At 42.5% G+C, this 144,179-nt stretch overlaps 2 protein-coding genes, 1 non-coding gene and 1 pseudogene across 4 annotated transcripts; all 4 read right to left on the bottom strand.

Moving 5' to 3' along the window:
- Positions 1 to 23,233: 23,233 nt before the first annotated feature.
- On the bottom strand, positions 23,234 to 79,301 carry ZNF717 (zinc finger protein 717). Its single transcript, XM_051851459.3, is given in 7 exon segments — positions 23,234 to 24,306; positions 24,308 to 26,208; positions 28,541 to 28,633; positions 28,875 to 29,001; positions 49,918 to 50,056; positions 50,813 to 50,881; positions 79,260 to 79,301. Coding segments are annotated over 5 exon segments (2,307 nt in total). The 5' UTR covers positions 49,933 to 50,056; positions 50,813 to 50,881; positions 79,260 to 79,301; the 3' UTR covers positions 23,234 to 24,135.
- On the bottom strand, positions 61,200 to 74,317 carry LOC100355373 (structural maintenance of chromosomes protein 1A pseudogene; annotated as a pseudogene). The gene is made up of 3 exons (XR_016213822.1): positions 74,197 to 74,317; positions 72,710 to 72,817; positions 61,200 to 66,610 (listed from the first exon to the last, which is right to left on the bottom strand). The product of XR_016213822.1 is annotated as a structural maintenance of chromosomes protein 1A pseudogene (transcript).
- On the bottom strand, positions 66,468 to 66,574 carry LOC127492520 (U6 spliceosomal RNA). The gene has a single exon (XR_007922035.1). It is a non-coding gene; the product is annotated as a U6 spliceosomal RNA (small nuclear RNA).
- An 18,449-nt stretch (positions 79,302 to 97,750) lies between the features above and the next one.
- Positions 97,751 to 99,141, bottom strand: LOC100345936 (proline-rich nuclear receptor coactivator 2-like). Its single transcript, XM_002713314.6, has one exon. The coding sequence runs from the start codon at positions 99,112 to 99,114 to the stop codon at positions 98,698 to 98,700; it is 417 nt and encodes a 138-aa protein (XP_002713360.1). The 5' UTR covers positions 99,115 to 99,141; the 3' UTR covers positions 97,751 to 98,697.
- Between the last annotated feature and the right edge of the window lie 45,038 nt (positions 99,142 to 144,179).

The raw sequence follows: 144,179 nt of genomic DNA on the forward strand, positions 1-144,179 counted from the left end.
CTAGTATGTGATCAATCCTAGAGAAGGTTCCATGCGCTGCTGAGAAGAATGTGAAGTCTGTAGATGTTACTCGGCATAGTTAATTCTTCTTGCGTCACTGTGCATTTTTTTTTCTTTTTTTTTTTTTTATACTGTGTCTGTGTTAAGTGGACTGCCTGCTGTTGGAGGAGCCTTGGAGGCTTGAGATGGGTGCGGCCTGAGAGCTCTGCCTGGTTCTTCCTGGTTAAGGGTGTGCAAAGGTGACACCCTCAGGTTATGCGTGGTAAATCTCTCTCTTTTTATTTATTTATTTATTTTATTTATTCAGGGGGTAAGTAACACCGCAGGGCAGGGCTGTGCAGAATTGATGGTATTTAGCTTCCAGTCTTTGGCTCCTCTGGACTCCCACTGGGTTGCCTAGGCTACTGAATTGTAGTGACTCAGTTCCTTAACTCTCCCCCATTGATATGTAAATCCAAAGAGGAGGCCTGCTCTTTGTCTCTTGGGAATTCTTCAAGCCTTGCAGCCTTGTAACCTTTGCAAGGTTAGGGGGAAGAGAAACCCCGAAGCTTTTTTTTCCTTCTTTCCGGTAGTGAGTTTGCTGCACTTTCCGGCACCCCTCTAGATTCTAACCCCCGTTTCCCCACCAATGTCTCGGGTTATTGAGCTCACCTCCCCTTCCAGCGCCGATGTGTGGACTCGGAGCCCTGAGCGTCCCAAGTCTCCCCGCTGTTGTCTGTGTGGCATGCACTCCCCTTGGAGCACTGTCGGGCAGATCCTGGGGCTTCTGCGGCTGGGTCCCGCGACTTGGCTTCCGCGCGGTGGGTGACCTTGTTCTCCCAGTAGGTCCTCCGATTCACGCCTGCTCCATCTAGAAGGGTTTCCCCTGCAATTTTTTTTTGGTTCTATTTTCTGCGGCTACCGTAACTCCCCTTTTATTAAACTAAATTTTCCCGGACTATCGGTGCGCGCCCTCACTATTCCGCCATCTTGGCTCCCAATAAGTAACTATTGTGACAGCCTACTTTAGAATCTTCAGAAACTGTGATATCTACTAGCTCATTTTAATTTATTTTTCCCCTACTCATGAAATTTCAATAAGTTTTAAAAACTTGCCATGGGACTCCAAATCCTATTAAGCCTGATGGTACTAATGCCATCTTACATGTTAAAGTGATAATATTAAGTGTGTAATTGTTCATATAGATAGGATTAAGTGTCAAAGGTATCACATAAATAAGACCAAGTATGTGGTAGTAACAATAGATAAAAAAAAAGAAGAGAAAGTTTGAACATGGGAAGTAGTCCATACAGCAGACTTACAGAATTACAATGCTTTAAACAGCACTCTGACCTCAGAATAAGCCCTTTAGCAATTCACATCTGGTTAAAAAGCCCATGAGAGCATTTCAGGCATGGAAAGCAAAAAATGATCTACCTGAAGGATCTCTGTGAGATCCCAGTGGAAAGAAGGGGCCATCAGAGAAGGAAATACTTTTCTCTGAAAGGAGGAGAGAACTTCCACTTTGCTTATGGCCCTGTCTAAATACTGATGGAGTTTGTGTACTCAAAAGGCCTCTGTAACCTTGGCAGCTCAGGTCAAGAGCCTCAGGTGATCAGTTATATCAAAAATAAGAGTTGTGGGGAGCAACTCGGACTAGACTGTTACTCGAATTAAGACTTATTCTATGCATCTGCTCTCCCACAATATGGCGCTGGGAGAGGAGGAAACAGCTTCTACACAGCTGCCTCCAGTTCAACCAATAAACAGCAGGACCTGCTCCTGATTGGAGGAGAGCAGCGTACTCGGCGTGTGGGTAGCAGAGTTGGGATTGGTGGAAGAGGACTATAAAGGAGGAGAGAGACAACATGCACCAGGAACATCTATCTGAAGGAACACCTGAGCAGCCCCCGAGAGAGCCGGCCGGTGGTGTGCCACTCCCCCGCGGAAGTGGGGAAAGTGGCAGGGGGAACCGCCCTTCCACGGAGGTGGAAGGGATGGTAGCCAACCCGGGAAGAACCAGCAGCAAACCCGGGAAAGGCCGAGCAGACAAAAGAACAGCGCAGAGTCCTGTGTCGTTCCTCCATGAAGAGGGGGAGCGACATAATGGTGCCGTGACTCGGATATGAAGCCTAGGCAGGGTTTAGTGTCGTTCCTCCATGAAGACGGGGAGCGACAATAACTAGTACTGAAACAGTATTTAACACTTTGTGTTTCTGTGTGGGTGCAAACTGATGAAATCTTTACTTAATATATACTAAATCGATCTTCTGTATATAAAGATAATTGAAAATGAATCTTGATGTGAATGGAATGGGAGAGGGAGCGGGAGATGGGAGGGAAATTATGGAGGGGAAGCCATTGTAATCCATTAATTGTACATTGGAAATTTATATTTACTAAATAAAAAATAAATTAAAAAAAAAGAATGACATGTTCATAATACTAAAGGAAAATATCGGCAGCCAAGAATACCACACCTAGCAAAACTATCCTTCAGATAGGAGGGAGAAGTAAAAAAATTCTCAAACAAAAGTTGAGACAGTATATCAATTTGTTATAATTTATCTTGAAAGAACTGTCTTACAAGAAATGCTACAGAGAGTTCCTCAAACTGATAGAAAGAGATGCAACTGAGTAAGAAGAAAATATTATAAGGTAGAAAACACACTAGTGAGAATAAATATACAAGGAAATTAAAAATGCTCTAATATTCTAAATGTGGCATGTAAACAATTCATTGGTGCAAAAATACAAATATAACAACTACATTAGAATCTTAAAAACAGGCAAAAGAGAGGCTGGCGCCGTGGCTCAACAGGCTAATCCTCTGCCTTGTGGTGCCAGCACACCGGGTTCTAGTCCTGGTCAGGGTGCTGGATTCTGTCCCGGTTGCCCCTCTTCCAGGCCAGCTCTCTGCTGTGGCCTGGGAGTGCAGTGGAGGATGGCCCAAGTCCTTGGGCCCTGCACCTGCATGGGAGATCAGGATAAGCACCTGGCTCCTGCCTTTGGATCAGCACAGTGTGCCGGCTGCAGGCCGCGGCGGCCATTGGAGGGTGAACCAACGGCAAAAGGGAAGACCTTTCTCTCTCTCTCTCACTGTCCACTCTGCCTGTCTCACTGTCCACTCTGCCTGTCAAAAAAATAAATAAATAAAAACAGGAAAAAGAGGAGATAAAATAAAATATCAAAAATTCAAAATGTTGGGAGAAATAGAATGTAAGTATAGAGTTCTTTACTGGTATTTTTAAAAGATTTATTTATTTGAGAGATACTGTTGCAGATGGGGGGGAAGAGAGAGAGAGAGACAGAGAGGGAGAGAGGGAGAGAGAGAGAGAGAGAACTTCTGTCCAAATGGCTGTAGGGCTGGAGCTGAGGTGATCCAAAGCCAGGAGCCAGGAGGGTCTCCCACACCAGCACAGGGGCCCAAGCAGTTGTGCCACTTCCCACTGCTTTCCCAGTTCATAAGCAGAGAGCTGGATTGTAAGAGGAGCAGCTGGGACACAAACCCGTGCCCATATGGGATGCCTGCGCCCTAGATGGAGCCTTAGCCTACTATACCAAAGTGCTGGCACCTATTAGTATTTCTTATATCTTTATAATAAGTATTCAGTTGTTATTATTCCAAAATATCTTACAGTAATTAGAAGAATTTTTTGGAAGACTCTTAGTTAACAAAAGAAAAATATAATAGACTTACCAAGATACTAAGCAAGAAATCAAATGACACTACTAGGAAAAAATCACTTAACAATAAATAAGGATTAGAAAAAAAATGAAAGAAAGGAAGGAAGGAAGGAAGGAAGAAAAAAAGGAAGGAAGGAAGGAAAAAATGGAAGGAAGGAAAGAAGTAAGGAAGAAAGAAAGGAAAGAAGAGAGAAAAAGAAACAAGTAACAAAAATATTAAAAAACAAGTATCAAAATGGTAATAGTAAGATTTTACCTATCAATAATTGCCTTATATTTAAATGGATTAAATGCTTGAATTAGAAGACATAGTGTGACAAAATGAATTTTAAAAAGGAAGACCCTTTTATATACTGCTTACAAGAATCTCACCTCACTTCTAATAATGCACATAGATTGAAAATAAAACAATGCAATTGGATATTTCATGCAGGGGCATGGTGGTGCATCCAGTTAACCACCACTTGGAATACCCACGTCCCATACTGAAGTGCTGGTTTGAGTTCTAGCTATGCCATACTTTTGATCCAGCTTCTTGCTAATGGAAGATTCTCTCTCTCTCTTTCTGTAAGTCTGCTTTTCAAATTAATAAATCTTTAAAAAAAGATATTCCATGCAAATGGAACTCAAAGAGAAGCAGAAATATACATATTTCTGTTAGATACAATAGGTGTAATTCAAAATCAGTAAAAAGAGGCACTATCATTATCGTATAATCATAAAGGGTTTAATTCAGCATGAGAAAAATAACAATTTTAAATATATGTATACCGAATATTAGAGTACCAAAATACATAAAGCAAATATTAATAGAAAAAAAATAAGTGACAGATTCTTTTTTTAAAAACTTTTATTTAATGAATATAAATTTACAAAGTACAGCTTATGGATTACAATGGCTTTCCCCCCTATAACTTCCCTCCCACCTGCAACCCTCCCCTTTCCTGCTCCCTCTCCCTTTCCATTCACATCAAGATTCATTTTTGATTCTCTTTATATACAGAAGATCAGTTTAGCATATATTAAGTAAAGATTTCAACAGTTTGCACCCACATAGAAACACAAAGTGAAAAATACTGTTTGAGTACTCATTATAGCATTAAATCACAATGTACAGCAGATTAAGGACAGAGATCCTACATGAGGAGTAAGTGCACAGTGACTCCTGTTGTTGACTTAACAAATTGACACTCTTGTTTATGGCATCAGTAATCACCCTAGGCTCTTGTCATGAGTTGCCAAGGCTATGGAAGCCTTTGGAGTTCACCAACTCTGATCATATTTAGGCAAGGTCGTAGTCAGAGTGGAAGTTCTCTCCTCCCTTCATAGAAAGGTACCTCCTTCTTTGATGACCTGTTCTTTCCACTGGGATCTCAGTCATGGAGATCTTTCATTTAAGTCATTTTTTTCCCCAGAGTGTCTTGGCTTTCCATGCCTGAAATACTCTCATGGGCTTTTCAGCCGGATCCGCGTGCCTTAAGGGCTGATTCTGAGGCCAGAGTGCTGTTTAGGACATCTGCCATTCTATGAGTCTGTGTGTATCTCGCTTCCCATGTTGGCTCATTCTCTCCCTTTTTTATTCTATCAGTTAGTATTTGCAGACACTAGTCTTGTTTATGTGATCTCTTTGGCTCTTAGTCCTATCATGATCAATTGTGAGCAGAAATTGATCACTTGGACTAGTGAGATGGCATTGGTACATGCCACCTTGATGGGATTAAATTGGTATGTTTCTAACTGCCGTTTGGGGCAAGTCAGCTCGAGCATGTTCCAAATTGCACATTGCTGCTCCTCCGCACGCGGAGGAGCCGCACCGGACCGGATGCTTGTTGTTCCCTTTTTTTACAAGTCCTTTCTATAGTAAAGTAAGAATAAGTAAACAGCAAACTCCCAAAGCAAGAATGAGTAGAGAGAAATGAGAAAGAACGAAGTAACGAACTTCCCCGCGAACTCTCCAACGCACTCTCCAACCAACCCACGCCACCATGCCGTCTCTCTCCTCCTATATAGTCCTCTCCACCAATCCGTGCTCTGCTACCCACACGCCGAGCGCGCCGCTCTCCTCCAATCAGGAGCGGCTCTTGCAGCTTGTCAAGTTGGTGAGAGGCAGCTGGGTAGAAGCTGTACGCTCCTCTCCCAGCACCACATTGTGGGAGAGCAGATGCATAGAATAAGTCTTAATTCCAGTAACAGTATAGTCCGAGTTGCTCCCCACACACATCTCTTCCCTCTCTTATTCCCACTCACATTTAACAGCGATCACTTTTCAGTTAAGTTTAAACACTTAAGAATAACTGTGTATTGATTACAGTATTCAACCAAAAGTATTAAGTAGAACAAACAAAAAAAATACTAAGAGGGTACGTATTAAGTTGTTCATCACCAGTCAGGGCAAGGGCTGATCTCAAGTCTTGGAATATATCTTGCCATTCTCTCTTAACCTGTAGCGTTTCTGATGAGAAGTCCACTGTAAGCCTAATTGAAAGTAATCTGGCATTTCTCTCATGCACATTTTAGAATCTTTTCTTTATGTTTTACTGTGGAGAATTGGATTACAATGTGTCATGGTGAAGATCTTTTCTGGTCATGTCTATTAGGAGTCCTATGTGCTTCCTGTACTTGGACATTCCTTTCCTTCTCCAAATTAGTGAAGTTTTCTGTTATTATTTCACTAAAAAGTGCTTCTAATTCTTTCTTTCTGTGCTTTCAGGAACTGGTAGAACCCATATCTTCGGTCATTTGATAGTATACTGTAGATTCCCAACAGTGCTTTTTAGTTTTCTAATTTCTTCTTCTTGTTTTTTGTTTGCCTGTATAATTTCCTGAGTTTTGTTCTAAGTCAGATATTCTTTCTTCTGCTTCACCAATTCTGTTGTTAAGACTTTCCACTGCATTTTTTATTTGTTCTGTTGAATTTTTCATTTCATTTTGATTTCTCTTTAAGATCTCAGTTTCATGGGAGAAATTTCCTTTCATGTGGTGTATGATGTCAGTAGTTCATGCATTTATTTCTGATTACTTCTGTTCAATCTTTTTTAAAAAGATTATATTTATTTATTTGAGAGGTAGAGTTACAGACAGTGAGAGGAAGAGACAGAGAGAAAGGTCTTCCTTCCATTGGTTCACTCCCCAAATGGCCGCAATGGCTGGAGCTGCGCCAATCTGAAGCCAGGAGCCAGAAGATTCTTCCCAATCTCCCACTTGGGTGCAGAGGCCCAAGCACTTGGTCCATCTTCCAGTGCTTTCCCAGGACATAGCAGAGAGCTGGATTGGAAGAGGAGCAGCCAGGACTAGAACTGGTGCCCATATGGGATGCTGGTACTGAAGGCAGTGGCTTTACCTGCTACGCCACAGCACCAGCCTCATCTCTCTCATTTAAAATGTAAGCATTTAATGGTATTAATACCCCCTCAATGCTGCCTTTTTAAAAATATTTTATTTATTTATTTCAGAGGTAGAGTTAGAGACAGTGAGAAGGAGAGACACAGAGAAAGGTCTTCCATCCACTGTTTCACTTCCCAAATGGCTGCAACTGCCAGAGCTGGGCCAATCCGAAACCACAAGCCAGGAGCTTCTTCTAGGTTTCCCATGCAGGTTCCATGGCCCAAGTGCTTAGGCCATCTTCCACTGCTTTCCTAGGCCATAGCAGAGAGCTGGCTAGAAAGAGGAGCAGCTGGGTCTAGAACCAGCATCCATATGGGATGCCAACACCGCAGGAGGAGGATTAACCTACTATTCCACATCGCTGGCCCCTCAATATTGCTTTTGCTGTATCCCACAGGATTTGATATGTTGTGTTTTTATTTTAATTTATCTAATTTTTTTTGATTAGCATTTTAATTTCTTCAATGGCCCATTCAGTAGCATATTGTTTAATTTCCATGTATTTATAGGTGTTATATTATTCTTGTTGATTTCTAATTTTAGTTCTTTGAAGTCTGAGAAGATACATGGTATGATTTCAATATTTTAAAATTTACTCAGACTTTATTTGCGACCTACTATATGGTCTAGCCTGGTAAATGTTCCATGTGCTGATGAGTAGAATGTGTATTCTGTAGCTGTTGTGTGAAATGTATTGTAAATGTCTGTAAGATCCATTTGCTTGATAGTTCATTTCAACTCCAATCTATATTGATCTTCTATTTGGATGATCTGTCCTTTGATGAGAGTGAAGTGTTGCAGTCACCCACTATTATTTTGAGTCTCTCTCTCCCCTTAGGTTTATATTATTTCCTGTGTATATCTGGTGGTTTTGTGTTGGTTGTGTATACATTTCATGATTGTTAGGTCTTCTTACTGAACCTGAACGAATTTTTTTTAAAGATTTATTTGTTTATTTGAAAGAATCACAATTCTCTGGAGGGAGAGACAGACAGAGGGAGAGATCTTCCATCTGCTCGTTTATTCCCAAGATGGCCACAATGGCCAGGCTGGCCCAAGCAGAAACCAATAGCCAGGAGGTTCATCCAGTCACTTGGGCCATCCTCCACTGCTTTTCCCAGGCCACTCTCAGAGAGATGGATCAGAAGCAGAGCAGCCAGGACATGAACCAGCACCCATATTATGAGATGCTGGCATCAGGCAGCATCTTAATCTACTGCACTACGACGCCAGTCCCCTGAATTGAATCTTTCATCAAAATATAAAGTTCTTGTCCTTTGTAGTCTCTTTTTATAATTGTTGATTTAAGGTCTGTTTTATTTAATATGAGGATAGCATCTTCTGCTTCTTCTTAGTTTCCATTTGCCTGGTGTATCTTTTTCCAGCCCTTCACTTTCAGTTTATGAGTATTTTTATTTTTGAAGTGGGTTTCCTGTAGGCAGCATATAGTGGAGTGTTTTTTTTTTAATCTGTTCAGCCAACACTCCACTATATATTGCCTATAGCATTAACTTCACAAAGAATTTCTTGTAAGGCTGATCTGGTGGTGATGAATTCTGTTTTTGCTTATCTAGAAAATATAGTATTTTTCCTACTTCTAAAGCATGACTTTGCTGGATATAATATATATATAATATAATACATATAATATGTAATTCTTAGCTGGAAGTTTTTTTAATATATTATCCCACTCTTTTCTGGCATGTAGGGTTTCTGCTAAAAGTCTGGTGTTAGTCTAATTGGTTTTCCTTTATATGTAACTTGACACTTTTCTCTTACTATGTTTATAATTTGCTTCTTGTCCTTGACTTTTGACAATTTGACTAATATATGCCTTGGAGAAATTATTTTTGGTTGAGTCTGTTTGGTGTTCATTGAGCTTCCTGCATCTCGGTGTCCATGTCTCTCTCTGTTTTTTTTTTTTTTAAAGATTTATGTATTTATTTGAAAGAGTTAAGGAGAGAGGAGAGACAGAGAGAGAGAAAAAGAGAGTGAGAGGTCTCCCATCTGCTGGTTCACCCCCTAAATGGCCACAATTGCCAGAGCTGGGCAGACCCAAGCCAGGAGCCAGGAGCCAGGAGCTTCTTCTGGGTCACCCGTGTGGGTGCAGGGACCCAAGTACTTGGGACATCTTCCACTGCTTTCCCAGGCACATTAACAGGGAGTTGGATCAGAAGTGGAGTAGCCAGGACTCAACCTGGTACCTATATGGGATGCCAGCACTGTAGGCAGCAACTTTACCCACTATGTCACAGCACCGGCCGTCCACTCCCCCTACCACGTTATGTCTCTTTCAAGACTTGGGAAATTTTCAACTATTTTATTTTATTTAGTAGGTTCTCAGAGCCTTTTTTCTTCTCTTCTCCTTCAGGAATACATATAATATAAATATTTGGTCTTCTTTTGTGTCCCAAATTTCATGTAGACTTTCTTCATTCTTTTTAATTCTTTTCTCTTTATTTTTGTTCTGGTTTGGTTATTTCAAAGTCTCATTCTTGAAGTCAGAAATTCTTTCTTCTATTTGGTCCATTCTGGTGTTAAAGCACTCAATCATATTTTTTATTTTACTGATTCCGTATTTCATCTCCAATATTTCTATTTGTTTCTTCTTAATTATATCTGTTCCCATTCCTCACTGAAAATTTCCATCAGTCTGACTCCTGGAAATGTGGTTCTTTCTTCATTCAATTTGTATTCAAGGCAGCTGAAGTCAGCATAGCTACACCCTATTCAGCCATCTTGTACCTCCTCTCAGTTTTTATCTTTTAATAGGTTTAACCCATCAGTGTTCTCTCTGATGGTCATTGCGGCTGTGAAGATTATTGCAAGCTCATAGGTTTCAAATTTTGAATGCGATCATGGACCTAGTAGTGTATTTTGTAACTCTTTGATGTTTTATTAGGGATTTTGTTGGTTCTTGAATTGCTTTGGGTTGTATGTGCATTTTAATGATATTGGTTCTTCCAATCCAGGAACATGGCATGTCTTTCCTTTTCTTTGTATCTTTTTCAATTTCTTGCACCAGTGATTTAGTTTTAATTGCAGAAATCACTCATGACTTTGGATAAACTTGCTTTTGATATTTCTTCTAACCATTGCCTTTCTTGGTGTCCTTTTCAGACAACTCACTTCTGGCAAATCTCATTTCCTATTTGAATGACATATATTTTTTTCTTTTGCCTAATTACTCCTACTAGGAGTTTCAGTTCTTTGGTGAATAAAAGTCCTGAAAGTAGGCACCTTTTTTCTTGTTCTATATCTTAAAAAATCTTCAACTTTTCCCCATTTAGTATGATGCAAGCCATTAGATTATTATATATAACATTTATTATGTTAGGTGTATTTTGTTCTGTATCTACTTTGTGCAGAGTTTTTATCATGAAGAGATTTTGAGTTTTATCACATTTCACATGTCTTTTAGGCATCTTATGAGATGACCATATGTTTGTTTCTCACTCTGTTGCTAGTGGTATATCACATTCATCAATTTGCATATGTTGAACCAACCTTGCATCACTGGGATGGATCCCATTTGATCATCATGAATATTGTAATGTGCAATTGTTTTTTATTTGCTGGTATTTTGTTGAGAATTTTGCATTTATGTTCATCAAGGATATTGTCCTATCGTTTTCTTTTCTTATTGTGTCCTTGTCTGATTTTGTTATCAAGATAATGCTGGGCTTCATTGAATGAGTTAGAAGAACTCCCTTCTCTTCTATTTTTTGAAATAATTTAAGAAGAATTGGTGTTAATTCTTCTTTAAATGTTTGGTAGATTTCAGCACTGAAGCCATCTGGCCCTGGCATTTTCTTTGATGAGAGACTTTTTATAGCTGATATAATCTTTTATATTTTAGAATTTTGCCACTTTTTGAAGATGTATTTATTTATTTAAAAGGCAGAGTAATGGATAAGGATTGACACATCAGATATTGTTTCCTCAGTCATTAGAACATTAAGCTCAACTTTGGATTCCATGAGGAGAGATTGATCTGCACAATCCACCAGAAAGACAATCCCATTAATTTCTGGGAGGTAATTTTTCCAGACCCAACATGCTTGCTAATGCCCACCAATATTAAATGTTGTAAAAATCATTCCAGCAATTATCAGCTCCCCTACTGTTGTCCCAATCTGTCATCTTTGAGCATGTGAAGAGGAGTGGTATTGCCTTCATTGTCCAAACCCAAAAATACAAGTTTTCCAGGTTTATTATAGAGTCCTAGGAACTGGAGCACACTATTGAAGCCATTGTAGGTCCACTCAAAGATGAAAGACATTATTAATGCTTTCTATGGCCTGAGGGTCTCCTCCAGCAGTGGCAAGTGGCTTCAACCCTCCCTCAGAGCACACAGACTCTTCTCTCTGTTGATTCAATCCCTAAATGCATGCATTGGCTAGAGCTAGGTCACACCACAGCCAGGAGCTAGGAACCCCATCCAAGTCTACCACATGGGTGGCAGGGACCCAAGTGTTTAGACCACCATCTACTGCCTTCCCAGGTACATTGGCAGGAAACTGGATCAGAGGCCAAGTAGCCAAGACTCGAAGAACCACTCTGATATAGGATGTATGCATTACAAGTGATGGTTTAACCCACTGTGCCACACTACTTACCATCGCCTGATTCAATTGACACTCTTATTTATGATGTTGGTAATCACTTGATATGAGTGCCAAGGCTATGGAAGCTTCTTGAGGTCACAAACTCTGATTTTATTTAGACAAGGCCATAGTCACAGGAAGTTCTCTCCCCTTCAGAGAAAGGTACCTCCTTCTTTGATGGCCCCTTCTTTCCACTGGGATCTCACTCACAGAGGTCTTTCATTTAGGTCATTTTTCTTGCCACAGTGTCTTGGCTTTCCATGCCTGAGAAACTCTCATGGGCTTTTTGGCCAGATCCAAATGTCTTAAGGGCTGATTCTGAGGCCAGAGTGCTGTTTAGGACATCTGCCATTCTATGAGTCTGCCCTGTATCCCACTTCCCGTGTTGGATCGTTCTCTCCTTTTTAATTCTATCAGTTAGTATTAGCAAACACTAGTCTTGTTTATGTGATCCCTTTGACACTTAATCCTATCTTTATAATCAATTGTGAACTGAAATTGATCACTTTGACTAGTAAGATGGCATTGGTATATGCCACCTTGATGGGATTGAATTGGAATCCTCTGGCATGTTTCTAGGCCTACCATTAGGGGTAAGTCCTAGTGAGCATGTGCCAAACTGTACATCTCCTCCCTGTCTTATTCCCACTCTTATATTTAACAGGAATCACTTTTAAGTTAAATTTAAATGCCTAAGAATAATTCCGTGTTAACTAAAGAGTTCAACCAATGGTATCAAGTAGAACAAAAAAATAAAAATACTAAATGGAATAAAATAGTTTTTCCTCGACAGTCAGGACAAGGGATGATCAAGTCATTGTTTCTCATAGTGTCCATTTCACTTCTACAGGTTTCCTTTTAGGTGCTCAGGTAGTTGTCATAAATCAGGGAGAACATATGATATTTGTCCCTTTGGGACTGGCTTATTTCACTCAGCATGATGTTTTCCAGATTCCCCCATTTTGTTGCAAAAGACCGGATTTCATTCATTTCACTTTCATGTTTCTTTTGGCATACATAAACTTCTCAGTTTGATGTAATCCCATTTGTTAATTTTGGCTTTGATTGCCTGTGCCTCTGGGTCTTTTCCAAAAGCTCTTTGCCTGGGAAAATGTTTTGCAGGGTTTCCCCAATGTTCTCTAATAATTTGATGGTATCAGGTCATAGATTTAGATCTTTAATCCATTTTGAGTGGACTTTTGTGTAAGATGTAAGTTAGGGGTCTTGCTTCAAGCTTCCACATGTGCAAATCAAGTTTTCCCATCACCATTTGTTGAAGAGACTGTCCTTGCTTCAGATTGGTTTTAGCTCCTTGGTCAGATATAAGCTGGTTGTAGATGCTTGGATTGATTTCTGGTGTTTCAATTCTGTTCCATTGATCTATCCATCTGTTTTTGTACCAGTACTATATGGTTTTGATTATAACTGCCTTGTAGTAATTCTTGAAATCTGGTATAGTGATGTCTCTGGCTTTGTTTTTGTTGTATATGATTGCTTTAGCTATTCGGGATCTGCTGTGTTTCCATATGAATTTCAGCATCATTTTTTCTGTATCTGAGAAGATTGTCTTTGTCATTTTGAATGGTATCACATTGAATCTGTAAACTGCTTTTGGAAGAATTGACAATTTGATTATAATAATTCTTCCAATCCACAAACATGGAAGATTTTCCCATGTTTTTTTTTCTTTTTCTTTAATGTTTTGTAATTCTCATGGTAGAGATCTCTGACATCTTAGTGAAATTTATTCCAGTGTATTTGATTTTTTTGTAGCTATTTTGAATGAGTGATCATAGAATTCTTTCTCATCTGTGGCACTGTGTATACAAAAGCTGTTGATTTATGTGTATTGATTTTATATCCCGCTCCTTTACCAAACCCTTCTATGAGTTCCAACAGTCTCTTCATGGAGTCTTTTGGATCCCCTATATATGGAATCATGTCATCTGCAAATAGGGATAGTCTGACTTCCTCTTTCCAATTTGTGTGCTTTTGATTTATTTTTCTTGCCTAATGGCTCTGGATAAAATTTCTGGGACTATACTGAATAGCAATGTTGAGAGTGGGCATCCTTCGGTGCTATGGTGCAGTGGGTAAAGCTACTGCCTATAGTGCTGATATCCAAAATTGGCACTGATTCAAGTCCCAGCTGCTCCACTTTTGATTCAGCTCCCTGTTAAGGCCTGGGAAAGCAGTAGAGGATGGCCAAAATCCTTGGGCCTATGCACCCATGTGGGAGACCTGGAAGAAGCTCCTGACTCCTGCCTTCAGATCAGCGCAGCTCCAATGTTGTGGCCATCTGGGGAGTGAACCAGAGGATGGAAGCCTCCCCCCACCCTGCCACCTCTGTCTCTCTGTAACTCTGCCTTTCAAATAAATAAATAAATCATAAAAAAAGAATAGATTTCCTTGGATGGTTCCAGATCTCAGTGGGAATACTTCCAACATTTCCCCATTCAGTAGGACACTGGCTCTGGGTTTGTCATAAATTGCCTGATTTTTTTGAGGAATGGTCCTTCTATACTCAATTTGCTTAGACTTTTCATCATGACAGCGTATTGTATTTTATCAAACGCTTTCTCTGCATCTGTTCAGATAATCATATGGTTTTGTTCTTCAGTTTGTTAATGTTATGGTATCACATTGATTGATCTGCGAATGGTGAACAAACGCTGCATATCAAGGGTAATTTCCGCTTGGTCTGGTGAATTATCTTCCCGATGTGTTGTTGGATTTGATTGGCTAGAGTTTTGTTGAGGATTTTTGTGTCTATGTTCATCAGGGAAATTGGTGTATAGCTCTCTTTCTCTCTTGTGGTTTCTCTATTCTGGTTTAGGAATTAAGGTGATGCTGGCTTCATAGAAAGAATTTGGGAGGATTCCCTCCATTTCAATTGTTTTGAATAACTTGCAAAGAATTAATTCTTTTTAAAATATCTGGTAGAATTTAGAAGTGAAGCCATCTAGTCCTGTGCCTTTCTTTTGGGAGGGTCTTTATCTGAATCAATTTCTTACTTGGTAATGGGTCTTTTAAAGTTTTCTGTCTTCATGGCTCAATTTAGGTAGGTTGTATGTGTCCAGGAATCAATCCATTTCTTGTAGGTTTCCCAGTTTGTTAGCATACAGTTCTTTGTAGTAATTTCTGAAAATTCTTTGTATGTCTGTGGCATTTGTTGTTACATTTCCTTTTTCATCTCTAATTTAATTGATTTAAGTCTTCTCTCTCATTTTTTTTTTGGTTGGTTGATGCATTGGTATGTCAATTTTGTTTATTGTTTCAAAAAACCAGCTCTTCATTTTGCTGATCTGTATTATTTGATTCAATATTGTTGATTTTTTTCTATTTTTTTTTGACAGAGTGGACAGTGAGGGAGAGATAGAGAGAAAGGTCTTCCTTTTGCTGTTGGTTCACCCTCCAATGGCCACCGCGGCCGGCGCACTGCGCCGATCCGAAGCCAGGAGCCAGGTGCTTCTCCTGGTCTCCCATGGGGTGCAGGGCCCAAGCACTTGGGCCATCCTCCACTGCACTCCCTGGCCACAGCAGAGGGCTGGCCTGGAAGAGGGGCAACTGGGACAGAATCTGGCACCCCGACCGGGACTAGAACCCGGTGTGCCGGCACCGTTAGGCGGAGGATTAACCTGTTGAGCTGAGGCGCCGGCCGATTTTTTTCTATTTTTTAAAAGACTTATTTATTTGAAAGTTGGAGTTACACAGAAAAAGGAGAGGCAGAGAGAGAAAGACGAGATCTTCCATTCGCTGGTTCACTCCCCAATTGGTCACAACGGCCAGAACTGCCCTGATCTGAAGCCAGGAGCCAGGAGCTTCTTCTGGGTCTCCCACCTGGGTTTAGGGGCCCAAGGACTTGAGTCATCTTGTACTGCTTTCCCTGGCCACGGCAGAGAGCTGGATAGGAAGAGGAGCAGCTGAGACTTGAACCAGTGCCCAAATGGGATGCTGGCACTGCAAGCTGCGGCTTTAACCTGCTGCACCACAGTGCCAGCCCAATTTTAATTATTTCTTTTCTCCTACTATTTTTGGGATGGTTTGCTGCTGTTTTGTTAGATCATTGAAATGCACTGATAGTTCATTTATTTGATGCCTTTCCAATTTCTTGATGTAGGCACCAATTTGTGTAAACTTTACTCTTAACCCTGCTTTTGCTATATTGCATACATTTTGATATGTTATATTGTCATCTTCATTTGTTTCCAGAATTTTTTTTGAATTCTCTTTTGATTTTTCCAATGACTCACTGTTCATTCAGGAGCTTGTTGTTTAGCCTATATGTTTGCATATGTTCTATTGATTCCTGAGTTGCTGATTTCCAGCTTCATTGCATTGTGGTCTGAGGAGATGCATGGTATGATTTTGATCTTTTTGAATTTCCTGAGACTTGCTTTATGGCATAGCATGTGGTCAATCATAGAAAAAGTTCCATGCACTGCTGAGAAGGATGTATATTTTGCAACTGTTAGATGAAAGTTCTGTAGGTGACTGTTAGGTCCATTTGGTCTATAGTGTTGATTAACTCTGCTGTTTCCTTGCTGATTTTCTATCTGGTTGATCTGTCCACTGCTGAAAGTGGAATCTTGAAATCCCCCATTACTATTGTATTTGAGTGTATGTCTCCCTTTATATACCTTAACATTTCTTTTAAATAGTCAGGTGCTCTGTAATTAGGTGTATATATGTTTATAGTAGTTACATCTTCCTGTTGGATTGATCCCTTAATCGTTACATAGTGCCATTCTTTGTCTCTTTTAACAGTTTTTGTGTTAAAGTCTATTTTGTCTGATATTAGAATGGCTACATCAGCTCTTTTTTCATTTCATTTAGCATGGAATAACTTCTTCCGCCCTTTCACTTTCAGTCTGTATGCATCATTGCTGGTGAGATGTGTTTCTTGTAGTCAGTAAATAGGTGGGTTTTGTTTTTGAATCTATTCAGCAGTTTGTCTTTTAACTGGAGAGTTGAGGCCATTTACTTTCTTTTCTTTTATTTTTTTATTTTTTATTTTTTATTTTTTGACAGGCAGAGTGGACAGTGAGAGAGAGACAGACAGAAAGGTCTTTCTTTGCCGTTGGTTCACCCTCCAATGGCCGCCACGGCCGGCGCGCTGTGGCCGGCGCACCACGCTGATCCGATGGCAGGAGCCAGGAGCCAGGAGCCAGGTGCTTTTCCTGGTTTCCCATGGGGTGCAGGGCCCAAGCACCTGGGCCATCCTCCACTGCACTCCCTGGCCACAGCAGAGGGCTGGCCTGGAAGAGGGGCAACCGGGACAGAATCCGGCGCCCCAACCGGGACTAGAACCCAGTGTGCCGGCACCGCTAGGCGGAGGATTAGCCTAGTGAGCCACAGCACTGGAGGCCATTTACTTTCAAGGTGACTATTGACATAATGACTTTGCCCTGCCATTTTTCCATTATTAAACACTATTTTTTTTACTTTGGATTTCCAATATACTTTTTTTTTTTTTTTGACAGGCAGAGTGGACAGTTAGAGAGAGAGACAGAGAGGAAGGTCTTCCTTTTTCCATTTTCTCCCATGCGGGTGCAGAGCCCATCCTCCACTGCACTCCCGGGCCAGAGCAGAGAGCTGGACAGGAAGAGGAACAACCGGGCAGAATCTGGCACCCCAACCAGGACTAAAACCTGGTGTGCTGGTGCCGCAGGTGGAGGATTAGCTTATTGAGCTGTGGCGCCGGCCCCAATATACTTTTACTGGGAGATTTTCTTCTTTTATCTTCTCCTTCTCCCTTCTCCCTCCTCCTCCTCCTTTTTCTTTTTCTTTTTTACTTATTTGACAGGTAGAGTTAGTGAAAGAGAAACAGAGAGAAAGGTCTTCCTTCCATTGGTTCACCCCCCAAATGGCCACTATGGCCGGTGCTGTGCTGATCCAAAGCCAGGAGCCAGGTGCTTCCTCCTGGTCTCCCACGCAGGTGCAGGCACCCAATCACCTTGGCCATCCTCCACTACCCTCCCAGGCCACAGCAGAGAGCTGGACCAGAAGAGGAGCAGCTGGGACTAGAACCTGGCGCCCATATGGGATGCCGGCACCGCAGGCGGAGGATTAGCCAAGTGAGCCACAGCGCTGGCCGCTTTATCTTCTTTTGTAGTGATGACCATGTTTCTGTGTTTCTGTTTGCACCATATCCTTTAACCAAAAAGGCAGTAAAGAAGAAACAGAAGAGGGCTGGTGCTATGGGGTAGCAGGTAAAGCCACTGCCTGCAGTGCTGGCATCCCATATGGGTTCTGGTTCAAGTCTTGGCTGCTCCATTTCTGATCCAACTCTCTGTTATGACCTGGAAAAGCAGTGGAGGATGGCCCAAGTCCTTGGGCTTCTGCACCCATGTGGGAGACCTGGAAGAAGCTCCTTGCTCCTGGCTTTGAATTGGCACAGCTCTGGCCATTGTGGCCAATTGGGGAGTGAACTAGTGGATAGAAGACCTCTCTCTCTCTGCTTCTCCTCTCTCTCTGTGTAACTCCGAGTTTCATATAAATAAACAAATATTAAAACAAAACAAAACAAGTTGGTTCAAAAAAAGATCTCAATTTTGTGGGAGAAATTTTCTTTCATGTCATGTATGGATTTCACTAGTTCATGCATTTGCTTCTGATTACTTCTAAGTAATCATATGATCAATTTTTTGAATCCATTTCTGGCATTTCTTCAATCTCATTATCTTTACAATCTAGTATTGAAGTGTTGTGTTCTTTTGGGGGGCATCATGTTATCTTCCTTATTCTTGCTTCTTTAATTGTTGCATTTGTTATTCAGCATTTGTGAGGATATTCATTGGCTTCTTTATTTCTTCACTGTGGTGGCTTTATCTTTGGACTATGTGTGGATTAGTGGAGTAACTGCTTCAGGGATTACCTAGAAAAATATGGTGAGTGTGGCCAAGGAGCTCTTTTCAGTCCTCAAGGGTAAAGGGCGTATTTGAAGTGACCCACCCAAGTTTGGCATAATAATTTTTTTTTTTTAATCAGAGGGGAGGTTTGCTCTTGTCTGTTGGTGCAGACTTAGCTGAACTCCTCTCCTCTTAAGGAGACCAGTGCCTGGTGCTAGCCCACAGTGGGTATATTATTCATCCACTCTGCCAAAAGAATCACACAAAGGTTCTGGGCAGTCCTTGCTGTCAGCTCAGATTCTGCAGCGATGTCCCTCACCAGGTAACCAGGGAGCCCTGAGTGTGTAAAGCCACCCATAGTGACTGCTCAAAAGTCCCAGCCACACCCTGAATCCTCCACGCAGCCTCAATATTTTCACAGTCCCAGCACACACGCCTCCCAGTCATGAGCACCCAGCCCCCTGTTAGTTCTCCCTGCCAGACTCAGGAGTTTCTGCTTGGTTGGTTTCTGGGCATGGACACAAGCTGGCACAGCTCTTAAATGTATCCAAAATGACACCTGCTCTGTATCAGCTTGTTATAGGATGCCGTTGGAGGGTGATTGGGGAGAGGGATGTGCTCCTACCCCCTTTTTTTCTTCTCTGTCAGGTACACTATCCCCAAAGGGCTTCAAGCTGGGTTCCCTCTAGGCTCTTCCTGCAGCTTTTTCCTGACAGTGGCATTCAATGCTGCAGTCTGATCTCACCTAACTCTCCAATGCTGGTGCGGAGGCTCTCAGTTGCTAGGGCCCTGTGTTGTGGGTGTTCATGCCTTCCACAGAGCTCCACTGTGTCCCTATAATTTGGGTAGAGTTCCCTCTGCTGTTTTCTCCCTAACTCTTCCCTGAGACTGCACTCTTTCCACTTTTTAAAAACTATCTTCTCCTAGACTACAGCAGTAATCTCCTTCTCTGCTCCACCATGTTAATCCAAACCTAAAGGAGTTCTTAACCTGTGTAATGTCAGAGTATAAAATTAAAAATAAAACCAGATAATATAAAGAATAAAGAGGGAATTGTGAGAAATGACCGAGTATTTTCATAAAAGATTTTTCTTAGCCTTAGTGCAACCATGATACTAAGGCCTCAGTAGTACATAGGATAGAGTTGGAAAAAAAAAAAAAAAAACAAAACCAAAGTAGGTCAATTGTTGACCATGCACTATCTGTTATCTTTGTAACACAATGTGCTTTCACATCTTGGCTCCTAGAATTTTGTTAGCTTTGCTGATGCCAAAATGTAACTCCCCTTCCCCCGTCTCAGCTCTGCCTAGCAACACACACCAAATACCCCTCCCTTATCCACCTTAGGTGCTATTTAAGAGTTGAGATTGTACCTCCTGAGTTTCTCAACCAATGAGAAACTAGGGAAAGGGACCTCTGCATGGTAGGGATAAAAGAAGCTGAATTTTTGAGGGCACTGACTGCTTCCACCTCCTGGTCACAACTCTTGAGACTGGGTATCAACAAATGCCTCACTTTCTGCTTCCTTTATGCTTCTGAGTGCATCCTTTGGTGGGTAGTTGGTCTCGGGTGGGCTTATTTTCCACAAATATACCACTTTCAATAGTGAAGAAAACTAAGCAAAAGATTTACAAGGATATGGATTTGAACAACCTTATAAAACAATTTGACTTACACACACACACACACACACACACACAGACACATACCATCCAAACATGTTCTGTTAAACTGTACCTGTAACACTGTGCAGAAAAGACCATTTACTAGGTCATAAAATAGCTTAAATAAATCTAAAAGGATTAAAATAATACAAAGTATATTCTCTGAATACATGGGTTATACCTAAAACCAGTAACAGGAAGATATTTAGAAAGTTTATGGGCTGGTGCTGTGGTGTAGCAGGTAAAGCTGCCACATGCAGCACAGGCATCTGATACGGGCACTGGTGCACATTCTGGCTGCTCCCAATCCAGCTCTCTGCTATGGCATGAGAAAGCAGAAGGAGATGGTCCAAGTCCTTGGGCTCCTGCTCCCAAGTGGGAGATCTGGCTCCTGGCTTTGAATTAGCCCAGCCTCGGCCATTGCAGCCATTTGTGGAGTGAACTATTGGTTGGAAGACCTCTCTCTCTCTCTGGCTCTGGCTATCTGTGACTCTGCCTTTCAAATAAATAAATAAATCTTTTTTAAAAATTCACAAATATGTGAAAAATAAGTGGCATATTCCCAAATAGTTAGGAAGTCATAGAAGAAATAAGTGAGAAATTGAGATAAAGAGTTGAGAAGACTAATTAAAATACAATATAGAAAAACTCAAGGGAAATGGAGGACACAGTGGAACTTAAAGCTGGAAATTCTATATAATTTAAAAATAAAAAAAAAACTAATAACAGTAAGCTTAAAATTTTTAAGAAACTACAAAATGGCAAAACCAAACCCAAAACACACATTAAGACATAAAGATTGGAATGGAGAAAAAGAAATTTCAGTGCAGTGACCCATGCCCAGTAGTAACAGACCTAAGGGTGAGATAACCCTGGGTCGTGATGAGTATTTTTGTAGCCTATAATTCTTTTATTTATTTATTTATTCAATTTTTATTTAAGGTATACAAATTTCATGCATTTCATATATACAGATTTAGGAATACAGTGAACTTCCCACAATACCCTCCATCCTGCCCATGCTCCAACCCTTACTGTGCAGAGGGATGTTCACTGTACTGTTGGCTAATAGCTTCCTGGCTTGGTAAATAAAACTCAGTCAATGTCAGTAAGTGACCAATTTGCCCATCAAGACCCTACACTCTATACCCAATCACACCCTAAGGTTCTCTCCTGGACCCCATGTCACCCTACTTGCTCCTGATCATCTCTGCACACTTCTATGCTTCTGGAAAAGCAATGCTACAACCTGTTGTGTAGGAAAACCCTTCACTGAATCAAAGGAAAGCCAGCACAGTCTTCACCACCCACTTACTCTTTTTCACTTGCCTCCTACTACGACTGCTTGGTAGTCTGTGTCAGGAATTTTGCAGGACGTAAATTATGCTCCACTTGCAAGCAGTGAACCTGTTTGAATCTTATGAGTGCTAGTAGGATTATACAAGACCCAGACTAGAGGCAAAGAACTGTGCTACTCAACACTCACTTCCAACACTTGTATGGAGACCATAGGGGCAGGCACATAAGGTATACAAATAGAAGTTGCATAAATGGTAGGCAGAAGATAGGGCCAGGAACCCAGACCCTCAGCCCAGCACCATGAGCAACTGCACACATCAAAGTGAGCCCTACTCAGCCCATTGGTGGTCCCTGCACCAACTGGGTTGCTCAGGTTTTAAAACTGCTCTGCTGCAGGAAACAGACCAGGTTTCCAAACTGTATAGAATGGTAAAGCCTGGGCAAAGTACTTCCCACAATCCAAGTTGTCTGCATAGTGGTTTCATCCCAGGCACTCCTCCCATCTTCACTGCCTTACTTCTGAGATTTGCAGACCCATCGACTCGATCCAAGAAAACAAGCTGTGCAGTGATCTACCCTGTCACCATGTCTCTAGGCACACACAAATGCACACTTCCTCCTTTCCACTCAAGGCCTGTGGGTTTTTGACTGCACACAAGGAAAGAAAGGGGTTGCCATAGACTCCAAAAGGCTCTTCTGCTGGAAAAGGTTTGAATTCGGACTGCCCCAGGTCTGCAGGCTGAATGGGCCCTGCAGTTATTCTCATGGGTCTTGGAGACCCTGGGCCTTTATGAGCAGTCATATGTTCTTGTAGCTCACAATTCAACTTACTGTGTACTATGGGATGTTCACTGTGCTAATAGTTCCTTGTCTTGGAAAATAAAAATCAGTGGGAATCAATACTGGGAGCACTGTGCTATGAATGCTACTGTTAACTAGGAGGTCTCTGTGTACATTTATTATTTAACTTTCACTCTATTTGCTTATTCCTATTTTTTTTTTTTTTTTTACTGTCTGTCTGTCTGTAATTCCTTTCGTTGCCCAGAGTCCATGTCTTTGATTCTCGAGTGCACCTTCCTTTACCTGACTGCTCGGGTAGCTTTCAATTCCTTCTCTGACGCTTCTGCACCCCGAGTGCTTATTCCTATTTTCAATACTTCAATCTCGGGACTAGAGTAGTGTCTCTCCTCCCACCATTTATCTACTATTATACTATAATTGAACAATACTTTGTTTAAGCTAAGGCTGAATTGTGAGGTGACCAACATTTACATCACCTGAACAGACTGAAACTTTTATAACTATAGATTTTTTTCTTTCTTTTTGCCTTAAAGTCATCTCTGCTAGGAATAGTTATGAGTATTAGTTTTTCCATAAAATACACAAAACTTATTTTTCTTATAATCTGTATTTACCCTAATATTTGAGGTGAATGTCTCATGATTAACATTTGAAAAATTCCCAGAGGGCATGACCAAGGCTAAAGGGGCTATGCCTAGTAGGTAGCAATGAAGGTGACAGGGTTCACCTATGGACCCAGCTCAGGATGGGAGGTAGGAAAAGTATAGCTACAACTGCAGTATACAAACTGCATTTGTTCATCTAGGTATAGTCATGCCAACATTGTGAAGGGTATATCCTAAGTGTGTATATGCTGAGAACTAAGTTGAGAGCAAATACAATGAGAATTTACAAAGGATTTCATCTGTGTGGAATATAAGTTCACAAAGATTTTCAAAAATACTAAAGATCAACATGAGAGGTGATCATGAAACAAGATTATATTAAAAAGTATACAAAGCTTCTATAATATTTGACGTATTTATCTACAAATATCTGCAAACAGTTCAGCAAAATAAGAAGTAAATTCAGTAATGTCAAGACTCATTTACAAACACGGGAAACCCAACATAACAGACTGTAAGCAAAACAAAAAATAAATAAAAGAAAAAAATGAACATTGACATAATATCAATCATGGGAAGAATACACAGGCTTTATGCTACCAGGATACTCACAGCCTCTTTCACAACCTATAAAGACTTCTGATGGTTTGGGCAGCTTCAGGCCCATATACAGATATGTCTGTGATTTCCATAAGCACAAAAATCAACAGAGACTTACTTCTTACCCTATGCAAAGTACTCGTTGTATAGGGCTGGCTGTACAGTACTATGGATGATATGAGTCATGTGATTGTCCCATGATCACAGTCACAGAGCTGGTCTGAACTAAAGCCAGACAAAAAGCAATTTCAAATAATAATTTAATAAACAATTAAGTGGGTATTTCAAATAAGTGATTCTAACAGATTTAATATTTATTCTCAAAATTTACAGGTAAAATAACAGCTCAGTTACATGATCCTATATACAATACAGGGAGGCTCAAAATAAGGGCTTTAAGTCCAAAGAGAAAAGAAGAGAGTTTAAACAACAAATAGCCAGTCTTTGGCATTCAGGGTTATTCCCTTGTGTGAGTTCTCTCTTTACCACAAAAGTGTGACTTCTGGCAAGTTTTTCCACATAATTATACTTTTAGGGTATCTCATTTGTGTGATTTCACTGACAGTCATTTAGGTTTTCCACATTCATTGCATTCAGAGGGTGTCCCTTATGTGTGATTTTGCTCATCTTTGCTGAGGTTTGACTTAGCAAAAACTTTTATTCACATTTACTGGGTTTTTCCTGTGTGAGTTCTATGAGGTAGGACTTACTGCAGTTAATTTTTCTTGTATTATTTACATTCAAATGGTTTCTCAACTGTATGAGTTCTTTGATGTGTTCGAAGGTGTGACTTCTGCCCAAAGGTTCTTCCACATTCAGTACATTCAAAAGGTTTCTCACCTGTGTGAGTCCTCAAATGTGTCCTGAGGTGTGATTTCTGCCCAAAGGTTTTTCCACACTCATTGCATTCGTAAGGTTTTTCTCCTGTGTGAGTTCTCTGATGTGTGTTAAGGAATGACTTTCGACAAAAGGTTTTCCCACATTCATGACATTCATAGGGTTTTTCTCCTGTGTGAGTTCTTTGATGTATAGTGAGGCCTGACTTATGAGAGAAAGTTTTCCTACACTCGATACACTTATATGGTTTTTCCCCTGTGTGAGTTCTCTGATGCATTCTGAGGCTGGACTTCCGGGAGAAGGTTTTCCCACATTCACTACATTCAAAAGGTTTTTCCCCTGTGTGAATTCTCTGATGCTTGATGAGGTGTGACTTCTGGCAAAAGATCTTTCCACATTCCTTACATTCATAAGGTTTTTCCCCTGTGTGAATTCTCTGATGTATCATGAGATCTGACTTCTGGTAAAAGGTCTTTCCACACTCATTACATTCATAAGGTTTTTCCCTTTTGTGAGTTCTCTGATGCATGCTGAGCACTGACTTATGGTAGAAGGTTTTCCCACACTGATTACATACATAGGGCTTTTCCCCGGTGTGAATTCTCTGGTGCATGCTGAGTTTTGACTTCCGGCAGAACGTTTTCCCACATTCACAACATTCGTATGGTTTTTCGCCTGTATGAGTTCTTAGATGTATGGTGAGAACTGACTTTTGGCAAAAGGTTTTCCCACATTCACTACATTCATAGGGCTTTTCCCCTGTGTGAGTTCTCTGATGTACAGTGAGGACTGACTTTTGGGCAAAAGTTTTCCCACACTCGTTACATTCAAATGGTTTTTCCCCTGTGTGAGTTCTCTGGTGCACACTGAGGTGTGACTTCTGGCCAAATGTTTTCCCACAGTCATTACATCCAAAGGGTTTTTCCCCTGTGTGAATTCTCTGATGTACACTAAGTACTGACTTCTGGCTGAAGATTTTCCCGCATTCATTACATTTAAAGGGTTTTTCTCTTGTATGAGTTCTTTGATGTTTGTTGAGGTGAGATCTCTGGCAGGTTTTCCCAAATTCATTACATTCACAGAGTTTTTCCCCTTTGTGAATTATCTGAAGCATGCCAGGATGAGACTTCTGGAAAAAGGTTTTTCCACATTTATTGCACCCATGGGGCTTTCCCCCTGTGTGAATTCTGTGATGGATACCAAGTTTGGTTTTACAGCTGAAAGATTTCTCATACAGGTTACATGCATAAGGCTTTTTCCCTGTGTGTGTCCTCTCACTTACTGTAAGATCTGACTTACTAATGAACAACTCCTCATATTCAGTACATTCAGAGGTTTTCTCTTCTGTGTAGGTTTGTTGTTTAAAGAGGGCAGACTTCTTATAGATCGTTTTCTTTCCTATATTAGTTGTCTCTCCAGTGACAGCTGATTTACTATAAGCATTTCTATCTTCATTACACTTAGAGAGGGTCACTCCCATATGAGCCCTCTTATGTGTAAAGGATATTGTATCTCTGTTGAAGACTTTCCCTTCTCTATGTTCAAAAGTCTGCTTCAAGGTTTGAATTTTCTGATGCTGACTATGATGCTCAGGATATCCGTGCAATTTGCCAGTTATACTATAGGCATTGGGTTTCTCTCCAGCATGCATCTCATCAGGCTCACTAGGGTGAATGGCATTCTTATACAGATTAAATGCTTCAGGCCTCAATCCTGAATAACTGCCACTCTTTGTGTTCAGTTTTGGAATGTTATTTGAGCTTAAATGTAATGCTTTTCCTAATTCAATTCTCTCCTCAGTTGATGTGTTGTTGTTTGTGGTTGCAGCTTGTGATATATATCCGTCTTGACTTTCCTGGCTGGCCTTGATCAGGTTATCCATTTTCTGGACAGCTGAAATGAGGAAAAAGTAATCTAAACATGACTTCTAGAATGCTACCAAAGGTAAAGAAGCTTATTCCCATCCTAGTGGCATAAGATTTAAAATATCGCTAAAAGTTATTCATTAAAATTACACAGTTTTCCTACTTAATATAATAAATCACATTATCAGATTTTTCCAATGCTAAATCATAATGCTTTTTTTATTACTTAAAGTTTTTCCATTTGAAGGTTTATTTAATTTATTTGAAAGGCACAGTGTCAGAGAAAGTTAGAGACTGAAAGAGAAATAGATCTTCCATCTGCTGTTCACCCCCAAATGGTTACAGTGGCAGGGGCTGGTCCAGGTCACAGTCAGAAGCCCAGAACTTCCTCTGAGTCTCCCACATTGTAGGCAAGGGGCCAGGCCCAAGTACTTGGGGTATCTTCCAGTGTTCTCCTAAATGCCATTAGTGGGGGAGCTGGATCAGAAGCAGAGCAGGCATTGCCAGTAGCAACTTAATCTGCTGCATGACAAGCTGTCCCATTTGAAAAAAAAAAAAGTGAGGAAATATTTAATCAAAAATAGTCACCTACTGGCTAGCTATAATTATTAACCTGAGTGCTTTTCAGCTGCCATTGATTTTTCCATTCATTTTCTCTGCTCTTCTTACAGCAATTATGTGTGTTTTGTGCTTCTCCTTTGGTAAATTTTCAGCACTGAATATGCAATATTCTTGGATCAGTAACCTGAAGGTGCAGGAAAGAGTCATTTGTCTGTTTAGATCATTTTTCTGTTCTCTTCTTAGGAACAGTATATGCACCTATGTTTTTCTACATTTTGTTCTCAGAAGAATGGTATAGGCATCTTTGTGGTTTTACAAATGTACAATCTCATAATCTTTCATTACAAATGTACAATCTCATAATCTTTCACACTAGGTGAAGGCAACTCACTTCATGTTTCTGAAAAAAAGAAAAAAAGCTGATATTTTCTGCTTTCAGAATGTAACAGGCATAGGAAAGCTCCATTCTACCATCTTGCAGTATACTCCCATCTCATACTGCTCTAAAAAATAGGTTCTGCAGCTCAGAACCTATTTTAACAAAAATCTGAGTCACCCATATATATCTTATCTCTTGGTTGTTTTAGAATAATTTAAAAAAAACAAAGGGAGAGTGGTAACTTCAAACTTTATTCCCAATTAAATCTAGATCCTTCAAGATAAAACCATTGATTCATTTGACCTTGTGACCCAGAATCTCCTGTTCTATTTGTAAGTCTAGGACCACCTATTTCCAGGTTTTTACATTGGTCCTCTTCAGTTTCATGGTTTCTGATGTCATGCTACATAAGACTTGCTAATGCATCACTCTTCTCAATTGCCTACCAATTTCCTAGGTAATCTCCTCAATAAGTAAAACAGGTTTAAGCTGACTTGCAAATCATTTTTTCTAATAGTAATATACAATATCTATTCTAGATTTTACATACACCTATATTTTATATGAAAAATCTGGAAATCTGTCATTTTGGAATTGAACTAACTCAAAATAAATAAATAATACCTCTCTAAAATTGCCTTCCAGGGCAGGCATCTAGCCTAGAAGTTAAGATGCCAGTTAGGATGCCTTTATTACAATCTGGAGTACTTGGTTCAATCCCTGGCTCCAGTCCTTGATTCCGAGTTCTTGCAAAGGTAGCTATGATAATTCAAGTAGATGGTTTCTTGTAACCATGTGGGAGACATGAATTGCCTTTAGGCTAATCCTCTAAACAACTGTAGCCATCTGGGGAATAAATTTGTGGATGGGAACTCTTTTTCTCTGACTCTCAAAAAAAAATGAAATTAAGTAAATTCCTTCCTAAAAAAATGCATCTCGTTTTCTTTTTTTTTGTCATCATAGCAAAACATTCCTTGTGGCTATTATCTCACTAACATATATATTTGTTTTCCTATTTTCTGTTTAAAAGAAGGTGTATTTGTTTCATTACTGCTATTGTACCTATGCCTACAAAGATTATGAGCTGCCAATTTCCAGGCACTGAAAGAAGAAATATATGAATAAATTCCTAAAGAAATGCAGTATATTAATGGAGAAAAACACAACTAAGAATTTATAGGACACAGCTAAAAAGAATACCTAAGAGCCAGATGGAGGTGGGACTTAAGTCTAAAAAAATCAATATAAAAAATAAGGCAGATAGATGTACACATACGAGCCTTCCTTGGAAACTTACTAATGTATATATGATGCATGAGAGCAGCTGACCTCAGAGTTGAGAAATAGGTAAAAGATGGTAGAAATAATTCAATACAAACAATGTGCTAAGCTTTCCTTGCCCCACTATGTATTGACTGACCTGGGAGGCTTGGACTTAGGGGTCCTTCCACTATCCATGGCTCTGCTCCTTGCTCCAACTTGAAAATCACCTCAGGTTTGGTAATGCAGTATCCTGTTAATGGGAAATAATGTAGCATTTTGCCAAACTGTAACATCAGGTTCTCTGAAGAGTGACAACTTGGTTTAGGAGCTGTGCAATGAAAGGGTCAATATGATCTTTTTATTAGTGTGGATGCATTCCTCATGGACTGGAATCTTATACCTAAATAGCATTAAACCTTAAGATGTGTTTGATTATTTGTCAAAAAAGAAGAAACTGTCCACTTTGGCATTACTGGGGGAGTTTTACTTACCCAAGGACAGCAAGTTGCTGTATATCTCCAGCATCACATCCCTGTACAGGGTCCTCTGAGCATTGTCCAGGTTCTGCCACTCCTCCCAGCTGAAGTCCACAGCCACATCCTCAAATGACACCAACACCTGTAACAGCACATTTCTGCTCAACATATCAGTTCTAAGTCAGAAAACAAGAAGACCAAGAGTTCATTCTTCTGGCTCTGTCTTATATAAGATTCAAGTTACTTTGTATTACACCTATAAAAAAAGAGAATCTACTGAAAATTATTTCAAATAGGATGATTCAATAAATGGATGATGAAAATAACATAAACCATCATACACAGGAGAATAGTCATGGGGTAACAACAAAAAGGGAAACCTGTAGAAGTGAAACTGACACTATAAGAAGCAATGACTTGATCAGCCCTTGTCCTGATTGTTGAGGAACAGCTTACTATTTTATTCTTTTTAGTATTTTCTTTTTCTACTTAATACCATTGGTTGAACTCTTTACTTAACACAGAATTATTCTTAGGTGTTTAAATCCAACTGAAAATTGATCCCTATTAAAAATAAGAGTGGGAATAAGAGAGGGAGGAGATGTACAGTTCGGCACACTCTCTCTCAGACTTACCCCTAAGGGTAAAGCTAAAAACTTGCCATGGGACTCAAAATCCCATTAAGTTGACAGTTACTAATGCCACCTTACTAGTTAAAGTGATCAGTTTAAGTTCATAACTGACCATAAAGATAGGATTAAGTGTCAAAGGGATCACATAAATAAGACCAGTGTCTGCTAATAATAATTGATATAATTAAAAAGGAGAGAACGATCCAATGTGGGAAGCAGGATACACACCAGACTCATAGAATGACAAATGCCCTAAACAGCACTCTTGCCTCAGAATAAGCCCTTAAGGCATTTGGATCTGGCTAAAAAGCCCATGAGAGTTTCACAGGCAATGGAAAGCCAAGACACTATAGCAAAATATAACCTACATGAAAGATCTCTGTGAGTTAGATCTCGGTGGAAAGAAGGGGCCATCAAAGAAGGAGGTACCTTTCTCTGAAGGGAGGAGAGAACTTCATTATGGCCTTGTCTAAATAAGGTCAGAGTTTGTGAACTCAAGAGGCTTCCATAGCTTTGGCAGCTCATGACAAGAGCCTGGGGTGATCACTGACATCATAAATAAGAGTTAAATTATTAATTCAACAACAGGAGTCACTGTGCACTTGCTCCCCATGTAGGACCTCTGTCCTTAATGTGTTGTACTATGAGAATTAATGGTAAAACTAACCTTCTAACAGTAGTTTATATTTTTTGTGTCTATGTGGGTGCAAACTGTTAATATCTTTACTCAGTATGGAGTTGATCTTCTGTATATAAAGATAATTAAAAATGAATCTTAATATAGAATGGGATGGGAGAAGGAGTAGGAAATGGGATGATTTGTGGATGGGAGGGTGGTTATGGGGGGAAGAACCGCTATAATCCAAAAGTTGTACTTTCAAAATTTACATTTATTAAATAAAAGTTTTCTATTAAAAAACAAGACAACAAAAAGGCAAAATTTCTTGTAGGACATTTTTTTTTTTTTTTTTTTTTTTGACAGGCAGAGTGGACAGTGAGAGAGAGAGACAGAGAGAGAAAGGTCTTCCTTTGCCGCTGGTTCACCCTCCAATGGCCGCCGCTGCAGCCGGCGCACCGCGCTGATCCTGGCAGGAGCCAGGAGCCAGGTGCTTTTCCTGGTCTCCCATGGGGTGCAGGGCCCAAGCACCTGGGCCATCCTCCACTGCACTCCCTGGCCATAGCAGAGAGCTGGCCTGGAAGAGGGGCAACCGGGACAGAATCCGGCGCCCCAACCGGGACTAGAACCCGGTTTGCCGGCGCCGCAAGGTGGAGGATTAGCCTATTGAGCCACGGCGCCGGCTCTCTTGTAGGACATTTAACAAAAAAAAGCATATAATTAGAGTTGTACAATAGAAGAAAAAAGGAAATAGAAAAGAGAAATAAGAAAAGATATACACCATGTTCACAAATGGAGATTTTATATCACAAAAATGTCATATTTAAGTCAGTAACTCGTTCAACATTATCCTAATAGAAGGAAGACATTTTTAGATACAGACAACTTACTTTAAAAGTTCTTGTGGAAAATTAAAGAATCAGGAATAGACACTGTGCTACAAGTTATATTTTTATTCACTCAAAATCATTGTCCTTCACAGTATTAGTCAACCTAAGCTAGCAGAACAAATACTAATATACTGGGTAAACTGGACAACAGCTATTTTTATTCACACGATTCTAGAGCCTTAGAATTACATGATCAAGGTCCCAGAGGATTCAGTTTTTGATGAGGTCTCTACTTGGCTTACAGAAAGTAGCCTTGTTAATTTGTCCTCAAAAGGTGGGGATCATGAAGACAGAAAGAGTAATCTCTTTCTTGCTTCCTAAGGTCATCAATACTATCAGAATTGAGCACTGCCCTTATGATTCATTTAACTATAATTAGTTCTTAAATGTCCTATAATTAAATGTCTTTACATTTAGGTTAAGACTAGGCTTGAATATAAAGTCTGGGGGACCCAAATCATTCATAGTAATATATCTGTGCTGCTTTTATCTGTACAGGAATTAAGTATCCTCAGGTAATGAGAGTCATATAAACAGATTTGTAGTCCTTTGTTTGCCTTGCACTGATCAGTGGCTTGTGAATGAAAACGATATAATGTTGATTCTAAATAGAAACTAGAAGAGACAAAATTAGGTCACCCTATTCTTCTGTGAGGAAGACTAGCAATCATTAGAGATAGAGAAAGGAAATGCTCCTTTTTTTATTTATTTATTTTTATTTTTTTTGACAGGCAGAGTGGACAGTGAGAGAGAGAGACAGAGAGAAAGGTCTTCCTTTGCCGTTGGTTCACCCTCCAATGGCCGCCGCGGCCGGTGCGCTGCGGCCGGCGCACTGCGCTGATCCGGTGGCAGGAGCCAGGAGCCAGGTGCTTTTCCTGGTCTCCCATGGGGTGCAGGGCCCAAGCACTTGGGCCATCCTCCACTGCACTCCCTGGCCACAGCAGAGGGCTGGCCTGGAAGAGGGGCAACCGGGACAGAATCCGGTGCCCCGACCGGGACTAGAACCCGGTGTGCCGGCGCCGCTAGGCGGAGGATTAGCCTAGTGAGCCGCGGCACCGGCCTGGAAATGCTCCTTTATCTATGGCTCTGAAGGAGGCAAAAAACAAATCTGACCCTTGATGGACAAGTACTATCAGAAACACCTGCTGCTGATTCAACTGGTAAATGAATCAGCAAAACAAAAGAAACACCACCAGCAATAAAGACAAGTAGTACAAGGATAGCCAAGTATGCTACTCCTTGGCTTCATACTTACTAATCGTGTTACTTATGGTAACTTTTACCTATGAGTGTATTTCAAAAAGTTTGTAGAAAAACGGAATTAAGTTTATCTCAGTGAACTTTTGAAATCAGTTTTTTCATATTACACATTTTCTATTGATTAAAAATCAATAGAAAATAGACAAAATTGGCTTTAACTATAATTATGTACAATAATTGTTACTTGAGAAATCAAAAAATTACATTATAGACTTAAAGCTTTAGGAAAGAGTCTGGAAAACAGTATGTCTCTGTTGCTAATCACTGTTATTTGATAGTACTACAGGAAAATATTGAGTTCATAAATAAAGGCAGTTTTGCAAGCCAGAAAAGGTATGGAGAGATACTAGAAATTTGGGGTCACGTAGAATTGGAAAACTCCAACACACTTCTCATAGAGGATTAGAAAAATTCAAAAAATATTTCTCATATTTCCTTTTATTGTTTAAGGTTGACAAAGCTGTTTCTAGTTTTTACAAAAAAATTTAATGAAGAATACTTTGGGAATCAAGAGCAACAATACTCCATGATATTTAATAAATGGTTATGATCATGACAATAATTGCTAGAAATTGTGAATGGATTAAGCTGGTCTGACAATTCTTTCAACTGCTCAAAATTGCCAGAGGAAAGATGAATAAAAAGATATTTCTAAGGAAACAGGTAGTCTATACAGAAACATTAAAAAAAAACAAAACCTGAAAGTCTCAAAAAACTGGAATGACAGCTAGTTGGAATGATAAACATATCAATCTAAGTTAATTTTTTATAGTTATACAGCAAAAAAAAAAAATCAAACTCACCTAAAATGTGATGGCAGTTTATGATATAAGGAGGCTGTTACAGACTACAGACAGGAATCATGCAAAAGCAGCCCTGCTCATGAGAAGGGCACGCTCTGAAGAGTCATTGCCAGTGAGTGCAATGTCGATAACAGAAATCAAAGAACACTTCAGAAAGTGCAGAAAACAAAAAACAACAAAGTTAGGGGTTACTAGGGTGCAGAACCCAATCAAAGAATGTGTCCCATTCAAAGTTTAGAGGCCACTCAAAACAGCCTGAGGATTTGAAGATGACCAAGTTACCATGAGATGAAGGATTTGCTGATTCTCCTCATTGTTTCATTTGTTTCCTTTTCCAAAAAGAAGGTTAACTGTGATTATCCTGAGATCCTAGCTGGTGCAAAGCAGTGAAAAGATGAGATCTTAGTGTTTCCTCAAGGAGTACAGGATATAGTTAAGATACTTGCAGGCAGTGGGGAGAAGAATGCCAGTATGCAGAGACCACTGCCCATTCATTTTCAATGCTACTTCTAAGAATATGCTACACTCTCAAACCCACTGTAGATCACCTCAGGCAAGAGCAATTAAACTTGGGTAAGCAAACACTACATCAAGGTGTCTGTGTCACTTCTGAAAGGGGTGCCATTTGTTTCACTGCTCTCTCTTTGCAGCATCCACAACAACACCCAATGTTCCAATAACGGCCATTCCATCAGGCTGAGGTCAGAAGGAGATTTGATGCACACCGTTAGTGTACAAGACCCTCAGAGGTTGGGTCATTGATTACCATAATCTAGGTTACTGCTCCTGATATCCTGAGAAACCCAGAATAATAGCATCAGTCAGACATCTCCTTTAACAGACTCCCGGTGTCTGTCTCTGGGCCTCTTGCATCCACTGCGCTCCTCCTCTCAGAACGAATCCACAGCAACAATATAGACCCTTGCCTTTAAACTTATTTGGGACAGATCTCAATGAAAAAAAAAAAAAACAAACAGAAGAGCCTCTGGAGTATACACAGCCAGAACGACAAAAGTAGCAATGTGAGGTGCTTTATCACATGAACACTTTATACTTCATGACATTTACCAAATTCTGAATATTTGAAGGGTAGGAGGTTAAAATAAAAATAAAAAAGAGTAATAAATAGAATGAATGAGGTTTCATTCACTCATATCTTGTTTAAAATATACAGGCCCACCAGGGAAAGGGAGCCCCTTAAATATGAAGATTCTGTGCCATGACAGGTGATAGGGCACATATGTAACTGCAGACTTCACTAGGATTGAGGGTCAGCAAAAAAATATTTTAAGAAATGAAATTAGGGGTCAGCACTGTTGCACAGTGGGTTAAAGCCCTAGCCTGCAGCGCCAGCATTCCATATGGGCACCAGTTTGAGTCCCAGCTGCTCCACTTCCCATCTAGCTCCCTGCTAATGTGCCTGGGAAAGCAGTGGAAGATGGCCCAAAACCTTGGGCCCCTGTACCCACGTGGGAGACCAGAAGGAAGCTCCTGGCTCCTGGCTTCAGAATGGCTCAGGTTCAGCCATTGTGGCCATTTGGGGAGTGAGCCAGTGGATGGAAGACCTCTCTATCTCTCCATCTCTACCTCACTCTGTAACTCTTTCAAATAAATAAATCTTTTTTAAAAAAGTGAAAACAGCCAGTGCCGTGGCTCAATAGGCTAGTCCTCCGCCTTGTGGCGCCGGCATACTGGGTTCTAGTCCCAGTTGGGGCGCCGGATTCTGTACGGTTGCCCCTCTTCCAGGCCAGCTCTCTGCTGTGGCCAGGGAGTGCAGTGGAGGATGGCCCAAGTCCTTGGGCCCTGCCCCCCATGGGAGACCAGGAGAAGCACTTGGCTCCTGGCTTCGGATCAGCGCGGTGCGCTGGCCGCGGTGGCCACTGGAGGTTGAACCAACGGCAAAAGGAAGACCTTTCTCTCTGTCTCTCTCTCTCTCACTGTCCACTCTGCCTGTCAAAAATAAATAAATAAAAAGTGAAAACATTTTCCAAATTTAGTGAGAATTTTAAATCCACAGATTTAAGAGCTGAATGATGGTGTATAGTAAAATTTTCCAAAGAAAGGTCTAGCCCTTCACTCTCAGTACCTGAAATGTCTCGCCTGCCTGCTATAAAGGCTTTGGGCCATGGGGGTAGTCTATGTTTACAATGTGATTTAAGGTCATGTCGTATCAGTCTGATGTCTGGATATGCTGAGACAAAGGGCAGTTACATGTGTAATCAACATGTTTATGTTACAAAATCTCTGGAAAAGCTCCAAAAATGACATTTGGGTGAGATTCTGTGGTTGGCAGTGTCCTATTGTAAATGTTGGGAGATTCAGGCAAGAACAAAATGTTGCCACACACAAAACAACTGGAAGCTAAATGACTCATGAACCCTGTCCTATGAAGCTCATCCCTCAGCTGAGTTTAATGCATCCCTTGATAGTAATAATATCTAATTGTAAGTAGGAGGACTTCTGAGTTCCTTAATTTTTTTGAGGAATTTCTGAGCCCACAGGGATCTTACAGACTTCCAAACTTGCAGATGAATCATGGCCTTGGGGACACTTATTAGCTCACACAATCATAAAACAAAGGAGGGTAACTACACTAAGGCATATCATGATAAATTTTCCAGAAATGAAAAGAAAGAAACCCAAAAAACAAACAAACAAACAAAATATCTGGGTAAATACAAAGGAATGCTAAAAATGATAAATATCAGAGTAAAATATATTTTATTATTTGTAAACTGTTAATAAAAAGTCATTGAGTGTCCTCTAAGATGGCGGAATAGGGAGGGAGCACACTGATAGTCTGCGAAAAGATAGTTTAATAAAAGTGGAGATACTGTAGTTTCAGGGAAGAGTTAGGAAAAAAACAGCAGAGGAAACTCTTCCAGAACTAGTGGGACACATGGACCTACATGGAGGGCACGGGAGCCCATGGTTCGGGACCCCAGCCGCCAAGTCTACGCACCAGTGCTGGAAAAGGAGGTGAGGCAAAACCTCAGTAGCCCAAGACACTGGCGGGGAAGCGGCAGGAAGATCCTAGAGAGAACAAGGCTTGAAGCCCCGATGGGGAAAGTTCACCAGGCTAACTAGAGGAGAGAAGAAAAAAAAAACAAATAAATAAATAAAAGGGACCGGTGCGGACATGATTCTCTCTCTCCACTCACCTTACAAAGGTGAGCAAGACAAAGAGCAGGTGCCATTTTGGACGTAAGTAAAAGCTGCGCCACCTCAGGGCTGCACCCACCCTCAGCCAAGCAGAAAAACCTGACTCTGGTGGGAAGAAAAAATAGGAGGTTAGGAACTAGTGAATGTGTGGAGCTAATGAACTGAGACTGTGAAAACAAAACAAAACAAAACAAAACTGAGGGTGTGTGAGAGAACTCACCGAGTGCCTGTGTGAGTACTCTTGGAAGATGCCACAAACTCAGTAACTCAAGAGATTGCAGGGGAATCTGAGCTCACACTGAGGACTACACAGATCCTGTGTGTATGCTCCTTGGCACATACAGATGAATATTATACCCATAGGGGTCAGAGCTCAGACACTGACTGCTTTCAATTCCGCTCAGCTGTGCAGAATTACTTCCCTTCTGAATAAAAGAGAGAGAGAGAGAGAGAGAGAGAGAGAGAGATTGATTTACCACGCCTAACTTGGGTGTGTCACCTGTGGCACAGCCTTAACCCTGAAGAACCAAACAGAGTTCTCTGGCCACACCCATCACAAGCCTCTAAGGATCCATCAAAAGCAGACAGTCCACTTAATCTAGAGTCATAGTATAACGAGAAAAACCACAACAGTAAGGAAAAAAAAGAAGAAACCAAAGAATATCTCCACAATGTCAAGCAATAAACGCAGAAACCAAGGAAACAAGAACAAGGAAGATATTGTGATGCCCCCAAATGAACAAGACACCCCAATTCAAGATTATGAAGATGATGAGATAGAAGAAATGCAAGATACGGATTTCAAAAAATTTGTGATAAGAACATTTAGAAGTTCACAAAAACAAATTCTTGAACTACAGAAATCCTTACTGGAGAGGAGAGAAAATCTCTCTCATGAAAATGAAATCTTAAGGAGGAATCAAAATAAAATGAAGAAACTAGTAGAACATGGGCTGGCGCCGCAGCTCAATAGGCTAATCCTCCACCTTGCGGTGCCGGCACCCCAGGGTTCTAGTCCTGGTCAGGGCGCCAGATTCTGTCCCGGTTGCTCCTCTTCCAGCACTCTGCTGTGGCCTGGGAGTGCAGAGGAGGATGGCCCAAGTCCTTGGGCCCTGCACCCGCATGGGAGACCAGGAGAAGCACCTGGCTCCTGGCTTCGGAGCAGCACGACGCGCTGGCTGCAGCACGCCGGCCGCAGCGGTCATTGGAGGGTGAACTAATGGAAAAGGAAGACCTTTCTCTCTGTCTTTCTCTCACTGTCTACTCTGCATGTCAAAAAAAAAAAAAAAAGAAACTAGCAGAACATGAAATTGTGATAGCGATGAGAAATCAAAATAAAATGAATAACTCAATAGATCAAATGACAAACGCATTAGAGAGCCTGAAAAACAGAATCATTGAAGCAGAAGAGAGAATATCAGACTTAGAAGACAGAGCACAGGAAAGCATACAGTCAAACCAAAGAAAAGAAGAGGAAATTAGAAATCTAAAAAATATTGTTGGGAATCTACAGGATACTATTAAAAAAACCAACATTTGGGTTCTAGGAGTTCCTGAAGGCAGAGAGAGAGAAAGGATTAGAAGGCCTTTTTAGTGAGATACTAGCAGAAAACTTCCCGGGTTTGGAGAAGGATAGAGACATCCTAGTACAGGAAGCTCATAGAACCCCTAGTAACCATGACCAAAAGAGATCATCACCACGACACGTAATCAAACTCACCACAGTGAAACATAAAGAAAAGATTTTAAAATGTGCAAGAGAGAAATGTCAGATTACTCTCAGAGCATCTCCAATTAGACTCACAGCAGACTTCTCATCAGAAACCCTACAGGCCAGGAGGGAATGGCGAGATATAGCCCAGGTACTAAGAAAAACTGCCAGCCCAGAATATTATATCCTGCTAAGCTCTCATTTGTGAATGAAGGTGAAATAAAGACCTTTCATAGCAAACAGAAATTGAAAGAATTTGTCACCACTTGTCCAGCCCTGCAAAAGATGCTTAAAGATGTGTTACACACAGAAACACGGCCATCAATATGAAAGAAGATAAAGGAAGAAAACCTCCCAGTAAAAAATCACAGGAAGTTGAAAGCATATATTAGAAAGTATCTTTGGGAAAATGGCAGGGCAAAGTTACTACTTATCAATAGTCACATTGAACGTCAATGGCCTCAACTCTCCAGTTAAAAGACAGACTGGCTGAATGGATTAAGGAACAAAACCCATCTATTTGCTGCTTACAAGAAACACATCTTTCCAACAAAGATGCATACAGACTGAAAGCGAAAGGTTGGAAAAAGATATTCCATGCCAACAGAAACCAAAAAAGAGCTGGCGTAGCCATCTTAATATCAGACAAAATAAACTTTAACACAAGAACTGTTAAGAGAGACAAAGAGGGGCACTATATAATGATTAAAGGGTCAATTCAACAGGAAGATGTAACTATTATAAATGTATATGTACCTAATTACAGGGCACTGGTTTATTTAAAAGGTATGTTAAGGGACTTAAAGGGAGACTTAGAATCCAATACAATAGTACTGGGGGACTTCAATACTCCACTTTCAGAAATAGACAGCTCAACCATACAGAAGATCACAAGGAAACAGCAGATTCAATTGACACTATAGCCCAAATGGATCTAACAGATATCTACAGAACTTTCAATCCTACACTTAAAGAATTTACATTCTTCTCAGCAGTACATGGAACCTACTTTAGGATTGATCACATAAAGCAAGTCTCAGCAAATTCAAAAGAATTAGAATCATACCATGCAGCTTCTCAGACCACAATGGAATGAAGTTGGAAATTAGCAACTCAGGAATCCCTAGAGCATATAGAAACACACGGAGAGTGAACAAAATGCTCTTGAATGAACATTGGGTCATAGAAGAAAGCAAAAGAGAAATCAAAATCTTTCTGGAAGTAAATGAGGATAACAACACAACATATCAAAACTTATGGGTTACAGCAAAAAGCAGTGTTGAAAGAAAAGTTTATAGCAATAGGTGCCTACATCAAGAAATTGGAAAGGCACCAAATAAATGAGCTTTCAATGTATCTCAAGGATCTAGAAAAACTGCAGCAAATCAGACCCAAAACTAGTTTGAGAAGAGAAATAATTAAAATCAGAGAAGAAATCAACAGGATTGAATCCAAAAGACCATTACAAAAGATCACCCAAACAAAGAGCTAGTTTTTTGGAAAAAAAAAAAAAAAGAACAAAATTGACACATCACTAGCCCAACTACCTAAAAAAAGGAGGGAAAAAACCCAAATCAATAAAAACAGAGATGAAAAAGGGAATGTAACAAGAGACAGCACATAAATAAAAAGAGTCAGCAGAAATTACTACAAAGAGTTGTATGCCAGCAAACAGGGAAATCGATCAGAAATGGATAGATTCCTGGACACATGCAACCTACCTAAATTGAACCAGGAAGACATAGAAAACCTAAACAGACCCATAACTGAGACAGAAATTGAAACAGTAATAAAGGCCCTCCCAACAAAGAAAAGCCCAGGACCAGATGGATTCACTGCTGAATTCGACCAGACATTTAAAGAAGAACTAACTCCAATTCTTCTCAAACTATTTGGAACAATTCAGAGAGGGAATCTTCCCAAATTCTTTCTATGAAGCCAGCATCACTTTAATTCCTAAACCTGAAAAAGATGCAATAGAGAAAGAGAATTATAGACCAATTTCCCTGATGAACATAGACGCAAAAATCCTCAAAAAATTCTGAACAATAGAATGAAACAACACATCAGAAAGATCATCCACCCTGACTAAGTGGGATTTATCCCTGGTATGCAGGGATGGTTCAATGTTCACAAATCAATCAATGTGATACACCACATTGACAAACTGCAGAAGAAAAACCATATGATTATCTCAATAGATGCAGAGAAAGCACTTGATAAAATACAACACCCTTTTATGATGAAAACTCTAAGCAAATTGGTTATAGAAGGAACATTCCTCAATACAATCAAAGCAATTTATGAAAAACCCATGGCCAGCAACCTAATGAATGGAGAAAAGTTGGAAGCATTTCCACTGAGATCAGGGATGCCCACTCTCACTGCTGCTATTCAATAGAGTATTGGAAGTTTTAGCCAGAGCCATTAGGCAAGAAAAAGAAATTAAAGGGATATAAATTGGAAGGAGAAAGAAGTCAAACTATCCCTCTTTGCAGATAACATGATTCTTTGTTTAGGGGATCCAAGGAACTCTGCTAAGAGACTATTGGAACTCATAGAAGAGTTTGGCAAGGAAGCAGGATATAAAATCAATGCACAAAAATCAACAGCCTTTGTATACACAGGAAATGCCATGGCTGAGAAAGAACTTCTAAGATCAATCCCTTTCACAATAGCTACAAAAACAATCAAATACCTTGGAATAAACTTAACCAAGGACATCAAAGATCTCTACAAAGAGAATTACAAAATCTTAAAGAAAGAAATGGAAGAAGATACTAAAAAATGGAAAAATCTTCCATGCTCATGTATTGGAAGAATCAATATCATCAAAATGTCCATTCTCCCAAAAGCAATTTATAGATTCAATGCGATACCAATCAAAATACCAAAGACATTCTTCTCAGATCTGGAAAAGATGATGCTGAAATTCACATGGAGACACAGGCAAACTCAAATAGCTAAAGCAATCTTGTACAACAAAAACAAAGCTGGAGGCATCACAATACCAGATTTCAAGATGTACTACAGGGCAGTTATAATCAAAACAGCCTGGTACTGGTACAGAAACAGATAGATAGACCATGGTAACAGAACAGAAACCCCAGAAATCAATCCAAACATCTACAGCCAACTTATATTTGATCAAGGAGCTAAAACCAATTCCTGGAGTAAGGCCAGTCTCTTCAACAAATGGTGCTGGGAAAACTGGATTTCCCCGTGCAGAAGCATGAAACAAGACCCCTACCTTACCCCTTACACAAAAATCTACTCAACGTGGATTAAAGATCTAAATCTATGACCCAACACCATCAAATAATTAGAGAACATTGGAGAAACCCTGAAAGACATTGGCACTGGCAAAAACTTCTTGGAAAAGACCCCAGAGTCACAGGCAGTCAAAGCCAAAATTATCAATTGGGATTGCATCAAATTGAGAAGTTTCTGTACTGCAAAAGAAACAGGAAAGTGAAGAGGCAACCAACAGAATGGGAAAAAATATTTGCAAACTATGCAACAGATAAAGGGTTAATAACCAGAATCTACAAAGAGATCAAGAAACTCCATAATAACAAAACAAACAACCCACTTAAGAGATGGGCCAAGGACCTCAATAGACATTTTTCAAAAGAGGAAATCCAAATGGCCAACAGGCACATGAAAAAATGTTCACAATCACTAGCAATCAGGGAAATGCAAATCAAAAGCACAATGAGGTTTCACCTCACCCTGGTTAGAATGGCTCACATACAGAAATCTACCAACAACAGATGCTGGCAAGGATGTGGGGGAAAAGGGGCACTAACCCTCTGTTGGTGGGAATGCAAACTGATAAAGCCACTATAGAAGTCAGTCTGGAGATTCCTTAGAAACCTGAATATAACCCTACCATTCAACCCAGTCATCCCACTCCTTGGAATTTACCCAAAGGAAATGAAATTGGCAAAAAAAACCAAGGTGTCTGCACCTTAATGTTTATTGAAGCTCAATTCACAATAGCTAAGACCTGGAATTAACTTAAATGCCCATCAACAGTAGAGTGGATGAAGAAATTATGGGATATGTACTCTACAGAATACTATACAGCAGTAAAAAACAATGAAATCCTGTCATTTGCAACAAAATAGAGGAATCTGGAAAACATCACGCTGAGTGAAATAAGCCAGTCCCAAAGGGACAAATATAATATGTTCTCCCTGATTGGTGATAACTGACCGAGCACCAAAAAGGAAACCTGTTAAAGTGAAATGGACACTATGAGAAATAGTGACTTGATCAGCCCTTGTCCTGAATGTTGATGAACAACTTAATACTTTATCCCTTTTAGCATTTTTTTTTTGTTCTAGTTAATGCTATTGGTTGAACTCTTCAATTAATACACAGTTATTCTTAGGTGTTTACATTTAACTGAAAAGTGATCTCTGTTAAATACAAGAGTGGGAATAAGAGAGGGAGGAGATGTACAATTTAGGACATGCTCAAGCCGACCTGCCCCATACGGTAGAATTAGAGATTCCAATTCAATCCCATCAATGTGGCATGTACCAATGCCATCTCACTAGTCCAAGTGATCAATTTCTGCTCACAATTGTTCATAATGATAGGACTAAGAGTCAAAGGGATCACACAAACAAGACTAGTGTCTGCTAATACTAACTGATAGAATTAAAAAGGAGAGAATGATCCAACATGGGAAGTGGGATACAAAGCAGACTCATAGAATGGCAGATGTCCTAAACAGCACTCTGGCCTCAGAATCAGCCCTTAAGGCATTTGAATCTAGCAGAAGAGCCTATGAGCGTATTTTAGGCATGGAAAGCGAAGACACTCTGGAAAAAAAAAAAAAAAAAACCTAAATGAGGGATCTCTGCAAGTGAGATCCCAGTGGAAAGAAAAGAACGGGCTATCAAAGAGGGAGGTAGCTTTCTCTGAAGGGAGGACAGAACTTCCACTTTGACTACGACCGTGTCTAAATAAGATTGGAGTCAGTGAACTCAAAAGGCTTTCATAGCCTTGGCAGCTCATAACAAGAACCTCGGATGATTACTGACGTCACAAATAAGAGTGTTAATTGTTAAGTCAACAACAGGAGTCACTGTGCACTTGCTCCTCATGTAGGATCTATGTCCTTAATATGTTGTAGAATGTGAATTAATGCTATAACTAGTACTCAAACAGTACTTTATACTTTGTGTTTCTGTGTGGGTGCAAACTGTTGAAATCTTTACTTAATATATTAAATTGATCTTCTGTATATAAAGAGAATTGAAAATGAATCTTGATGTGAATGGAATGGGAGAGGGAGCAGGAGATGGGAGGGTTGCAGGTGGGAGGGAAGTTATGAGGGGGAAAGCCACTGTAATCCATAAGCTGTACTTTGGAAATTTATATTTATTATATAAAAGTTAAAAAAAATTAAAAGTCATTGATTATTTGAAGCAAGATAATAACTATATATTATGTTACTAAAACATATAGGAGTAAAATGGATGACTAGCAGAGTAATGAAGATGGGAAGAGAAAAATGGAAGTACACAACGAAGTTTATATACAAAGAGGTATAAAATTATTTATAGGTAGATCATAGTCAAAGATAAATACTATGAAGCACAAACAACCACTGATGATGTCACAAATAATAATCTTGAGGAAGGAGATAGCTAAAGGTTAACTGTGAAAGTAAAAAGTAAAAGAAAATTACAGTTGTAAAAGTTAAATATCTGCTTACTTCTTTGCCTATTTGAGAAGCTTATAACCCAACAAAGAAAAAGAAAAAAAATACACAATTAGGTTACAACCTAAGAAACATCAACTCCCAAGAGTCACAAAAATTAAAAATTACTTGTTTTTTCAACATAGGTTTAATTTTGAAAAACTTCTGTACAGAGGCATTCCCCAAGAATCAATGTATGGCACAAAGATTGCTTACAGGAGATAATATTCCTTAGGAAATGACTAATTTAGATTAAATCTTGGGGAACAGCTGTTTAACAGATTCCAAAGGACAAAATAGTAAAGGACAAACATGAATGGCCCAAATGAGATTAAGAGACACTTAATACATTTCTACAATCCCAGCCTCCTGGCAGGAGTTTCCACAGCAGCCTCCTCCGCTCCCTCACCAAAACCAACCTTGTGTGAAATCTCAGCTCTGACAGCCTGTGCTGCCAGAGTCCTCACTGTCTTACCCAGTGCCTTGCTTCTAATTCTCAGGGGTGTACTGACTCTTTAAATAAACTTTTGCTTCCTGTTCTTAACTGTTTGGGTGTCTTTTCAGTTCTTTGCTAGAGGCTCCAGAACTCTACCTTCTCTGTCAACAATCCAACAAAGGAACTCACAGGTCATACAAAACAGGAAGTGGACTAAGTCTGGCATGTAGGCCATATTTTGTCCATTTCTATTGTGTATAAATTACTCCTACTGAAGAAAAATGATTTGCATAGTAAAAACAAGTCATAAGAAATCTGCAGGAATAGTACAGTGTAGAGAAAATGAAACAAATGCAGGAGATTAAGATAGATTGTATAAGTTAAAAGTATCATGATAATAGCAAAATGTCAAGGTAAACCTTCTGAAGAAAAATTATGAAATTTGAATAAGATGACCATCTTAGAAACTGTAGAGTGATCCAAATAAAAGGCAGAAGATGGATTCAGGAATCCTTGAAAGAACAAACATAAATTTTTGGGATTTTACCATAGGTCACTCTCTAGTCTGCACAGATTAATGAAATAAAAGGTGCAGCTTTTTTGTTTTTCAAATGCACATTATCTTTTCATTCCATTTTCCATGAACTTTTTGGCATTTTTTTTTTTTTTGACAGGCAGAGTGGACAGTGAGAGAGAGAGAGACAGAGAGAAAGGTCTTCCTTTGCGTTGGTTCACCCTCCAATGGCCGCCACGGCCAGCGCGCTGTGGCTGGCGCACCGCGCTGATCCGATGGCAGGAGCCAGGTGCTTCTCCTGGTCTCCCATGGGGTGCAGGGCCCAAGCACTTGGGCCATCCTCCACTGCACTCCCTGGCCACAGTAGAGAGCTGTCCTGGAAGAGGGGCAACCGGGACAGAATCTGGCACCCCGACGAGGACTAGATCCCGGTGTGCCAGAGCCACAAGGCGGAGGATGAGCCTAGTGAGCCGTGGCGCCGGCCTTTGGCATTTTTTTAAAAATTTATTTGAGAAGCAGAGTTACAGACAAAAGGAGAGACAGAGAGAAGGGTCTTCCATCCAATGGTTCACTCCCCAAATGGCCAATCTGAAGCCAGGAGCCAGGAGCTTCTTCCGGGTCTTCCATGATGGTGCAAGGGCCCAAGTGCTTGTGCCATCTTCGACTGCTTTCCCAGGCCATAGATAGGAGCTAGATTGGAAGAGGAGCAGTCAGCACACCAACTGGTGCCCATGGGATGCTGGCGCCACAAGCGGAGGCTTAGGCTACTACACCACAGAGCCGGCCCCAAAAGCTGCAGCTTTTACTGGCTCGGTAAAAGTAAAAGGTTAAAGCTCAGGGCTGAGAATACAACCAGAAAATGGGTAAAAGGGAAAGTCCTGGAAGAAAGAAAGGGAAAGAATTTAAGCTTCTAAATTTATATACAAAAATGACAAACACTGTTGGCTGACTACTGAACTATATATGTGTGGGAGATTACAGACAGGCCACTAGAACTGCAGTGGAAGCTGAAAGAAATAATCAGCTACTGATTATTGGAAGGAATAGAGCTAGGAATAAATCCAGTCAGTTAACTATCTGGTAGCAGAAAAATTGTTCTTCTGAGGAACACGACAGTATCCACAATTTCTACAACTGTGATTTAAAACATCCAGTACAGAATTCAGTATCATTACAGATGTAAAGAAAGAGGAAAATGTGACTCACAATCATGGGCTAGAAGAAAATCCAGATTAATTCAGATGCTGCAAACAGCTGACAAGATGGTTAAACTATCTTCAAATATTTTTAAGTACACAGAAGATGATATAAGGGGCCAGTGCTGTAGTGGGTAGAGATGCAGCATGCAGTACCAGCATCCCATATGGGCACCGGTTTGAGTCCTGGTTGTTGCAATTTCGATCCAGCTCTATACTATGGCATTGGGAAAGCAGAAGAAAATGGCCCAAGTGCTTGGGCCCCTGCACTCATGCAGGAGACCTCGAAGAATCTCCCGGCTCCTGGCTTTGGATAGGCCCAGCTCTGGCCGTTGCAGCCATTTGGGGAATGACTCACCAGATGGAAGCTCACTCTCCTTTTCTCTCTGCCTCTGCCTCTCTCTTTTTCAAATAAATAAATCTTAGAAAAAAGTGATATAATAGGGGTCAGTGCTGTGGTATAGTGGGTAGAGCCGCTGTCTGCAGTGCCGGCATCCCATATGGGTACTGGTTTGAATCCTGGCTGCTCCACTTCTGGGTTAGCTCTCTGGTAATGTTCCTGGGAAAGCAGTAGAAGATTGGGCCCCTGCACCCTTGTGGGAGACCCAGAATAAGCTCCTGGCTCCTGGGTTTTGGCCATTTGGGGAGTGAACCAATGGATGGAAGACTTCTGTTTCTCTGCCTCTGCCTCTCTATAACTCTGCTTTTCAAATAAATGAATAAATCTTTTTTTTTAAAATATTTATTTATTTGACAGGTAGAGTTACAGACAGTGAGAAAAAGAGACAGAGAGAAAGGTCTTCCTTCTGCTGGTTCACTCCCCAAATGGCCTCAATTGCTCAAGCTGTGCTGATCCGAAGCCAGGAGCCAAGTGCTTCCTCCTGGTCTCCCATGAGGGTACAGGGGCCCAAGCACCTGGGCCATCCTCCACCGCTTTCCCAGGCCACAGCAAAGAGCAGGACTGGAAGAGGAGCAACTGGGACTAGAACCAGTGCCCACAGGATTAACCTAGTGCGCCACAGCACTGGTCCCCTGAATAAAACTAAATAAATCTTTTTTAAAAAAGATGATATAATAATGTGTTATGGGCTGGTGTTGCAGTGTAGCAGGTTAAGCCACCATATCCAATATGAGCATTGGTTCAAGTTCTAGATGCTCCACTTCTGATTCAGTTCCCTGCAATACAGCTGAAAGAACAGTAGAAGATGGGACCCTGCATCCATGTGGGAGAACTGGATGCGGGTCTAGGCTCCTGGTGTTAGCCTTGCGCAGCCCTGGTCATTGTGGCCTTTTGTGGAGTGAACCAGAGGATGGGATTTCAATCTCTTTCTTTATCTTTCTTTGTTTCTTTCCCTCCATCTCTCCCTTCCTCTGTAACCCTGCCTTTAAAACAAATGAATCCTTTTTAAAAAAAGAATGTGTTATAGATGAGGATTATCAGTATAAAAATAAACTCAAAAATAAAACACCATGGAAGTTCTAGAGCTAAAGTAGCTAAACTGAAATTGTATTTATGGGCTTAACAGTAGGTGGAAAAAGGCCAAAAAAAATGCAACTTGGAAATTGTTATGGTTTTAATATTTCTTCAGAAAAGCATAAGTTGGAAACAATCCATAAGGCAAGAGTTTCTGTTCTTATGAACAGATTAATGCCAATTTTAAAAGGACGTGAGGCTATGAGTTCCATCTCTTGCTCTCTCTTTCATGTAATGCCTTCTGCCATGTCATGACACAGTAAGATGGCACTCCCCAGATGTGGCTGCTTGGCTTTGGACTGCGTAGCCTGCAGACTATAAGAGATATGCTTCTTTTCTTCATTAATTATCCAGTATGTGGTACTTATTTTGGCAAAGCAAAACAAGCTGACAGAAAATAGGCATTTTCTAATTTTTATGAAAGAAAAGTGGCAGAGGTTCAGAAACCATTGCAGCAAATTAGAAAGCAAACTAATACATGAGGATACTTCAAAAAGTTTGTGGTGAATGGAATTAAAGTATCTTGAAAGCAATGAGAAAATAAAAGAGCACAGGGTATACTAGGGTACAGCCATATATGAATGTTGGCTGACTTCTCATCAGAAAGAAGACAGACTAGCACAGCTCAGAAAGGATCAAAACTCATCACTGAACCTATGTACAGGGTTTTGCCAACAGTGACATTTCCAATATAAAAAAGAAAGTTACTGTATTTTGAAGTGCCAACAGCTTTTCCTCCTTAGACACATTAAATGTAGCTGAAAATAAAAATTTAAAAATAAAGGAACTGGGGTCAGCACTGTGGCGCAGCAGGTTAAAATGCTGGCCTGAAGCGCCGGCATCCCATGTGGGCGCCGGTTCTAGTCCTGGCTGCTCCTCTTCTGATCCAGCTTTCTGCTATGGCCTGGGAAAGCAATAGAAGATGGCCCAAGTCCTTGGGCCCCTGCACCCACTTGGGAGATCCAGAAGAAGCTCCTGGCTCCTGGCTTCAGATTGGCATAGCTCCGGCCATTGTGGCCATTTGAGAAGTAAATCAGCAGATGGAAGACCTCTCTCTCTGTCTCTACCTTTCTCTGTAATTCTGTCTTTCAAATAAATAAATTAAAAAATAGCATACTAATACAAAAATTATAAAAAAATAAAATATTTTTAAAAAATGAACAAAAGTAGCAGGATGTGGCTCCAGATGAGATTAGACTGGAGAAGCAGGACTTCAGGAAAAATTACATTTGGTCATCTGGATCAAGGCTAATAGGTAATAATACCAAATATAAGCAAAGGAAAGAAAAGAAGGTTGAGGTTTTTCATTGCAGATTTGTTGAGCCTGGGGTGGTTTGGACACCTACAGAGACGTTCAACATGGAGTGGAACCAACGGCCTAAAGCTTGGGAAAGAGGTCCAAGCTGCAGAGACTTAGGAATGTTGGGCCAGAGGGCCAAATCTGTCAAGAACTGCAGAGAGGAATGAATGCAGAGCAGATGGAACACTTGGTGAGCTACATTATGGAGAAGGAAGTATAAGAATTCATGAAAAAGAAATAAAACCATATAAATGAGATTATAATAGAGATGAGCACAGCAAACAAGAATTTATAGGAGAAGATCATGGATTGAAACATGGCAGAACACTCAAGGCAAAGAATAGAAGGTAGTCTTTGGATTAGCTAGAATTTAAGTTACTCATAAACTTTTGAATAATAAAACTAGGATTACACTGAGTGGCTTAAAAGTAAAAATGACCAGAGGAAAGGGTTGCCTGAAAATTAACTATGACTAGTCCATTTTACAACCTGTATATATTGACTAGCTTAAAGAAATGTATAAAGAGTTATTTAAGGACCTGTAGTATACCGTATCTACACATTCCTGGTTCTATCTATGAATTAAGTACAACCTTCCAAGAGCTACTGAGGACACTATTTAACAACTCCAGTAAAACCTTATAAACTAATTTGTGTTTTAGCACAAGGTAACCATTACCAGTTCAGAATGCTGGGTAAAATTTACTTCCATATTTGTACTAAAACACTGTCTACTATGTTATCTATGTAATCAATAAACTAAACTTCAAGTCCCACAATAATTTAGCACATCCTCTTCTAAGTTTCAATTTGAATCATGTAACAAATATATCTTTTTGCTATAGTATCAGAAAGACCAGAGACCAATTTGCATTCAACTTAGATGGCTCTAATATCAATGTTATCTTATTTACCTATGTTTCTCTGATATTAACTTTTACTTATTTTTGTTTTTTGATTTTAGTTAATGAACCCTCATAAAGCTCATAAAATACAATGTAAGGGGCAGGTGTCGTGGTAGAGTGTGTTACACTGCCACCTGTGATGCCAGCATTCCATACTGGAGTGCCAGTTGGTGTTTCTGATCCAGTTCCCTGCTAATGTACTTGAGAAGGCAATAGAAAATAGCCCAAGTACTTGGATTCCTGCCATATATGTGAGAGACTTGGATAGAATTCCTGGCTCGTGCATTTGGCTTAGTCTAGCCTCAGATGCTGTGGTCATTTGGGGAGTGAATCAGTGAACGGAAGATGTCTCTCCTCTCTTTCTATAACTGTCTTTTAAATAAATAAATTAATTAAAAATATAAAGTAAAAGACGTTGAGAATTAAATAAGTAAATAACTTACTGGAGATGTATTCATTTTCTTCGCCTCTGGAAAGATGAAGAAGATTCTAGAATTACATTTGGGAGAGAAGATAAATGGAGGGAATCATGAGAAATGACCTGGCTTGCTCCCAGATTCTACTGTGCAGAGGAAGATCATCCTAGAAGCAAATAGAAAATACACACATTAGCTGCAAAAACAAAAACAATCAGCCTTCTTGTGGGGAAACAGTCCTTTACCCATAAGAAAGAGCAGGAAAGACCTCCTTGAAAGAACACCCACAGTCTGTTAACCGATAAAGATTGAACACAAGTTACCATTAGCTGAATGAAGATTTATTTGCTACTGATTTTGTATAAAAGTATTATTACTACAATATGGCATTTATAATTTTAAGTATGATTGTTCAAATAAATTACAGTATACCAAAGATAAAAATACCATGGTTTAACATGAGGGAAAAGGTTTTGAGCAAAGGATTATGAGTTCAGATTTGGAGAAGCACAGATCCTGAAATCTGATATCCTCTTTTTTTTTTTTTTGACAGGCAGAGTGGACAGTGAGAGAGACAGAGAGAAAGGTCTTCCTTTTTCTGTTGGTTCACCCTCCAATGGCCGCCGTGGCCAGCGCACCGCGCCGATCCAAAGGCAAAAGCCAGGTGCTTCTCCTGGTCTCCCATGGGGGGCAGGGCCCAAGCACTTGGGCCATCCTCCACTGCACTCCCTGTCCACAGCAGAGAGCTGGCCTGGAAGAGGGGCAACCGGGACAGAATCTGGCGCCCCGACCGGGACTAGAACCCGGGTGTGCCAGCGCCACAAGGTGGAGGATTAGCCTATTGAGCCGCGGCGCCGGCTTGGTATCCTCTTAAAACCATGGAAACAAGAGCTTTCATGACAGTAGCAACCATGCAACTTACCCTTTGAAAGGCAGCTGGTTGGATGCTCACTGGACAGAAGATCAAACATCTTCCAAAACCAATAAATTTCTGCAAACCAAAATAAAAATGTTGTCACTAAACTTTACACTGTAGAGAAATATTTGGATGGAATTAATACTTTGCCTATTAATAAAGATGTTTTTATATACTTTAAATTTCATACAAAGTGTGAATGTTACAACCTAACAATTTTGCCCAAAATTGTATAGAAAAACTATAGTTATTGCATACTACATACTGCATTTCCAGTAATGGTTCACAGTTACACACCTCACTGTATCTGTCCCTTCACACATTGTCCCTCCCCACAATAACCCTTGTTTTTGCCATTTCAGTTGCTTTAGTCAATAGGACATTGGCGTGTTACAAACAACTTTGAAGTTACTTACCTACTGGAGTTTGCCTTCTTAGAATACTGTCATCTTATGCAAAAGCTTAGGGTTTGCCTATCGGAGATACAGGACCTAGCCAAGTAAGCACAAACCACCAGACTTGAGGGAAGTGATCCTGAAGGAACCAGCCTCAGTTAAGACACCAGGTGGACGAAACCCTCATTTGTGGTCCCAAGCAACACCAGCATAGGAACTGCCTACCTGAGCTTGCTCACCCACAAAATGCTTACTCAGAATTACAAATACAACTAGTTGAATCTTGGCAAATTGCTTGCACTTAGAGAGGTCATGTGAATCACATGAATAAATTATCTGGCTATCATGACTATTTTAAAATTTCACTTATCATATGGATATTAGCATTTATACTTTGATAGTAAAAATGTGACTCAGTCTAATTTCCCTAATTTTTAAAAAAATGGAAAATAGGCTGACTTATTTGCATATATACTGCATGTTATATGTATGATTTTCAAGAACAGGTTACGCACATTAAGTGTGAAAATTTGTATTATAGGCATTTTGAGCTCACACAATTGATAGAAGGTGATGCAGGGAAAATGAAAGGCATGCTCAAGGCAAAGTCTTCTAAAGCAGTGTTTGCTCTAATTGATTTCAGGTCCTAAAATTGATCATGTGACTCTGGTCAACTCACTTAATTCCTCAAACACAATTTGTTTCATCTGTATTATGAGTAAGAGACCCTAACAAATTCTTCCTGTGCTACCAGGAAAAACTACCAGGATAGAGAGAACATCAGCATATCTGTAGATACCAAATGGTGTGACAGACTAGATTTGAGAAAGTTCCAATTTTGGAAATAATGAGAGTAAAATAAATAATCAGAGGGTGTTAGGATCCCTCCACTGCATGCGACACCCAACCTCTCTAATATGCATTATTTCCTAGACCACTGCCTATTCGTCTCAGCCCATTCACATCTCCCTTCTGTTTGGCCCAAACCTTCCAATATCAGGCAATATTTGACAGTTTATGGGTGAGATAAGGTAGTATGAAAACACATTTTGTTCACTCTGGGCAACAGAATCAATAATTGCTTGAGTCAAGCAAAGCTAGGATTTTAACTTTTCAGGGACTCTTTACTCTGAAGCACTAGGTAGAGGGTGCAAGCCAGAGAGAGAGTCTCCCAGGTGGAATTCTTATTCATGAATCCTTTTCATAAAAACAACTTTATTTCAGAAGAATTGGGATTATTATCCAGTATTCCAGTCTCCTATGTTGAACTCCCAATTCCTGGAAATGGTTTTATATCAACTATAAACTCAAAACAGGAGTGCTAGGTGGACAACACAGTGAGGAGGTGGGGGCGGGAAATAAACCGCACTTACTAAAGAGACATAATGAAATCATGATTCAACCTGCACACCTTTCACAAATACTTCTCTGGCAATTTGAGGAAATTCACTGGCATTGTTAATATGCTCATCTTACAGATGGATAAACACTTGCAGATTCAGATTACAGGCCTCCCAGCTCATGAGGTCTGCATATCTGTCCTCATTCTGCCACAGCCATCCTATTCACAGAACTACTGGGACCAGCTTTTACACACCTGAAAGCACACAGAGGTCTTCTGACAATGCACCATCTGCTGACAAAGCGGTCCTCGAAACCATACCTGAGTCACCCCTTTTCTAGTCCCACGTCTCCCCACCTAAATCAGTCCTGATTCGCAGGATACACCTGCATGTCAGGTCTCACTATCTGACTGAGTTCTATGGATGTTTCTGTTCTCACCAAACAGGGGCATTGTCCTACTCCCAAGGATTCCCTGAGGCCCAGGGCTCTAATTTCATGCTTACACCAACCTTCCAGGAGACAGAATCCAAACCAAGTAATGAAGCAGCATCAGGAAATGCACAGGGGCTGGAATTTCTGGGAAGATGGAGAGCATGGGTGGAATAGCACTCAGAAGGACTCTGCTGATGTCATAGGAGCTTGAGACTACATTTCCCATAAGACACTGCAATCCTCCATCAGGAAATAAGGGGGATGATTTATGTACTTCCTTAGTCAGCCCTGCTTTCTGGTGAACAAATATAATACTTCAGAATTAGTTTCTATCCATATGCCAACCACGTGAAATTCTGATTATTACTTCTTGGTCTGACAAATTCTCATTTGAAAGCAATGAGCTACAAACGGAGGAACTCAAATGTGGGAAGGGCATTTGGTAACTGTCACAACCTTTATTTTTAGTTCTGATAATTATATTATGGCTAGAGAACCCACTCTACTTATTAACAAGGATCTTTTTACATTAAAATACTTAAAACATTCCTTTTACATTAAAATACTTAAATATTAATATTTAAATATTCATTTCTAATCCTTTAAACATATGCTTGATCTCATCTATTAAAATACATTGTGAAGCCGGCACCGCGGCTCAATAGGCTAATCCTCCACCTTGCGTCGCTGGCACACTGGGTTCTGGTCCCAGTCAGGGCGCCGGATTCTGTCCCAGTTGCCCCTCTTCCAGGCCAGCCCTCTGCTATGGCCTGGGAGTGCAGTGGAGGATGGCCCAAGTCCTTGGGCCCCACACCCGCATGGGAGACCCAGAGAAGCACCTGGCTCCTGGCTTCAGATCAGCGCAATGTGCCGGCCGCAGCGTGGTGGCCGTTGGAGGCTGAACCAACGGCAAAAAAAAAAAAAAAAAGGAAGACCTTTCTCTCTGTCTCTCTCACTGTCCACTCTGCCTGTCAAAAAAATAAATAAATAAAAAAATACAATGTGAGCCATCAATGGATCATATTTTACAGTTGGAAGAAATATTCTCATGTATTTATTGGAATAATATATTGGGGTAATAAGGTGAGCACAATCCAAAATCATTTTGAAAACCTAAAATTCCTCTAATTACTTATCTAGGAATTCCTGAAATCAATCTGACCATCTGTCCATATATCTAATAAAAATCTACTTATTTTTAAGAGCTGAATTCAAACTCCATCCTTCCTTTGATTATATCCTTTGCCTCAAACTAAGCAAAGAGGTGAATACAAAGGTTTCATGGAGAGCCTACTACTATTGCTGCTCCTTTCCAAATGAGGATGGGCATGGTTCCTGTGACCAGGATGGATGTGAGTTTGAGTGGGGATGTGCTGAGAGTACTGACTCTGCTCATGACTATCCCTCATTTTCTGTGTGCCTAAGGTAGGATTTGTGTTGTTCAACCCCTATATTATCTCTGATCCTGCAACTGCCCTTCATTACTTTAGTCTAAAAATCAAGAGATCTCAGTCTTGAGTGTCACAGCCTAAGTTCCTACATCTCAGACCAGAGAAGTAACTGTGACCTAAATAATCAGGTCTCAGGGTCACATGTTTCAAAATAGAAAATGAACTTATAGGGACCAAAGAACCCGAATGACACCATGGAATTGTGGATTTTCATGGCCTCTCCCAAGAGCCATTGCTCCTGCACTGGCAGTCATGTGCTTTTAATCAACAGGATCTGCTTATTTTGAACTGGAAATGTGGACTCCATGAGGAGGCCTACGAGAGAAAACTAGAAGACCATACTCAGTTGTCATGGACTAACAGTCAACTCACCTCTCTCTGGGTCTTAACTATAACTTCTATTTAATGAATAGAATTCATAATTTCAAGCACCTAGTCATAGGAATTCTAATACTAAATTTGTACTGAATGAAGAGCAAACAGTATATAGTAAAGATAAAGGAGGTCATGAGCAAAGAGTGGAACTAATTGAAAACCTGACAAGGATGGCAGCTTTAGGTCATTCTTCTTCTAAATATCAGTTTATATACTGCAGACGTTACTCATGTATTTATATACATATACCCACACAAACATAAAATGATCATACAGAAGGAATTCACATTTTATGTGGATTTGAATTTGGAATATTACTGTATAAAACAGTACAAAATTTGTGGACATTACAATGGATGATGGGGTCCAAGTGTTCTCAGCAGCACTATGCCCAGGAGGAGTCTGTGCCCTACCTCTAAGTTGCAGATATCCAGAACAGTCCTAACAACAGGTACCTGGGGGCGAGAGAAATGATGTGTTGCCACACCAAGTAATTTAGACTACCAATTGGCAGTTGGCAGCAGACTGAGCCCTCTGTTCTTAGCTGCACTAGTCTGGAATTTTCATTCCAATGAGTTATGAAAGGGAAGAGAAGGAGCAAGTCTATATTCAAATATGACTGCATCTTCATGTTCTTACTGAATCTTAGATTTTCTTTAGTAAATATTTCTTTATTCACTGTATATACTTGGGACCATTTCAGGAACTTTAAAATGTTGGCCTTTTTTATTACTTTTTTTTTTAATTTTATTTAAAACTTTTTTTTGACAGGTAGAGTTAGACAGTGAGAGAGAGAGAGAGAGACATAGAGAGAAAGGTCTTCCTTCCGTTGGTTCACCCCCCAAATGGCCGCTATGGCCGGCGCGCTGTGCTGATCTGAAGCCAGGAGCCAGATACTTCCTCCCGGTCTCCCATGCGGGTGCAAGAACCAAGCACTTGGGCCATCCTCCACTGCCTTCGGGCCACAGCAGAGAGCTGGACTGGAAGAGGAGCAACCAGGACAGAACCAGCACCCCAACCGGGACTAGAACTCGGGGTGCTGGCGCTGCAGGTGGAGGATTAGCCTAGCGAGCCACGGCGCCCGCCGGCTCTTTGTTTTTTAAATATTTTTCACCAACTTTAATGGAATGAGGGACAGAGGCCACGGGAGAAACCAAACTTACTAACACCTTGATCTTGGACTTCTAAGTACAAAACTATGAGAAATAAATTTCCATGATTTTTTAAAAAGATTTATTCATTTATTCATTTTGAAAGTCAGAGTTACAGAGAAGGAGAATCAAAGAGAGACCTTCCATTTGCTGGTTCACTCCCCAAAGGGCTGCAATGGCCAGCATTGGGCCAGGCCAAAGCCAGGAGCTTCATCTTGGTCTCCCACCAAAGTGGCAGGGGCCCAAGCACTTGGGCCAGCTCCCACTGCCTTTCCCAAGCTATTAGCAGGGAGCTGGATCAGAAGTGGAGCAGCTGGACTGTGTACCTGTACTGATAAGCGCTGCTGGCATTGCAGACTGCAGCTTTACCTGTTCCACCACAATGCTGGCCCCAAATTTCTGTGATTTAAACCACTCCTATCTGTGGTATTGCATATGGTAACAGTAGCAAATTAAAACACCCCCATTTTTGCCTGCTTTTCCTGTAGATACCTAGGAAGTCCATGTTATGAGTTATCAGATATAGAAATTGTAGATTCAGGTAGCTAAAAACAGAGAGAAAAAAAGATAAAAAAACAGAAAACTTGTCACAAAGAAAACTAAACATGGGGTAAGAAAGTGGGAAAATGAATAAATTATATATATGTGTATATGAATGTATTTTTTGAAATGCCCTTAATTTGAGTCAATTGGAAATCTAAAATTTACTTTAAATATTATAAAATAAAAAGATGAAAAAGATGCTGATAAGCTTTTGTGCCTCTACAGCATAAGCCCTAAATTAACTTTAACATCTGTTAAAATGTATGTATTTACAAAGCTCATGGGTATAACTAATAATGCGGTTCAACTGACAAACACACCTAGGGATCCCTCATTTGGAGGTGGCTACCTGCAAGACAGGAAGAGAACCCTCATTAGGAATCCAAGGAGCTAGCATCTTGCTGCTGGTATTCCCAGCCTCCAGAACTGTGAGAAATAAATTTCTGTTAAGCTACCCATAGCAGAATAAGACAACTGGTTATATACAAATACTACTAAGCTTTAGATATATTTATCATCTTAGAGTTACCACTTTAACAGGGGATATACAACAATCATAGTTTTTTGATTGATTTTGAAAGTCAGAGTTACACAGAGAGGGAGTCACAGAGAGATCTTCCATCTGCTGATTTATTCCCCAGATGGTTGCATTGGCCAGTACTGGACCAGGCCAGGAGCTTCATCTGGGTCTCCCATGTGGGTAGCAGGGACCCAAACACCTGGACCATCTTCTACTGCTTTTCACAGGCCACTAGCAGGGAGTTACATCAGAAGTGGAACAGCTGGGACATGAAGCAGAACCCATATGGGATGCTGGTACTGCAGGCAGCAGCTTTATTTGATACACCACAATGCCAGCCCATCAATCATCCATTATGATATTGTTAGACTAGAATTTTCAGGCTTGTTTTCTGATATAATTATGCTGTAAAAATAGGAAAGTTGGCATACAAGCACTTCTACTTTTGTTCTTTTTTTACTCTAATAAAACATTTTCTACATCATTCAGGGCCTCTTATGCCCTATTATCTGAAAGTCTATCTTCTACTATATAGGTCATTCAAATATCCCAGATAGTCAATTCCAAAACTAATGTCAAGAAATTAGGTCAACTGTAATATGGTTTTGAAAAAGTGCTATCTTGGGGTTGAATTGTGGTGCAGCAAAGTAAGCCACTGCTTGGGACATCCACATTGCAAAGAAGAGCACCGGTTTGAGTCTCAGCTACTCCACTTCCAATCCAGCTTCCTTCTTCAGCATCCTGATAGACAGCATTTGATGTGTGAAGTTCCCAATGGGACAGAACTCACTCTGCTAACAGTGGTCACCAGCTCAGCAGCACACCCTTTACTGGATTTGCCTCCCTTCCTGCCTCACTCTTGATTCTGAAGTCACATTCCAGATAAACCTCGTACACAAGCTCATGTCTCATTCATTTTGGGGAAAAACAAAACAATAAGAAACTGAAGCAAGTCATGATACCTTCTACTCTGATCAGATCATAGACAATGATAGGAAGTCCATCCAGCAAACTCCCACCCTTTACAGAACAGAAGACAGAACTCTATCTGTGACTTCCCCACAACCACCCAACTTAAGAAATTAAAGAAGTAACTGTCAATAAAAGGCCTAATCTCCAACCTAAAAAAAGATATGAGGCACAAAGGAATCAAACTCCAAAATGAAAACCCAGGTCTTAGGTGATTGCTGACTCTAATAACCCTCTCACTGTGTTACTAGCAAATAGTTTGCAAATAGCACAATGTATATCAACAAGCTCAAGACAGGGATTTGTTGAGGCATTAACTATTGGAACTACTGGAAAAGCAAAAAGATACATCTTTAATTTTAAAAAATGGCTCCTAAAGGCACACCACATATCTCATGTTCCAAGGAACTTGCCATTAAGGAGAATCATCATTTATTAGTATTTAGATGAGTATCAGGATGCTCCTTGATTAATCTGTTGCTGATCCCTATAGATTTTTTTTTTTTTGTCTAGGCAGAGTTAGACAGTGAGAGAGTGAGACAGAGAGAGAGTTATAGACAGTGAGAGAGAGACAGAGAGAAAGGTCTTCCTTCCATTGGTTCACTCCCCTAATGGCTGCTACGGCTGGCGCTGCGCTGATCTGAAGCCAGCAGCTGGGTACTTCCTCCCGGTCTCCCATGCGGGTGCAGGGACCTAAACACTTGGGCCATCCTCTGCTGCCCTCCCGGACCACAGCAGAGAGCTGGACTGGAAGAGGAGCAACTGGGACTAGTATCCGGTACCCCAACCGGGACTAGAACCCAGGATGCTGGCGCTGCAGGCGGAGGATTAACCTAGTGAGCCTAGTGAGCCACAGCGCCAGCCTTTTTTTTTTTTTTTTTTTTTTTTGAAGATTTATTTATTTGAAAATCAAAGTTACACAGAGAAGGAGAGACAGAGAGAGAGGTCTTCCATCCACTGGTTCACTCCCCACTTGGCCAGAGTTGTGCCAATCGGAAGCCAAGAGCCAGGAGCCTCCTCCAGGTCTACCACACAGGTGCAGGGGCCCAATCTTCCACTGCTTTCTCGGGCCATAGCAGAGAGCTGGATCACAAGTGGAGCAGCCAGGACACCAGCCGGTGCCCATATGGCATGCCAGCGCTGCAGGCTGGGGCTTTAACCTGCTGCGCCACTGTGCCACAGCGCCAGCCCCTTGAATAGGATTTCTTAAAAAAACCTTTATTTGAAAAGCAGAGTTACTGAGAAATAGAGAAGAAGAGACAGATCTTCCATCTGCTGGTTCACTCCCCAAATGCCTGCAATATTTGGGGCTGAGCCAGGCTGAAGCCAGGAGCCTGGATCTCCATCCAAGTTTCCCACATGGATGGCAGGGGAGCTAGATCAGAAGCCAAGCAGTCATGACTCAAATCAGTGCTCATTTGGGATGTCAGCACCACAGCTTACTCGAGTGCAGCACAACACCGGCCTCCTGAGTAGGATGTTCATATGAATCACTGTTTTTGGCACTACCTGCAAGGTGGTTTCCTTTAGTACCCAAAGTCTAGTTCTGCATGGTCTGGAACTTTCAGAATGATCACAGCAGCTGGTAACCGTGTTGCATCTAGTGGAACTTTTACTTCCTCTGGACATGAGGAAACCTCTCTCCTTCCATAACATTGTAAACTCAGAGCATCACTTAACAGTTTTTCCTTTAGCAAAGGGACAGGCTTGAGTGAAGATAAACAGCTCCACCTGCTGGACTTACAGGCCAAATGCAAAGGGATTGCTTTTAAAACACGTAAGGAAATGGTAACCTAACCTGCACAAAATTGACCAGTGTTATTTTCAAAACATGAGCCATCTTTGAACCAGTAGAACTCAGCACTGTTCAGGGAAGTCTCCTGAAGATCCTCTGCAGGGGGAAAAGGGTGAGATGTCACAGTGAAGCATTCAAGTGGAGTCTCATCTGAAAAAAGGGGGGGTGGGGAGAACTGCAAGGTTAGGGTTTATTACAGCATCAAAGAATGATATGAGGAGTGCCTTATAGGAGCAGCTCACAGGAAGTGGGCTGATTGGCAAAAAGGAGCTGAATGTTGTGTGACTTTAAGAGAGTTTCTAAAGAGTGAAGACACTTGGTGCAGTGGTAAATATGCCATTTGGAAGTCCTGCATCCCTATCAGGGCGTCAGGGTTTTAAGTCCCAGCTCTGCTAATTTCAGTTTTCTGCCAATAGATAATAACCCAATTGACTGGGGACCCAGACTGAGTCCCAGGCTTCTGCTCCTGGTTTCAGCCTGGCCCAGCTCCAGTTATTGCTTGCCTTTGAGGAATAAACTAGTATATGGAGGATTTCTCATTCTCATTCTCATCTCTCTCTCTCTTATATAGCTAAAAAATAATATTTTTTTCAAAATTAAAAACAATGAGAGCTTCTAAAGCAAGAGACAGAAACACAACTGGGAGGGTACCATGACTACCTCCTTAGTCACCTTGACTAATAGGGATGCAGCAAGGACTACTCTGGGGCAAACAGGGAGTGAAAAGGTGGTAGAATCCAATGTTTTACTATAATATCCTGGAGGATGGTATAGGTTAAGGTTAAAGCCCCTAAGGCATTACCTTCCTTCTCATCTAAAAAAGCGGAGTCTATAATTTGGACAGCCAAAGGAATGAAGACTAACTAGTTTTTCCTTTAGCTTGCTAAAATTTAGATTTTTAGATTCTGCTGACCTAAAATAAAAAGGGATTTTCCTAAGATACTGCATTTATTTGGGAATCTGCAAGTCTGGAGTATGTGGGTTATATTGGATCACAGGCCTATCTGGGGAAGTTAACAGTAGGTAAAATTTACAAAGGTGAAAGGAGTAAAAGTTACTGTGAAACTATGATCCTTGACTAGGTAGGAGTGAGTCCTTGTAAAAGCATTTTTTTAGTGTGTGTAAGGCCGCAATAGCCTTTATGCAAGGTTGTCATTTTTGGAAAGTCTTTATAATAGTTTTTATCACAGGCATATATGATGAGATCCCACCTTTATGCTTCCTGACTGCATTTTACTACAGTCTGATGTTTTGGTGCTGACAACTTTCATGTTTTTATTTCTCTCTTCTGTTTAATATATTTATCCAAAAGCAGTGCTATTCAATAAACCTGTGATAAGGCTTTGATTGTGCCCCTGTGCTGGGGTATGGATGGACCTGTCATTGATGACTAGAAGTCAGTGTTGAAACTCTTTTTTTTTTTCTGATAGTTATGCCTTTTAATATGTATTAGAAAAATACATACATAGCACATCAAACCTGTGACTTCACAGCTATTACTACTTAGGGTGAAGCGGATGTAGATGACAACGGGAGACCTCAGAACACCTCAAGAAAAAAATACTGAGTAAATATTACAGGAGGGCAATTTGGAAGTTATCTCTGAAAAACAAACATATACATTCCTGACTTCACAATTCCATTATGAGGAATAATTCCCCTCACCCCTTCTCTCTTTCTCTCTCTCTCACACACACATACTCACACACACTTTCACACAGGTATATGGATATTCCTGTGTATTATTTTGTAATAGGAAAAACTAAAAACAGTCTTAATGTCAACCCTAGAGAAATGGATAGTAAAATGCAGTAGGGTCATATGGTGATCCATACAGCAATTACAGAGAAGAGAATGATCTACACTTAGCAACATGCATAGATCTCAAACACATTGTTAGGCAAAGCAAGCAAACTGCAGAACAATTCAATATGCCATATGCATTAAACACAGTATTTCCAACGAACTTATCTATGTAAGAATGTTAAAACAAAGTCTAAATGAAGTATAACAGCAGGAAAGGGACAGGGTGGGGAGGAGCGGGAGGGGGGAGTAGTCGGTAGCTGAATGAAACTTGTCTTGTCCCTTGTCTGTACAACCTAATTGCTTAAAAGGAGAATGGATTCCTGCATTACTTAGGTAACTGGAACCGATTCAACTTAAACAACAAATATACAGACGAGACCAAAGTCTGATGTGTACAAGTGATAAAGGCTGAAGCCCTCGTGCCAGGCGTTACTGCCACTGCATGGTCCTTCTAGCTCAGGAGGGGAGTCCCCAAGAGGAGTCTCACGTGCGTTAGGCTGGGATGTGGCCCAGGCTACCTCTTCCCTGCTTCCTCACAACCCAGGCTGGAGCCCAGGCACCCGGTTATCATCCATGGCTGAAGCTATAGGTTTACCCCGGCCCTCCACTTACCAGGTAAACCTCATCAGTGCCCTGGAACTCTCCCAGTTACCAGGGCATTTACAGCATCTCAGATTGTCCCTAACGGCCAGGATGAGAAACCCTCGGAAGTCCAGGCATGAGAAGGCTTGTATTCTGAGAGGTCGGCACCTAGTGGGCTCCACACAAGGATAAGGCCTCCAGTGAGGAGCTTGACATCGTTAAATCCTATGAGGTAGGTAATATTCTTAGCCTCATTTTACAGATGAGACAAGTGAGGCACAGAAAGGCCAAACGACTTGCCCAGCGTCAAACTGATGAAAAGTGGGACCAGAAACCGTAACTGATCTCAGTGCCTAACTAAAACCCTACCAGTCTGTCAAGGTCCAGCTTAAATGTGACAATTACCAATTACCTGGACGTAACTGTCCTCTTCTCATATTCAAAGCACATAGCAACGTTCAGCTAACCCCAGTAATTCACGAACCCATTGTATCTCCTTACCCGGACAGAGAGCATGCATGGTTCAACTCTCAATTCCAAGCACACAGTTGCACAGAGGGCACTCCATATGTGTTTGACGAATAAACAAGTGAATGAACACACGAGTGAGTGAGTGAGGACAGCTTCAGGTGACTGCTGAGGACTCCTAGGAGGCCTGGAGCACCTTTGTCCAGCTCTGGAGTGCTGTCATCCTAAGCGCTCCTGGAGTCAAATTCATCCTAGGCTCCTTCTAAAAGTCTCCAGTATCTTTTATTTTTCTGCACACACATGCACACAGGTGAACATCCACACACACCCACACACACCCACACATAAAGTGGGCAAAATACCCAAGGGACCCATGAGTATGGATGGTGGGGAAGGATCCGGGCAGGGGAAGACGGACAGATGGTCCTGTTCAGCCCAGCTCAGCTCAGCGCCTCCTTCCAGAGACCAGGATGCTCCCTGTGGCTCATGACTTTTTGCTCCAGACCTAACATCATCTCTGTTCCTCTTCAGGCTTGACAGCAGTGCTAAATCCCATGACTACACCAAACAGGGCTAGGAGGTAAGGGAAGGTTGGGAGCCACAAATATCCAAAGACTGGCAGAGGGGCAGTTTAGGGATCCAGACAGGGCAGAGGGCAGAAACTACTGTTACTGCTCATTGGGGTTGGGGTTGGCATCTGGGTACTTGGTGAGGTCGAAGGTCAGGACTTTGCTGATCACACAGTCCCCTTGCTCGGGATAGACTCCAATGAGGCTCTCAGCCTTGGTGTAGAACTCTTCCTTGAGAGAGATGACGATGGCCTGGAAGTTCCAAGTCGACTGCTCCTTGATGTAATTTGCTACCTTGCCAATGTTGGTGTTATCCAAGGCAGCATCGATCTCATCCAGGATGAAGAAGGGGGCTGGCTTGTAGCTGTGGATGGCAAAAAGCAGGGCCAAAGCTGCCACTGTCTTCTCCCCTCCTGACAAGTTGTCCATAGGCCGGAAGCGTTTGCCAGGAGCCACGCAGTTATAGTTGATGCCATCCAAGTAGGGCTCCTCTGGGTTCTCAGGACCCAGGAATGCCTGGGCACTGCTGTTGTGGGACAGAGCCTTATAGATCTCATCAATGTTGGTAGCCACAGATTCAAAACAAGCATTGAAGCGGTCAAAGCGCTCCTTCTTGATCTGTTCGAATGCCTGCTTGGCCTTCTTTGCTCGCTTTCGGACTGCCTCAAACTCATCAGAGGTCTCCTGGAACTTGTCACGGACACTCTCCAGCTTTTCCATGGCTTTCATGTTGGGGGCAGCAATACGCTGAAGCACACTCTGCTGCTCATTCAGCTTCTGCTGCAGTGTGCTCATCTCCTGTTTGATGTCCTCCTCAGCCTGGGCATCCTTCAAATCCTCACACAGGTCACCGTAGTCGATCTCAATGAGGGCCTCTCGTGCGTAGATGCTGGACGTTCTTTGTGAAGCACTCACTGAATCCTCCCCCTGGGAGCTACCCTCTTCCTGACTAATATCATCCATGGTGCCCTTCGACAGCGGCAGCTTGATATCCTGCATCTTGCAGGCCTGGAGCAAGTTGTGGCGGTCGCTGCGCTTCTGTTCCAGCTTGGTCTCGATGGCTGTCACCTCCTTTTGTAAATGGGTCATTTCCTTGTTGGCGCCCCCAAGTTTCTTACGAATCTCCTCCATCTTGTGATTTTTGTCATTCACTTCCGACTTCTTGGCCAGGTGCTGGTTCTTCAGGTCTTGTAGCTGGGCCATGGTCTCATCTATGATCTTCATGTGTCTTTGCTCCTCCTTCTTCAGCTTTTCTATCTCATTTTCATCCTTTTTCACTGTCTGCTCCCACATGTGGACTTTATCCTGGTCCTCCTTCAGTTGGTTCTTTTCAAAATCCAACTGGATACCCAAGTGAGTCTTCTGGTTCTCAAACTCCAAACGCTTCTTGGCGATCTCATTCTGCCGCTTCACCTTCTCTTCCTCAAATTCCCAGATGTTGCGCACACCAATCTCCCGACAAAACTCTTCGAACACCTCATCCTCTACCTGGTTCATCTTCTCCTTCAAATCTTTCATCTCTCTCTCTCGGCTCTGGATGATCCTCTTGATGTCATTAATGCGAGGCCCAAAGTTAGCTAATTCACTCTCCAGCTTGGACTTTTCCTGCAGATTGAGGGCCAGATGTCGTGTCTTGGTCTGCTCTAGGTCACTCTGTGAGTACTTGAGCCGCATCTGCAGGCCATGGGCCTGAGACTGCACCTGGCGCAGCTCTGCCTCTTTCCGCTTTGCCTTCATTTGCTCTTTTAGCTCCTCTGTCAGCCGCTCCTTCTTCTCTTTCAGCTTATCCACTGCTTTCTCATCCCAGCGCCGCGCCTTGGCCTTCAGGTCACTGGCCCCACCAGAGATCACTCCTGACTTCTGGAACAGGGTCCCATCCAGTGCCACTGTCTTGTGGCGCTGGTGGCCTCCAAAGGCAATGCGGCAGACATCTTCCACGTTGTCACAGACAAGGGCATTACGGCACGCATACTGCAGGGCCTTTTTGATATGGGGTGGTTCATAGCGAATCACATCAATCACGAGCTTGGCCCCCTTCAGCTCCCGGAGCTTCTCATCTGTTGGTTTCACCTCCAGGTAGTCAAGAGGCAAGAAGGTCTCAGGCTCCTCCCCACGCTGCTCCTTGATATACTGAATACGGTCCCGGCCCGTCTTCTCTGAGTCAACAATAATGGCATCCATGTTCTTGCCCAACATCTTGGTCACAGCAATCTAACACTTCTTCTGTGTGGGCTGGCAGAGGTCAATGAGGCGGCCGTACACGGAGCCAGGGTAAAGGCGCTTGATGCTTTCCATTATCTCTGCCTTCCGTTGCTGGCGGCTGCTCTCCTGGCGGTCAATGCGGGCATCCCCTAGCTGCTCCATCACCTGGTTCAGCTCCTTATTGATCTCATCGATACGCCGCTTGGCCATCTCTACCTCCTCTGTCAGCTCCCCCTCTAGCTGCTTCTGCTCCTCTAGGGACTGTTTGCTGGTGGTGATATATTCCTCTAGTTTCTCAATCCGCTTCTGATTCTCTTCAATCTCCCACAGCTTCTGCTTAATCTTGGCCTCCGTCTCCACTTTCTTCCGCTCTTCCAGATCTAGACGGTCTTGATCAGCTTTCTGGTCTCGATTAAACTTCTCCTGGGCCAAGGTAGCTGCTCTCTTACTGGCTTCCTCTTTCAACCGGTAGTATTTCTTCACCTGATTCTCCTCTAGCGTCAAGTCTCTGCCCTGACTCTGACTCTCCTCTTCCATGCGCTCTTCAAACTCCTGCCAGGCCTTCTCCACGGACAGCATCTCCTTCTCCAGCTCGTCCATGTCCCCTTTACGCTTCTTGTAGTGCTTCTGATCATTCTGCAGAGACTTCTTGGCTGTCTCGAGCTTCTTGATTTTGTGGGACGTGTTCTCCTTGGCTTTGATGTACTGAGGGCGCTTCTGGTTCAGCTCCGAGTCCTTCTCCTTGATCTCCTTCTCGATCTGCTGCTGCTCCCGCATCATTTTGCCCAGCTCCTTCTTCTTCTCCTTCAGTTCATCCTCTACTTTGTCCATACGCTTCTTGTCCTTCTCAATCTCTTTGTTCTTGGAGGCCAGTTCCTTGTTGAGCGTCTCGATTTCCCCTTCGTTATGGTAAAGTTTGAAGAGCTGCAGCTGCACCTGAGCTCGCACCACCTCATCCTTCAGGCGCTGGTAGCAGTCAGCCTCCTCTTTCTCCTGTTTGCCCTCCTTGCACTCAGCTGCGATGTTCTTCTTGCGATGGTAGTTAAACTGCGTGTCCTCAAAAATTTGGAACGCTTCACGAATTTGCGTGTCATCCTTGCGCAGGGGCCATGCTAATCTTCTCTGTATCGTTCCAATTTTAGTATATGTGCTGCCGAAGTGAGCACGAGTGTTGAAACTCTTTAATTTGTGCAGAAAGAGGTCTGGAAGGATTGGCTCTCAAGCTAAGTCTGCCTGGAGTTTACAGTAGTTAAGATCAATTTTGTTAGTTCCACAGGTATTCAAAGCATTCTTCCTGAAATGCTAGGCCAGGACATTCTTTTAAGGGCTCCATTGGTACAGAGGTTGGTCATGCAGGGGTACAAAAGCTAAAGGAAATAACACAAAACAAAGCTAAGAGTATAGCAGTCTGGTGCTGTGGCACAGCGAGTTAAGCTGACGTCTGCAGTGTCAGCATTCCATATTGGGCGCAGGCTCGAATCCAGGCTGCTCTTATTCCCATTCAGCTCCTTGCTAATGTGCCTGGGAAAGCAGGGAAAATGGCCCAAGTGCTTAGGTCTCTGTACCCATGTGGGAAACCTGGAAGAAGCTCCTCGCTCCTGGTTTCAGCCTGGCCCATTCCTGGCTGTTGTGGCCATTTTGGGAGTGAACCAGTGGATGAAAGATCTCTCTCTCTCTAATTTCTGACTTTCAAATAAATAAAATCCTTTAAAAAAAAAAAAGAAACAAAACTAAGAGTATTAAAAAAAATCAAGTTTGCACAATAGACCTGAATCAAGAGCCTAAGCCCAAAAGCTTACCAACTACCCATGGGAAATTGGGTGAGATTTGTTCCTTAAAATTTACATCAGGTTCTCAACTTCAGTTCATCAGAAAATAGCAGTTTTTGTTCTTAGTAATTTCAGATCAGAATTGTGGAAAAAAATTAGATTGGAGGAACCTATAATAATAATAAATGATCTAGTCTAGGCTGCAAGTAGATAATAAAAACTCAAAAACAATGCATAAGACTACAATCCAATAACAGGTATATTATCATTTTTCTTTGAAGACAACTTTTCTCTCTACAATTATCTCAATTTCTACCAACCACAATCACAGTAAGATTTATTTGATCATAAAATAAGCTTAGCATCATGAAATTTGACCTGATCATTTATTTAAAGCAGCAAGAACAATAATTGGCTATGTAGAATATCAAATTATAAAACAAACCAAAAAACTCTGGTATTGCAGCAGTGGGTTAAGGATGCCTGCAATGACTACATTCCATACTGGAGCACTAGTTCGAGTCCCGTATCTTCTGCTTTCAATCTAGCTGCAGCTAATGTGCCTGGAAAGGCAGAAGGTGGCCCAAGTACGTAGTTCCCTATCACCCATGTGGGAGATCCAGATGGAATTTCTGGCTCCTGGCTTCATTCTGGAATGGCCGAACCCTGGATATGTTGTAGCCATTTGGAGAATAAACTAGCAGATCTCTTTCTCTTTCTCTTTCTCTTTCTCTTTCTCTTTCTCTTTCTCTTTCTCTCTGTGTCACTCTATGAAGAATAAATAAATATTAAACAAAAACAAAAAAACTGCTCAAGGTTAGAAAGCCAAACCAAGGCTGCCATCAGACTGTACCTGCGATATGTATAAAGAAATTTTAAATACTAAGACAGCCCAGTCATGCTGGTTAGTGTCCTGGCTGCTTTACTTCCCATCCAGCTCCCTTCTAATGGCCTGGGAAAAGCAATGAAAGATGGTCCAAGTGCTTGGGCCCTGTCACCTATGTGGGAGACCTGGACAGAGTTCTAGGCTCCTGGCCCCTGATTTCAGACTGGTCCAGCCCTGGTCATTTGGGAAATGAAACAGTGGATGGAAGATCTCTTATCTGTCTTTCCCTCTCTCTCTGTAACTCTGACTTTCAAATAAAATAAATCTTTTTTTAGAGGCTACAACAATCCTATAATTTTCTATCAGTTCATTTTGCTTCATGTAATTAATCTTTGGTTAATAATTTTGTGAATTCAGACATTTCTCTGTTAAGAGTCCTGAAAATTCTTACCTAGTCTACTTACATGAAATGTCAAGAACTTGCATTTAAGAGTACTTGTTGGGGCCAGTGCTATGGCATAGTTGGTAAAGCTGCCTCCTACAGTGCCACATTCCATAGGGGCGCCTGTCTGAGTCTTGGCCGCTCCACTTCCAATCCAGCTCTCTGCTATGCTTGGGAAAGCAGTAGAAGATGGCCCAAGTCCCTGGGCCCCTGCACCCGTGTGGGAGACCTGGAAGAAGCTCATGGCTCCTGCTTTTGGATTGGCACAGCTCCGGTTGTTGCAGCCAATGGGGAGTGAACCAGTGGATGCTTCTCTGTGTAACTCTGACTTTTAAATAAATAAATAAATCTTAAAAAAATTAAAAACAAAAAATAAAAATCTAGAGAGAGTTAATTATAATAATGATATACCATAAGGAAATTGGGTTGTTTTTTGCATTGTAAAATAATAATCAGAATTATTACTAACAGCATCACACCAGGACTGAGCTTCTACAAACTTTACATATTTTTTAGATCACATTGATAACAAAACCCAACATCACTTTAATATTCGATAAAGTTTCCCACACATTTCAATATGTGGAGCAAGCCTAATTAGTTTACTATCTCTACAAGATGAGAGATAGATCCTTTGAAGCTCTCTAAGGACTCAACTAAAAAATTCCAAAATCAATTCTTGGTCAAAAAGATGCGATTTAAAATTTGAGGCAAATTCATGAAAAATTCAAAAATTTTAAAACAGGTCATTGTGGAGGACAGCACTGCACCATAGCAAGTAAAGTTGCAGCCTGCGACACTGGCATCCCATATGGGTATCAGTTTGAGTCCCACCTGCTCCACTTCCTATCCAACTCCCCACTAATGGTCTGGGAAAAGCAGCAGAAGATGGCCAAAGTGTTTGGGCCCCTGCCACCCACATGAGAGATTCCAATGAAGCTCGTGGCTCCTGGCTTCAGCCTGGCCCAGTACTGGCTGTGGCGGCCAGCTAGGCAGTGAACCAGCAGATGGAAAATCTCTCTCTCTCTCTGTCTGTCCCCTTCTCTCTTAACTCTTGAGTTTCAAAATAAATAAATCTTTAAAAACAATAAAACAGGTAATTGAGTAAACAACACTTAGTAAACCATTAACCCAAAGTGACAAAAGATTTTTAGACAAATAGAGGTTACACAGTTGAAGAAGTCTTAGATCTTACTAACAGATAGTTTGTTTAGGCAAGCAAAGATCTTGATAATGACAAGATGAAGCACCCGAAATTATTTTGATAAAAATATAACCTTGGTCTAAAGATAAATAAAAATCTTTCATAGTTTCTTATTAAGAGGCCAATATTCAAAAAGCATTTCATTGTTTATACAGCAAAAGACCAAATACAAATTTTTATCAGTTGTATACCTGCAATATCAAATTTAAGTTTTAAAACCACTCACATACATTGCTCTTTCAATTTTAGCCAGATTGGCCACACACAAAATTCCATTTATAAGATTCATTTTCCAAAAACTTCAACAACTTGCTCAGATTTTCTACAACTCATTTAGACCTTTATTTTTAGCCTTCTTTTTCCTATTAGAATAACCAATCATTGTGCCTTACTACAAAAACTTACTTTCCCCCTCCTCTTTTTTACAACACAAACTTCTCTCTCACAAACAGAAGAATTACTCTCTCTCCCATCAACTTTCCTTATCAAAAGTATATATTTATTATTTCTTTATACCTCATTCCTACATACTGATTATTTCTTGCCTTACTTTTATTTCCATCATAGATCATTATTTTAAAATAACCTTTGAATCACCTCTGAATTAAACAAAATAAATGGTTTTCTAAAACAAACCTTCATGTTTCCCTTACGTTTTTTAGCTAAAAACACATCCATTTTCCTTTTTCCTTCCTATACAGAATTCTATATTAGAATTTTCAACCCTCCATATCTAAGAAGCCAGAGTACTTTACAATGAAAAATTGGGGAAGGCAGTACAAATTAATTACACTGAATCTACTCTAGATAGGAAGGGCAGGATTACCCAAAGTGGGGAGGGCTCTGGGATAAATGGGCAGTCCACAAGCAGTAGCTTTTGCCTCTGGATTGGTTGGGGCTACAAGCAGGATACTGTGGTCCCTAGGAAATTGCAATAATAGTTGACATAAGCTTTTAACATTCACTTAAGGATATAAAATAGTGTTTTGTATTTTATTTATTATTGATTAACCTCATCCATCTCTTTCTTTCCATCCCTGGTCCATGGTCTAATTAAATTTAAAGACATCTCAGACTTTTTTCCATATCAAGCCAAACTCTCAAGCAAGGTGAAAAAGAGAACCTTATAATAATTTTTTACCTTGTAACAAATTATGCAAGACAGAAAAGGGAAAACAAGGACCACTTCTGGGAAGCTGTGGATCAACAACTTACTAAAGTAGAACCAAAACCAAGTACAAAAGATTCACAATTCAAAAAATCAGCTCTTATAAATGTTTTCTTCCACCAATACAAATTTAGAGAACAATGTTACAGATCCCCCAAACCTGGGTCTTGCTGCCTGATGCAAAGCAAGCCAATCACTGACACTGTGGGGATGGAAGAAAGTAGATGTTTAGTTTCCCAAGTGCAGGGCAAGGACTATGGACAGCTATCACTTAATTTCCAAACTCCCCTTGGAGAGCAGGGTAAGGAAACAGTTAAGCTTGAAGTTGGGGTTGCAAGGCATGTGTTCAACTTGTTGCAAGTCTTTGGATGGTTCATGGTGTTCATTGTCTTCCTTTGATTAGCCAGTGATAGGACAGCCATTGTATTCTTTCAGAGATTTTGATGATAGCAAAAGTGGGTTGCAGTTTGGGGTTATAAGTAGATAGCTGCCACAATATTTGCCCTGGCCTGGGGTTCCTGTTAAAACAAACAAAAATGAAAAACAAAAACTCAAGACAAAATCTAACATCAAGATGCTACCTATCTATATCACAAGACTTGAGTCCTGGCTGGTCCTAATGTCCTACTCATTCTCTCAATCTACTGAGTTAGTCTTTAGTAAGAAGTTGATCTGCAATCATCAAAACAGGGCAAAGAAACTTTAAGCTATGGGAAAGACATTGAGATACTAAGGCCTGAGAATATAACATCAAAGATGGTGTAAAGTGTTTGGTTTCAACAACGTACAGAGAAACCTTTTCTCTCAACTAGACACTGCAGATCAGAAAGAGGTGGCTTTGGTAAGAATTCCTAACTTTTCCTCTATTTTGTCAGATCTCTTAAGATCCCATCTGGAGGAGCTGGCATTGTAGTGCAGTGAGTTAAGTCATTGCTTGAGGTGCTGGCATTCTATATCAGAGTGCCAGTTCTAGTGTGCCAGCTGCTCTTTCTGACCCAGTTCTTGCTAATGTGCCTGGGAAAGTATGGACGATGGCCCAAGTACTTGGGCTCCTGCCACCCATGATAGAGACCAGGATGCAGTTCCTGGCTCCTGGTTTTGGCCTGGCCAACCACTGGCTTTTGTGGCCATTTAAGGAATGAATGAGCAGATGGAAGATACACTACCACCATCTCTCTCTCTTTTGCTCTCTCTCTCTCTCTCTCTCTGTGTGTGTGTATGTGCTGCTCTGCCTTTCAAATAAATAAATGAACAAAAATAATTTTTAAAAGAGTATTTCTTAAAAATTCCAATGACATTAAAAAATAATTTCATCTGGAAGCTTTGGAGTGAGTGGGATGCCTCAATGCAATTCAGGCCCCAGTCATGTCCAATAAATAAAATTAAAATACTATAAACAGGAGAATAACTTAATAGAAGTTTTATGTAATGTGGGAGCCTTCATAAAGGAAATGAAAGCCTCCAAAGAAGCAATTAAGAGTCCATCACCAATCTACTATATTTTATAAGCAATACTAAATTGAAAATGTGACTTAAATTACCTGGGGAGGCTTAAAAGATAAAGAGTGGAATAACATGGTGGCTGAGTAAGATGTGGCAACCCCCTTTCTGGAGACACTAATTTAAACAGCTATCCACACACCAAGTCATCTTCAAAAGAGCTACAGGACTCAGGCAAAAGGCCTTAGTACTTGGTATTAGCCTAATAATATTCAAAGTGACATTGAAGAAATCAGGAGGGAAACAGCTGTCTGCATTACCCCTCCCCAAACTCCATGTAGGACAGGATGGAAAGAGGCATCTCCTGTATGAAGGAGGGAGGGAATTCAATTCAGCCCACACACTTGAATCTCATGCCCATAGTGAAAAAATTCAGAATTAGACAATCTTACGGCCCTTGTCCTCAGGCCCACACTTGTAGGCATGAATATTTGGACCCTCCATAGCCAGATGACTTGGGGAGTGCTTCTGCCCCAACTTAAACATCAAGACTATAGCCACTGGGGAATAGGGCAAGAAAAGGAGATTAGGCTATTGCCCAGTGCTGGGCCCAATGCCATGAGACCTAACAGATGAAAAGGCCCAAAGACCTTTATCCCCTAGCTTATAGACAGAGGCTCTAGACTTGCCCCCAGCAACAGGGGGAGACTCATCCTCCAGTGGGATGAATTCACTTCAGTGTGTACCACCGCCAGCTTCAAGTGGGCCTGGCATGAATCTCTGAGATGTCACATGGCCTGGTGACAGTAAGACCCAGTGATGACCCAGCTTAGTGCCAGCTGGTTGATCAAGGGGAACATCCATAAAATTTACACAGACAGCAGGCAATCACATGAATATGTCTTGGGACTCACTGTTGTGCTGCTGAAGCCCAAAACTAGACAGATCCTACTCATTCCCATTGTCTAGGTCAATGTCTGTGGAAGAAGCCTCTAGACTTGCCCCAGGATCAGGCAGACAACCTGTGCCTTGGAGGTCACGGATGGTTTGGTGTCTATCACCACTAGCCTTACATATTACTGGCATGCATCCCCAAGATTGCACAGGGTCCGACAACCATGAGACCCAGGTAAGACTGACATAGATTTACCTTCTCTATCATCCCTTCTCCAACCTTGGAAAACAGCAATGAATCACAGGAACTTGTTAGGTAGGAAGTCAGTTATGAGCTTATGTGTGTGTGACATAAAGGCCTAAAGAGAAGACATCTATGTCCAGCATATGTATCTGCATCTCAAAATCATCCTGACAATGTTTCAGGGGCAGCCCGGTATTCGCATCCTGCCCTGCCCCCTTCTACCTGATAACCTGCCAGGTGGAGGTCCTGCCCCTTCTACCTGACAAATCTTCCACAATCTCCCAGTTGCAGCCCAGTATCTGCATTTCAGACACCCTGCTCAGGATCCCCATTCTCCAGGGAGTCTTGCTCACCCTTCCTCTAAACTCAGGATGGCGCCAGCTAGGCTTCCTCCTGTCTGATACCTTCAGGGGAAAACTCAGAAGTTTTTCTGTTTACATCCAAAAAGCCCTTTGTTCCAAGAGGAGCAGAGGTGGGGCAGCAAGACCCATTTCCTTAAAAACCCCCAGCCTCAATCGGACTGTGCGCTCAGCCCTCTGCCTCTATGCTGAGCCGCCTGCCTGGTCTGGCCAGGTGTAATCTCTCTACTCAACCATGTAACCTCGCCCCCCACCCCCAACCCCCAGTCCGAGCGACTGCGCACTATCTCTCAGGTCCTGTCTGGAAAGGTGCCCATCTGTTCTTACGGATGTCCCTTCCCTAATAAACCTTGCTATTTTACCTCCCACTACTCTGTCTCATGCCTGAATTCTTTCTTGCGTGAAGACAAGAACCCTCCAATTTCTCCGGTAACAAACTCACTTTTGGAACTCACTGCCAAGCTGGTAAAATCTAACACTGAGCGGATGCAAATGGTCAGTGTCTGCAGACAGGTGCTTACTGACAGTTTCTGGACCTGCTTCAGTACCAAGTAGAGTTCCATGGCCACAGTTGATCACTCTAGCCAGCATCAGCAGTGGCCGGTGGGCATGACATCAATCAGTGAGTTTAGCTTAGGCAGCAAAAATCCAGTAACTATATAGGCAAATTCAGGGTCTTCTAATATTGTAAACATGGTATACAAACTATTCATATCTTTAGTATGAAGACTAAAAAATAAAAACAATATTGAGATAAGCAATATGGAAATGGGTAAAATACAATACCAAAAATTCAAAATGTGTGCAAATGGTATTTGGCCTAGTGGTTAAGAAACCAGTTGGGAAGCCTGCATTCTATATCAGAATATCCAAGTTTGAGACATAGCTCTGGCAGCCTATTCTAGCTTCTTGCTTATGTAAACCCAGGAGGCAGCAAGTGATGGCTCCAGTGGTTAGGTGCCTTGCTACCAACGTGGGAGATCTGGAACGCATCTCATTCCTGGCTTTCCCCTGGCTGAACCTCAGCTATTACAGGCATTTTGGGAGTAAAATGGTGGATGGGAGCTTTCTCTATCTGATTCCCTCTGTCTTTCAACTAATGAAAAATAATTTAAAATGTAGGAAAGAATGGAGTGTAAGTGCAGGGTTGTTGATTACTATTTCTTATCTCTTTGGGGTTTTTGTTGGTTTGTTTTCATATATTTATAATCAATGTCAAGTTGCCATCATTTAAAAATTGCTTATTTTAACCAAACATTTTTTTGTAAGCCTCATGATAATCAAAAAGCAAAAATCTGTAAGCCTCATGATAAGGACAAAGCAAAAGTCTGTAATACATTTGCCTAAAACAGATAAGCAAAGAATCAAAGTACACTAATGCAGACAATAATTTAACTACAAAGGATGATTGTAACAGAAGTTGAAATAAAGAAAGGAACTTTAATAAATTAAATAAGTATCAAATGGCAGTAATAAGACTGCATTTGCCAATGGTTAAATACTCCAAATAAAAAGACATGGAATTAAAAAGATCCAAGTATATCACGCTTATCAGTGACTGAGGATATTCAGTAACTCTGAAGATACACATAGACTGAAACTGACAGGACAGAATAGGGCTGGCACTGTTGCATAGCGGGTAGAGCCACTGCCTGTGGCACTGGTGTCCCATGTGGGCACTGGTTTGATTTCTGGCTGCTCTGCTTCTGATCCAGCTCCCTGCTAGTGCACCTGGGAGGGCAGTGGAAAAGGGCCCAAGTGCTTGAGCCCCTGCAAGCATGTGGGAGACCTGTACAAGGCTCCTAGTTTTGGACTGGCCCAGCTCCAGTCATTGCAGCCATCAGGGGAATGAACCAGCTGATAAAGATCTCTCTGTCTCTTCCTCACTCTCCATCTCTGCTTTTCAAATAAATGAATAAATCTTAAAAAAAAAAAAAAGAAAAAAAGGATGGAATAATATAGTCCATACAAATGAAGCAAAAAAAAAAAAAAATCAGGAGCAGCCCTACTTATATAGGATAAAATAGATTTTAAATCTAAAGCATTAAAAAGACACAAGCAAGGTTGTTATACAATCTGTTCAATCTAGCAAGAGGACATAACAATTGTGAATGTATATGTATTCAATATTGGAGTACCTAACTACATAAAGCAAATAATAATAATACTAACTGGAGAGGCCGGAGCCGCGGCTCACTTGGCTAATTCTCTACCTGTGGCGCCGGTACCCCGGGTTCTAGTCCCGGTTGGGGCACTGGGTTCTGTCCTGGTTGCTTCTCTTCCAGTCCAGCTCTCTGCTGCGGCCTGGGAAAGCAGTGCAGGATGGCCCAAATGCTTGGGCCCTGCACCTGCAAGGGAGACCAGGAGGAAGCACTTGACTCCTGGCTTCGGATCAGCGCAGCGCCGGCCGTAGCAGCCATTTGGGGGGGTGAACCAACGGAAAAGGAAGACCTTTCTCTCTCTCTCTCTCTCTTTCTCTCTCACTGTTTAACTCTGCCTGTCCAAAAAAAAAAAAAAAAAAATACTAAATAGAGAGACAGACTCCAACATTAATAGTAGGGTCCTTAAACATCCCACTTTTAGATCTGGACAGATCCTCCAGGCAGAAAATCAGAAAATCAACAAATGACGAGTATAATTGTACCCTAGGTCATTTGGACCTTACAGAACTTTCTGTCCAACAGCTACAGAATATATAATCTTTTCCAAAGCACATGAAACATCCTCCAGAATAGATCCTGTGGCAGGTCACAAAACAAACCTTAACAAATTAGAAAAAAAAAAAAAAAAAGAAATCATACAAAGTATCCTTGTTTGCTATAATGCAAGAAAACTAGAAATCCATAACAAGAAAAACTTTGAAAACTATATATACATACAGAAATTAAACTTATTACTAAGCAACCAATTTATTAAATTGCTTGAAATGAATGCAAATGAAAATATAACATAACAAAACCAATGGCATAAAGCAAAAGCAGTACTAAGGCAAGTTTATAGCGGGCATCCCATATTGGCGCCGGGTTCTAGTCCCAGTTGCTCCTCTTCCAGTCCAGCTCTTTGCTGTGGCCCAGGAGGGCAGTGGAGGATGGCCCAAGTGCTTGGGCGCCTGCACTCCCAAGGGAGACCAGGAAGAAGCACCTGGCTCCGGGCCATAGCGGCGATTTGGGGAGTGAACCAACGTAAGGAAGACCTTTCTCTCTGTCTCTCTTTCACTATCTATAACTCTACCTGTCAAATAATAATAATAATAAAATTTACATTAAAAAAAGTAGAACAGTCTCAAAGAATTTATGGCTCTATCAAAGGAATTAGATAAATAAGAACAAATTAAATTAAAAATTATTAGAAGGAAAAGAAAGCAGCACAAATGACATAGAAACTAAGAAAAAACTATATAAAAATGAAATAAAAAAGGTAACAGATAAAATTGACAAATTCTTAGTAGACTAAGAAAAAAGAAGATTCAAATTCATAAAATTCATGAAATCAAAAATGGAAAGAGAAACATTGCAAGTGACATCAAACATATACAAAAGATTAGCAGTTACTATAAACAATTATATGGCAACAAGCTTTATAACCTAGAAGAAATGGAAGCTCTGCTGGGCACATATACTTTACCATGGCTGAATCATTATGAAATATGATATCTAAAAAACCAACAAACAAGGAGCAAGATTGACTCTGCAATTAAAATCTCCAACCAAAACAAACAAAACTAGGAACAGATGGTTTCACTATTGAATTGTACAAAACATTTAAAGAACTAACAATTAACATCAATTTTTCTTCTTAAATGATTCCAAAAAATAGAAGGGAAAAGAATTACTCCAAACTCCTTCTATAAGGCCAGCATTACCTTCATATCAGAATGAGAGAAAGACACAAGAAAAGAAAGCTACAGCCCAATATCCCTGATGACTACACAGGCAAATATATTCAATAAAAAACTAGCAAATTAATACATTTACACATTAAAAAATTATTCTCCATGCAAGGATGATTCAACATATGCAAATCAATAAATGTGATATATCATAGAAGCAGAATGAATGACAAAAATCATATGATTAGCTCAATAGATACAGAAAAGGCAATTGATAAAACTCAACATTCCTTTATGGTTAAAAAAAAAACTCTGACCAAATTAGTTATAGAAGGAACATACCACAACATAATAAAGACCATTTATAGCAAGTGAACAACTATCATCATATTGATGGTAAAAGCTGAAGGCTTTCTTTTCTAAGATATGGAACAAAAGAAAGATACCTACTGTACTTTTATTCAAAATTGTACTAGAAGACCTAGCAAGAGGAATTAGGCAAGAGGAAGAAATAAAGGCCATTCAAACTAGAAGGAAGGAAGTCAAATTGTCAGTTTGCAGATGACATTACCCTATATATAGAAAAATCCCAAAGACTACATCAAAAAGATGTTAGAACAAATAAACAAACTGATCAAAGTTGCAGAGTACAAAGTCAATATATAAAAAAATAGCATTTTTACACACAAATAATAAATCACCTGAAAATGAAATCAAGAAACCAATCCAATAAATTGAGAAAGATTTTTAAAAATATCTAAGATTAAAATTCAACCAAAGGGCCGGCGCCGCGGCTCAATAGGCTAATCCTCCGCCTTGTGGCGCTGGCACACCGACCGGGTTCTAGTCCTGGATGGGGCGCCGGATTCTGTCCCGGTTGCCCCTCTTCCAGGCCAGCTCTCTGCTGTGGCCAGGGAGTGCAGTGGAGGATGGCCTAAGTCCTTGGGCCCTGCACCCCATGGGAGATCAGGAGAAGCACCTGGCTCCTGCCATCGGATCAGTGCGGTGCGCTGGCCGCAGCGGCCATTGGAGGGTGAACCAACGGCAAAGAAAGACCTTTCTCTCTGTCTCTCTCTCTCACTGTCCACTCTGTCTGTCAAAAAAAAAAAAAAAAAATTCAACCAAAGAAGAGAAATATATCTACAAAGAAAACTATAAACTGAAGAGGACACAAAGAAATGGAAATACATTATGTGTCCATAGATTGGAAGCCCCAACAATTTAAAAATGTGCATATCAATCAAAGTGATTTATAGATTCAATGCAATCTCTATCAAAATCCCAATGACGTTTTCCACAGAACTTGAAAAACACCACTAAAATTTCTATGGAACTACAAAAGATTCCAAGTAGCCATACATGATCTTGAGTTAAAAAACAAACAAACAAACAAACAAAAAAAACCAGGAAGAAACAGGAAGCATTTTATTACCTGGCTTTAAGATATATCATAAAGATAACAGTAATTAAAACAGCATGATATTGGCATTAAAAACAGATCCATAGGCTAATGAAACAGAACAGAGATCCCAGAATTAAAGCTACACATCTACTGCAAACCCATCTTTGACAAAGGTTCAATGAACATGTACTGCAAACAGGATAATGTTTTTAATAAATTGTGCCAGGAAAATTGGATATCTGCATGCATGAGAATGAAATTAGACACTTCTTACCATGTACAAGAATCCATCTCAAAATGTTTAAAGACTATATTTAAGCCTTGAAACTTTGTAACTAGTAAGAGAAAACACAGGGGAAATACTTTAGGACATTAGAATAGGCAATTTTTTTTTTTTTTTTTGTATCAGATCCCTAAAGAACAGTATACAAAATCAAAATTAGATATATGGGAGACCAGTGTTGTGGAGCAGCAGGTTAAGCAACCACCTGTAACAATGACATCCCTTACAGGCACAGGTTCAAATTCTAGCTGCTCCACTTCCAATCCAGCCCTCTCTTAATATATCTGGGAAGACAGCAGAAGACAGGCCAAGTGCTTGGGCCCATCACCCAGATGGAGTGAGATGGAGTGGAGAACCCGATGGAGTTCCAAGCTCCTGGATTTGATATGGCCCAGCCTCTGGCCCTTGTGGCAATTTGGGGATTTACCAGTGGATGGAAGATCTGTCTTTCTCTCTCTCCCACTTTCTCTCTGTAATTCTGCCTTTCAAACAAATAAAATAAATCTATATAAAACACTGGACATATGGGATTTCATCAAACTAAAGAGTTTCTAAACAGCAAAGGAAACAACTGAGTAAAGAGACAACTTACAGAAAGGGAGAAAGTATTGCAAGTTATGTATCTTGCAAAGGGTTAATAACCAGAATAACTCAATAACAACAACAACAAAAAAACAACACATTAGTCTAATTTAAAAATGGACAGTAGTTCTAAACAGACAATACAAATTGCCAACAGGCATATGAAAAAATGCTCAATATCATTAATCATCATGGAAATGCACATCAAAACTAAGATGAAATATTAACTCATCCATTTAGAATGGGCATGACAAAACATAACAAGTGTTAGTGAGAACTGGAGGGAAGGGAATTCCTGCATACTATTGGTGGGAATGTAAATTAGTAGTCATAATGGAAAGCAGTATGGAGCTTACTCAACAAACTACAAAAGGAAATACTGTACACAAACTACAAAGGAAATACTGTATGATCCAGCAACTGGACAACTGAATATACATCCAAGGGAAATGAAACCATTCTGATGAAGAAATATCTACACCTCTGTGTTTATCACAATACTATTCACAACAGCCAAGAAATGACAAGAACCAAAGTGTTCATCTACTGATGTAGATAAAGAAAACGTGGTACAAATGTACAATAGAAAACTACTCAGCCATAAAAAGGATGAAATGTTATTACCCAAGACAACATGGATGGAACTGATGTCATTACGTTAAGTAAAAATAAAGTAAGCACAGAGAGACAAACACAATATGATCTCTTACGTGTGGTATCTAAAAAATAAAAAATAAATAAAATGGTGATCTTATAGAAGTTAAAAGTAGAACAGTGGTTACTAGACACCAAGGAGGCAAGGAGGAAAGGGAGATGGGGAAGTTTATTCACAGGTACTAATTTATAGCTAGACAGGCATGAGAAGTTCCACGGTTCTATTATAGAGTGGCTATAATTTTAATGTATTGTATATTTCATTGTAAAAAACTAAAAGGATCTTGAATGTTTACACCATAAAGAAAAGTTAAACATGTAAGGAGATATACTTACTAGTAATGGACATTACACAATGTATACATGTATCAAAACAACATGTGGTACCCCTTAAGTATATATAATTTTAAGCTTTTTTTTTTTTTATTTGACAGGTAGAGTTATAGATAGTGAGAGACAGAGAGAAAGGTCTTCCTTACGTTGGTTCACTCCCCAAATGGCTGCCACGGCCGGCGCTGTGCCGATCTGAAGCCCGGAGCCAGATGCTTCTTCCTGATCTCCCATGTGGGTGCAGAGGCCCAAGCACTTGGGCCATCCTCTACTGCCCTCCTGGGCCACAGCAGAGAGCTGGACTGGAATAGGAGCAACCGGGACTAGAACCCGGCACCCATATGGGATGTTGGTGGTGCAGGCGGAGGATTAACCAAGTGAGCCACGGTGCCAGCCCCTTAAGCATTCTTAAAAATAAGTTATTCTATGAGCACAAAGTCTATATTCTCTCAGTTTCAACTTTTGTCCTTTAACACTTTATTTAAGGAGTGTCTTTTTTTTTTTTTAAATCAGCAGGATGGTCAATGTGATCTTTTTTTGCATCTGCTATTTTTTTTTTTTTTTTTTGACAGGCAGAGTGGACAGTGAGAGAGAGAGACAGAGAGAAAGGTCTTCCTTTGCCGTTGGTTCACCCTCCAATGGCCACCGTGGCCGGCGCACCGCGCTGATCCGAAGGCAGGAGCCAGGTGCTTTTCCTGGTCTCCCATGGGGTGCAGGGCCCAAGGACTTGGGTCATCCTCCACTGCACTCCCTGGCCACAGCAGAGAGCTGGCCTGGAAGAGGGGCAACCGGGACAGAATCCGGCGCCCCAACCGGGACTAGTGTGCCGGTGCCGCTAGGCGGAGGATTAGCCTAGTGAGCCGTGGCGCCGGCCCTGCATCTGCTATTTTTAAAAAACAAAGTTTTTATTTATTTGAAAGGCAGAGTTAGAGAGAGGCAGAGACAGAAAGAGAGAGGTCTGCTGGTTCACTCCCCAGATGGCCCCAACAGCTGGAACTGTGCCAGTAGCCAGGAGCTTCTTCTGGGTCTCCCACAAGGGTGCAGGGTCCCAAGGACTTGGGCCATCTTCTACTGATTTCCCAGGCCACAGCAGAGAGCAGGACTGAAGGTGGAGCAGGTGGGACTTGAACCGACACCCATATAGGATGCTGGCACTGTGGGTGGTGGCTTTACCCACTAGGGTGCAGCACCGACCCTGCATCTACTATTTTTTTTTTCAACTTTTATTTAATAAATATAAATTTCGAAAGTACTTTTGGATTATGGCGGCTTTTCCCCCCATAACTTCCCTCCCACCAGCAACCATCCCATCTCCCACTTCCTTTCCCATCCCATTCTTTATCAAGATTCATTTTCAATTATCTTTATATACAGAAGATCAACTTAGTATATACTAAGTAAAGATTTCAACAGTTTGCACCCACACAGATACACAAAGTATAAAGTATCTCATCTCTGGAAGCCTATACTGTCTCTTTCATAAATGTGAATGCTTATAAAATAGTTTCAAAATAGCCAGCTAAATACCATATTTTGGAGACATTTGATTCAGTAAGCAGTCATTTCAATTTACCTTGTGTCTTAATTAGATTACTAACTTCAGATTAGAGCCTATTAGCGAATTGAGCAAAGACAGCATTTTTAAGTGTCTGGATTCCACATCAATAGCACTGAAAAAGAAACAAACCAAAGGACCTAACTTTTATAATTACTTATTGGAGTCTTTCTTTGGGATATTTACATTTTAGATAGGGTTGGCTTGAATGGTTAGAGGGGGAAAAAAAGAAACCTCCAAGTGAGCCTTGAAATCAGCAACAATACATCCCTGCTTCTGTTTCAATTTATAACATAAGGACAACTGTAGCTGGGGGTTTTATCTAAGTAAAAAAGCCGTTTCCGAATAGGCAGAGGAAAAGAGAGTGCTTAGAAACTTCTATGTTCAGGCTATTTACACCTGTATTTGCAATATTTTCCATTATCTCTACAAAAACAAGCAATGGCCATGTGAACTTTGAATTATCCTTGGTGTAAATTCCCCATCAGTGTAAAAACGTGCACAAGAATGCGATACTTCTGCTCTGAGGTGCTGTTCACAGCATTTAAATCAAAGGGGTGATTTTAATGCTGCAATTCCTATTCACAGGGCACACTACTTCAAATTTCCTAACAGCCATAACCTCAAAGAAAAGGAGGCCATCACCCCGTACTCCAATCTCTCTCATAAATCTTATTCCTCTGGAAACTAGATATTTTAAAACTTTTGTAAACTCAAACCAGGAGTGCTGGGCAGGCTACAAAGCAAAAACAGGAGACCAGAGAGTTCACTTACTGAAGAGATGCCACAAAATACCAAAAAGACAACCGACACGGAAAGATTCTCTCAGCATACATTTCACAACTATTTCTCTGGGAACTGGGGGGAGATTTCACTGCGATATGCGGATATCACACTAGCATAGGTTTAAAACCTTGCTCAGATCCCTCCGCGGCAGAGCTGAACATGAACTCATACGCAGACCTCCCGTGCGCAAGCTGTCGCCCACCGACTGCCATCGTGGGCTCAACCACGTTTATAGCGCTTCTGGAACCAGCTTTTGTATACCGGGAAGTCGACACCAGGCCTCCCAGCAGCTCACTGTTTACTGACAAAGCCATCACGAAAAGCAGTTACCGCTTCCCCAACCCGGGACCCGATGATCGGATGCTTGTGTCGCTCTCCCAGCCCCACTCCAGGTCGTGGCCACCACAGAACCACTGTTGTTTCCGCTCCCAAGTGCTGCTACTCCATCCTCACTTCCCAGAGTCACCAAGGCTGGGAGCTTTTCTTCCGCCCCGCACCAACCTTCAGGAATACAGAATCCAACCACGCAACCTGCACTCACAACTTCCAGGTGGAACGCGGAAGCTGCGGGAAGGGCAGCACAGGCGCAGAACTAAACAGGAAAAGCCTTCCCGTGGTCCTGTGCTAGCGACATCTTTGGAAACGGAGACTACATTTCCCACAAGGCCCTGCGCCAGCCTCTTAGGAACCAAATGGGAACATTTTGTTGTTTCCAGGGCGGTGAACTGATGGCTTAGGACTGGCCTCTATTTACATGATAGCTATGTGTAATTCTAGTTCTTTATTCAATACTTATTTGAAAACCTGGGGAAATTGTGGAACGGATGGAGAAATTCCAATGTGAGCAAAGCACTAATGGCATACACCTGTAATTTTTAAAACGCGGTTAAAATTAACACGTGTCTTTATGTGTAAGGCAGAGAGAAAGATTATGTGTATGAAAGATGGGCGTGGGGTAGACACAGAGCTCCCATTCACTGGTTCACAGACCAAATGCTTCCGTAAGAAATAGCTGGGAGCTGAAGTGGGGAGCCTGTTTCTTATCTAAGTCTCCCATGAAGATGACAGAAACCCAAAAGCTTCAGCCATCACGCTCCCTCCCAGGGCCGTACACTAGCAGAAGGATGAAAAAGGATGAAATCACGAGACAGAGCCAGGGACTGTGACATGGGATACAGATGTCCTAATAGGTATCTTAAGTGTGAGGCCAAATGCCTGCCTCCACTTGTCTATTTTTTACAGAGGCACTATGAAGTATGAAATCATCTATTTTTTAGAGAAGGCTTCCATCCACTGCTTCACTCCCCAAATGGTCACAATGGCTAGGGCTTGGCCAAGCCAAAGATAGGAGCCAGGAGCTTCATCTAGGCTTCCCATGTGGGTGCAGGGGCCCAAGTAGTTGCACCATCTTCCACTGTTTTCCCAGGTGCTTTAGCAGGGAGCCAGATCGAAGTGGAGGAACTGGGACTGAAACTGGCACCCATATGGGATGCCAAGGCCTGCAAGCCAAGGCCTAAACTGCTATCCCATAGCCCCAGCCCCTATTTTCATTTTTTTTACAAACAAGAAGTTTATATATTATAGTGACTATATTCCCACCCCTTAAAATGTTAATTGTTCTTAGAGTACTTAGTTAGTGTACTTTCCCTTACAAAATTCACTCTCCGCTAGAGGCAGTGGTGGATGTTTTCCATATATATGTAAAAGAGTTATCAATCTTTACATGCATTAAATACAGAGAGAAGGTACCTGTGATACCTACTCTCCATCATGTCTGAAAAGACTAAATATGTTCCACTTCCTTTTTTTTCATTCTCAAAACTTGATCAAAGAGTTGCTAAGACTTCTTGCTACCTTCATGTATTCCTCTCACCTCCTCCATGCCACTGAACTTGCTCTGGTAATGGGCATCAGTTTCCACCATACTACTAAAGCAGTATTGTCTTGTCCTCATTAATTTGATTTCTCTGTGGAAGCTGATATTTTCATCAGTATACTTTTATTAGGCTAAGCTTCTGCTTGTGATGCCAGCATCCCATACTGGAGTGCCAGTTCAAGTCCCTGCTTCTCCACTTCCTATGCAGTTCCCTTCTAATGCATCTGGGAAGGCAACAGAGGATGGCCCAAGTGCCACTCAGGTGGGAGACTAGATGAAGTTCCTGCCTCTTGGCTTTGGCCTGGTCCAACACTGGCTGTTGTAGCCATTTGGGGAGTGAATCAGTGGATGGAAAATATTCTCTCTCTCTCTCTCTGTCTCTCCCCCACCCCCATGTCTATTATTCTGCTTTTAAATAAAAGAAAATAAATCTTAAAATAAAATTTATTCTTGGCTATACTTTTTGCCTCCCACCTTTGAAAAGATGACTTGATTGTTTTTGCTGATAATCTTAATTCTGCTGAATCCTTTTTTAAAATTTAATGAATGTATTTTTTTCATAGATACAACTTTAAGAATACACTGGTTCTTTTGCCCATACCCACCCCTCAACTTCTATCCCACTTCCTCTCCCTCTCCCATCTCCTTCTTCATTATGGTTCATTTTTAGTTTGACTTTATATACTGAGGACCAACACCATGCTAAGCATAGACTTCAACAATTTGCACCCCCCCACACACACAAAACATACAGAGTACAGTTTGGGAACAAAATTTGCAGTCGGTTCTCATAATACAACTCATTATGGACGGAGGTCTTATATAGGGAGTAAGTGCACTGTGACTTCTGTTGTTCCTTTAACAATTAACATTCTTATTTGTGATGTCAGTGATCACCTGAGGCTCTTGCCATGGGCCGGCAAGGCTATGGAAGCCTTCTGTGACCATAGACTCCACTGGTATTTAGACATGGGCATAAGCAAAGTGGATGTTCTCTCCTCCCTTCAGAGAAGGAGTACATCCTTCTTTGGCCAGTGCCGCGGCTCACTAGGCTAATCCTCCGCCTTGCGGCGCCAGCACACAGGGTTCTAGTCCTGGTTGGGGCACCAGATTCTGTCCCGGTTGCCCCTCTTCCAGGCCAGCTCTCTGCTGTGGCCAGGGAGTGCAGTGGAGGATGACCCCATGGGAGATCAGGAGAAGCACCTGGCTCCTGCCATCGGATCAGCGCGGTGCGCCGGCCGCAGTGCGCCGGCCACGGCGGCCATTGGAGGGTGAACCAACTGCAAAGGAAGACCTTTCTCTCTGTCTCTCTCTCTCTCACTGTCCACTCTGCCTGTCCAAAAAAAAAAAAAAAGAAAAAGTACATCCTTCTTTGATGACCCTTTCTTTCCACTGAGGTCTCACAGAGGTCCTCTGTGCAGGATATTTTTTGCCATAGTCTTGGCTTTCCAGGCCTGAAATGCTCTCACAGGCCTTTCAGCCAGGCCAAGAAGCCTCAAGGGTTGATTCTGAGGTCAGAGTGTTATTTACAGCGAATGTCATTCTAGGAGTCTGCTGTGTGGACTGCTTCCCATACTAGAGTTTCCTTCCTTTTTAATTCTATTATTATTATCAGGCACTTCATGTTATTTATATGATCACTTTTACACTTAAACCCATCTATATGTTGACTTTGACATTTAATATGATCATTTTCACAGTTAAGATGGCATTTAAACCATCGATTTTTATGGGTTTGGAGTCCTGGGACAGGTTTTTAGGCTGTTCCCTTAGAAGTAAGTCTGGGGGCTGGCGCTGTGGTGCAGCGGGTTAATGCCCTGGCCTGAAGCACTGACATTCCATATGGGCACCGGTTCTAGTCCCAGCTGCTCCACTTCTGATCCAGCTCTCTGCTGTGAAATCAGTACAAGATGGCCCAAGTCCTTGGGTCCCTGCACCAACGTGGGAGACCCTGAGGAGGCTCCTGGCTTCCAAATAAATAAATAAATCTTAAAAAAAAAAAAAAAAAAGAAGTGAGTCTGTAGGACTGTATGCAGAACTATACTGCTTTACAGTTATAGACTACCTCCTCCCTCTCTTACTTTTAACAGGGATCTTTTTTCAATTTACTTAAAATACATATGGTTAACTCTATGTTACATGAGTTCTCTGCTGAATCCTTAAATGACACATTTCATTCTCTTGATATCATAGGTGAAGCAAACAATTTTTTCATGTGTGAGAGACACCAGAATAGAGCAGGAAACAAAGACAGCACAAACCATGCATCACATCTTTGCCTGTTCCTGTCTTGAGTTTTGTTTGGGTCCCAGAGGAACTATAAACCAGAATTGGCTATTTCCATTTCAGAACCTGAGCAGTGTTGCCTCAGATGTGGGTAGGGAAGGCTGACAAAGAGGGGGTGCATCCCAGTGCTCCGCTGAAATGCCCCTGGGCTCATGGGTGCTGGATACCAATTCCACTACAATAGTCTCCCCTAACCTGTGGAAGACATGATCCAAGGGCTGCAGTGGATGCTTAAAGCTGCAGACAGTACTGCATCAAATATGTGATGTTGCTTCCTATACATACTACCTATGACAAAATGTAATTTATAGATCAGGTACAGTAAGTTAACAAGTGCAAGCTTTTGTTTAATATAGTTATAATTGTTCTATTTTATGATTAGATTATTGTACAATTAAATTGAACAATGATAACAATAGTCTTTAATAAAATTTGTGCTTTGAGGTCATTAGTAAGTAAGGATTACTTGAAGACAAGTAATGTGATGACATGACATTCAATTTGATAACCAAGATAAGCAGCATGGATATACTGGAGAAAGGAGTTGTTCATGCCTTGAGTGAGATACATTAGTTTCCATCACATTCCTCAGAAGGTTATGAAATAAAAGCATGAATTTGTTATTTCTGAAATTTTCCATTTAGTATTTTTAGATCATCAGTTGACCATAGGTAATTGAACTTGCAGAAAGTGAACCTGTGAGTCATAGGGAAATGCCTGTATTTGATCTCTATCCCTGGCTGAACAAAAAATAAAAAATAAATCATCTCGGTGGACTGAAACACATGCTGCTTGTTTGCTCTTTACCAACTCCTGAGTGATATCTGATGGCCTAGCATGATCAGGCAGGAGGGCAATGAAACCCTAGCCTATCAAACTATCAAAACAGATGGATATTTGAGGCACAGCCCTATGGAAATCACTATGGGAATGCGAGGGTTTTTGTATCATTGCCCATCGCAAGACCATTATTCAAGGTTCAAAAGCTGAATGGAATTGACAATCAGATCCCCATGTGCTTGCTTAAGTTTTATACTTTGGGTCAGTAAAATTGGGATATTGCAGCAGTGCAGAGATGGGCTGAATCCAGACACACGCTTTATGTACCATCTTTATATTTTGTACTTGTTCCACTATTGCATATTGGAATTCGATAACTTATTTTTGATTTTACAAAGGTCCATAGCAGGGCAAATTTGCTTTGAGTCTCAGATGAGATTTAGCACATGGACTTTTGAGTTAAAACTTAACTTAGTTTAGATTTTGGAACTCTTGGGGATACAGTGAATGCATTTTATATTGTGAGATGGTCAAAAGAGTATTTGGAGGCAAGGGGAAGAACACTATGATTCAGATATAGTTTAGAACCTGAATATCTCCCAAAGGGCCGTGTGTTAAAGGGTTGGTCCCCAGGGTAGTGCTATTGAGAGATGGTGGAACCTTCAGAAGGTGAGCCTAGGGGAGGTTCTTAGGTCATTAAGCATACTCCCCAGAAGGTAATTATCATGACAAGGAAAGGTTATAAAGCATAAATGGGACCCAGCTTCTCTGTCTCTCTCTTTCTCTCTCTCCCCTTCATCTTCTTTATCTACATCATGTGGTCCTTCCTCTGCATGCACTCTGCCATTATGTTCCACCATTCTCTCTAGATGCCAAATCAACTGAATAATCTGATCTTGGAAATCAGTCTCCCAAACTGTGAGTCAAAATATTTTTCTTTCATAATAGCTGTGTCAGGAATTCCATTATAGTAATGAAAAGTTGACAAATGCACTGTGCCATGTCATTTGGATTTTCAGCCTCCAAAACTGTAAGATAAATAAAACTCTCCCTATAAAGAGATTGCCTCTCCCAAGAAATTATTATTTAATATTACAATAATTTACCATAACAATAACAAAAAATGAAAAGTGGAAAAGATCATGCCTTGGCAAGAATGTGGAGCAAGGAAACTCTTGTAGGCTGCTGGGGGAATATAGATTGGAACCATTTTTTTGTAAAAGTGCTTATAAAAGTATTTATTGAGCTGAATATGTACCTTTCATATGATTCAGAAATGTCACTCTTAGGTACATGTTCAAGAGAAATTAAAATAAATTTCTGTTAGAACATACAAAAAAATTTATGGCACTGTTGTTCATAAGTGAAACATTAGAAAATATCCAGGTTTCCATCATAGATTAACATATTATGAAATACTCAAACAATATAATAATTCACATCAGTGAGAATACATAACCTAAAACTGTGGGCAATGATAAATGCTAATCTCACAAGCATTATATTGGGGGCAGGAAGCCAAGCATGAAAAAGAACAAGCTATATGATTCCAGGAGTTTTTCTTCTAGCCTCCCAATACAGTTTGAGGCAGAAGAATATTGACAATCCATTTACTTTTGTTTAAGGTTCTTGGTGTCCTCTCACATTATCTTAACCTCAAAAGCAAAGCAGGTTTCCTCTGAGTCCTCGAAAAGTTAGCAACTAAATATAAGATCAAAGACAAATACTATATCTAATGGACAGGCAATTGGGTTTGAGTGATTCAAGCAAGAATTCTAAATATCTCAATCTGCTGTAAATTCCAAGAAAGTCATTAAGTCATCTTGATAATCAACATGGCCAATGTGAAAAAAAAAAACAACTGTCACTTTGACTGGCTTTCTAAAATGTGCTAGAAACTGAAATTACCACATTAATACAACTCAAATATTCCTCACAATTTATTCTAGAAAATTCAGAAATATAAACATATACATTTATACACACCCCCATATGGCTCTGCAATGTTCTTCTTTCTCATCACCAAAGAACCCAGTAGTCAGCAAAATGGATTTAGTAGAGGGTAAGTGGGAAAGATACCACAAATCAATTGATATAATTCTAACCAAAAAGAGAAATCTGCAAGCCTTTTAGTGATTTATTTTTCTGAATTAACATGTCTAACCATCTTTCTCCTCTTCGGTGGGAAGGCTCAATTTTGTTAATATGTCAGTTATCTACGCAGTAGTTGACATGTTCAATGCAATGCTGGTCAAAACCCAGGCAGGATTTTAAAAAGAAATTGTCACAAGATTCATACAGAAATGTAAAACCTAGACTATCAAAAACAACTTTGTATAGGAGAAGCAAAGTTGGAGGACCAACAGTGCCTCTTGCTCAGATCCATTACCAATGTATGGTATGAAGAGACTGTGCTACCAGTGACAAGTTAGACAATATCACAGGAATAGGAGAAAGAATCCAGTAATAGGGGCCAGCTCTGTGGCGCAGCGGGTTAAAGCCCTGGCCTGAAGCACCAGCATCCCATATGGTTGCCAGTTCTAGTCCTGGCTGCCCACTTCCTATCCAGCTCTCTGCTATGCCCTGGGAAAGCAGTAGAAGATGGCCCAAGTGCTTGGGCCCCTGCACCCATGTGGGAGACCTGGAAGAAGCTCCTGGCTCCTGGCTTCAGATCAGCACAGCTCCAGCCTTTGTGGCCATCTGGGGAGTGAACCAGCAGATGGAAGACCTCTCTCTCTCTCTCTCTCTCTACCTCTCTCCATAACTCTTTCAAATAAATAAAATAAATCTTTTAAAAAAAGAATCCAGTAATAGATCTAAGCTTACATGAATAACTGATTTTCAACACAAGTGTAAAAGTAATTCAATGGAGAAAGTACAGTGTGCTTAAATAATGTAAACAGATGGACATTTATGCACAAATATAGTCTGTGTTCCATATGTGGCATCAACTCATAAAACTATTATAAGGCACATGTTAGTATCCTGAAATTGTGTCATTTTGTTTATGTTTTTAGCTTAAGTATTAGCTAAGGACAAAGCATTCTGAATAACATACAAAGCGAAATACATGATTTAACTTTGTGTTTTAACAAATGCTTTACCAGTTGATCCAGCCTGAATTCTTAAACAATGCACAGGTGTGGAAACATCAAATCTATAGCATATTAAATTATGCAATATGTGGGGAGCAGCCCGGACTGGACTGAGTTACTGGAATTAAGACTTATTCTATGCATCTGCTCTCCCACAATGTGGCGCTGGGAGAGAAGTAAACAGCTTCCGCACAGCTGCCTCCAGTTCAACCAATAAACTGTAGGACTTGCTCCTGATTGGAGAGCAGCGTACTCGGCGTGTGGGCAGCCGAGTTGGGATTGGCGGAGGAGGACTATAAAGGAGGAGAGAGACGGCATGCACGAGGGAACATCTAAGGGGAACATCTAGCTGAAGGAACACCTGTGCAGCCCCCGAGAAGAGCCGGCCGGCGGTGTGCCGCTCCCCTGCGGAAGTGGGGAAAGCGGCCAGGGGGAACCGCCCTTCCACGGAGGTGGAAGGGACAGTAGCCAACCCGGGAAGAACCAGCAGCAAACCCGGGGAGGGCCGAGCAGACAGAAAGAACAGCGCAGGGTCCTGTGTCGTTCCTCCACGAAGAGGGGGAGCGACACAATATTTCTGGGTCTACTTGTGAGCTATTTCCTTTATATGTTAGACATTCTATCCAGCTATAAAATTTATGGGACTTCATTAATAACAGGTATTAATGGATGTTTTCCAGGATCAAATCCAAGCCTTTCTTACCCCAAATCCTGTGTCTCTAACCACTGTTTTTACATTGAGTGTCCTTTTGTTTTAGGGTTGAGACTCACAAAGGAAAGAGATTCACCTCAGGACCCAAGGTCAGATGATGGGTCTATAAGGGTCTTACAGATCTGATGGTTCCAATTCTTTATCTAGCTTACCCATTGCTCTTCTATTTCTTCTTCTTGAGGCACAATAAGGAAGTTTTTACCCATGTTACAGTAGGATGAAGAGACCACAAAGCACTTGGAACCAAGACAATGATAAGGTTGTGTTCCAAATCTTAGAGAGCAGAAGTTTTTCTCTGGGAACCAACAATTTCTCTGATAAGAATCTGTTTTAAAGCTACAATGCAAAAAGTCAAAAAGAGAAAGACACAAGGCTTTTCCTAGTACAATAATTTATAAGAGCACAAGACTACAAATAAGATATGTGTTTGTCAATAAGTAATTGATTATATAATGTAAGGTATATCAAATCCTTAAAGCAAAAATAGAACCTCAGTTATGTTGTAAGCTTCAGGCTATATGGTAAGGCAAAGAAATCAAGCTGCAGAAAAATTGTTGCCTTGTTGCTGTTCAGTATGGTACACTAGCCACATGTGACTATTTAAATTTAAGTAGATTACATTTAGATGAAATGAGAAATTCAGTCCCCTTATGACACACAGCACATTTCAATTGCCATGGGGAGCTAGCGACTACTGTCTTGGACAACGTAGATAATTTCTCATGGACTCCACTTGTCTATAATAAGCCAACTTTTAGCTATAAAACTGGAGAGAACCAATATGATTATTTACACTTATATTTTAAAAATTTAAAAGTTAAAACAATTTTCATAAACACGATCACCCATATGGTGATGGAGTAGTGAGTGAGAAAAAAAGGCAATCAGGTATATACTCTGAAAAACAAAATACATTTTGGCTGGATTCAAATGTAGAAAAGCAGAAGAAAAACCACCAACTCAGTAGTAATCATCAACTCTAGACTCCACGTTGAAGACTAAAATGTTCCCTACTAAAAGGAACCAGCCTCTCTCAGAGGAATGGTTGATTCCAGGTATGGGGTAGAAATTTCACCAAATGGTTATGGACCAAAGTATTACACCAGAAAGCATTCCAAAATACCCAAAGCCAAGGTAAAAGGGCTCCCAATACACAAAGTCAGAACAATTGAAATGGCAGATAACATAGCCACACTAGATTGAAACAGAACAGGTATAGAAATACCTAGAACTAAAGAAGACATTAGGAAAAAAAAATATAAGGTAAAATTAATTCACTGCTCTCCTTTGGAGGATCCTAGGGGAACAGCTCATCATTCTGAAAACTGGAAAGAGAATCCATCCTAACCTTCCTCTGCATAACATAGTATGAAAAGGTTGATGAGGGGAAGTTTATTTTATAGAAGAAGTACAGCTAACAAATGAAAAATAAATTATAAAATTAGAATATCAAACATGATGAATTTTTCCTTACTTTTTTTTTTTCTGTAGTTACGTATCCAGTTCTCAGAGCATAAAAGAAAAATGAGCTTTTTCTTCCTTTCATGGAGGGCACTCACTTCAGCACAGGGACAGGCTGTCCTTGCTGTCTGGAGTCTATCCCTATCCTTGCCCAGAGAATGATCCCCTTTCCACCCAGACTGAGGAGTGGACCACAGCCACTCCCTCCCACCTTCCTGCTCTGTGATGAGCAAGACACAGTCCTGGTTTCTGTCAGAGGTGGCACCAACGTACCATCACTACTAATGGAGTGGGGGTGAGTGCAAGGAGGAAAAGGTACACAGCTTCACTTAAAACTCAATTTGTGAACTTATGTACTGAATGATTCTAATTCTGAGGAGGAAAAAAAAAGTTCAAAAGATGATGAAAACATGTGCTTTGGAACATCCACACAACAAAACTCCAGGTAGTCTTAGTGCCATTGGCAGTCACTGGTGGACAGGTAGAACAGGGAAGGCAGGGGGCAAGAGAGAGGATGGGAGTGCTGATGTGGGATTTGGGCAGCTGTGTCCACAGAACTCTAAAGAGAGGATGACTGAACAAAAGACAAAGCAAAAACAAACCACAAAAAGTAAAACAAACAGAACAAAAAAGTAAACACAATAAAGAATAACAGAGAGGGTGGGGTTAGATCTGAGAAGCCCATCCAGGCCTAAGGTAATAACAGGTGATTGCCCTGGTCTCTGAAAGGAACCTCCATACAATTTGAACACCTCAAACTGCACTGATGAGGGAAGAGACAAATCAGTGACTGAGTTGTAGATATGAGATCAACAGCAGAGAGAACTGCTTAATATACATGTAGATTTTCCAAACAGAATTGGTATCATAGTAAGCAAATCACTTTGTAATATTTCTAATTTCTTCCAGAATGTAGTCCAACATGGGGTGGGCATTTGGCCTAACAGTTAAGGTGTCCTTGCACCACATTCAAATACCTGGGTCCAATACCTGGCTTCAATTTCTGACTCCAGCTTCCTGCTAATACAGACTTAGGGAAGCAGGGGTGATAGACCAAGTAATTGAGTTCCTATCTATATGGACATATAGATTGCATTCCAAATTCCCAGCTTCAGCCTTCCCTAACCTGGCTGTTGTGGCGATTGAGGAGTGAATCAGCTGATGAGTGCTATCTCACCCTCTCCCTCTCATAAGTTTTTAAAAAATAAGACAAAAAATTTGGGTGGGCATGAGACCAAGACACCACTTGGGATTTCTGCATCACGTATCAGAGTACCAGATTTCAAGTACCAGTTTTGCTCCTGATTCCACTTTCCTGCTAATGTGCTTGAGTAGTTGAGTCTTGCCACTTATGTGGGAGACCTGGCTTGAGTTTCAGGCTCCTGGCTTTGAGCGGGACCAGCCCTGGCTGTTTCCAGGCATTAAGGGGAGTGAATGAGCAGATTGAAGATTTCTGACTGTCTATCCGTCTCCCCCACCACCGACTTTCAAACAAATAAGTAAAAGTTTAAAAGTCAAAAAAAGAAAGACAGTTTTGATATTTTATGGCAGCCTTAGCCAAGACTGTAACTCTGAGAGTAGACCAGGGGATGGAGCCAGGGAAGGCAGGAATGGAGATTGGGACCTTGACTTAATGGGATCAGAGCTTTCTGCAGCAATCACTCTGTTCCATCGGTTTTCTGTGTTCTAACAAATTTACATTTTAGGGGACTTCTAAACCAGAGCTTGGAATTCCAGGCATGGCCCAAACTGACAACAAGGCTGCAACTATGTATTTGAGGTGGTAGAGCAGGAAACACATACACACGTGTAATCAATTATTTTCAAATCCAATTTTGTTTGCCACAGGAAATTGAGTATAATTAGTGTTTCCCCAAATTAAGGAATATATGAGTATCTTACTTTTGTCAATCAGTTCTCAATAATTTTGTCCCAGATATTTTATCAAGAGAGTTTTTCTATATATACAATTACAAATACACAAAAGCACATTTATAAATGGAAATTAATCTGTATCTCTCAATGGTCTGACTCCTACCCCTGAGACAATCTGACCTGCTGTCAACAGAATGGTGCATACTCTCCAGATGTGTTTCTGTAAGGGAAGTATAAAGGAACACATAGACCTCTGCACACACATAATCTTTTCTAAAACTGCAACCACAGGACTCATCTTCTGCTGCCATTTGTGTTTTCCACTTAATACAAACCCTCAGAATTGAAAAATACTTGCATTGTACAAATTCAGTGGATTTGTCAGTTTTTACAAAGATTTATCTATTTAAAAGGCAAAATGACAGATGAGTGTGGAAAGAGAGAAAAAGAGAGATTTTCCATCTCCTGGTTCCCTCCCCAAATGGCCACAACAGCCAGTGCCAGGCCAGGCCAAACTAGGAGTCTGGAACTCCACGTGGGTCTTCCACATATACGGAAGAGGCCCGAACACATTGGTAATACTCCACTGATTTCCCAGGTGCATTAGCAGGGAGCTGGATCAGAAGCAGAGCGGCCAGGACTTGAAATAGAGCTCCGACATGGATGCCAGCATCACAGGCAGTTACCTAACCCACCACAACATTGGGCCTGGTTTTGTCAAATTCTTTTTTTTTTTTTTACTTTTTTAATTTGTGTTTTTTTTTTCCTTTTTTTATTTAGTAAATATAAATTTCCAAAGTACAGTTTATGGATTACATTGGCTCCCCCCCCCATAATTTCACTCCCACTCGCACCCCTCCCATCTCCTGCTCCCTCTCCCACTCCATTCACATCAAGATTCATTTTCAATTATCTTTATATACAGAAGATTGATTCAGTATATATTAAGTAAAGATTTCATCAGTTTGCACCCACACAGAAACACAAAGTGTAAAAATACTGTTTCAGTACTAGTTATAGCATTACTTCACATTGGACAACACATTAAGGACAGATCCCACATGAGAAGCAAATACACAGTGACTTCTGTTGTTGACTTAACAATTTGACACTCTTGTTTATGGCGTCAATAATCTCCCTAGGCTCTAGTCATGAGTTGCCAAGGCTATGGAAGCCTTTTGGGTTCACCGACTTCGATCTTATTCCGACAGGGTCATAGTCAAAATGGAAGTTCTCTCCTCCCTTCAGAGAAAGGTACCTCCTTCTTTGATGGCCCCGTTCTTTCTACTGGGATCTCACTCGCAGAGATCTTTCATTTAGGTCTTCTTCTTTTTTTTTTTCCCCTAGAGTGTCTTGGCTTTTCATGCCTAAAATACTCTCATGGTCTCTTCAGCCATATCCGAATGCCCTAAGGGCTGATTCTGAGGCCAGAGTGCTATTTAGGACATCTGCCATTCTATGAGTCAAATTCTAACATGTCGATTTATTATGTTTTTAAATAAGTTCTCTGGTGAAAGCACTCTTTAATTTGTCTTCCCCTTAGCATGTTATACAAAATGCGAATGTTAACAAAATAAGACTATCTACGTGTAGTTTTCAAGTATTTTCTTTAAAGTGCTCCTCTCTCAAGAGACTCACAGAGGCAGAGGTCTCTCTAACTCTGCTTCCCCACACAACATGCACAAAGCTACTGATTAAGGTCAGAAAAGACATAGGGAGACTACACTGCAGCAAACCAAAGACAGTACAACTTAACCAAACTTACACTCCATGACATGTCTTCAAGATAAAGTTATTTACTATAAAAGTTACCTTATAAAAGTCGTAGAGGGATGACACTGAGGTGCAGTGCATGAAGCCTCTGTCCACAGTGTTGGCATTCCATATGGGTACCGGTTCAAGTCTTGGCTGCACCACTTCTTTTTTTTTTGGGGGGGGGGAGGAAAAAGTTTATTTTTTAATTTCATGCTTCAAATTCATATTATGTACATGAAGTACTATATAAACTTGTCTTTAGGCTATTCGAATATTTGAGTTGGACATTAATTTATCTGACATATTTGAGGAAATAAAACTTGATCACTCTTATGAACATGAAGTTAGGTGAAAAAATAGGGCATTAATTCTTGATCAACAGTGTAACTGGCTTAATTTTTAAGTTTTATTTTGAATTTACCTTTCAAAATGTACCTAGGTATTATATGCAAGAAATGCTTTTATATAATAGGTTGTCCCCTGGATTACTTATTCCACAAAACTCCACTGGTACTACACATTTCAAGTGTTTTTGAATCATAGAACCTAAGAATTTGTGAAAACCAAAAGGAACCTTTAAGACTGGAGGAACTCTACAACAGCTCAACTTGGGGCTTGATTGGAGATGGGGGAGAGGGTGTTCCTGTACTGCATTTCACATCTCTCAAAAATAGGAAGTGTTTTAGCAGCTTAAAGCTTTTTCAGTTATATTATAAAACTCATTACAAACTAGGATTTCCTCTGAAATATAGTTTACATCCAAATCAGTCATTACATACACTGGCACTTCAGCACAGGGGCAAACTAAAAACATTTCAGACCTTTAAAATTAGGCCATAGTATAAAAAACAATCCATGGTCTTACATTCAGCAAGTTCATACCAAAATACTCTTTGTAAGATAAAAGCCAAGAAAACTTTACATATGCTACAAGATTACATGTATTTACATGGCTCTTTCTTCCCTAGACAAGTTTCACATTATACAGTTCCCCACTTTAAGCAAGCTTTGCAGGGATGTTAAGATCACTGACAGAATAGCTTGTGCGGTGCTATAATACAAAATATGTATTTGAAAGCTATTGAATGACCATCAAATACTGTTCCTATAAAAAATGGTTTGGATGCATTCATTGGCAGACACCTATTGAACTGCAGTTAAAGAAGGCTGATGGGTAAACTTGTGCCCTTCCCATTCACCACTGCATAATCCACTGAACTGTAACTTATTAAGGAAAATTCACATTTTCTTTTGGCAGTGCTTTGGGTTATTGACATTACTAGTTTGTTTCTAGAACATAAACTTTCAAAGGTTCAACTAGTTTTTGATCCTTGTGTTAGGTGATTAATTTGATTCACTGACCTTAAGCAGCTCACTACTGATCCATGAATGATAATGGTAACTACTTTCCCCCAACAGACAATAGAAAACTTATTTCTTTTGCCCTCCCCTAAATCTAAATGAATGAGAATCCAAACTTTAATGGTTTCACCTCAAAGTTACTCAATTGAGGACACTTAGTAGGAAGTACAATTATTTAGTTACCTTAAGTTGCACTGATACTACCATTATATCACAGTGCACACAAAACAAATGAGATATATGCTTATACTAATCAGTTTTACACAAACTCCCTAGTCAAATTTGTTTCAGGCCAATTTAAACATTAGCACTTAGCAGTTTTATACCTGTACTTTAAGTAAGGTTTTAAGTTGAAAGGTCATTATTTCTTTATCTGAAGGATTAAAGGAAACAGGAACCCAGTGGCTAGGTGGTTTGGGAAGAACACTCGGTGATGGCGGCTCACTGAATTTGGCTCCAGCATAGTTCTGATTGGCTTGTGGCTTAAAAAGTAAGCTAGGACTTGACAAGTTCGCGTTCCAGTTTTGATTATTTGGGAAGTTTTTGTTCTTCCCTCCGTTTTGCATGGCCTGCCATGTGGCTGCTGACGAGTTGTAACCATATCCTCTTTCTTTTTTCTTATGAACAATCTTCATCTGGGAATTCTGATCCTTGGTCTTCTGTCTGTTAAGCCGCTGTTGGTTCTTACTATTTCTAGACTGAGGGGCTGGAATGTTATACCTCTCTCCACCACCCATCTTCAGCTTCTTTGTCACCTTTCAGTCGGCTGCACCACTTCTGATCCAGCTCTCTGCTATGGCCTGGGAAAGCAATGGAAGATGACCCAAGTCCTTGAGCCCCTACACCAGCATGGGAGATCCAGAAGAAGCTCCTGGCTCCTGGCTTTGTATTGGCCCAGTTCCAGCCTTTGCTGCCACTTGGGGAGCGAACCAGCAGATGGAAGACCCCCCCCCCCCGCCCGTGTAACTCTGCCTTTCAAATAAATAAATTAAAAAAAAGAATGTGTTAGAGACACTAATCCACCAGATGTGCACATCTCAATGTAGGGATCTGCAAGTATGAGATACAAAGTAACATGGAGACTACAAAGCAAACAGCAGATCCCAAGGGAAAATATTAACAACTTGATATGACAAATTCACAAGAATGATTATAAGGTAAAATAATGAAACTCAAGACCATACAAAAAGATAATTCAAGTAAATTAGGAAACCAAGTCACTACATGAGTAAGAAATTCAGCAAAGTGAGAGAAATCAGAAAAAAAAATCAAATGGAAACGTTGGATATGAGGTACTCAGTAAGTCAAATAAAATACAAAGTTGAAAACCTCAACAGATTGAAGAAGGGTCTTTTGAAATATCCTAGTCAAATAAACAAACAGAAAAGGAATGAAGGTAGTCTCTGATATTTATACCAGTCAGTGAACAAATTAGCTCATTCCAGGGGTTCCAGAAAACACATAGAAGGAAAAAACCATAAAAGCACTCTCAATTAAATAACAGAAGAAAACATTCCAAATTTGGAGAAAGATATTGACATCTAGATACAGAAGCTCCAAAGGACCTCAAAATAGACAATAATGGAAAAAATTTTCAATGTGATATATTGTAGACAACCTGTCAAAATTATAAGGAGAGAATTCTAAACACTACAAGAGAAAAGTGACAAGTCATGTTTAAGTGAACCTTTACCAGGCTAACAACAGATTTCTCAGGAGCAGCCTTATAGTCCAGAAGGTAATGGAAGGATGTTTTCCAATTTCTGAAGGGGAAAAAAAATTCAGCAAAGAATCCTCCAGCAAAGCTATTCTTCAGAAATAAAAGTGAAATAGAAACTTTTCAGGACAAACAAAAACTGAGGGAATTAATCACTACCAGAACAGCCTTACAAAAGGTGCTTAAAGAAAGTTTGTATCTACAAGCAAAAGAAAAATAATGACCACCAAGAAAACCTGAAGGTATAAAGCTGAAAAGCATAGGGCCATTGCAGTGGCCTAAAAGATAAAGGCGCCGCCTGCTGTGCCAGCATCCCATACGGGTGCCGGTTCGAGTCCCAGCAGTAGAAGATGGCCCAAGTCCTTGGACCTCTGCACCTGAGTGGGAGACTTGGAAGAAGCTCCTGGCTCCTGGCTCTGGATCGGCTCAGCTCTAGCCATTGTAGCCATTTGGGGACTGAAAGCTCTGGCCATTGTGGCCATTTGGGGAGTGAACCAGTGGATGGAAGACCCCTCTCTGCCTCTGGCTCTCTATAACTCTGCCTAAATAAATTATCTTTTTTTCTAAAAAATGGAAAAATAGAAAACAATCAAATCTTATCAATAAAGCAAACCATCAAACCACAAAGATGAACAATAAGAAAAAGAAAACGGGTATTCAAAGCACACAGAAGAAAGTTAACAAAATACAAAAGTGTTTACTCATCAAGACTAACTTTCAATGTAAATGGACTTATTTCCCCTAATGAAAAGATATAAATTGGATAAAAAAATCAAGACCTTACAGTGTTCTGCCTATAAGCAAATCACTTCACCAGTAAAGACATACATGGAGAAAAAGTGACAGGATGGAAAAAGATGCTCTGTGCAGGTGAAAACCAAAAGCAAGCATGAGGAGTCACGTTCATACCAGACAAACAGACATTTGGACAAAAAGGGTAAAAGGTGAATAAGAATGCCACTAAATAGTACCCAAGAATCAATTCAAGAAGAAGGTGTGACTGGAGATGCTTATGCACTTAATGGTGGGGTGCCCAATTACATAAAACAATCATGAGACCTAAAGGCTCAAAAACAGTAATAATGGGGATTTCATCATCCTTTTTTTTTTTTAAGATTCATTTATTTATTTGAAAGTCAGAGTTACAGAGAGAGAGAGAGAGAGAGAGAGAGAGAAAGAGAGAGAGAGGTCTCCCATCCTCTGGTTTACTCCCCAGTTGGCTGCAACAGGTGGAGCTGTGCCAATCTGAGCCAGGAACCAGGAGCTTCTTCTGGGTCTCCCACATGGGTGCAGGGGTCCAAGGACTTGGGCCATCCTCCACTGCCTTCCCAAGCCACAGCAGAGAGCTGGATTGGAAGTAGAACAGCTGGGACATGAACCAGGACCCATATAGGATGCTGGCACTGCAGGCGGTGGCTTTACTCATCATCCACTTTCATCAATGGACAGATCAGTCAGACAGAAGATCACAGAAATATTCGAGTTAAACTATACTATATACAGACCCAAAGAACCTGAAGGACGTATACAGAACATCTCATCCAACAGCTGCAGAATGCACTTTCATCAGTACATGAAATTATGTAGTCAACTATATATTAAGCCACAAAAAACGCAACAAATTCTTTTTTTTTTTTTTTTTTTTTTTTTTTTTTTTGACAGGCAGAGTGGATAGGGAGAGAGAGAGACAAAGAGAAAGGTCTTCCTTTGCCATTGGTTCACCCTCCAATGGCCGCCGTGGCCGGCGCACCATGCTGATCCGAAGGCAGGAGCCAGGTGCTTCTCCTGGTCTCCCATGGGGTGCAGGGCCCAAGCACTTGGGCCATCCTCTACTGCACTCCCTGGCCACAGCAGAGAGCTGGCCTGGAAGAGGGGCAACCAGGACAGAATCCGGCACCCCGATCGGGACTAGAACCCGGTGTGCCGGCGCCGCTAGCCTGTTGAGCCACGGTGCCGGCCAATAAATTCTTTAAAAATCAAAATCATGTATCTTTTAAATAATGAAAATAGAAATCAACAACACATTTTGAGAACTATACAAATAAATGAAGATGAAACAACATACTACTGAACAAACAATAAATGTAAATGAATATGCTTTATGATGTATATGTATGTGTTTATCATACATATTAGATATACACACATATACATATATATGGTAGATTCCCATATTCTGGCATCTATTTTGTGACACTGTGATAGTGACTTACCCTTTGTGAGACTTACAAAGCTCAATATAATAATTATACATGTTTACTGTTTACAATGTGATATTTAAACACATGTACATTGCATGTACTGATCAAATCAGGATCTTTGACATTTTCATCTTCTTATCATTTCTGTTTAGCTTCTTCAAGCTCTTCACTACCTACTTTTTAAAAAGAATCCATAAACAGGCCGGCGCCGCAGCTCACTTGGCTAATCCTCTGCCTGTGGCACCAGCACCCTGGGTTCTAGTCCCGGTTGGGGTGCCAGATTCTGTCCCAGTTGCTCCTCTTCCAGTCCAGCTCTGTGCTGTAGCCCGGGAAGGCAATGGAGGATAGCCCAAGTGCTTGGACCCTGCACCCGCATGGGAGACCAGGAGTAAGTACCTGGCTCCTGGCTTCAGATCGGTGCAGCACGCCAGCCGTAGCGGCCACTTCGGGGGTGAACCTATGGAAAAAGGAAGACCTTTCTCTCTGTCTCTCTCTCTCTCTCACTGTCTAACTCTGCCTGTCCAAAAAAAAAAAAAAGTATCTGTAAACAAAAAAATTGAGTGATGTTAAATTTTTAAATAAGCAAGCTATCTTAGGATACTGCAAATAAAAAATTGTTGGTTACAGAACTGAGAAAAATAAAGACAAAAAAGCACATTTGATAATACTAAAGGTTAAAATTCTCTACAAAGATGTTAGTCCTTAATATCTTTTATATTGAGTCATCAGCAAAAATGTAGTTTTGCAGAATAAAAACTATAGGAGGGATAAGCAGAAATAAAAATCACACTAATTATCTAGGCTATCAAATCTTGGGCTGAAATGCAAATGCATATTAAAATCAGGAAAGCTGAATAACAAACTGTGTTGAGACAAGTGGACATCCACATTTACGAAAGTAAGCTGTGATCCATATCATGTAGTATATATATATATATATATATATGTACTTCAAAATATTCATGGAAATGCACTATATAAATTTCTACATAAATTTCAAAAATGTTTGAACAAAAATAAATTCACCTTTTAATTATATTTTTCAATAGGCATTTAAAATTATTTTTAATTTTTATGTTTTTATTTTCATTTTACTTGAAAGACATAGAAACAGAGATCTTCCATCTCACATTATTTTCTGGGTTCACTCCCCAAATGCCTTCAAGAGACAAAATTGGGTGAACTTGAAGCCAGGATCTAGAAACCCAATCCAGGTCTCCCACATGGGTGGAAGAGATCTAAATATTGAGGCATCATCTGCAGCCTTGCCAGGGTGTGCATTTGCAAGAAGCTGAACAGTAAGTTGAGCCAGGACCTGAATCAGATACTCCAATATGGTTGTGGGCATTTCACATGGCATCTGAGCCACAGCTGAGCTAAACACTCACCCTTCAATAAGCATTTTGAACTACCTCGCACAAAACTCATTTAAAATAAATCATAAATCTAAACATTAAACATTTAGCAGAAAACAAGGAGGAAATCCTGTGATCTTAATGTTCGTGAAAATTTCATAGATCAGAAACCAAAATTTATCCATAAATGAAGAAATTAATAAATTGAACTGCCTCAAAGTTTAAAGTGCTGACTCTTCCAAATATATGGTTGGAAAAATTAAAGGTAAGCCCCTGACTAGGAGAGAAATGCTTAAAACCAAGTATACAATGAAGGATTTGTATTCAGATTAAAAAACCTTGCAAAACTTATTAAGCAAGCAAAAAACTCAAATAAATGGTCATACTATTTGAAAAGATTACTCAAGAAAATGTACAAATGTGAAAGATACAAATGTGAAAGATACAAATTTGTACAAAATATACAAATGAAAAGATAATCGGTATCATTAATCATTAAGACAGGTTAAATGGAAACTTTACAGAAATGCCATTACTTCCGGGACAATGACCAAAACTAAACAGATTGACTCCCCAAGCAGTGGTCAGTTTGTGGAGAATAAAACGCTTTTACACCGTTGGTGGCAGTAGAAAATGGTTCAGCCACTTTGGAAACAGTTTGGAGCTTTCTTTATCTATGTCTTCATCTATGTCTGTCTATCTCTCGTCAATCAATAATAATCTACCATATAATCCATCCATTGAACTCCTAAGTATTTACACATAAGAAAGTATACTTGTATGGAAGGACTTACTTGCAAATGTTCTTAGCAGCTTTGTTTATAAGAAGCTCAGACTGGAAACAACCCAAATGTCCATCAACAAGAGGATGGACACTACAATGTGTAGTTTAGCCAGTGCAAGTAATATTATTCAGCAATCAAAAAAGAGAGTTCTCAGCTCCTGGCTTCTGCCCCAGCCCAGCCCAGCCCAAGCTGTTGTGGGCATCTGGGGAGTGAACCAGCGGATGGGTGCTTTCTCTGTCTCTATGTCTACATCTTTATCTATGTCTATCTCTCTCGTCAATCAATAATTTTTTTAAAGAATTAAATGCTCGCATATATTTTTAAAATAGGATGAATGAAAGCAGATCTGGCAAAAGTAAAACATAAAAAAAGAAAAAGAAAAACTCCCGTATGCTGAAACCTATAGTGACAGAACTGCTCTGTTTCCTTAGAGGTAGGGCCGTGGCAGGGGGCGGGGGACGGGACAGGACAGTACAACACGCAGAATCCTTACCAGTCTTGTCCTCCCAGTCCTGCCTTTCCGAGAAGGTAGCTCCAGGACACCAGCGAGCAGGTCGCCTCACCCGCGGGGCGGGGGCCCCCGGGGTCCCTCCTCTCTCTCCCTCAGGGGGCAGCCAGGCGCCGAGTCCCAGTGCGGAACCAGCAGTCCTGGCTCTCAGTCCCTTCCTTTCTCCACACCCACAGCAGGTTCTGCCTCCTCCGCGAGGCACCCGCACCCTTAGTTAAGTCCAAACACCTGAAGGAGAGGCTCCGCTCTTTGCGAGTTTAAGCCAATCTCTACCAAAACGTCGTCACAGTAGCCGCGTGACGTCATGTTTCTATGACAACCGCATTGTGAGGGTGTACTGCCTCACACGTGATGCGCCTGCGCACAACTTCTGCCCTGATTGGTGAGTTTGGAAGGAGCTACGCGTTGCGCATCCAAGTCTTCAGTTGTCAAAACGCTTGGTAGCAGCTGCCCATCAGGAGGGCATGCTGTGCTCTGAGCTCAATGTAGGTCTCACCTTAGGATCACAAACCTTCCTTTTCTCTGTGTCACTAGCTCCCCAACTACTCTCTCTCTCTCTCTCTCTCTCTCTCTTGACAGGCAGAGTGGACAGTGAGTGAGAGAGAGAGAGAAAGGTCTTCCTTTTCCGTTTGTTCACCCCGAATGGCCAATGCGGCTGGCGCACCGCGCTGATCCGAAGCCAGGAGCCAGGTGCTTCTCCTGGTCTCTCATGCAAGTGCAGAGCCCAAGGACCTGGGCCATCCTCCACTGCACTCCCGGGCCACAGCAGAGAGCTGGACTGGAAGAGGAGAAACCGGGACAGAATCCGGCGCCCCTACTGGGACTAGAACCCAGTGTGCCGGCGCTGCAGGTGGAGGATTAGCCTATTGAGTCACAGCGCCTGCCCCCAACTACTCTTATGGTCTTTCTTGAAAATGTTTGGATTTTAATACAACCCCCAAATACCCTTCTGCTCCTAGTTTTGAGCTCTAACCAACTACGAAATAAAGCAAAAAGAAAAGAATATTCCTCTTTATTCGCTATGAAGTGTGTAATGTGGAATGTAGTTTAGGTTTGCTGGCAAAGAGCTTCCTGTTAATGAATCTTGGAAATGGAAGGAATACTCGCTCAGCACTGCTACACTGGGACAGTCCGAAAACCAAGAACTGCAGTGTGCATGTATCTGCTGCCAGCTTGAAGGAGCCCTGTGTGTCTTAGGAAAGGGAATTCCTTGGCACAGGCTCCCCTATGTCACCAAATATGACAGGATTTCACCTTTATGAATAACTAGTATACTATTGTGTATATATATACCTCATTTCCTTTTATAAAATACTTTTTAAAACTTATTAATAATTGTACCTATTTATGGGTTACATTGTACTAAGTTCTTGCATGCTTGGAAGTACTGACAAGACACATCCAATGTGTAATATACTTTTTGTTTTGGGTCAATATGCATTTTTAAAAAAAGATTTATTTTATTCGAAAGTCAGAGTTACACAGAGAGAAAGGCAGAGAGAGAGAGAGAGAGAGGTCTTCCATCCGCTGGTTCATTCTTCAATTGGCTGCAACAGCTGGAGCTGCACTAATCCAAAGCCAGGAGCCAGGAGCTTTTTGCAGGTCTCCCATGCAGGTGTAGGGGCCCAGGGACTTGGGCCATCTTCTACTGCTTTCCCAGGCCATAGCAGAGAGCTGGATCAGAAGTAGAGCAGCTTGGACATGAACCAGCATCCACAAGGGGTGCTGGCACTGCAGGCGGCAGCTTAACCCACTATGCCACAGCACTGGCCCCCAATATACACTTTCGTGTGAAACAATGGATATGAATATTAGTCTCTCCCCTTCCTCCATATTTTTTTAGCAATTTATATTGTTGATGTAAGAATTAATCAACACAAAGTGGGAAGTCATGGACCCCCCCCCCCCCATGTGATAAGAGCAGGAACAAGTTTTAAAATTGCAGAGACCTTAGCCTCAGATCTTGGTTTTACTGTTTTTTAGCCTTGTGTCCTTGTGCATGTTACTATGCTTTTCTGAGTCTCCATATCTTTATTGCTGAAATATGTAAAGCCTACCCTTTGAAATTGCTATGAGGATGAAATGAAATAATGAACACAAAGCGGCACATCCCAAGTGCTCCATAAGCTAGTTACCATTTAAGGAATTTGAGGACAGGGACAAATGGGTTTATGCAACTGTACATTAATGCTGCAGTTAAATCTGGGGTGATATTAGAGAGTTCTTAGACCAATTAAACTGGGAAGATAGAGTTTTGATAATTTCTTTTCTGCCCTATCTGAACATAAGTTTGGTAATCACTGATAGCTTTTTCTAATCATCTGATGTTCTGAAAAGAGTATTGCTAAGCAGAAATTTCTTGTAATAATAACCTCTTACATTCATACAATGTTTTGTGCCTTTAAACACACATAATGCCTTTTACTTCACTATTTATAAACATCCTCCAAAGTGGGTATGCCATCAGCATCAAATCCATTTTTCAGACGAGATGACTGAAGCACCAAGACATTTGGTGATCTGTCTAAATTCACACAGTTCAGTGACAGAGTACAGGTTTAAATTCATACAATAGTTCAGAAACAGACGTCAGGTCTTATCTCCTAATGTATCCCATAGGATACATCCTTCATCATCCTTCATCATCGTAAGCATGGTGGCAATGTGCTCTTTTACTAGCTTTTCATTATATTGGCTTACATTTGTCAAAATTTTTCATGGTTTCCATGTCTATAAATGTGCCTATAAAATTGTCATTGGCTGTCTTAGTACTCTTGGTGGTCCTAATGAGCTGTTTTGCTTATAGAAAAGACACTGGCAACTCTAGAAAGGACTGGGAAAGACTGGGTGGGCAGACACCAATCACTTTCAGGGCTGATTGAGTTTCTGCTGAGCCTGTGTGCAAAGCTACTTTGTGTTATCAAAAGCACTATTTCGGCCGGCACCGCGGCTCACTAGGCTAATCCTCTGCCTTGTGGCACCGGCACACCGGGTTCTAGTCCCAGTCGGGGCGCCGGATTCCGTCCCGGTTGCCCCTCTTCCAGGCCAGCTCTCTGCTGTGGCCAGGGAGTGCAGTGGAGGATGGCCCAAGTGCTTGGGCCCTGCACCCCATGGGAGACCAGGAGAAGTACCTGGCTCCTGCCATCGGATCAGCGTGGTGTGCTGGTTGCACCACGCCGGCCGCGGCGGCCATTGGAGGGTGAACCAACGGCAAAGGAAGACCTTTCTCTCTGTCTCTCTCTCACTGTCCACTCCTGCCTGTCAAAAAAAAAAAAAAAAAATAGGCACTATTTCAGGGGACCGGCGCTGTGGTGTAGCAGGCTAAATTTCCATCTACGGCGCCTGCCCATATAACATAAGGGTACCTGTTTGTGTTCCTGCCGCCCCTTTTCCATTCCAGTACTCTGCTTATGTCCTGGGGAAGCAGTGGAAGATGGTCCAAGTGCTTGGGCCCCCGTACCCATGTGGGAGACCCGAAAGAAGCTCCTGGTTCCTGGCTTCAGATAAACTCAGCTCTGACCCTTGTGGCCATTTGGGGAGCGATAACTCTGCCACTCAAGTAAATAAATAAATCTTTAAAAAAAATCACTATTCCAGAAGAAAATTGTGAGGTCAAAATAGGCATTTTGAATGAAGAAATGGCTGTAAGCATGTGTAGAAAATATGGAACATGATTGTTTTGCACTGTTTTCATTAGTGTCAATCAAGTGGTGCTTGGAATGCTAATTCAATAAGCACTGTATAATGCTGAAGATATTGTTAAAGATTTCCAACACGAAGCTCATAAATCTTCAGTTCAATATTGCACATGAAATAATATTTATATGCTTTAGTTACTAAAAAGCTACTAAGTGTTTTAACTCTCCTTCAAGTTCACTCTCATTTGCTGTCACACACACTTGCTTTCTCTATGTCTGACTTTCTGTCTCTGGATAAATGCAATAAGTAGATTTGTTCTCCTTCAAATGTCATTATACATACATTTGTAATTTTTCATCTGTTAGTTGAAGAAAACAAAATGGCAGCACCTAAGCAGTTGGAAAAGTCAAACTTATTCCCTTTGTGAGTGGTGGCATTAGGTTGTCAGTTTGCTTCTCTTTCTCCCAGCTGGCACATGCCCCGGACACCCAGTCACCAATGGTATAACCATGTGGGGCCTTTTTTGGCCTTTCTTCAGATACCACTCATCAGTTCTCACACATATTTGTCAGAGCCTGCTTCCCAAACCTGTAAGAGTTCTTACCCCCGCCCCCATAGAAGTTCTTGATTCATCTTTAGCAGCTGCTGTCTTTTCCCTAATGATCCCCCAGAAAAATGGCATCTTCATTTTCTTAGTGTCCCCTGTTCTTGACAGAAATTTCTTCTCAAAAACTAACCAATTGGGGCTGGAACTGTGGCTCAGTGGGTTAACGCCCTGGCCTGAAGTGCTGGCATCCCATATGGGTGCTGGTTTGAGACCCGGCAGCTCCACTTCCAATCCAGCTCTCTGCGATGGCCTGGGAAAGCAGTAGAAGATGGCCCAGGTCCTTGGGCCCCTGCACCCGCGTGGGAGACCAAGAGGAAGCTCCTGGCTCCTGGCTTCAGATCGGCTCAGCTCAGGTCATTGCAGCCAATTGGGGGGTGAACCAGCAGGTTGAAGACCTCTCTCTCTCTCTCTGCCTTTCCTCTCTCTGTGTAACTCTGACTTTCAAATAAATAAATAAATCTTTAAAAAATACCTAACCAAAACACTTCTTCCTTTCATTTACCTTTTTATCTTTTTACGTAGAGGTACACAATTTAATAATGATGATTGTTTTGTACACAAAAATGATCTACACAAATAGTGATTTTAAAAATAAACTTACTATTTCAGAACAGTTTTAATTTATAAAACAAAAATGATGAAGTAGTATGAAGAGTTCCTGTATGACCTATATATAGCTTCTCCTATTGTTAACATATTTATTTATTTATTTAAAAATACTTATTTATTTATTTGAAAGGCAGAGTTACAGAGAGAGAGGGAGAGACAGGGAGAAAAGAGATTTTTCCATCCCCTGGTTCACTCTCCAAATACCATAATGGTCAGGGTTAGACCAAGACAAAGTCAGGAGCCTGGAACTCCCTCAAGGTCTCCCACGTGGGTGGCAGAGGCCAAAGACTTTGAGTCATCTGTGTCTTTCCCAGGTGCACTAGCAGGGAGCTGGATAGGAAGTATAGCAGCTGGTACTTGAACCAGTGCTTGTATGGGATGTCAACACCATAGGCGATGGCTTAACCCCCTGCACCACAGCACTGGCCCCCTGTTGTTAACATTTCATATGAGTGTGACATATTTTTTACAACCAACAAAGTACCCAGCTTCTTCTATTGTTAACATGTCGTATTAGTGATACATTTTCACAATCAATGAATCACCTCTTTTGCCAAAAATATATACAGCTATGCTTTAAGATTAGCTCTGAGTAACAATTTTGTAATAATTACATTCCATAACATGGAAATGTAAAGTTTCTACTGTTCCGTCCAAGGGATGGAGAGTTGTTCCCTAGTGACCTGAATTTTAAGGGTACTTTTTGCTAAAGTATTTTATGCTAAAGTATTTCCTTTGCCTCGCTGTTCCAATAATTAGTCTTTCTGACTCCAAAAAGTCCCTTCTTCATAAGGACTCCCTTGGCCACTCTATTTCAAACTAGTTCTCCAATATTCCCTGCAATAGCATTATCTTTATTCTTTTTGAAATAAAGGAATATTCTCATTTGTCATTATAAATGAGGTTGTTCAGTTATTTTCGATTTTCCCCAATAATTTTCACAATTATGAGGGCATGGAGCAAGATCTTTTGTTCCCTGCTGCATACATTATCAGCACCATCAGAATGTTTGAGACATAGAAGATACTCAGTAAACATTTGTTGGGTGAATGAATCACAAGAGTTAATGTCTTCACTCAACACTGCCTAAATCAAAGCCAGGAATTCTCAACCCTGGATATTTGAGAATAGATAGCAGAGCTTGGAAACAATGCCAAGGCTGTTCCAATCTACTCATTCATAATCTAAAGCTCTAAACTTGAGCATATATGCATTTTGAAAGGATCTTAAGTGTTTCTAGTGCATGACTAGGGCTAAGAACCGCTGGTTAAAATGTGTGTAAAATCAACTTACTGGCTGGAATACTTTGGACAACTAATTTTTATTTCTCTCTGTCTCCAGTTTCCTCACTGGTAACATGGAAATGGTAATAATTTAGTGTTGCTTACTCATAAACTATCATAGATCCAGCATCTAGCAGTTGAGTTCTTGGTATATTGCAGGCAGTCAGTGAGTATTAGTATCACTCATTCAATCAAAATTAATATGTATTTTCACCTCTAAACCTTTAATTTGCCATGATGTTTCTAGGGTGTATCTGGAAAATGAGCCAAATTCGTTAAAAGAAGATTTTAGATACTTACTATAGAGTGTGAGGTTCTAAGAAGACTCCAGGAAGGGAGAATGGGAACAGTAAGGTTTATCAGCTGCTGTACTTAGTGCCAGAGTACTAGTACCAGGTTTGCCCTGGGGTTTAGACTACTCGTGTTAATTCATTTACTACCTCAAATCTTGACCTCCCCAACATGGAAATTTGGCAGTAACAAGATCAGATTCAGTTAAACTTTACTTTTCTTATAACTTTTTATGATCACGTTTATTTTGCAAAGTGCTAGAGGTAGATGTGTGTGCCCTTACTCAGAGGGCATCTCTTCTTGCTCTGAGTATGATGTTTCTTGGCTGTGAGAATGTGATGGGCTCTTCAGAGGAAAGATTAATTATGTTACCGAACACCAGGTGCCTGAACAGTCCTAGCCTGAGCACTTGAAAGAGTGCTCTGGGAAGGTTGTTGATGAGTCCTTGGTCACAGCCCACATCTCTTTAGTACTTAAGGATTGGCACACCTTCATACTAAATATTGACTAATTTAGCAATAAAATAAGCTTGAGGAAAAATATCCTGGCCTGCCACAGCCTATTAAAAAATCTTTTCAGGAAGAACAATCATAATGAGGAGGAACCTTGTGGGTGACCATTTATTAACTGGGGTGAACTATTTACTGGAGCCCACAGCATTTCCTTATCTTCTTCAGCATCATGTCAACTGACTTTGCCAGTAATACAACCTGACTGGTCACCTTTGCAACCTGTCCAAGCACGCCTTCAGCAGAATTCAGGCCATACAGTGGTCAAATACTAAGTCCGAAGACTCATGAAACAATGTTATTGAATTACTCACAAGGAAGCCTTTTGGATCGCCCCCCCCAATATAAGTGCAACAGGTATTTTATTATTTTATTCTTTATAGACTTACAGATGGTTAGGCTTTATAGTGCAGCAGGTAAAGCCGGCACTTGCAACCCTGGCATCTCATATTGGAATTCTATCCTGGCTGCTTTGCAACAAATCAAGCTTCATGCTAACAAACCCAGGAAGGAGGCAGAAGGTGGTCCAAGTGTTTGGACCCCTGCCACTCATGTGGGAGACATGGATGGAGTTCCAGGCTCCTGGCTTTGGCCTGGCCCTGCTCTGGGTTTTGTGGAGTGAGCCAGTAGATCTCTCTCTCTCTCTCTGTCACTCTGCCTTTCAAATAAGTAACTAAAACAAATCTTAAAAAACTGTAAAAAAAAAAAAGGAGGAAATAAAGAAAAGTATCTTTCAGGTAACAGTGCTTGTCATTGACTCTTATTGGTATCATGTTTTCAAATTCTATTAGGAATAGAGATTCTTTCTAGTTAATCTTTAACCCAGAAGAACAGTATAAAGGGGTGAATTTGAAGTAAAACTGATGTGGGTTAGGCAGGTAGTAAGCTTAGGCCTGCTGAGCTGGAAGTCACAAGCTCCTACATAATTCTATCCTCTTACATGGCAATTAAATATCCCTTTTTCCTGGGATGCATCTGCTTCATCTGGGACCCAAGTGGGTGGGGATGCCATGAAAATATGGATATTCTGCTCCATGTGGAAATTGTGGCGGTGCCATATAATTCCCAAGTGGCTTCACACCTGTAGAAGTACCACCCCTGACCACATAAAGGGGCCAACAAAGGGGAGAGGCTCTGGCGCGCTCTCTCTCTCTTCTCTCTCTCTCTCTCTCCCTCCCTTCTCTCTCTCCCTCCCTCCCTCCCTCTCTCCACAGCTGGAGGTGTACCTAGGACCTAGGCACCCTCTCTGTCTTCTCTCTCCCACTTCTCCTTCTTTCAGTTAATCTTCTGGCCCCCCGTCCATCATGATGGGTATTTCTCTGTGTGAGACAATCCATGTTCACATTTGTATGTGTGCTCACTTCCTCACTTTTTGAATAAAATTTGTTGTCACTTTTCGCATCTTGTACTTTACATGTGTCTGCATTTAGTGTGCTTTTCTGGGTGCAAGACAAGAGCCTGGGGTGAAATTCGCACACTCCAAGCCCACATCAAAATCATAGACTGTTTCAAATAAATAGAGACTTGTAGATAATTCAGTGCAAGTCTCTCATTTGACAGTTGTGGAAACTGAGGCCTACAGAGGGGAAGAGACTTGCTCAGTGTCACATAGCAAGTCAGAGTGGATTCGTTAGGTCCCTAGCTTCTTTTTGGTGAAATCCTGTGCTGATAGTCAGATGAGTGTCAAATTCTCCTCAGCAAATATGACTTCTTTATGTTCTGAAAGATATGACAATAAACTTGAATTGAGCCATGACTTCCTTATAAAAATTTCCAGAAAGTTTTCATGGCCATAAATAACATAAAATTAGAGAAGATAATCCTTGTTTCCTATTTATCTTTTTATTTTAGAATAATGAATCATCTCTATTCTGTCTACTTTAATACAGTTAATATTTTGCCTAGACAGAATTTTTATTCTTTTTTATTCCAAGAATTTTTTTTGTCTGCTTCACTTAGTTAAAACCTAGGCTTCACTACTAAACTTTGCTAGGTAGAGTTCTTTTTTTAAGATTTATTTTATTTATTTGAAAGACAGAGTTACAGAAAGAGAAAGAGACAGAGAGAGGTCTTCCATCTGCTCGTTCACTCTCCAGATGGCCACAATGGCCGGAGCTGCACCGACTCGAAGCCAAGAACCAGGAGCTTCACCCCATGTGGATGCAGGGGCCCAGGGACTTGGGCCGTCTTCTACCTCTTTCCCAGGCCATAGCAGAGAGCTGGATAGGAAGTAGACCAGCCAGGACTAGAACTGGCACCCATATGGGATGCCGGCACTCCAGGCCAGGGCTTTAACCCACTGCCACAGGTAGAGATCTAAAATGACTCCATGAATTTGTCCTGTGTGATTCCTTTCTCTTTTTTAAAATTTTTCTAAAAAAGATTTACTTATTTGAGAGGCAGAGTTACAGAGAAAGGGAGAGACAGAGAGAAAGGTTTTCCATTCACTGGTTCATTCCCCAAATGGCCGGCACAATGGCCAGAGCTGTGCCAATCCAAAGCCAGGAGCCAGGAGCCAGGAGCCAGGAGCTTCTTCCACATCTCCCACACAGGTGGGATCTTCCAGTAGACCATCTTCCACGGCTTTCCCAGGCCACAACAGAGAGCTGGATCCGAAGTGGAACAGCTGGGTCTTGAACCAGTGCCCATATGGGATACTGACACTGCAGGCAGAGGCGCAGGCAGAGGCTTTACCCACCATTCTGCAGCACTGGCCCCAATTTCTTCCCCTTTGAGTGCAGGTAGAAACTATGAATATGTTATCACCTCCATAATTAGGTTATGTTATGTGACACAATCGACTTTAAGTAAGGACTGATACACAAGTCCTGTAAGAACAGAGAATTTTATTCACTTGGCAACAGAAGAGAAAATGAGAGACCGAAGTTTACGGGGAATTTAATGTACAGGTGGTAGCTTAAAGATGGAGGGGCATCATGGCGAATGGCCCTCAGGAGTGATCTCTTGCTGATAACCAGTAAGAAAATGAGGACTTCAGGTCTACAACTACAAAGAAGTCAATTCCATCAATAATGTTGAATTTGGAAATGGATTCTTCTCCCAGAACTTCCATGTAAGAGCCCAGCCTGGTTGCCACCTTGATATTGGTATTGTAAGACCTTGAGCAGAGAATGCACCTTGCATCTTGTCAGCACTCTGGGCCTACAGACCAGTCAGGTAGAAAAATGGGTGTTCTAACTTGCTAATATTGTGGCAATTTGTTGTGCCACAATAAAAACCAAAACACACACACACAAAAAAACCACAAAAGACAAACCATTTTCCTCTTGTGCCTCGGCATCTTTTTGTCTAACACAATGAAAGTTACACTGCTATGAAGTTTTAGTTGTGAAGGCTGGCCTCCTAAGTAATAGGAGACCTGTGTTATGAATTTTGGTAGTATTACTAATGATGAGTCAGAGTCTCCCAGGCTTGTGAAAATCCTTTTGACACACAAATGAACAGTGAGAGTATAAGTTGGCCCAAGATGGAATTTCACACAATGTGATCTTAAGATACCCTGGTCATACGCCTGACATTATAGCTAAGTTTTAAAACTGGGGCTCAGAGAAGGACAAGAAGATTCCTATGGATTCACACTAGCTGTAAATGGGAAATTTCTGAGTAATTATGTGACCCAGCTGAACTTGGGTCTGCTACCCCAGCATATAGCAGGCCAAATACTGATGCCAGGGAAAGTAAAAGTAGGCATTTATTATTCAAAGTTGCAGGCAAGGAGAATAGGTAGCTGATGTTTAAGGTCTTACATTTTTCGCTGGCCATTACAGGTTTCAAAAAGTGATAGTAGAGGCCAGCGCTGTAGCATAGTAGGTTAAGCCTGTCCTGGCTGCTTCTCTTCTGATCCAGCTCTCTGCTTATGACGTGGGAGACCAGTGGAAGATGACCCAAGTGCTTGTGCCCCAGCACTCAAGTGGGAGACCTGGAGGAAGCTCCTGGCTGCTGGCTTTGGATCAGTCCAGCTCCAGCTGTTGCAGCCATTTGAGGAGTGCACCGGAAGATGGAAGAACTCTCTCTGTCTCTCCCTCTTTCAGTCTGTAACTGCCTCGCAAGTAAATAAATAAAAAATCTTTAAGAAGTGAGAGTATGGGTTAGGTTGTGTGGTTCACTCATGGACATTTTTCTGATTGGCTGATGGTGTTGAGGTGACCAGGAGATAGTTTGGGAGTCTCAATCGTCAATATTTTGTCTGTGTGCCTGGGTCAGCACCTTCTATCTGGTGGAACTCTCTGAAAAACTACTCAAGGACAGGTGTTAAGATAAGGGGAGCTCAGGGTCCTCCAATCTTAGAGTTATGTCTGAGAAAATGGTCAAGGCTGCTTTTTTTATTTTTTTTGACAGGCAGAGTGGACAGTGAGAGAGAGAGACAGAGAGAAAGGTCTTCCTTTGCTATTGGTTCACCCTCCAATGGCTGCCGCGGCCGGCGCGCTGCGGCCGGCGCACCGCGCTGATCCGATGGCAGGAGCCAGGAGCCAGGAGCCAGGTGCTTTTCCTGGTCTCCCATGGGGTGCAGGGCCCAAGCACCTGGGCCATCCTCCACTGCACTCCCTGGCCACAGCAGAGAGCTGGCCTGGAAGAGGGGCAACCGGGACAGAATCCGGCGCCCCAACCGGGACTAGAACCCGGTGTGCTGCTAGGCGGAGGATTAGCCTAGTGAGCTGCGGCGCCAGCCGGTCAAGGCTGCTTTTGCTCAATTCACCTTTTCTTTTTTTCTGGAAGCACCCATTTCCCAACCATTTACTACTAATCCAATTCCCACATTCTGAATTAGCTCCTTCTTGAGGAAATAGGGTTTTGTTCCTGAAGAGACAGACAGAGAGAGAAGGAGAGACAGAGAAAGAAATCTTCCACCTGCTGTTTCACTCCCCAAATGGCAACAATGGCCAGGACTGGACCAGGCAAAAGCCAGGATCCTAGAACTCTGTGTCTCTCATATGGATAGAAGAGGCTCAAGCACTTGAACCATCTTCTGTTGCTTTCCCAGGTGCATTAGCATGGAGCTGGATTGGAAGCAGAGCAGTTGGGACCTGAACTGGTGCTTTGATATGAATGCCAGCATTACAAGTGTTGGTTTAATCTGCTGTGCCATGATGCCAGAACAATCTCCACCTTCTTAGCTTTCATAACATTGGCATTATTTTAACAGAACGGTCTGCTTACATTGCACAATACGTGCCTTGATTTGAGTTTGTCATATTTTCCCTCTGGTTGGTTCAGGTCGTGCTTATTTGTCAGGAATGCTGCTTCTGGGCCCCTTGGTGTAGCACAACAGATGGAACTGGAAATTTACCTCATTATCTGTGACGTTAACTTTGACCATTTGGTTAACCAATATTCATGAGCCTTCTCAATAGTTAGAATGCAATTCTCCCTTCTGTAATAAACATGCACTTTTCGTGGGCAGATCTGTTGAGTCCACCAGATGCTGTGCTCCCCCCTCCTCTTCATAGAATTATTTATTGGTTTTGAAGACAGAGTGGCACAGAGATCTTCCATCTTCTGGTTCACTCTCCAAATGCCTGCAGCAGCCGGAGCAGTGCTCGAACTCCTCTCCAGTTCTTGGGCCTGTCTATAAAGAGAAAGCCACTTCATCTCTCTTAACAGACACCAACTCCTGGCTAAAAACAGCCTAGCCTGAAACAGGTGGTGGTGAACAAGGGGGATTGGTGGCCATGGCACGTCGACAGGGGGATGGCTCTCTTCACATGCATTCAGCTGGTCCTCAAGACACCCTGTCCCACGGGCTTCCACTTCTCAATTCCTCTGTGCCTCGGTGGGATGACTTCCAAAGACAGTTGGGGCCCTTTCCCCACTCACCCCAGACACATCCAAAATCACCCTCCCTACGGCTCCAGGGGCTCCCCCATTTCTGGGTGTGTTCATACGCATCATTTCTTGGGGAGGCAGGAAATTAGGGTCTTTGGTTTCCAGTGCCTTCCTGCCACCCACTCTCTCCTGCTCCGTCAGCCCCACAGCCTAAAAGTTCTGTTTGGAAGGGGAAGGGCACCCACGCTCCAGGTATACCATTGGTTTTCCGGCGCGGCGCCCCCCACCCTGCCCCGGCGCCACCCGTTCCCATTGGTCTAGTCAGTCCTTGCTAGGGGAGACAGAGCACAAACCAGCGCCATGGGACCCCCCACCGTCTCCACCCGCGCTGCCAAGTGTAACTGATATTGCAACCCACAAGCCCGTCTTGCCTCAGGAGGGCTCGGTAGACCCCTGGTTCCTCTTCCCGAGCCCCTCCCACCGCCGGCTCAGGAGTGCTCGCCCTTCCCCCTGGGGGGCTTCCCCTGTCCGAGAAACGGCTGAGGTGGCGCTCGGAGCTGCAGGCGGGCAACCTTCTCTGCATCTGCCTGGGCGCGACCTTGCCCTTCCTCGTGGTTTCCAGGCGCGCTTCGGCAGCGGGAAAGAGAGAAGCGCACGGAATTGAGCGGGCGCCAACGCGCCAGCGCCGGCTCTGCCGTTCCTCCGAGCCCGTCCCCGCCTCCCGCTTACCAGCTCCCCAGCCTCACCTCAGTTCCGCGACCCTGCTGCACGCAGGGCCCAGCGGCTGAGAGCCCGAGTGCTCTCTGCAGCGTAGGTGGCGGCCGGGGTGGCCACTGAGCAGCCAGGCATTTTGCCCACTGAGAGCCACAGTCCCTGGCCGCCATCGCTGCTGCCATTGCTCCTGGAAGCGGAGACCGTGGGACATCCTACTGAAGTAGGCAGGCATACAGGTTAAAATCCACTAGGTTTGTGAGCTGGAAGAGCACGCCTTCGCCACGCCCCGGTGTGACCTCACGCCCTACCTGACACCTTTGCCACGCCCCGGTGTGACCTCATGCCCCTACCGGGCCACACCTGGGTGGGTGCCCACCAGCCAATCAGGTTAATTAACCACTCCCCTTTGGAAGTGGGTTAAAAGCCTGGGACATGGTGTGTCTGCCTTCTCTGCCTTGGCTTCTTGCCAGGAGATGGCTGGCTGTAAGAACCCGCCATAGGGTTCCTGGCCTAGATGCTCCTCCACATGGCTGGTTCCTGCTGCTCTGTATGAACCCAGATTTACCTCTCTCTCTTAGATAAAGCTCTCACTCTCCTATGCATCTTTCACACTAAATAAAGCTGAAAATGTACCATGCTGCCTCGTTTATTTATGCTGGTATTTAGAATTCTTCTCTAAATTATTGGGCAAGAATCCTCACAGGCTTATTAGTATTGGGGATTTATTAATATGCATATGGTGATATCATATGGCACCCCAAATTTTGATAGCACCCCAGATGGGACTTCTGGGGAACATTAAGGGACCACATTTTCGTATAGATTTTAAGGGGTCATTGCAATATCACTACGGCGTGGGCGAAAGTGAGTCTGAGCGGCAGCGGGGAAGTTGGTGGCCTGCGCAGAGGTCCGCGGGTAGGACGCCTCCTGAGGTGTTGAGCAGGTTTCCGGGTGGAGCTGGATGCAGGCTGGTGGGTGCCCAGAGCCCAAGCTGCGGACCTGAGCCCTGGGCCTGTCACGCCTCACAGGGAAAGTGATCCCTGAAGCAAACAGGGATCTGCTGTCCGTTTCGGGCAGGTGGATGCGGACGGTTGGGGCACCCATGAAGACTGCGACTTGTGTGGGGAATTCTGTTTCTGCAGGAAACTGTCCCCGGTTTCTTTTCCCCCCTCCACGTCTAGGCCCCCCCCCCCAGCCACGTTTTGCCGCACTGGGGGCTCTTTTACAAAAGGAGGCACTGTTGGCCTTTTAGCCAGGAGAAGATGAAGCTAAAAGCGAGATTGTCTGTTACAGTGGAGCTGGGGTGCCATGGGAAAGAGAGGCCTAAAGCTGGCCAGTGCCAGCAATAGCCACCATGCAAGGGGCTCACAATGTGCTGGCTCTGACCATATGCCACTTGCTTGCAACCCACCTTCCAGTGGTTGCCAATAGTGGGTCCTTTAGAGGATTTTGGCAAGGTGGACTTCAGTCAGTCTGGGGGCCACATGCAGGTGACTTTTTGCTCTGGGCCTGGAGTTCCTGGAAAAGAAACCCTCAAGACAAGACAGAAGATCAAGATGTTTGTAGGAGAAACAAATGACCTTGCAGGGAGGCTGTCCCACTCCCACAATTCCCTGAGTGAGTTTTAGTAGGGGGTTGGTTTTCTGTCACAAAGGCAAGGATACCCTAAGCTGATAGAAGGAGGCTTGCAGACACCTAGGACTTAGCATTTGCATCCAAGGTATTGTGTAGGGACTTGGTTTTAGTGGGCCAAGAAGTGGTTCTGGGAGAGGTAGGTGTTACTGAGACTGACCATCCATGGTGAGGCACTGACCATGGGGCTCCATGTGGGATCCCTGGGGATGGCCTAACCCAGATCTAGGCATGACCTGTGTGGCTCATGTGCCTGAAACAGGAGCCACTCTGGGCCTCAGCAGCTTTCTCAGCAGCTTGCTGTTTTTGCTGACTTCTAGGAGTAAGGTATGTGGGGATTAGCACCAGACCTGGCCTTGCTCAGAGGGGGAGGAAGTGATGTCACTGTGCTGGACTCCACATGCAGCTTGTGGCCAGCCAGGACTCCCAGGCTGTGATCCCTAAGCTCAGGGTCTGCCTGGAACCCAGTATCTGCTCCAGTGACTGTACTGAGGACAGGGGTACAGGGGCTAGGAGCCTGGGCTTCAGGGGTGTGGCTGTCCCTGTGTCCTTTCATCTAGGCGTCTATTTTCCTTTTGTCCAGGATAAGAAGGCACAGTTAGAGAGGCAGTCCCGTCCCCCACACTAGGCTTTTCTCCCATCCTGTCCCACAGATCAGATCCCATCTCAGGGTCCTTCTCACAGCAGGGGAGGTGGGCAGCAGAGAACACAGCTGGGGGCTCACTCTCTTTGAGGCTCTGCCACTGGTGTGCTGCTCGCTGTCTTCCACATTCAGATCAGCACAGCAGGGCCTGGGGGTGCTCTGTTTTAGGCCGGGAGATGGGGTGGCAAATGAACACAGTTTACTCTTTTTATGAAGGTGAAGTCCATGTGACAAAAAAATCATTCATTCTCAAATGGACAGTGTAGTGATATTGAGCAGGTGCTCTGTCTGTGTGGCTCCAACACATTCCTGCTATCCCAGAAAGAAATCCTATGCTCAGACACAGTCACTCCCAACCTCCCCCAGCTCCTGGCCACTGCCCTGCCTTGTCTGTGGATTTGCTTATAGAGCTCACTCTTAAAGGTACCTGTGTGTCTGGGTTTTGTCACTGAGCACAGTACTCCCGTGGCTCATCGCTGTAGCAAGTGTCTGTCCAGCACGCCTTTGTAAGGTGCACCTTGCTCCACTGTGTGGATGTACCTCGTTTACTTAGCCACTCATCTGTTGAGGGGCATTTGAGTGGCTTTCACCCTTTGACTGCTGTGGAGAGTGTTGCTGTTGGCTTTCCTGTGCATGCATCTGGGTTCTTTCAGATGCATGTTTGGGAGGGAAGTTGCTAGGAACAAGGTGTTTTGTTGGAATTTCTAAGAATGGTTTTCACAAATGGCAGACTCCTCTACATCCTTACCTACCATTCATGAGAGTCGAGAGTTCCATTCCTCCTCATCCTAACCAACATGTGTTCTTTTCTTTTTTTCCTTTGTTTTAAATTCTGACCATGCCTGTGGGCACATGGTGGTGTCTTGCAGTGGGCTAGGTTGGCCTTTCCTGGGTGACTGGCATCTTTTCCTGTGCTCACTGTCCAGGTGTGCATCTTGTTGGAAGTCTCTTCAAGCCCTTTGCCTGAGTTTGAATTCAGTGGCTGTCTTGTCATTGGGTTTTCTTGATGTCCTATCTCACCCAAGTGTGACTGAGAAGCAGCTTCAACCAATGGAGTCTCTGTCAGTGTCTGGGTCCCTGGTCCCTGGTGAGGAAAATGAGGTTCTTCTGAAGTCCTTGGATGGGAACTGAGTCCTCTCAGTTGCTGGGAGCCTGAGGACATTCTCAGAAGACTGGGACTCTAAGGTTACACAAATGCCACCATCCCAGAAGTGATGGCATCACAGAGATGAGTGACTGGTACCCACCAGACAAGGTGGACCTGTGGGAACCCAGGGCTGCCCTCTCTTGTTGACCCTTGGTCCAGACTCTAAAACTGACTGGCACATCTGCTGTGATTGCACAGCCTTGGTCCTGGGCAGCAGCCGCCTCTCCTATGAGCTGGCTCTGGAGGCTGGCACAGGGCAGAAGGCCTTGACAGAGGTGTGGCAGGAAGACAAGAAGTCTCCAGCAGATCTGATTCCTGGATTGGGGGAATGACAAAGAGCTGAACTCCCTTAGCAGATGCTCTGTACCCACGCTACCCAAGCATGGCTTCCCAGGAGGGGGTCCTTTCCCACTCACAGCTGGGTACAGAACTAGAGAGATCAAGCACTGAGCCTGGCCACAGTGCAGAGGTGGAGGTTGTGCATCTGGCCTGCCTGGCCCATCTTCCCATTGCTCTGTGTCTCACTGCAGTCTCTCCTTTGTGTCTCAGCTTTCATCTTGCCTAATTACTGGGGGCCTTGTTGTCCTAATCCTGTTCCAGCCCAGAGAATGGGCTGACAAGTGCCCTGTTATGAACTGTAAGACCGTGGATGTATGTGTCTGTTTTTCCTGCCTTGTCCAGGCTCAACCAAAATGTTTGTTCCCTTTGCTGCTCAAGGAAGTGCTCAGGACTCAATCACTGAGACTTCTACCCAGGCAGGTGGGTCTATGAGGAATGGATGCTGGTTCTTTCCGTAGGATACTCCTCAGGATCCTGGGGGGCTGCTGTGAACAGGGACAGGGAGAACAGAAGTCCCCTTTTTGGGCACCTCAATCCTGTGCCAGGACTGAGGACACTGATTTGGGGAGCCCAGCCTCAGGGACAGACTATACATTCAGGGCACAGGGAGCCTGCCAGAGCCCTATCTTCCTAACTCCCTTACAGCCAGTGAGCCTACCTCTGGCTCATAGGCCAGGCTTCTGGAAGATGTACCTTGATGCTGGCTGCACCTTGCACTTAGAGTTGCCACCACCACCACTCCTTGTTATGTGGCCCTGACAGCTCATGAGCGCTCTGGGCTCAGCTCCTGCACCCTTGACACTGACCTAGTGAAAGTGGCCTTGGAGGTTAAGATGGTGAATGAGGTAGAGCAGGCCTGTGCTGGGAGGAGTGTTGGTTTACCTTGCCCTCTTGACAAGGGCCCAAGAACTAAGAGCAAAGGCCAGAGAAGTCTGGTTGAGGCAGGAGTTTTCCCAGGCAGCAGATAGGGCTCAGGCAGGTGGAAGGGATTGGCTTTTGTTCATTATGGAGTATCTTTGCATGGTTTTAAGAATTTTTGTCTATTTACCCATCTTTTAAAGAAATCCTTACTTAGTTTTTTTGTGGACAGGTACAGCTGATTAAACTGAACATCCTAACCACTTTTCAAGGTACAGTTCAGTAGCCTTAATCACATTTACAGTGTTGTGCAACCCTCACCACCACCCATCCACAGAACTCTTGCATCTTCCCAATCAGAAACTCTGTCCCCATCAAAGGATAACTCTCCATCTCCTACTCCCAGCCCAGTACCCACCATTCTACTTCCTGTCTCTGTGAACCTGATGACTCTAGAAGTGCAACTATACTGGATCTATCTTTTTGTGATTGGCATACTTCACTCAGCATGTTCTCCTTAAGGTTCATCCATGTTGAAGAATGTACCTTTGGGGACTAGCTTTTCAGTTGTGCAGGCAAAATTTACACAAGTTGCAATGCATATCTCATAGCTCTACAATGTTGACAGAGGACATGGCCATGTGGCTTTAGCCTATCAGGGTGAGACCATGACATTGCCCAGGAGGCTCCCCTCTGCCCTTCCCAGTCTGCCACTCCCACCTAAAATCAGTCTGGAGTCATGCAGTGCATACTCTCCCCTGCCCGGCCTCTTCCCCCTGATGTGGCATCTGTGAGACCCGTTGGGTTGCTGTGTGTCAAAGTCCTTCCTTTTTTCCTTGCAGTGTAGGTTCCAGGTATGAATGCACCACACTTTGATCATCAGTGTCCCATGAAGAATGCTGCGTTTTTTCTGGCTCTAGGCTGCTGTGAATGATTCCACCACGTGGATTAAGTCATTTCATTGATGCATGTTTTCATGTCTCTGGGAAGCAGAGTGGATTTGCCAGCTCAGATGGTACAGTGTGTTTAGATACAGAGTGATTGCTAGATTGGGGGTTAGAAATTAGCCTATGTGTATGAGAGGGGTCCAAGGAAAACAAAGCATCCTTGGAAGCGGCCTAGTATCTTACACTACTAAGTCCTACCCATACCCAGATAACTTTGCAGGTGGTCACAGCTTTCCCCCAAGGAAGGCACCCTAGGGGAATCTCCTCTACTGGTGCCAAGCGGGCTACCCAGTGTGATAACACTGGATAATAAAACCTTGGGAGGAATTTTATCTGTTTCACATCCAGCAAACCTTTTGTCCTGGAGAAGAGGGAGAAAGGGAAGGAGAAACTGCAGAAAGAACTGGACCCCATCCCCTTATAAGCCTCAGTCTGAATACAGACTGTGCACTCAGCTCTCAGCTTTTTCTTGAGTCACTCACCTGGTATGTCAAATGTATTCTTTGCATTAAACCACATAACCTTGTTAGCCCCAGTCTGAATGAGTGGGCAATGTCTCTTGGATTCTGTCAGGAGAAGTGACCATCTGTTCTGATGGCTGCTCTACTGCATTAAACCTTGCTACCTCACTCACCACTCCTCTCTGTCTCATGTCTGAATTGTTTCTTGAGCGAAGACAAGAACCTGTTCCACCCATCTCCGTTAACATGATAGATTTCACAGAACATGCAGTCTTGGTTTTCTCAGCACAGCGATGGTGGCCTGCCCTGCCTAGGTGATGGTTCAGAAGCCTGGCGAGCTCCTGACTCAGGCGAGGTTCAGGTGCTCATCAAACTCAGGCGACTGAGAATGATTTTGCAATGGATTGGTACTGCCTCCCTCTATTTCCTCTGTGTTTCTTTTCTGCTTCACAGCAATGCATTTCCAGTCAGCACAAATAACTGTGTTCATGTTCCTAGGATGAGACAGGGGAATTCTACAGAGATCGAAAGGTTGAATCTGTCTTTTTGTTAAAGAAGAAAGCATTATCCCTACCCACTCTCCTTCACTTTCTGCCTCCTGCAGGTCCTCTGGGCCTCTGCTTCTTGGGGGTATTTGGAGAAGCTGTATAAGGAGAGGGGCAGTAGTGGGCTGAGGATGCTACAGGCCCCAGCCCTGGAGATGCCACCCTCCTGTTGGGAGGAGGAGGAAGGGGAGGAGCACAGACTGATGCTCATGGCACCTTTCTGGGGAGGAGTGTTCTTTGAGCTGAATGTGAATGACAAGAGAGGTGGCCAGCTGGGGAGAGAATTCCAGGCCACAGGCCCTTCAGCAATGTGGGGTGATCAGCTGGAGAGCCAGGCCTGGAGGGGGAAAGGCCCTGGAGCTCCTGCCCTCCACCTGCCCTAATCCTGGCAGGTGTGGCTGAAGCCCCAGGAGCTGGCTTCTCTCCTGCAGGCAGCAGCTTCCGCCTGTACAATATCTTGCTGGGGCCCACGCCCCTGCAGGAAGGTGAGTGCTACTGGCCAAGCATTGCCCCTTGTCCTTGTCCTGCTCCTCTTTCTCAGCTTGCTGCTCCCTGGCACCAGGAAGTCTGCATCCCGGAGATGCCTCTCTTCCACATCCACAACAGGTCCCAGGTACCTTCCACCAGTTCAGCTGCTGCCCTCACAGTTCCTCTGCTCTGATGGGTGTGATTGACAGGCTCCCAGAAGGTGAGTGTGGCTTGTGGGTTGTTGCTTGGGTCCTGCTGTGTGCCCTTGAGAACATCCCTGCCTTCTGTGAATACTCCCAAAATATGTCGTGTGCCCTGATGCCCAGTTGATGTTTTGCGAGCTACAGATGTAACAGTGAACAAAACAGGCTGGCATTCTGTCTACCTGGAGCTTCCACTCCTGAGGGCAGGGTCCACCCAGGCATGAGGGATATTGATGGCTCTGGAAGGAGTCAGGTGGGAAGAAACCTGTGGGATGAGGAGAGGTGGAAACCGTGTCTTCAGTTGGGTGGTCCAGCAAAGTGCCTGAGCCAAGGTGGACATCCCAGGCAGGTGGACATCCTCTCAGGTGGCCCTGAGTGACTGGGATTCAATGAGCCAAAGCTGAGAGGAAGTTCCTGGAGAGGGCATGGATCTGGGGATGACTCCCGGGGATTCACCCTGAGGGATGTGGAGAGCCATGGAATGCTTTGGGGAGAGGGTGTGACAGAAACCCTTTATTTATTTTTTTTAACTTTTATTTAATGAATATAAATTTCCAAAGTATGGCTAATGGATTACAATGGCTTCCCCCCATACCGTCCCTCCCACCCGCAACCCTCCCCTTTCCCACTCCCTCTCCCCTTCCATTCACATCAAGATTCATTTTCGATTCTCTTAATATACAGAAGATCAGAAGATGGCGGAATAGTGAGGGCGCGCACCGATAGTCCGGGAAAATTTAGTTTAATAAAAGGGGAGTTACGGTAGCCGCAGAAAATAGAACCAAAAAAAAAAAAAATTGCAGGGGAAACCCTTCTGGATGGAGCAGCCGTGAATCGGAGGACCTACTGGGAGAACAAGGTCGCCCACCGCGCGGAAGCCAAGTCGCGGGACCGAGCCGCAGAAGCCCCAGGGTCTGCGCGCCAGTGCTCCAAGGGGAGTGCATGCCACACAGACAACAGCGGGGAGACTTGGGACGCTCAGGGCTCCGAGTCCACACATCGGCGCTGGAAGGGGAGGTGAGCTCAATAACCCGAGACATTGGTGGGGAAACGGGGGTCAGAATCGAGAGGGGGGCCGGAAAATGCAGCAAACTCACTACCGGAAAGAAGGAAAAAAAAAAGCTTCGGGGTTTCTCTTCCCCCTAACCTTGCAAAGGTTACAAGGCTGCAAGGCTTGAAGAATTCCCAAGAGACAAAGAGCAGGCCTCCTCTCTGGATTTACATATCAATGGGGGAGAGTTAAGGAACTGAGTCACTACAATTCAGTAGCCTAGGCAACCCAGTGGGAGTCCAGAGGAGCCAAAGACTGGAAGCTAAATACCATCAATTCTGCACAGCCCTGCCCTGTGGTGTTACTTACCCCCTGAATAAATAAAATAAATAAATAAATAAAAAGAGAGGTTTACCACGAATAACCTGAGGGTGTCACCTTTGCACACCCTTAACCAGGAAGAACCAGGCAGAGCTCTCAGGCCGCACCCATCTCAAGCCTCCAAGGCTCCTCCAACAGCAGGCAGTCCACTTAACACAGACACAGTATAAAAAAAAAAAAAAAGAAAAAAAAAAAACGCACAGTGACGCAAGAAGAATTAACTATGCCGAGTAACAAACACAGAAATAGAGGGAGCAAGATCAACAATGACACTATGATGCCTCCAAATAAGCAAAACACCCCAAGCCAAGAGTATGAAGATGATGAGATAGAAGAAATGCAAGATACGGATTTCAAAAAATTTATGATAAGAACATTTAGAAGTTTTCAAAAGCAAATCCTTGAACTACAGAAATCCTTAATGGACAAGATTGAAAATCTCTCTCGTGAAAATGAAGTTTTAAGGAAGAGTCAAAATGAAACTCAGAAACTAGTAGAACAGGAAAGTGTAATAGTCAAGAGAAATCAAAATGAAATGAAGAGCTCAATAGATCAAATGACAAACACATTAGAAAGCCTTAAAAACAGAATGGGTGAAGCAGAAGAGAGAATATCGGACTTAGAAGATAGAGCACAGGAAAACATACAGTCAAACCAAAGAAAAGAAGAGGAAATTAGAAACCTAAAAAATATTGTTGGGAATCTACAGGATACTATTAAAAAAACCAACATTCGAGTTCTAGGAGTTCCTGAAGGCATGGAGAGAGAGAAAGGATTGGAAGGCCTTTTTAGTGAGATACTAGCAGAGAACTTTCCAGGTTTGGAGAAGGACAGAGATATCCTAGTACAGGAAGCTCATAGAACCCCCAATAAACATGACCAAAAGAGATCCTCACCACGACACGTGGTAATTAAACTTACCACAGTGAAACATAAAGAAAAGATCCTAAAATGTGCAAGAGAGAAACGTCAGATTACTCTCAGAGGATCTCCAATCAGACTCACAGCTGACTTCTCATCAGAAACCCTACAAGCTAGGAGGGAATGGCGAGACATAGCACAGGTGCTAAGAGAGAAAAATTGCCAGCCCAGAATATTATATCCTGCCAAGCTCTCATTTGTGAAAGAAGGTGAAATAAAGACCTTTCATAGCAAACAGAAATTGAAAGACTTTGTGGCCACTCGTCCGGCCCTGCAAAAGATACTTAAAGATGTGCTACACTCAGAAACACAGAAACACGGCCATCAATATGAAAGAAGGGAAAGGAAGAACACCTACCAGTAAAAGAGCATGGGAAGCTCAAAGCATATGCTAGAAAATATTTCCGGGAAAATGGCAGGGCAAAGTCACTACGTATCAATAGTCACATTGAACATTAATGGTCTGAATTCTTCAGTTAAAAGACACCGTTTGGCTGACTGGCTCACAGAACACAACCCAACTATTTGTTGCCTACAAGAAACACATCTCTCTAACAAAGAGGCATGCAGACTGAAAGTGAAAGGTTGGAAAAAGATATTCCATGCCAACAGAAACCAAAAAAAAGCAGGTGTAGCCATATTAATATCAGACAAAATAAACTTTAATACAAAAACTGTTAAGAGAGACAAAGAGGGACACTATATAATGATTAAGGGTTCAATTCAACAGGAAGATGTAACTATTATAAATGTATATGCACCTAATTACAGGGCACCGGTCTATTTAAAAGATATGTTAAGGGACTTAAAGGGAGATTTAGATTCCAATACAATAGTACTGGGGGACTTCAATACTCCACTCTCAGAAATAGACAGATCATCCGGACAGAAGATCAACAAGGAAACAGCAGATTTAATTGACACTATTGCCCAAATGGATCTAACAGATATCTACAGAACTTTCAACCCTACATCTACAGACTTCACATTCTTCTCAGCAGCGCATGGAACCTTCTCTAGGATTGATCACATACTAGGCCATAAAACAAGTCTCAGCAAATTTAAAAGAATTAGAATCATACCATGCAGCTTCTCAGACCACAGTGGGATGAAGCTGGAAATTAGCAACTCAGGAAACCCCAGAAAGTATGCAAACACATGGAGACTGAACAACATGCTCCTGAATGAACACTGGGTCATTCAAGAAATCAAAAGAGAAATCAAAAACTTTCTGGAAGTAAATGAAGACAACAACACAACATATCAAAACTTATGGGATACAGCAAAAGCAGTATTGAGAGGCAAATTTATAGCAATAGGTGCCTATATCAAGAAATTGGAAAGGTACCAAATAAATGAGCTTTCAGCGCACCTCAAGGACCTAGAAAAACTGCAGCAAACCAAACCCAAATCTAGTAGGAGAAGAGAAATAATTAAAACCAGAGAAGAAATTAACAGGATTGAATCCAAAAAAACATTACAAAAAATCAGCCAAGCGAGAAGCTGGTTTTTTGAAAAAATAAACAAAATTGACACCCCATTGGCCCAACTAACTAAAAAAAGAAGAGAAAAGACCCAAATCAATAAAATCAGAGATGAAAAAGGAAATGTAACAACAGACACCACAGAAATAAAAAGAATCATCAGAAATTACTACAAGGACCTGTATGCCAGCAAACAGGAAAACCTATCAGAAATGGATAGATTCCTGGACACATGCAATCTACCAAAATTGAACCATGAAGACATCGAAAACCTAAATAGACCCATAACTGAAACAGAAATTGAAACAGTAATAAAGGCCCTCCCAACAAAGAAAAGCCCAGGACCAGATGGATTCACTGCTGAATTCTACCAGACATTTAAAGAAGAACTAATCCCATTTCTTCTCAAACTATTCAGAACAATCGAAAAAGAGGGAATCCTCCCAAATTCTTTCTATGAAGCCAGCATCACCTTAATCCCTAAGCCAGAGAAAGATGCAGCACTGAAAGAAAACTATAGACCAATATCCCTGATGAACATAGATGCAAAAATCCTCAATAAAATTCTGGCCAATAGAATACAACAACACATCAGGAAAATCATCCACCCAGACCAAGTGGGATTCATCCCTGGTATGCAGGGATGGTTCAACATTCGCAAATCAATCAATGTGATTCACCACATTAACAGACTGCAGAAGAAAAACCATATGGTTATCTCAATTGATGCAGAGAAAGCATTTGATAAAATTCAACACCCTTTCATGATGAAAACTCTAAGCAAATTGGGTATAGAAGGAACATTCCTCAATATAATCAAAGCAATTTATAAAAAACCCACAGCCAGCATCCTATTGAATGGGGAAAAGTTGGAAGCATTTCCACTGAAATCTGGCACCAGGCAGGGATGCCCACTCTCACCACTGCTATTTAACATAGTTCTGGAAGTTTTAGCCAGAGCCATCAGACAAGAAAAAGAAATCAAAGGAATACAAATCAAGAAGGAAGAAGTCAAACTATCCCTCTTTGCAGACGATATGATTCTGTACTTAGAGGATCCAAAGAACTCTACTAAGAGACTATTGGAACTCATAGAGGAGTTTGGCAAAGTGGCAGGATATAAAATCAATGCACAAAAATCAACAGCCTTTGTATACACAAGTAATGCCATGACTGAGAAAGAACTGCTAAGATCAATCCCATTCACAATAGCTACAAAAACAATCAAATACCTTGGAATAAACTTAACCAAGGACGTTAAAGATCTCTACGATGAAAATTACAAAACCTTAAAGAAAGAAATAGAAGAGGATACCAAAAAATGGAAAAATCTTCCATGCTCATGGATTGGAAGAATCAACATCATCAAAATGTCCATTCTCCCAAAAGCAATTTATAGATTCAACGCAATCCCAATCAAGATACCAAAGACATTCTTCGCAGATCTAGAAAAAATGATGCTGAAATTCATATGGAGGCACAAGAGACCTCGAATAGCTAAAGCAATCTTGTACAACAAAAACAAAGCCGGAGGCATCACAATACCAGACTTCAGGACATACTACAGGGCAGTTGTAATCAAAACAGCATGGTACTGGTACAGAAACAGATGGATAGACCAATGGAACAGAATTGAAACACCAGAAATCAATCCAAACATCTACAGCCAACTTATATTTGATCAAGGATCTAAAACTAATTCCTGGAGCAAGGACAGTCTATTCTGTCGCTCCCCCTCTTCGTGGAGGAACGACACAGGACCCTGCGCTGTTCTTTCGTCTGCTCGGCCCTCCCCGGGTTTGCTGCTGGTTCTTCCCGGGTTGGCTACTATCCCTTCCACCTCCGTGGAAGGGCGGTTCCCCCTGGCCGCATTCCCCACTTCCGCAGGGGAGCGGCACACCGCCGGCCGGCTTTCTTGGGGGCTGCACGGGTTCCCTTAGATGTTCCCCATAGATGTTCCTTGGTGCATGCCGTCTCTCTCCTCCTTTATAGTCCTCCTCTGCCAATCCTAACTCGGCTGCCCACACGCCGAGTACGCTGCTCTCCAATCAGGAGCAAGTCCTACAGTTTATCAGTTGAACTGGAGGCAGCTGTGCGGAAGCTGTTTACTTCTCTCCCAACGCCACATTGTGGGAGAGCAGATGCATAGAATAAGTCTTAATTCCAGTAACAGTCTAGTCCGAGCTGCTCCCCACAGAGAGCAGATGCATAGAATAAGTCTTAATTCCAGTAACTTAGTCTAGTCCGAGCTGCTCCCCACAGATCCCCCTTTCTTTTTATTTTTTTGGCGTTGATATGCGCCTGTCTTCGGTGCCCCGCGGCACACACTCTGCTCTACTTGCTAGAGTTGCCACAGGCTCTTACAAGTCCTATCAATCAGGCAAACCGAATCCGGGTCCTCTCTTCGCCATGTTGTGAGGAGGTTTTTAGGCGCTGATGCGTGCCTGTGTTCGGTGCCCTGCAGCGCATGCTTTGCTCTGCCTGCAGGGGCTTACAAAACCTAGCAATCAGGCAAACCGAATCCAAGCCTTCTCAGCGCTGTGTTGTGGGGAGGCCTTATTGATGTTAATTCGTGCCTGTCTTCGGTGACCTGCGGCGCATAAGCTGCTAGCCGCCCAGGTGCTCATCACCTCACTTAATCAGGCAGACCGAATCCAAGCTCTCACATTGCAGTGTTGTAGGGAGGCCTTTCTATTTCTCTATTTCTCTATCTCCGGGCATTCCTATTTCTCCCATTTTACTTCTATCTTCCAGCATTCCTATTTCTCTTTTACTTCTAAACTTCTGTTTCTCTTATCCCTGCGGCTTTCCGGCGGCGCTCGCCCCGAGGCTGCTTCTCGGCACCTCGCCCCGCGGCAGCTTCACGGCTCTGCGCGGCTTCCCGGCGCCTCGCCCCGCCGGCGGGTTCCCGGCTCTGCGCGCACGCTCCGCGGTCTCCACGCACTTCGCGCCCGCACCACGGCCTTGCGCCAGCCTCGCGTTTCCTATCTGTTCACGCCCCGTGCTCTCTCTGCACGTGGCGGCTTCCGCGAATGTTTCCGCCACTACCGGCATTCAGTCCAAGTTCCCCGGACTAACCTGGCGAATCCTGGCAGCCCACGTCTCTGCCTCTGGTTCCAGATCTTCGCCTCTTGCTCCCTGGGGTGACTTGAAGAATTCCAAGATGGCTTGGCCTGCACTCGCGGCTTCATCCTCCCTAACATTTTTCTCTACCCGGTGTGTTTCCCTAAGTTTTCTTCCAACAATATTCCTCCCTCATTTCTCCTGGCCTCTCCCCACAGTCCGTATCCAAGTCTAAGTTTCTTATAGGTTTCACTTTCACTTTCAACCTGCAGTCCGTATCTGAGTCTAAGTTTCTTCTTGCTTTCACTTTAAATCCTAACTTCTTTCCCACAGTCCATATCCGAGTCCAAGCCTCCTCCAGGTTTCACTTTCGCTTTCAATCTCCTAGCTTCCCCGCCATAGTCCGCATCCGAGTCTATGAAAGCTTTCACTTTCGCTTTCAATCCTAACTTCTTTCCCACAGTCCATATCCGAGTCTATGCCTAGGCTTTCAATAGCTTCTTCCGGCACCTAGGCTCTTTGCTAGTCTCTCTCTCCGGTATTTTCCCACTTCTTCCCGTTTCTTCCCTCCTAAGTTTCCTATCCGTCCTAGGTTTCCTATCCGAGTCACGGCACCACTATGTCGCTCCCCCTCTTCGTGGAGGAACGACACAGGACCCTGCGCTGTTCTTTCGTCTGCTCGGCCCTCCCCGGGTTTGCTGCTGGTTCTTCCCGGGTTGGCTACTATCCCTTCCACCTCCGTGGAAGGGCGGTTCCCCCTGGCCGCATTCCCCACTTCCGCAGGGGAGCGGCACACCGCCGGCCGGCTTTCTTGGGGGCTGCACGGGTTCCCTTAGATGTTCCCCATAGATGTTCCTTGGTGCATGCCGTCTCTCTCCTCCTTTATAGTCCTCCTCTGCCAATCCTAACTCGGCTGCCCACACGCCGAGTACGCTGCTCTCCAATCAGGAGCAAGTCCTACAGTTTATCAGTTGAACTGGAGGCAGCTGTGCGGAAGCTGTTTACTTCTCTCCCAACGCCACATTGTGGGAGAGCAGATGCATAGAATAAGTCTTAATTCCAGTAACAGTCTAGTCCGAGCTGCTCCCCACAGAGAGCAGATGCATAGAATAAGTCTTAATTCCAGTAACTTAGTCTAGTCCGAGCTGCTCCCCACATATTCAATAAATGGTGCTGGGAGAACTGGATTTCCACGTGCAGAAGCATGAAGCAAGACCCCTACCTTACACCTTACACAAAAATCCACTCAACGTGGATTAAAGACCTAAATCTACGTCCTGACACCATTAAGTTATTAGAGAACATTGGAGAAACCCTTCAAGATATTGGCACAGGCAAAGAATTTCTGGAAAAGACCCGGGAGGCACAGACAGTCAAAGCCAAAATCAACTATTGGGATTGCATCAAATTGAGAAGTTTCTGTACTGCAAAAGAAACAGTCAGGAGAGTGAAGAGACAACCGACAGAATGGGAAAAAATATTTGCAAACTATGCAACAGATAAAGGGTTAATAACCAGAATCTACAAAGAGATCAAGAAACTCCACAAAAACAAAACCAACAACCCACTTAAGAGATGGGCCAAGGACTTCAATAGATATTTTTCAAAAGAGGAAATCCAAATGGCCAACAGGCACATGAAAAAATGTTCAAGGTCACTAGCAATCAGGGAAATGCAAATCAAAAGCACAATGAGGTTTCACCTCACCCCGGTTAGAATGGCTCACATACAGAAATCTACCAACAACAGATGCTGGCGAGGATGTGGGGAAAAAGGGACACTAACCCACTGTTGGTGGGAATGCAAACTGGTCAAGCCACTATGGAAATCAGTCTAGAGATTCCTCAGAAACCTGAATATAACCCTACCGTTCGACCCAGCCATCCCACTCCTTGGAATTTACCCAAAGGAGTTTAAATTGATAAACAAAAAAGCGGTCTGCACCCTAATGTTTATTGCAGCACAATTCACAATAGCCAAGACCTGGAACCAACCTAAATGCCCATCAATGGTAGACTGGATAAAGAAATTATGGGATATGTATTCTTTAGAATACTATACTGCAGTAAGAAACAACGAAATCCAGTCATTTGCAACAAAATGGAGGAATCTGGAACACATCATGCTGAGTGAAGTAAGCCAGTCCCAAAGGGACAAATACCATATGTTCTCCCTGATCGGTGACAACTGACTGAACACCAAAAAGGAAACCTCCTGAAGTGAAATGGACACTATGAGAAATGGTGACTTGATCAGCATAGCCCTGACTGCTAATGGACAACTTAATACATTATCCCTCTTAGTAGTTTTTTTTTTGTCTGTTCTACTTAATATGACTGGTTTAATTCTGTAATTATCACACAGTTATTCTTAAGTGTTGAAAATTAACTGAAATGTGATCCCTGTTAAACATAAGAGTGGGAATAAGAGAGGGAAGAGATGTATAATTTGGGGCATGCTCGGGCTGACTTGCCCCAATTGGTAGAGTTGGAAACATACCAGGGGATTCCAATTCAATCCCATCAAGGTGGCATGTGCCAATGCCATCTCACTAGTCCAAGTGATCAATTTCAGTTCACAATTGATCATAATGAAAGGACTAAGAGTCAAAGGGAGCACATAAACAAGTCTAGTATCTGCTAACACTAACCGATAGAATAAATAAAGGGGAGAGTGATCCAACATGGGAAGTGAGATACTCAGCAGACTCATAGAATGGCGGATGTCCTAAATAGCACTCTGGCCTCAGAATCAGCCCTAAAGCCATTCGGCTCTGGCTGAAAAGCCCATGAGAGTATTTCAGGCATGGAAAGCCAAGACACTCTGGCAAAAGATCTCTGTGAGTGAGATCCCAGTGGAAAGAACAGGTCTTCAAAGAGGGAGGTGCCTTTCTCTGAAGGGAGGAGAGAACCTCCACTTTCACTATGACCGTGTCTAAACAAGATAAGAGTCGGAGAACTCAAGGGGCTTCCATAGCCTTGGAAACTCATGACTGGTGCATAGGGAGATTACTGATGCCATAAACAGGAGTGTCAATTGGTAAAGTCAACAACAGGAGTTACTGTGCACTTACTCCTCATGTAGGATCTCTGTCCTTAATGTGCTGTACACTGAGGCTTAATGCTATAACGAGTACTCAAACAGTATATTTCACTTTGTGTTTCTATGGGGGTGCAAACTGTTGAAATCTTTACTTAATGTACACTAAACTGATCTTCTGTAAAAAAAAAAAAAAGAAATTATCAATTCCCAACTTGACTCTCACTGGGATTAAACATGACAATAGGTCTGATCTGATTTCATCATCATTTTAAAAAAATCATCTATTATTTTTCACTTTATGTTTCTGTGTGGGAGCAAACTGTTGAAATCCTTACTTAAGGTATACTAAGCTGATCTTCTGTATATTAAGATAATCGAAAATGAATCTTGATGTGAATGGAAGGGGAGAGGGAGTGGGAAAGGGGAGGGTTGTGGGTGGGAGGGACGGTATGGGGGGGGAAGCCATTGTAACCCATGAGTCGTACTTTGGAAATTTATATTCATTAAATAAAAGATAAAAAAAAATAAAATAAAATTTCAAATATGTAAAAAAAAATATACAGAAGATCAGCTTAGTATACATTAAGTAAAGATTTCAACAGTTTGCTCCCACATAGAAACATAAAGTGAAAAATAATAGATGATTTTTTAAATGATGATGAAATCAGATCAGACCTATTGTCATGTTTAATCCCAGTGAGAGTCAAGTTGGGAATTGATAATTTCTTTTTTATTTCTTTTTTTTTTTTTTTTTTTTTTACAGAAGATCAGTTTAAAATACATTAAGTAAAGATTTCAACAGTTTGCACCCACATAGAAACACAAAGTGAAATATACTGTTTGAGTACTCGTTATAGCATTAAATCTCAATGTACAGCACATTAAGGACAGAGATCCTACATGAGGAGTAAGTGCACAGTAACTCCTGTTGTTGACTTTACCAATTGACACTCCTGTCTATGGCATCAGTAATCTCCCTATGCTCCAGTCATGAGTTTCCAAGGCTATGGAAGCCTTTTGAGTTCACCGACTCTTATCTTGTTTAGACAAGGTCATAGTGAAAGTGGAGGTTCTCTCCTCCCTTCAGAGAAAGGTACCTCCTTCTTTGAAGACCTGTTCTTTCCACTGGGATCTCACTCACAGAGATCTTTCATTTAGGTTTTGATTTTTTTTTTTTTGGCAGAGTGTCTTGGCTTTCCATGCCTGAAATACTCTCATGGGCTTTTCAGCCAGAGCCGAATGGCTTTAGGGCTGATTCTGAGGCCAGAGTGCTGTTTAGGACATCTGCCATTCTATGAGTCTGCTGAGTATCTTGCTTCCCATGTTGGATCACTCTCCCCTTTATTTATTCTATCGGTTAGTATTAGCAGGTACTAGACTTGTTTATGTGCTCCCTTTGACTCTTAGTCCTTTCATTATGATCAATTGTGAACTGAAATTGATCACTTGGACTAGTGAGATGGCATTGGTACCTGCCACCTTGATGGGATTAAATTGGAGTCCCCTGGTATGTTTCTAACTCTACCATTTGGGGCAAGTCAGCTTGAGCATGTCCCAAATTGTACATCTCTTCCATCTCTTTTTCCCACTCTTATGTTTAACAGGGATCACATTTCAGTTAAATTTCAACACTTAAAAATAACTGTGTATTAATTACAGAATTAAACCAGTCATATTAAGTAGAACAGACAAAAAAACCAAAAAAAACTACTAAGAGGGATAATGTATTAAGTTGTTCATTAACAGTCAGGGCTATGCTGATCAAGTCACCATTTCTCATAGTGTCCTTTTCATTTCAACAGGTTTCCTTTTTGGTGTTCAGTCAGTTGTCACCAATCAGGGAGGACATATGGTATTTGTCCCTTTGGGACTGGCTTATTTCACTCAGCATGATGTGTTCCAGATTCCTCCACTTTGTTGCAAATGACTGGATTTCGTTGTTTCTTACTGCAGTATAGTATTCTAAAGAGTACATATCTCATAATTTCTTTATCCAGTCTACCGTTGATGTGCATTAATTTGGTTCCAGGTCTTGGCTATTGTGAATTGTGCTGCAATAAACATTAGGGTGCAGACCACTTTTTTGTTTGCCAATTTAAATTCCTTTGGGTAAATCCCAAGGAGTGGGATGGCTGGGTCGAATTATATAAGTATATAAGTATAAGTTATATATAAGTATATATATAAGTATATAAGTATATAAGTTCCATGCCTAAAACCAGATTTCATTTTTTAACTGCTGTGTAGTATTCATACTGTGCATATCGCATAATTTCTTCATCCAGTCTTCAGTTGACAAGTATTTGGGTTGAATCTATGTCTTAGCTATTGTGAATTTTTTTTAAAGATTTATTTATTTATTTGAAAGGTAGAGTTACAGAGAGGCAGAGGCAGAGAGAGAAGTCTTGCATCTGCTCGTTCACTCCCCAGATGGCTGCAACAGGTGGAGCTGTGCCAATCCAAAGCCAGGAGCCAGAAGCTTCTTCCAGATCTCCCACATGGGTGCAGGGGCCTAAGGACTTGGGCCATCTTCTACTGCTTTCCCAGGCCATAAGCAGAGCACTGGGTTGGAAGTGGAGCAGCTGAGACTTGAACCGGGACCCATATGGTATGCTGACACTGCAGATGGCAGCTTTGTCTGCTATACCACAGTGCTGGCCCCTTGACCCATCTTTAAGATGATCAGCTAGAGGACTGTGTTCAATGTGGTTATGTTGTGGCCTGGATATATTCTAATGTATTCCAAGCTCTTGCCTCACAGAAACAGGATTTCTAAGTGCAGACCTTTACATAGGTGTGCAAATAGGGCCAGGATTTAATTAACAGCGAGAGAAAACATACATTCATGCATGAATGTGGGCCCCCCCCCACCTTACAGAGAAACACCCACCATGAATGGGCCAAGAATGCCCACATGTGAGGGGGAGAGAGAAAAAACCTGGGTAACAGCTCTAACTGGAGGTCCATGACTGTCTTCGGCCTCTTTTGAGTTTGGGGGTAGTGCATCTACATGTGTGATGCCACTCCATAAATTTCACATGGACCCTAATTTTCATGGTGTTCCCGGCTTCTAGGTTCTGGATGAAACAGGTGCATCCTGGGAAAGGGGGTGCTTTGATTGACAGGTAAAGGGATGGTGTTATGCCTGGGCTTGCAACAACTTCCAGGCCACTCAGACCTAAACTAATGACCTGTGACAACATATCCATTTGGGGTTGTCCCAAGGAGACAGGAGGCTGTAGGAGAGGCCCCTGAGTGGGAGGCTGGGATTGGGGTGAGACTGGAGGCCCAAGGGACTGTGAGAAGCAGATCTGCAGGATTTTATATGGGGTGTCCAGGGAAGGAGTGACCAAATGTAGCTCCAAGAATTTTGCCTGACCAACAGCAGCGGCAGAGTGCCTCCTGCATCCGCAGGAAGGCGATTGAAGGGGTACTGTTAAGGTTAAGGTGCCTCCCCAGGCATAACTCCCTTGTGATACCTGCTTCTGAAGGGAGGGCTGTGGAGTCACCTGGATCTCCTGTGGTAGGCTGTGGGGTCTTCGACATGCAACCTTCCCTTTTCTGAGTCATTTCTGGAGGGCTGAAGCTGAGTGTGCAGGGGCTTCTGGCCACTCTCAGTGCTGTGAGTCACTACATGTAGACCTTTCATCATTTCATCCTCTGGGAAGAAAACTGAGGCACGAGAAGGCAGGTGATGTGGGGCAGGTATGCACGCACACCAGATGGCCGGAAATGTCTGTGTGTAGTTGATGCACTCCATGTGCATCAGGTTTGGTGTTAAGTGGGAGAGTGGGGCTTTATTTCTCATATTCCTTCTGTTGAGCGCAGATTGCTCCCCTAATTGACCAAGCCCCTACATTATATTTCAAAGCCTGTCAGTGGCTGGAGCTGGCTCTGAGGGCCGTCAGCCTTGCTCAATTGCAGCCCCCTCCCCATATAAGCCCATTCCAGGTAGAAGCTGGGAGCGGGGTTAGTTGGCCCAGCAGCACCGGGAGCAATGCAGTGGACTCCTGCATGGAGCACTGGGCTACCTTTGTGGCACACAGCACTGCAACCAGTGTGGGGCGTCCTAGCCCTGACCACAACTCCTCCCAGGCCAACCCTCCTGGTGGGCCCCTGAGAGAGGCAGATTTCCCTGTCCCTACCCATGGTCAGTGGGGGATGTGAGAGTGGGCCTTTCTGCTATGTTCTGCATGTCCTAGGGATGAGTATGCACTGGGCCTTGAATCTGAGCAGTGGCTGAATGCACCATGCACCATGTCTGCAGATGCATGTGAGGAGGAAGGTGATCATACCCTTCACCCTGACCTTGCATGACAAGGTGCAGTGACACTGCTGGTGTCCTGATTGAGTTCAGTTGGAAGATGTCTGTCTTCTCATGAACCAGCTTGTCTATCTGTCCTCCATGTTTTTTTTTTTTTTTATCTGCTTGCTTCCAGGTTGGGTGAGGAGCACCTAGCTGGCCTGACTTGGGAGGCTGAGAGTCCTGGGCACCCACCTGTATGTAGCCAGGTGGATGGGCCAAAGGGAATGTGTTGAGAGTGGACCTGTGCCACTGCCTGGGTGGGGCTACATCTACCAGGAGGGGACTGCTTTCTCTTGCAGAATGCCCCTCCCTGGAGCACTATTGAAGCCCTTTGAGAGGATTTGGAATTGGAGAGAGTTAGCCTCTAGCCTACAGGTGCAATGGAATGGTGGGAAGCCCCATGCAGTGCTTTGCTTTTTCCTGCTTCTCTGGGTTCACAAGGTGCTGTTTTGGTGGGGGTGAGTAGAGAAGGGGGAAAGCATGCCTGTGTGGAAAGACCCCATGAGCCTGGCTGGGCAGTCTTGGCATGACTGCAGGGGCCTGGTGACCAGAGGCCTGGGCTGCCCCATGGATTTGCTCACAGCCCCTCCAGCGTGGTGTGCAGATGGTGCTTAGGAGAGAGTGATCTGCTGCACACCTGCAATTGGTTCCAGGCTTTGCCATCTGTCTCTGTGTGCCTGTGAGCTAACCTCAGGGGAGATTAGTGGTGCTCATGCTGTTCCATGGGGACCTGGGTGAGTCCTGTTAGCACAGTGCCTGGGCATTTGCTCTGATTCTCCTTAGGAAGCCTGCACACCTATTGCACAGTCTGGATCCAGGATCTGCTTGTCTCCAGAACCATTCTTAGAGTACACACCAGAATCCCTGTGCATTATGCCAGGTCTTGCATCCCCCTCTGTGTCCTACAGGGCACTGTGGTGGCCACACTGTGTGTCTTCATTGCAGATGTGGTGCTGGTGGCTGGGGAGCTCATCAGCTGGTTCTTAAACACGTTGCTCCCTGGGGACACATGGCCTTCTCACCCAAGAAGACATTGGCCCTGGTCAGTAGCTGCCATGAGCAGGTGACTTTGCGTGACTATGGTAAGTGGGGTAGACCCCATGTGCCCACTTGGTGTGGCTCCTGCAGCCCAGGCTGCCTCCCCTGCACCTCTGCCCAGCCTTTTCTGTATCTCTGCTGGGCTTGTCCTCAGCTGGCCTGGTGGGCTTTTGTAGTCTGTTTTCTCCTGAGCTGACCATGGCAGACCCTAGCAGGGGCCTCGCTGCTGCCCAGTGTCTACTACACCAGCCTTATAGTTGATTGCAAACATGTCCAAGGCCTTCCCTGGGGACCAGGACAGGGCTCCATGCCTGCCCAGGCTGACCACACTACGCTTAACCTGCTTGGGTGCCCCAGAGGGGGCCTGAATGTAGGGGCTGCTGCCCATGCCAGCACTTCTACTACATCAGTCTTTTTTTTTTTTTTAAAGATTTATTTATTATTTGTTTGAAAGTCATAGTTACACAGAGAGAGGAGAGGCAGAGAGAGGTAGAGAGGTCTCCTATCCACCTGTTCACTCCCCAGCTGGCCACAACAGCTGGAGCTGCACCAATCCAAAGCCAGGAGCCAGGAGCTTCTTCCAGGTCTCCCACACGGGTGCAGGTGCCCAAGGACTTAGGCCATCTTCTACTGCTTGCCCAGGCCATATCAGAGAGCTGGATCAGAAGTGGAGCAGCTGGGTCTTGAACTGGTGCCCACATGGTATGCCGGCACTGCAGATGGCAGCTTTCCCTGCTACACCACAGCGCCAGCCCCTCCTATACCAGTCTTGTCAGACATCTCCTTCCGATTGAACTCCACCAGGACACTAATGTCCTGCTGCTCCCAGCATACACCCATCATCAAGGCTTTGCTCCGTGGCAGCAATGCCTGCTTGTTGGGCAATTTCCATCTCTGCCTGGCACCCCATCTCCCCACATTGGTGCTCCCATTTCTTGAAACTATCTGTGCTTGAATCCGCTTCTGGGAGAATCCAGGATCAGGGAACCTTTACTCTGTTCAGCCTGGCCTGGTCCCCTGTGACCCTCAGTCTCCCTAGGCCAGCAGGGCCCTGCATGCCTGAAAGGAGGTGCCTACTCTCCTGTCTTTGTGGATTCTCCCCCATCATTCTGTTCCTGCTGACTGAAACTCAGAGCCACAGCCCATGCAAGTGCATAGAAACAGAAGCTCCAGGCCTGGCCATAGAGTCCTGGGCACACTGAGCTGCTGCTGTGCAGGAGCCCTGCTGATTCCTGGGGACCTTGAAGGCTATTGTACGGGTCTCAGGGCCCGGGCCACAGAGAAGTTCCTCCTTGTGCCCACATATTAGCCATGGGTTCATACACACACATACATGCTGCACACACAATACACACACTACCTACCCATGCCACACATATTAACACACATACTGTACAACACACAGGCCACACACATTGCATACACATACATACACTGAATGCATCCCCCCTACATACATCACATATAAATAACTGAAACATATCACATGCGTCTCCTCACATACACACATTATAGACATACATATCACATTCCTTGTATGTAAACTAAACCCATAAATGATTCTTTTCTACATACACCACACATATGACATACTGCACATGTCCCCTATACACACACATTGTGCACACACCACAATCTTACACACACGGGTGCACATACCACACCCACATCCTGTGGGTACTGCAAACATGTCCTATTCACATACCTGTACACACAGCACACATGGTGTAGAGACCCCATGTACACTTCATACTAACACACTTAAGCTATGCACATACCTCATATCCACATGAGGAGCACCTGACACATTGGTCGACATGCCTGCATGTACACTGTTTGCATCATCACCTGACTGTCAGCTGTGAAGGGCTGTTGTGGCATCCAGCTCAGCCTGGTGTCAACACTAACACATCAGCTGTCTAACACATCAGTGTCTGAGTACCATGTGTGTGGCAGCAGGTGCAGGACTGTGCATCTGGGACGAGGTGGGCTGTGCTTGGGGGAGTAGCCTGGTCCACAGCAGCTAGGTCATGACCACCCTGACCCATGGGTGGTTCTCAGGGGGCAGCCCCCAATCTGGAAGAGTAATGCCACACAGGAGGCCGGGCCGCTGAATCACTGGGACCTCCAGGGCTGGAGCCGGCACCCTCCCCCTGCCCTTCAGCCTGCACTTCCCAGTGCCTACTCCTTCTCCCTGACCAGGAGGGTCACCAGTGTGCCCAGATGAGCCCATTACCTGACAGTGGCAGGTGCTGCCCCTCCCAGGCTGCCCAGGTGTCAGCCCCTGGGACTCGGAGGCACTGGGAGAGCTCACAGCTGATAGTGCTGGGCCCTCTTTTTGGTCTTTTTTTTTTTTTTTTTTTTTTGACAGGCAGAGTGTACAGTGAGAGAGAAAGAGACAGAGAGAAAGGCCTTCCTTTGCCGTTGGTTCACCCTCCAATGGCTGCCGCGGCCGGCGCACCGCACTGATGTGATGGCAGGAGCCAGGTGCTTATCCTGGTCTCCCATGCAGGTGCAGGGCCCAAGCACTTGGGCCATCCTCCACTGTACTCCCTGGCCACAGCAGAGAGCTGGCCTGGAAGAGGGGCAACCGGGACAGAATCCAGCGCCCCGACTGAGACTAGAACCTGGTGTGCCGGCACCGCAAGGCGGAGGATTACCCTATTGAGCCACGGCGCTAGCCTTCTTGGTATCTTGAAAACACTTTATGCATTGAAATGAGAGCAACCCTGGGTAAATCTACACTTGCGACTTAGAACAGTGTTCTGGTGGATGCTGAGTGTAAGAGCACTTTGCAGAGATGTGAGCCTCCCATAACTCTGCTTGTGCAAAAAGCAAATCTTCTCCAATGGGAACTGCACAAGGCTGTGAACTCTGAAAGTGGCGCCTGGCGAGCACCTTCTTTATGTGCGGGTGCATCCAAATAAGCATCTTTTACTTCCATTTTCCACCAACTATGTGTGGAGTCCTCTCTGATTTGTCATCGGAATGTGCTGATGAGAAGTGGGAACACAAGAGGGAGAAATGTTCATTAAAGAAAGGAAGGAATGTGGAGTGATGCCCATTTTAGGGCAAATGCTTTTCTCAGGCACTTTTTAGTTTCCTTGCAATTCCTGCCTGCTGGCTTGAAGATACTGCTAGAGTGCTATGTGGCTCCCTCCTCTTCAGAGTGCTGTGTTTACGGCGCCCTCTGTTGGTCACAGTGGTTTTCCTGTTCCTGCAGCTGGTTCCATGCCCATGCCACATTCAGGCTCCCTGATCTGCAGCTCACCCTCAGCATTTGATCAGGAGTGATCAGTGATGGGAGTGACAAGGTACCAGGGCTGGGTGG

This window comes from Oryctolagus cuniculus, chromosome 10, assembly GCF_051225735.1.
Source record: "Oryctolagus cuniculus isolate XC-2025 breed Fujian yellow rabbit chromosome 10, ASM5122573v1, whole genome shotgun sequence".
NCBI classification, from domain to species: domain Eukaryota; kingdom Metazoa; phylum Chordata; class Mammalia; order Lagomorpha; family Leporidae; genus Oryctolagus; species Oryctolagus cuniculus.

Bases quoted from the DNA above. Each gene is read 5' to 3' on its own strand.
- LOC100345936 (XM_002713314.6), bottom strand. From the start codon at position 99,114: ATGGGTGGTGGAGAGAGGTATAACATTCCAGCCCCTCAGTCTAGAAAT.